The 144179-nt window shown below is 28.4% G+C and overlaps 4 protein-coding genes across 4 annotated transcripts; 1 reads left to right on the top strand and 3 right to left on the bottom strand.

Annotated features, from left to right (window-relative positions):
• Positions 1-29832: 29832 nt before the first annotated feature.
• Positions 29833-35546, bottom strand: LOC129966764 (uncharacterized). The gene is made up of 3 exons (XM_056081323.1): positions 35438-35546; positions 31650-31747; positions 29833-31438 (listed from the first exon to the last, which is right to left on the bottom strand). The coding sequence occupies exon 3, from the start codon at positions 31407-31409 to the stop codon at positions 30396-30398; it is 1014 nt and encodes a 337-aa protein (XP_055937298.1). The 5' UTR covers positions 31410-31438; positions 31650-31747; positions 35438-35546; the 3' UTR covers positions 29833-30395.
• A 7104-nt stretch (positions 35547-42650) lies between these two features.
• LOC129966281 (uncharacterized) lies at positions 42651-43691 on the bottom strand. The gene has a single exon (XM_056080699.1). It carries the CDS (start codon positions 43689-43691, stop codon positions 42651-42653), a length of 1041 nt encoding a protein of 346 aa, XP_055936674.1.
• A 13582-nt stretch (positions 43692-57273) lies between these two features.
• Positions 57274-58257, bottom strand: LOC129966280 (uncharacterized). Its single transcript, XM_056080697.1, has one exon. It carries the CDS (start codon positions 58255-58257, stop codon positions 57274-57276), a length of 984 nt encoding a protein of 327 aa, XP_055936672.1.
• Positions 58258-69679: 11422 nt separating this feature from the next.
• On the top strand, positions 69680-133141 carry LOC129966279 (sarcoplasmic reticulum histidine-rich calcium-binding protein-like). Its single transcript, XM_056080696.1, has 4 exons — positions 69680-69684; positions 69974-70837; positions 71186-71283; positions 132213-133141. The coding sequence occupies exons 1-4, from the start codon at positions 69680-69682 to the stop codon at positions 133139-133141; spliced, it is 1896 nt and encodes a 631-aa protein (XP_055936671.1).
• Positions 133142-144179: the final 11038 nt, after the last annotated feature.

The raw sequence follows: 144179 nt of genomic DNA, 5'->3' as shown, positions 1-144179 counted from the left end.
ACGTTCTCCTTGAAATGGTATCTCAATTTTCTACTATTAAATTGAACTAATTGTCCTAATTCCTTCTAAAATAAAATTTTGAATATTATATATTTCTTTTCTCTGCTCTCATAATATTCAGCTATTTCTATTTATATAAGGATTCGTTCCTTGACTTTTCTTGAAAAATTGGGAATAAAATCGTTATAAATTACTCTAAAGTGAAGATATTAAACATATTTGAGAATATCTATATGTAAGCATCATTTTATGTGAAGCAGAATGCAGTTTGAAGACAGTGAAGATACTTTTGATTTCGTGGCGCCGTTTTATTTCATTTTGAAGAAGCAGGCATATGTACAAGCGATAAGTACACAGAACGACACAGAAAGGAATGAGGAAAAAGCTCTTGAACATTTTTTCCCTGGTCTTATATAACCTGAGATTTTGATAGGGAAAATATTTCTTTACAGTGCTAATATATTATTAAGATTTCGATAGGGATTTTTGCTAGAGGGCAGGGGAAACACAGGGATCTTTTAAAAAAGAATTTGTCTCGTCAGCGGTATTTTGTCTCTTCACGTGGAGTATGGGAAAGTTAGGCTTTTAGCCGATTCAGCAATTTTACAAAGCTCTCCTGAATTAATTACGTAGAGAAAGTGGAGTTGGATCACGAAATAAGAGAATATTTTAGAATGAAGTTACTGTGGGCTAAATTAAGATAAAATCTTGGAAATTAATTAAATTGAAATTAGAATTAAAATATCATCACATATATTATATTTAAAAATTAGAATCATCTATATTGAGGAACATTAAGAAAATATTATTTTTGGATACTTGACAATGCATGGTAAAATAAAGGTAATAATAAATAAATGTAAAATAATAAATTACAAATCTATTCATTCAATCAATTCGTTTCTATGATCAGAATATGTATATCCCTTTATCCGAATTATCCGAGGTTTTCTATTTAATTATGAATATATGGAGTATTAATGAACGTTACTCCTTCTGAGAGTGGATAGTTAATAAATGAATTTGAATACAAAGGGATTGTTTACAGAACCTTCTTGTGCATGATGTAAATTATAGACTTATTTTCCTTCTTATCAGAACATTTTCAATCACCTTCTACGATATTACTAAAATTAGTCTAAATGAATCTGAATTTTAAATAATTATATCATAATGATATAAATATTAAAGATTCACTTCAGAATCAAGTAGCGGTAATTTTCTTTAATAGATCCATTTTTAAGCATTACTATTCATCCCAGTGTTTTAATTAGATGTATAACCGTAAGTAGTTAGTCCGATCTGCACGAAAGCTCACGGATTAAATGAATGAATCGACAGTACAGGCTGGAATTATGATAGAGTCCTAAGGGCCATCACTGGCACTTCTCGTAGAAGGTATCTTCCATCATCGGTAAGGGTATCAAGCCCCAAACCGTTTCTGTACGCTACTCATTTTCACATCTGAAGTCCTCGGAAGGGGGATAAATTAGGAGTATAAAGATACAAATAGAAAATTAGGGGAATATATGAAAAGTCTAAAACGTCTATTTAAGACTATGAAAATTTGAAAGTGGAAATATTTTGATGAGGAAGTTATTAAAATCACGTTGCAGAAAGAATTCAACTGAAATTTTTAGCTGCCATTTATCTCAGCCAACCAACCAACTGTCAAAGACGTTTAGTATGTAATATTGATAGATATGTCGCTCTAGAAACTGATACATAAAATCTTATAATTCGGATTTTCAATTTCCATTTTCATTCATATCCAAACAATATTTCTTCGTTCTCTAATTAGTAAGAATATCTTTAAATGTAAGATAAATTAAAATTCCTTAGAATTAAGAAAGTCTATATCGCTTTTTTGCTAATTGCAAATATTTGAAACGGATTTTTGATTTATAGGTTACCGAACTGTTTAGTCAAAGCTCATGTCTTCATTGTAATTTTACTTTTGGAAAATGAAAATTTATTTTGATGTTTCAAAGTATTAACTTTGAAGTTCAATATTCATGTAGTATTATAAATGCTATTAAGCTTATTCAAAAATCTATTAACCTTTCCTAATGTTTTCCTAAAGTTTTGTTTCAGACCTTTTCTGGTTTTTTCTGAGTGTTTGAAAATCCCGTATAGTTCATTTTTTCAAAAGAAACAATAATTTTCATAAATAATTTGCCTATTCTGATTTTTTTTAAAATCAAACATAAGAATTTTTGAAGTAGAAAGCATTGGTCTAGAGATTTCATGCCAAGGGAAAATATGCTTTTTTTTCAATTAAAAGGCACTGAATTTTAATGACATTTCTTACTGATATACATGCAGGCATCCTGACATAGGGGTAGCGCGTTTCCCTTTGATCTGGGCTTCCCGGGTTCAGCTTCCGATTCGGGTATGGTTGTTCTTCTGTGTTCTATCTGTGAAGTGTGTGAATGCGCAGACCTGTAAAAAGGGACTGCGCAAGCGAATGTGATGCATGAAGTACCTAAGTTTTACTCATGGCCCTAGTTGGCACTACTGAAAACCCAAGAGACGCTCACTTGGCATAATTCGCTGACAGATAACTTTAGCGGGCTTATAAAATGCCATAAGTCACAACACAACAACACTAATTGCTTGGTAATCTTGGCATCTATTGACAATATAAGGGTGTGCCAAATAAATATGAATTTTTACACCAAACGATTTAATAGTAATGAAATGACTAATGAAAACTATAGTAATAAAAATAAGAGTGTACACTTTGTCAGACTAAATAAAAAATCTTTATTTATGTTTCAATAAATTCTTTATTTATGTTTTCAAATTTGAGTAGCATCTTAGCCGTTGCAGTTCCAATGAACTGCCCCGTTGCCCAGGGAACACCACGTGGAGGTGTGCTACTCTCGTTCCCCGCCCACCAACCCTCCCTTCAACATCCGATGACAGTCCTGATTTTAAGACAGCATCGATACTACAGTTCTGATCTTAAACTGCATTCTGCCGCTGCCGGTATTCAGCCGGCAAGTCCAAGGCCATGCAAAGTTGGTAAACTGCAAATGACTCCACAACTGGCACTCCAATAGGAGCCAGTCGTGCTGGCAACTTTAACGCACAGCACATTTCGTAAACCATAACAGATTTTACGATCGGAGTCTCAGCCTTTTGGACTTGAATTGGAGCCAATTCAACAGGTAGCCCCAGAGCTCGGCAGATCTTATAAACGACAAACGAGTGCACTACAGCAACTCGGGGTACAGGCGGGTCAGATGATACATCTGTATCAAGATCCAAAACTGGATTTGAATCTACATCCCCAATAGATGGCAAATTGGGGGTAAGGAAATATTCTAGTATTTCCCAAATCGTCATAAAGACGAGGAACACAATGATGGCCGAAGCCTCATTGAAGTTCTCGAAAAGCGCACTAAGCATTATAACTCAGCAAAAACAGTCGCACAACGTTTGGTTGCAAAACAGTGAATGAATTTTTACAGAAAGCAACAGAATAAGAATCCATTGTTTATTCTGTTAGATTGTTTAGAATTTATAACTTTGTTAAACATTTAAGCTGTTACATTACTGTTGACAACAATGATAAAAGTCACTGTTGAAATATTTTGTATGTATTAACAATTGAAGAATGACCAATAATTATTACAAAGCCAAAAAAAGAATAACTGTAAATAATACAGATTTGGAAAGTAAGGGGAGGCTAAAATTGGGGGAATTAATACCTAAAATAATTCTTAAATATTTGTAGAATTTTTAAATGTATTAAAAATAATGTGCCTTTTTATGGGAGTAAATTTAAAATAACTTAATGAAAAAGTGTACGAGATTTAAAAATAATATTTTGATTTGGCGTTTCAAATGAAACATTATTCTTTTCTATCCTTTACACTGATGAAGAAAGTAAGGGATAGCTAGGAGGTAGGCAGAGCTGGGGAATGGCAGTAAAAAGAAAGGGGGAGCTGGTATTTTACCAAAAAATAAAGCATTCGTATTTTGGAAGGTTTAATAATTTTCAAATCATTTCTAAGCAGCTTTATTCCTGTGATCAAAATCTTAAGAAATTGAATCGATGCTCATGTTACATTTGGAAATAACATTTTCTACCTTTTAATTTATGTGTTGATAATAAAATATCTGTGGTTTGTTATAAGTGTAACAAGTTAGGAAATGATTAGACAAATATTAATGAACAATGACTGAAATAACTTTTCAAATTTTTTAATTTCCTTTTTCCAAACAGTATTTCATTCTAATTTTCAAAATATCTCTAGACACAGTATATAATCAGCTTTTATAAAGTAAAAGTGTTCAGAAATATACTTACAGAAATTTATATAGAAATATAAATTTCCATAAAAATTTCTGAAAAATATCAAAAATATACTTTGCAATGTTAAAATAAATGCAATATTGATCTGTAAATTCATATCAGAAGCATTTCCTAGTTCAGTTATATTAGCATCCCTTTTGAAGGCTACATTTCGGCTACTGGGCTATTACCACATTAAGGCTATTTTAGGGTAAGAATTGTAATTTTGAACCATGGAGACGGTGAGTCGATTAGCGACCCCTTTCAGAACTGGCCCCAATAATTTAGCACAAGCGGAATTAGTCAGCGTCCACCTCTCCCGAGGTCCAGAACTTGCTATTTGGCCACTACGGACAGCATATACATTTCTTGTGTCTTAGAATATAACGGTTAAAAATAAGAATTTTTGTTTTTAGATTTCCTCCTGAGGAATATGCATCTTGGAATAATTTGGACAGGATGCATTTAGCAACAGGCCTTTAATGTAATAAATTCCTATATTTTTTATTAATTTGGAATAATTCATTATCTGAAGAAAACAAATGAAATGATATAGAGGTAATAGACTAACGTAATGCTGAAATTGGAGTTTGAACATAATTATTTTAATTTTTTAAAATCAGAAATAGAAGTTGTGAATATGGAGGAAGTACTTTTTATTCAGAATCATTTCTTATTTGTAAATATTATTTTTGATCGAATGTGTTTGCAGATTACAGAATGAATGAATTATTAAAGCTTACGATTAATGAAAATTCATTAATCGTAACTTGATGCATTGAAAGAGTTCGCGATGATCAACTGAATATAACAGACTCAATTTGAATAAATCAAAATTTATTTTGGTCTTTAATGATAGTTTGAGATTTCCGAGAGTTATACAAAAGTATATCTATCACATTCTAAAGTTTAATCTCATCCCTTATTGAAATATTTTGAACAGTTTAAATATTAAAGAAAAAAATAAATTGAATAGGATAACGAACGTTCTACTTGAAAGCTATGCATTTTACCATTAACTTGAACTAGTAATCTCTATTCATTTTAAACTGCGTTTATAAATCTTAGAAATTCATTCCTCATATCTTATAAAATTAGTCGTTTCTATTTTTATAAAATGGCACTCTAGACTTTTCTTCTACAGAATTGGGAATAAATTATTCTACAGTGAAGACTATGATAACTATTTAATATCTTCACTTTGGCATTATGTCTGCCTTACGTAAAAAAACCCATTTCAGCATTCTATCCGTGAACGCAGTATTGGAAAATGTTGAAATCTAGGCGAATGAAATTCGGCAGTAGTGATTTTAAACTAAATTCGTAGATGTATCAAATTTAAAACGAAATCCATTCATATAACAACCAAACGTCTGTCTAATTGCTTGACTGCAAGTGAACTAGATAAAAACAAAACGCAAAGAATTAATCAGACAAATTTTGGTACTTGAGTTTAGCATGTAAAATGTAGATGCATCAAATTTTGAACAAAAACGTTCAAATGGTTGATAATATATCATATATGCAAAAGCAATAATTCATAATGGCTTGTAATACTGGCATGTGATTTTGTGACTTCAGTTGTATTTTTCTGTGAAATTTCGTTTCCAATCGGTGGGAAAAAGAATCTTTAAAATACACAACAGTACTCTAAATTAAGCGAAACTGCTGAATTCTCGATAAAATTCTCTATTTCTTAACTATTGTTTTCTGTTGGGATATAAAGTGTGTCTAAACTCAAAATCCACAATTTTATGCCTTTCTGGGGGAGTAAGAGTTTTATTGGAAAGTATGCAAAAAAGTTAAAGGAAGATTATCCCTGCTGATTTCTCCATATCTTTAAAAGAGCATGTTACAAAACTGCATTAGATCTGCGCACACAGTTCCTTCTGGGTGAGGTCAGATCTTCGATTCTTCGATCTTAAATCAGCGGCAGTTGAATAAATGGCACTAGGGCGACATAGAATAATCTCTAAATTCATTAGGTAAATTCTCTTCGAATTATTTCTAATTAAAAATTGAATTAATAATTTGAAAATTCTTTTCTTAATAAGTTGCTAACGTCAATGTATCAAGTATCTGCGAAGATTGGTTGCTTCAGATCTAACGATTTGCCTTATAAATTGTTTTGGAAAATTTTAAATCAAGGCTGTTATAAATTACAGATATAATGCCAATCTATAAAGATTATCATGTGTGAAAGTAGAATAGATTAGATAATGAAAAGGAATTGCACAATTACCATTGATTCTTTCGACAAGACCCTTATAACATTTGGTTGCATTCCACTTTTGTACTCCGTTACAGATTTCCAAGTAGACAACAGCTTAGGGTGAACAGGATGAGAAAGGCCCCTCAATCGAACGACTTGTTTTTACTAGTTGCCAAATAAATAAATTTGTAAATATTCTATGAATTATAAAACATTAAAGTAATATAAATATTTTATTAAATGTAATTGATCAGATTCTTATATGTTTCATTGCATTAACTTTGTGATTAGGTTATTTATAAACACAATGTGAAACATAAAAGAGAATGCCAGGCAGTCTGGAGTAACAAAGGATAAATAAAAAAAATGTATTTTCATAAAGTTAATAAGATAAAAAAAATTATTGTATAATGAAATATCAGTATGTCAAAAATGAGATGAAATGTGAAATTAAATTTACCTGTTTATCAAAAAAGGTCTTGATAATCTGTCTAGGATCGCAAAATACTTAAATTTCTTTGCATTTGTAATTGAAAGCTAGTAAAATTAATTAACAGATAAATGATGAATGTCGGAAATATCTGCAATGATTTATATTTAAATTCCAACCCCTAACCCCAAGTTTTACAATTACAAGTAATTTCTCAAATTTCAAAATTCTCACATCCATCTGTTAGAGTACAGGGGTTATTCCAAAATAATGCGCCAAGACTCTGAACCATATTCTTCTATACTAAATGATGATCTTGCTTGCTTTCTCATTTGAACTGAGAATGGATTCGTTCCTCTTCATCAAAGAGACATTAGGATAAGCTGAGAAATTCCTCTTTATACATGCTCTTTATTTTCGAGAATGATATTATGTGTTAAGAAATGAATATAAAATTCGATGCACATTAGTATTCTATCAGCAATTAATAACTCAAATATTTTAAATAGAAGATAAAATGTTTGTGTAAATGAAAGAAGTTTTTGAATGCTAACGAATTGAGAATTGCATTCAAAACATACTGATTTGTAATAATTGCTGCTTCTGTTTTTAAAAACAAAACTAGTCCCTAATTTTTAAAAATTCATAATATTGAATGTAATTGTAATTTATATTATTTTATGGAATTCTTAGCATAAGAAAATTAATAAAAGGTAAGTGTTCGTCGTTTCTATAAAGTGACGTCGTTTTCAGATGGCGCTGCTAATTCATCGTTTGGTTTCTAACTTTTAAATTAATTAAAATTCAGAATGTTTAATGTTACTTATGAATAAGAAATTCTATGAAGAAATCTATGCAGCATCCAACAGAAGAAACATTTTCATTAAAGAAAAACTGTATATCTTGAGATAACTATGTTACGAAAATTTTTGAAAACTGATTTTTTTGTATTTATATGATCATTAAAGGGTATACATATTTTTTTTAATTATAAAGATGCTTTTTTAAGCATGAGAGTTAATTTACTCTCAAGAAACAAGACAAAAAAAAGATAATATATGCATATATAAAATGTTTATTTGAACTGTTCTCAATTTTCAGATGCATTCTAATACTTCATTTCTATTTTTTTTGTACCTCATAATGACGCATTTCTAGTAGAGTTTTTCGATTCATACACTTCCTCCTAAGTACTAATCAGAGATTCCAAAGATTTTTGTTTCATACGCATGTATTAGCTTTCTTATCAGAAGCACTCGTGGTTCAAAGACTCAACCATGTGTCATTCTTGATGGAGAATTCGGCAAACGCTTTCAATACGTTACTTTGTAGAAGATTGAGCCTTTTTTTTCAATAGCAGCCATAATTTAGCAAAAGAGGATATTACTGAAACCTTGAGAATAAAGAGTGCTTAACCTTCACATATCTTCCAGGTACTGAGACCTCCAAATTCAAGAAGGGAACAAGTTTTCGAGTATTGAATCAGATTTCGTTTGAGCACCAGTATTGTTCCGTTGATCACATTAATTTCTTAAGAATCTTACCGGAACAGAAAGTCCTCGTGTTATCTAGAATTCTCGAAATATATCGAAAAGTAATTATCTCTTAAAATCAGATTTAATTTTGATATTCTACAATGCTACTCATTAAGACAAAATTTTTCAATTATAATTAATTATTTTTTCAGGAAAAAATATTTTTTGATATTTCAATTAATAATCTCTATAAACTGCATCTTATTTCCCCTTATATATTTGAATTTAGCTGTTAAAAAACATCATATCCAGTCTAATGATGACCACAACATAAGGGTCTTGTATGTTTAATATTTACTAGATTTCTATTTTCGGGTTTTTACAGGTTTGAAGAAAACTTTTCTTCCATACCTATTACTGCAATGGGCAATTCTGCAGATGATATTTGCATTCTTTTTAGACTAAATTGAATCAGTGAATTATGAAATGAAGTGTGTTTAGCATTTCCTGAAGAATAACTTCTTATGTCTCGAGCTTGAAGCTACTATGCTGCTCATACAATTTTCCATATTAAATTATCCACGAATTAAAGTGATGTAGTACCATAGGCATCTTGTCTTTTGATAAGAGACAGGCGAGAGAAACCGAAGGAAATCACAAGATACATACAACAGACTGCTGGGAAGCATATATTGTATTTTACTTTGCCCCACACAAAAGAAAGCATATAAAGAGAGGTAATTTGTTTTCAAGACACTCAGAATGATGTGTGCCATTAAAGTCTGTTCTTAAGTTACGAGTTTCCAGGTGTACTAGAAACTCCAAAGACCAGCAATAGAGGTGAGAGTTTCTTCACTAATTAAAGCTAATTTTTCTCTGATTAACAATTCTGGACATATACATATTTGGAGAGAATAGAGAAAATGCATTTATCCCTCCAACATTATTGAAGAAAGACCAATTTGAAAATGGTGGGGGTTGTGGCCTGAAGATATATGATGCTGGATAGCAGAAAATATCTGAAACATGAGAAGATCAAGTCTCTAGTATCTAAGTTTTGCTCTTCATGTATATCTTTTTACAGGCGTGATGAATCTTTAATAATTCTTCAGGGATTTTAAAGCAAAATTGTGAGAATTATATACTTTTTTCTCCTATCTCATAATATTCAGACATTTCTGTTTATATACGGGTTCCTTTCTTGACTTGTCTCGACAAAATTGTGGATAAAATTATTATAAATTATTCTATAGCGAAGATATTAAAGAAATTATATAATATTTCAAGAAATATAATACCTTTTATTGACGAACATTAAGAAAATAGTTTTTTGGGGTACTTGAAAATGCGTGGGAAAATAAAGATAATAATAAATAAAGGTTAATAATTTCTTATCATTACAAATATATTCTTTTCAAATCAGTTCGTTTCTATGATCAGAGCAGGTATAACCCATTATCCCAATTTTCTGAGAATTTCTATCTAATTGTGAATATACTGGAATAATAATGAAATTTTATCCCAGTATATTCACATGTTTTTGAGAGTAGATGGTTAATAAATAAACTTGAACACAAAGGGATTGTTTGCAGAGCCTTTCAAAGCATAATTATGCCCTCAAAAATTATAGACTTATTTTCCATCTCATAAGAATATCTTACATCGAAGGAAATGGCAACTTCTATGACATTCCTGAATTTTCCCTAAATGAATCTAGATTTTAAATAATCATATCATAATGATATAAATAGTCAAGCTTAACTTCAGAATCAAGTAGCGGTAATTTTTCAAATGGGCCGTTTATAAACACTGCTGCAGATTCCTTGGATGTAATTAGATGTATAACCATAAGCGGCTATTTTAAATCGCTCGAAGGCGCAGGGATTAAATTGAATGATTGAAACGTAGCGACAGCATGGGCGGAAACTATGATTGAGTCCTAAGGGCCATCAAAGGACCTGCAGAAGGAATCTCAGGTCATCGATAAGGGTAGCCCACCCCACGCTTTTACTGTACGCTTCTCATCCTTGCATCTGAAATTCTCCCAGGGAAGGGTAAAGTAGTAGAAAGATACAAGCAGAAAGTTAGGGAAATGTATATTACAAGGCAGAATGATGTAAAATTACTAAATTAGTATGAATTACATGCCTATGGAAATTTGAAATTGTAAATATTTTGTGAGGAAATTATTAGGATCATGTTTCAGGAAGAATTCATTTGAAATTTTTAACTGAAATTTATCCCAGCAAAATATTACATACTGACCGTCAAAGGCTGTTAGTATGTAATATTGATAGATTTGTCACCCTAGAAATTACTTGCAGATGCATATAATCTCACAATTTGGAGATCCGATTTTCATTTATCTCATATCCAGATAATATACCTTCTAATGTCTTGATACTGTCCGATCAAATAAAGGGTAGCGTTTATAGACAATTTTCTTTATTTACAGCCTTATTTACATAAAAACAACTCTTTCTCATCTAGGTTAAATGAATGATGCTATTTACAGCACGAAAATTAAACAAGAATAGTTCCTAGAACAAATTCGGAGAAAACACCTTCACAAGAACAGCTAACAGGCTATTGGTATCTCAGGCTACTACAGGGGTAGCTCTCGGAATCCACCGAATTTCCTTCGTGTAGAATTTTACTCAGAAGTCCGATTCACACGAAGCTTCTCTGACCTTTCCTCCTCTCTTTTCTTTCGAAAAATCACGCATTTTATTTTTCTCTCAGACTGCACCTCTCATGTCCACATTGGTACACTTGGGCTCCCTGATACCCAATCAACAAACCTGAATGGTCTCCGGTCGAACGTGAGAATGTTCGTTGATGATCCACCTTCCAAAATGGGAAAATGAAGTTTGACACTCTCCCCTTTCGAAGACACGATTTGTTTCCCTGGGAAACGCACGTGTGGTTTCTTATCTAGACTCACACTCATTGGCCAGATGACCATACATAAAAGGAGGTCCCCCCCCCCATCTGGCAATCTAGAGACACTTAACAATGTGGGAGTTTTACACCTTGATGATATACAGCTGGCCAGAAATGTTAATTATCGAGTGTGGGAAAAGGGACGTCACAGTGGTTACCAGGGTTTCAGGGTGATTGAGCTGAGCCTTTACAACCTCCGTTCTCTGACTAATAAGAGCATCCTTAAATATAATATAAATTAAAATGTTAAGGAATTAAGAAAATATGTATCGGTTGTCTGTTTATTGCAAATATTTGAAACATTTTTTTTTATTATTTTTTTATGGGTTAAGGAACTGTTTAGTTAATGACTATGTTTTCATAATATTTCTTTTTTTGGTGAACGAATAACTGCTCGAATAGCAAAAATTCTACTGGAGAAATAAAAACGCCACATTGTGTGTATGATTTGAATTGTATTTTACTCTTATGTTATCCGTATTGGTGACCAGCATGTTCATCAAGAATACCGGCTATATTTAATTTCATTTAAATCACTTAGACATAATTTCATGTCCATTCTTCGGTTAAACTGTCAAACATTAAAACCATGTTGTTTTTATAGTGCATCTTATTTTTTTTTAATTCATTATGTACAAGAGCATTCCTAAGGGAAAATGGATATCAAGCCCAAGACACACAACGTTGTTAGAAACGTAATTGCCCGGTTCATCTCTCTTCGAACTTTCTTGATTTTGCAAATTCAATTTTTATTCGTTTTGTAAACTTCACAGATATGAAACAGATCTCTTTTTTGCTTTCATTAATGGATTAAACTTTTGCGATTAAATATTTGATAAATAATAAAAATCAGTTGGAATTTCATGTGAAAAATATAATCTGTTGTAGAAAATCAGGCACACAAATAATTTTTAAAAAATATTGAAAATCAGAAAAAAATTTCACGATTATTCAAATGGTATCATTAAAAAGATATTTTTAAAAAAATTTTAAATGATATCAAATTGATGTTTGAGCAATAAGTATTTTCTCTTATTTTGGTCCAAGTTTGGTAACTAACTCTAAGTTTGACGGTATAGTCTGTAGAAAGCCAACGTAGAGAGATACATACGCACTTATCTCAGTAGGGGTGATTTCCGTAAGAGCCTTCTTTTTCTTGCGTACAGCCGACCACCCCGCCACCACTGAACGTAGCAGTATCGACAGGATTTGTTGTGGCCGACTGCTATCTTGAGCATTGTCCATCCTTGCATTGACCGATTTGTCAAAGTGACATTCTCCTCGAGGTAATTGGCCACAAAGTGGTCAATTACTGTCCTTCTTCCTTATCTACAAACTCTCAAATAGGTGGTAAAAAACTGACAATTTTTGACATCATGTCCTTCAGAGTTTTAAGATTACCTGGTACCATCAGTACTGTACTTAAGTCATCATTTATAATTTTCAGATTTTTTCTTAACTCCGAGATTTTAATACATTCCTTTAAATAGTGGTAAACAGTACCGATTCCTCCACAAATGCATTTATTGTCCTGCATTCTTCCAAATCTTTGGAAATATGCAGGAAATCTCCCATGTCCTGATATAATTTGAATTATCAGTGGATGGTATCTTCTTATTTTTATTTCTGGATTAGGAATAAAATCGAAAGTTACTCTTCCGTTTTTGGACATATACCATCTGTCAAACCACTGCAGCTTTATTTCTTCTCTTAATTCCCATTTTAAGACACCATTTGATTTGGGGACAACCATATCAATACCCTCTTTCTGTGCCGCCAACTTTGAATATTGATCCGCCTTTTCATTACCATATATCCCAATATGGGCCTTAACCCAATTCAACTCTATCCACTTGTTTGTTTTTACACTTTTTATCTTTTCTTTTATCGTCCATATTTCCTTATTACAATTGTGAGATGACTGTATGGCTTGTAGGACTGAGAGAGAATCTGAAAAAATTGAGCACTTCTGTCCGTTCTCCACCCTTTCACAATATTCAATGGCCATCTTTAAAGCTTGCACTTCTGCCTGGAAACTTGTGGCATGGTTCGATAGTTTCACAAGACTTTTATCGATCTCTTTCCCATAGTAGTATACTACTATTGCAGCTCCTACTTTATTTTCATCTTTTGAACCATCTGTAAAAATTTCTATTCCATCCATATCTGGGATTTTAATTTGAAAACCGTGAATAAACCATTCTGCAGGATGTTGTTCGAATTTGTCAAAATACATCTCATAATCTTTTTAGCCGAAGCATTTGTTTCCTATTTTAACTTTATTACTAGAAGTTCTTATTTGAAATTTAGTGAAAATTTCCGTTGCTCTGAGGTCCATTGGCAAATTTCCCGTTATCACTTGAAGGGCTTCTGTAGAAATGGTTCTATAAGCCCCAGACATAATGATGAGAGGGCGCTTTTGGATTGAATTTAATGTTTCTCTGATTTTCTTTAGATTTAGCCTATGTCCCCATGCTCCGTGCCCGAAAAGAACAAATGGCTCAATGGCCCCAGTGTAGATTCTTCTTAGATGGTATTTCCTTTTTCCATAAAATTTATCCGCAACTGTCACTAGTTTATATGTTAATACATCCACTTTTTTCTTGACCTTATTAAAATGTGACGTAAATGTCAATTTACTGTCCCATGTTACTCCCAAGTATTTAATTTGATTTGATACATTTATATTGTTATTGCCCATTTTTATGTTAGGCGGATCTCTTACTTTTAAACGTTCTCCAAATGTAATAGGCATTTGAATTGTTTTCGTTTCATTAAACTCAAGTTTATGAATTTTGCCCCATTTTACTAGCCTATGAATTATTTGTTTTCCTTTAATTTCCAGTTCATCTTTTGTTCTTCCCGAGATTATTAGTAGCACATCATCGGCATACGCCTGCATAAAGCAGTTCACTGGAAGATTGATTTTAAAGGCAGAATTCATAACCAAGTTCCAGAATAACGGTCCGAAACGAGCCCTGTGGCACTCCTCTATCCATTATAAATTCCCAATTATTCTCTCCATCTTGGTAAATACATTTCCTTTCATTTAAGTAATCTTTAATCAATTCAAAGAGATTGCTCGGGCAATTCATTTTTATAAGGGCATATAAAATGCTTTTCCTCCATACGGAATCAAATGCTCCAGCTACATCCAAAGATATAACTGTTGTTTTTAGTTTTTGATTCATCGAATCTTTTATTTTACTCCATAGTGCATTTTGGGCTGTTTCACAAGAGTGGTTATATCTAAAACCATGTTGATCATGATGCAGTCTATTTTGTGCCGTTAATAAGTGCTGTACTCTTTGAGTTATCAGTTTATCCAAGATTTTACTTGCTGTTGTTAGCAAACAAATTGGTCTGTAGGATTTAGGATCCTCAAAGTCTCTATTAATTTTAGGAATTAAAATCAGTTTTGCTACCTTCCACTGATTAGGGAACGCACCTAATTCTAGGTACTTGTTGTATAACTCTAAAAGTATGAATGGATTCTTTCTGTTAATTTCAGAAAGCATCTCCTTTGGGATGTTGTCTAATCCAGGTGTTTTCTTTTTGGCCATTTTATTAATCGTTGCTCTTATTTCATTTATTGTGAATATTTTATCTTTTTCTTTTGTTTTATATAACTCAATACTTTTCCTCATTTTCTTCTGCTTTTTACTTTCTTGTTGGGATTGTTCCTCTTTGAAAAGGCATCTCACAATAGTTTCTTTTGTATTTTTGGTTTTTGTAACATCCTGTTTTTTGACACCGTGCAAAACTGTTTTCCTTTTCATTTTATCTGCCGCTAATTTATAAGGTAGCTCAAAAGGGTTCATTCTCGTTATTTCGCTACATAACTTTTCAAAGCATTCAATACTTTTCTTTCTTAACATCCCTCTGTATATGGATTCATTCTTTTTATAAATTTCTCTTCTCTTCATTCTCTCTTCAGTGTTTTTACATCGTTGGTATCTATGCCGCAAGGCTCTTGTCAGTTTTCTTTGTTTCTTCAGTTCAGTGTCCCACCAGGGGACCCTGAGATTATTTGTATCTTTACTGTTCGATCTTTGGCTAATTCCTTGAATGAATTCTGTAAATTCTACTACCCATACTTCTAAATCGTTTTTAGTTTTTATCCTTTGCATTGCTTCTCTTATATCAGCATATTTTTCAGCCACTTGAAAACTAATTTTTCGAATTTTCCACTTGCTTAATTTAAATCTTTCTGCTGAAACAACTTTGCCACCCATATTAATTTGAAAATCCAAAAGGCTATGGTCACTCAGAGTACTTTGGATTACCTTCCAGCCCATTACTTTGTCATGCAGGTCTTTAGTTGATAAGGTGACATCAATCCAGCTTCTTCCACGTGCAGATTGAAACGTTGGCAATGAGTTTGGATCATTCCAAATAACAAGGTTCTTCTTAAAAATGAATTCTATAAACGAGCCGGCTTCATGTTGTGGTCTATGAACGGGAATTTCATTTCCCCACAGACGACTATGAAGATTGAAATCTCCGCCAATAAGTATGGATGATGTCCCCAACTGTTCAAACAGATTTCCAAGTTCTTTGCAGATTTCTTCTTTATTGTGAGTCGGTGGGAAGTATGCCGATACCATAGTAATTTCACTATTTCCCACTGATAAATTGGTTGCTACTATGTTTTCGCTAGTAAATCTTGTCAAAACAGAAATATCTTGGTTTCTTACTGCTATAATCGCCTTCCCGTAAGGGTGAGAAATTATTCTCCATCCTAGGAGAAGTCCTATTATTTTTCCTTTCATTGTATATGGTTCTTGTAACAAGTAAACATCTGGAATATTCTCCCCAAACAAATTTGGGAGTTCCTTTGTCGCATATTTACCCCGACCTATATTATGTTGAATAAGACGCCAAGAATTATCATTGAAAGGCTTATTATTCATAATTCGTCTGTTTAATCAACTGATCTCTCTCCCTGATAAATACAGGGCAATGCTCCGATGTTGCAATATGATCCGTTCGAATCATAATTTTTGTTCTTTTGCGATATTCTTTACAGTTTCTGCATTCTGGATTTTCCTTTGTGCAATTTTTATAGTTATGCATTTCCAAGCACTTGGAGCCGCTATCTTCTTTTTGCATACATTTAGATCGAACATGCCCAAATTTGAGACATTTGAAACATCTAAGGGGTTCCACAAATTCTCTAAATCTATACGATCCGAAACCACACTGTAATCTTGCTTTATCTTTAATTATTCGGAACGCTTTCGGATCCAAACTTATAACCCAGTGAGACGAGCTGCCTCTTCCTTTTTTCCTAAATAGAACCTGCATATTCCCTACTATGTCATTGCTTAGCTTGATTTGATTGAGAAAATCCAATTCCTCCTCCTCCCTGGGTCTCTCACTCTTTTCCACATCATATATAATGATTTGAGGCATTCTTATCTGTGGAGTAGTAGCCTTGCATACATTTTGCAAATTTGTATGACTGTTAATAGCATCTTTTAACTTTGTTACCATTTCCGGTGTTTCAACTTGAATCAGAACTCCATTTCCCATTGCTGGCTTCAAATCCATAATTTTAATTTCCATCCCCTTTGGGCTGATATTCGCTTCTAATGTCTTTCTCATTTTAATCGATGAGTCTATTGTCTCTGCAATTGGTCTAACCACCAGTGTAGGCAGGTTTGCTTTAGGTCTTAGCAATGATGTTGTTTTATTATCGTTTTCATTCGCGTTAATTATTTTTTGTTGAATTTGATTCCTTTCTTCACCCAACAGCTTTTTAGAGGCTTGGATCCTTCTAATAAACGTTAAACCTGGTTTTAATGGAACTTTTTTTTCCACTATGCCATCACTGTTAAGATTTTTCACCACATTTGCGAATGTTGGTCCATGATTATCATCTGTTGAATTCATTTTGGTTGCTGAAGAATTTGACAAAACATTCACAAATAAGTCTCTCAATTCTTCAGCCGCGTTACCTTCAATCCTATATTTACTGATAATATTTTCAAATGTTTCCAATATTCCCAATGGTCCAAAGGGTTGCTTATTTTCCTCTGGTTTTTCGTTTTCACTTGCATCCACATTCTTTGCCTTTTTAGCATTTGCAATACCATCATTTCTTTCTTTCTCTTTGCCTTTACAAGAAATGCACGGTCTTTTATCTTTAGGGCGATTTTCCCCTGTTTTCATTTTTACATTTTTCTTTTTCCGTTTTGTGGCCATTTGTATTTTGCTGTCCGTCTGCATTGACGGTTCAATTATCTCATTTGAATCAGAATCCGATGATTTTTTAAAGTCTTTATATGTCAATCCTTTAATTGGAGTTGGTGTATCGGAGACTATCATTCCCGCTCCTTTTGGCGAGTAAAATAAATTCTCATCATCAGTTAGAATATCGCTATCATCAGCAAAGTGTTCCCTATCCGTCTTGTTTATGTCTGATTCCATTTTTTCCCACAAAGTCTAAATTTCTAGTGCAACAGAGAGTAAAGCTTAAGCAAGCTTTTAACGAAATGTTTGGAAAGCTTTCCCAATTTTAAATTTGAATTATTAGAAAAGAATGTAAAAAAAAAAAAAAAAAAAAAAAAAAAAAAAAAAAAAAAAACCTGTCCAAATAAAATCTCAATATTTTTTTTTTTGCACTAAAAAACAATCTAAAGTGTAACAAGAATTTCTTCTAATTAGATGCACTAAAGAGATCTGATATTTTCCAAATAATTTTGTTGTCAACTAATATTCAATACATTTATGGAAACTTTCCATAAATTGGAATTAAAATTGGTAAAAAATCACAAAATAAGAGTCTGCACAGTAAAGAAATCTTTCGATACAGAAGGACAATATCCGAGTCCTGCAAATAGTTCATGCACTGAACGCAGATATCGATAGCTGTTTCTAAAATAGTAAACAAACAACAAAATGGCTACCCAAACAAGTGGGCGTTTCTGCCACAACTACACTTCAGAAAGTCAAAAACTTCTAAGATGCTAAAGAATTTTGGAATAAAATTCAAAAACCTGTTACTCTAGGGTTTCAGCTACACTTGATTATCACATTGAACAGAAATTATCCATCATTTTTCATTTTATAGCCATATTTTGAAGAGCACAAGAAAATATCAACAACGCCGATCACCCTTGAAAACAGTCTCTTCCGTAAGAGCCATAGGCTAAACGATAGTGAAAAACCCAAATTTGCTTTGGAGTCACAAAACGCTTTCATTTCAAACAGATAAAAAGAAAATCGAAAATCAGAAGTGTAAGATTTTTATTTTAACAATTATAAAAGTTTTTTTTTTTTTTTTTTTTTTTTTTTTTTTTGACGAGATACTGAAAAATTATTGAATTTCTCACAATTTTATGAGCTACAGTTTTCATTTGTGTACATTGACATTCTGAAATCGTATTTCAGCCTTTCTTTTGGTTTAAAAATTATTAATATTATAGAGCTAAAGAAAGTGGTATACGGCGTTATATTCACAACCGAATTCAAACAAAGTGCATGTTTACATAAATAAACTCATAAGAAAATTTAACCATTTTATTTTAAATTTGCTTCTAGATTCACTGTTATATTTCCAAATAAATATTCATTGGAAATATAATAAAGTCAATGATAACATAAGGATAATATCAGAAAATCGTCTTTGAATGGATTATATTCATTTACTTATATCTGATATCAAAATTGGACGTAACAACGAATTTTTTTTCCAATACACTAAAACTCCTAATGACGATTTACCAAATATTATGTTTTAAAGAAGATTATTTTGAAAAGAAACTGAGAACAAATGATTGCAAGTTCCAAATATTTAAAGAACTCTATTGTATTATGGAAACTGATAGAAACTTGAACAACTGATGAATTCTATTGCCTAGAGAGAAGAGCATATAATGCAAATCGCTTTTCTTCAGTATTCACTCAAAAATTAACATTAATTTTGAGGTTTCAAAATTAAATTTCAGTTCAACATTTGAATATTATAAATGATACTAAGCTTGTTCAGAAATCTATTTTTACTTCATAATTTTTTAAAGGTTTTGTTTTAGAATTTTCTTGTTATTTTTTGAGTTTGTAAATCTTGTATAAATTCTTTTCTAAAAAAATCAATAATTTTCAAATTCTGAATTTTTTTTTGTCAAATATAATGTTTTTAAGCAAAAAGGATTGGTCCTCAGATTTCATACCAAGGAATAGTAAGCCTTCTTTCAATAAATCGGCACTAAATTTCAATAGCTACACTAACTAATGTTAATTGGAATCTTGGCATCTGTTGACAATATAATGGTGTGCCAACTATATATGAATTTTTACACCAAACAAGATAATAGTAATGAAATGACTAATGACAAATATAATAATAAAAATAAGAGTGTAAACTTTGTCAGACTAAATAATAAATTCTTTATTTATTATTTAGTCTGACATAATAAATAAAGAAACATAATAAATTCTTTATTTATGTTTCAATAAATTCTTTATTTATGTTTCAATAAATTCTTTATTTATGTTTTCAAATTTGAGTAGCATCTTAGCCGTTGCAGTTCCAATGAACTGCCCCGTTGCCCAGGGAACACCACGTGGAGGTGTGCTACTCTCGTTCCCCGCCCGCCAACCCTCCCTTCAACATCCGATGACAGTCCTGATTTTAAGACAGCATCGATACTACAGTTCTGATCTTAAACTGCATTCTGCCGCTGCCGGTATTCAGCCGGCAAGTCCAAGGCCATGCAAAGTTGGTAAACTGCAAATGACTCCACAACTGGCACTCCAATAGGAGCCAGTCGTGCTGGCAACTTTAACGCACAGCACATTTCGTAAACCATGACAGATTTTACGATCGGAGTCTCAGCCTTTTGGACTTGAATTGGAGCCAATTCAACAGGTAGCTCCAGAGCCCGGCAGATCTTATAAACGACAAACGAGCGCACTACAGCAACTCGGGGTACAGGCGGGTCAGATGATACATCTGTATGAAGATCCAAAACTGGATTTGAATCTACATCCCCAATAGATGGCAAATTGGGGGTAAGGAAATATTCTAGTATTTCCCAAATCGTCATTAAGACGAGGAACACAATGATGGCCGAAGCCTCATTGAAGTTCTCGAAAAGCGCACTAAGCATTATAACTCAGCAAAAACAGTCGCACAACGTTCGGTTGCAAAACAGTGAATGAATTTTAGCAGAAAACAACAGAACTGGAATCCATTGTTTATTCCATGAGATTGTTTAGAATCTATAACTTTGTTAAACATTTAAACTGTTATATTGTTGTTGACAATAGCAAAAGTGACTGTTGAAATTAACAACTAAAATATGATCAATAATTATTATCAAGCCAACAAATGTAAGACTGTCAATAATACAAATTAGGGATGTAAGGGGAGGGAGAAAGGGAAAAATTAATATCAAAAAGAATTTTTAAATTTTTGTAGAATTACTTAATGTAAGTATTATAAAAATATGACTTTGTATGGGAGACAAATTTAATATAGCTTAATGAAAATGCAAGCAAAATATAAAAATTATATTTCAATAAAACGTTTCAAATGGGACAATAAGAATTTTTTTTTCTGACTATGGACAAAGAAAATTAGGGATGGATAGGAGTTAGGCGGGAAATGGCAGAAAAAAGAAAGGGGGAGGTAATTTTAACCAAAAAGGAACATCTTAATTTTGAAAGGTTGAATATTTATCAGATCATTTATAAATAGTTTTTTTCTGAGCTCCAACGCTTTAAAAACATAATAAAATTTCATGTTACGGGAACAATACATCCGCCATTTTGTTTTATGTGTTGGGAGAAAAGTATCTGCGTTGAGCTATATGTGTAAGAAGTTAGGAAATAATTGCAGAAATATTAATGATTTTAAGCTTCATAGGCTTGATTAAATTCCTTTTTCTCTATAGTTATTCAATCTAATTCTGTGAGACATTTCTAATTCTTTGAGCTAGATTTCTAGATGCTATTTATGATAATTTTTTTTTAAATAAAAATGTTCCGAAATATGCTTATAGAAATTTATATGGAGAAATCAAATCCATAGTTTACAATGGTAAAGTATACAAAATGTTAATATGGAAATTCACTCAAGAAGATTTCATATAGTTCAGTTATATTAACATCCTTATTGAACAACGCTAGGGTAATTTTGAACCGTGGGGACGGTAAGTCGGTTAACATCCCTTTCAGCATTGATGGGTTCCAATCATTTAAAACAGAAGGATTTAGCTAGCCCCAATTTAGATAATAGTTGCATGTTGGAAATCCATCTCTCCCCCCCCCTCCCGCCTCGAGGTCCAGATCTATTACTATTTTGTCGCCGTAGATACCATATATATTTATATTTCTTGTATACTAGGGTATAAAGGTTAAAGAAAAAAAAATGAATTTCCATTTTTCGATTTTCTGCTGAGAGATAGGAAAGGATTTTCAGTTACTCCGTACAATATGTATCTTGAAGTAATTAGGAATTTGCCTTTAATGTAATAAATTCCTATATTTTTCATATATTTGGTATTATTTATTATATGATTGGACGCCATATTCACTCTTAGGAACTCGGCAGCATTCGGATATTAATTCGGCATAGTGATTTAAAACCAGATTTGTATATCTATCAAATTTAGAATGAAATACATTCAGATAACAACAAACCGTCTGTCTAATTGTTTGACTTCAAGTCTCCGTAACAAAAAACGCAAAGCATTTATTAGAAAAAATTTGGTACTTAAAGATGTAAAATGTAGATACATCAAGTTTGAATCAAATCTGTCAAATGGTTAACAGTTTGACGCAGGCATGCTAACGCAATAATTCATAAGTGCAATGGCTTGCGATATTAGCAAAGTTCTTGTGACTTCAATTATAGTTGTGTGTGAAATTTCGGTTTCAATTGGCGGATAAAAAAATCTTCAGAATACACACCAACACGCTAAATTAAGCGAAACTGCCGAATTTTCGATGAAGATCTCTATTTCTTAACTATTGCTTGGCAGTGAGATATAAATTGAGATTTTACTCATCATCCCCGATTTTATATGGAGGGGAGGGAATACGAACTTTACTAGTGATATACAAGAACGTTTCAGGGAGACTACTCCTACTGATTTCTCTATATCTTTCAATGCGCAAGTCAGCGAGATGAGTTTATAGTGTACTATGCCTGCGAACATAACTGCTTTTGGATGAGGTTAGATCTTCTATTCTCTGGTTTTAAATCAGCAGCAATTGAATCGATGGCACTTGGATAACATGAAATAATTTTTAATGTCATTGTTGTAAATTCTCTTCGATTAATTTCTAATTAAAAATTGAATTAATAGTTTGAAAATTCTTTTCTTAATGAGCATCTAACGTCCAAGTGCTAACTATCTGTGATGTCTGGTTGCTTTAATTTTAACAATCTGTCTTGAAAAGTGTTTTGCAAAATTTTAAATCCAGCATGTTATAAATTACAGATATAATGCCAATCTCTAAACATTATTATGTATGAAATTAGAATATGTTAGATATGAAAAATAAATTGCACGAATGGCACTGAATCTTTCGACTAGACCCTATAACTTTCGGCTGCACTTCCACTTTTGTAATCAATGACATATTTCCAATCTACAGCATAGGGTGAACAGGATGAGAAAAGCCCGCAACGGATCAATTAAACGACTCTGTTTTTTCTAGTTGCCAAAATAAATAAATTTGTCAATATTCTTTTTATTATAAAATATTAAGATAATATTAATATTTTATTAAATCTCATTGATCATATTTAGGGATTGCAATACCGGACCAAAATTTCAATACCGGTATTCGAAATTTTAGAAAAAAAAAAAAAGAAAACACAGGTGTTTCTTTGTTTTATTTGCCAGTTTTGTTAGAGACTGTAAATATCACGAAAAATAATTTGTAATTTATAAATTATAACAGTATATAATCACAAAAAAGTATAGAAACATCTTATTTATTTAAATCACAAAAAAGTGCAAATATCACTATTCAGTCTGTGATACTATTACAAATTTTTGAAATGTGATCTTAAAACGCATAATGCATCAGTGGTACTGTCATTAAGCCTGAAAAGTAATTTTGTGTAAAAATTATCATCTGTCGAAAACGATCTTTTGGCATCTACGCTAGTTGGTGGTACTGTTAGCAATGCGCGATATACTTTTTCCAAGTATTTACCTCTAAATCCCTCATCTTCAAATAAATCGATTTCTCGTCAGATGGTTTTGGATATAACTGATTTCTGTGTTGAATTTTGGTTTGTTAAAATTTTTTTATTTATCGCTAATTCTAATTTTTGTTCAAAAGACAATTCCTTTTCACTATCGACATTAGTATCATCATAATCTTCGATAACTGAACCGAATTCTTCTGAATGTGGATAGGTTTGTGGGTAAAAAATTTTAAGGAAATTTACTATAAACTTAATCAGATTTGAATTGATTATTTTCTTTTTTTCTTTTTCATTTTCATTTTTAAAATCATTATAATTATATAAATACCATAAGACATTTAATTTTTCGGTATGCGTTTCTTCTGTGCGATTTTTCAATGTAATATATAATTCTTCAGATAGTGATGTGTGCTGTTCTTTCATGAGTGCAACATGAAATTTATTGTTGCATTAGCTGTTAATAAATTAAAATCTATCCGACATAATGCCTCTATAGTCAGTTTTATTGGAATTAGAGCTGATATAGTTCTGGATATTAAGTCGAATTCACTATCTGAAAAATTAATTTACAGGTTTAAGTCGATTATTGCTTTTTGGATTGGATTTCTCAGTTTCAAAAATCGTTCCATCAATAGGAGTAAACTGTTCCAACGTGTTTTAGAATCTAATATTAACATATATTCTGTTTTATTTTCAGTTAGTATATATTTTAGTAATATATCCTTTTTATAGGGGAACGTTTAAATATCTTAACAATTTTTCGAACTTTATAAATTATAGGAAGCAATTCTTGATAGGTAAATATTTCATCCTCATTAGCAATATCTTCTTCAACAATTACATTGTCATTATCTTCATTGTCAATATCACTCTCACTCTTACTCTTTTCTAAGCTGGAATCCGAAGTTTCTATATCCACAGTATTTGGATTCTCCTGTTCTTTATTTTTTTTGGTATAATACATCTATCACTCCTAATTGAATTCCACGTGCATAGCACAACTGCTGATTTGCACCAATCAACTTTCCAACTTTTTTCATAATTGTTGCTCCATCAGTCGTATGGATACAATATTTTCTTTCAGGGATAATCCATGTTTCGCTAATTCAGATTTAAGCAATTAATTAAGCCATTAATTAGCTAATTAATTTCGCCCTTAGGGAGACATAAAAACCAAAACGTGTACTATTTTGTTATGTTCGCGATACCTGAACATATAGTGGAGACGATTTTGAAAATTTCTAGTAAATACCGAAAAACCGGTATTTAAACTTGTGAATATCGGTATTACAAAATTGTACAAATGTCTCAAAATACCGGTATTCGGTATCCCGGTATACCGAATACCGGTATTGCAATACCGTATAGCAATCCCTATTAATAATGCGTCCAATGTTTCAATTGTTTATACAATCAATATTAAAAAAAATTACCCAATAAGTTTTTAAAATTTTTTTTCTTGCGCTTGCTTAATGAATCAGAAAAGGAATTAAACGGAAATGGAGTTTCATTTCATAAGGCTTATTAAGGTTTCTCTACATCTAAATTTGAATTTCCATTTCAAATGAATTAACTTTATCTATTCGAAATGAAATTAATTAGAGGATTAAAGATAATTATTCCGTTGCTGTTAACTGAATCAACTCATACCAGTTCAAATAATTTACCTTCGTGCTTAATTTCATTTTCTGTTTACTTTTGGCAAAAAATGTGAATTTATTTTTTGCAGTTTTTTTTTAAAGAAATGAATATGTATGTATAACTTATTCATAGAAATAAATAAATATTACTTCAATCAAAGGTTTGTGGCAAAATGGAAGTAATTCCACTTTTTAAAGTTTTCGACCCACCACCAAAAATATGTTTGAAAATATTCTTTTTGATACATTTAAAATTTTTTTCTCATATTCAGAAAGTACTTCCACTCTTCCATATGTAACTGCTGAGGCTATTTTTTTTCTTCGATAAAATGTGTGTTCGAATCACTTATAAAAAATTATTTTTCTAAAGTAAATCAATTATCGTAATAATCATTCAAAGGATATTTTACTCGAATTCTATTTTTCCTCTTGTTTTCTTTTCAATATCTAGTACATGTGACGCGTTGTCAAGTTGTTGATCTTCTAACACCATATACCATCTGGCCACTCAAATTTTTCGACAAATATAATTAAAAATTTTTTTTCAGTATTAAGAGGTAGGAAGCCAGAATGTTCTTACTGAAATAGTTATATTAACTCTATCAATACCGAAAAGCCTTATACGTCAGGTGCATGGAGCTACGGTGGATGCCCGATATGCCTGGATATCAATGAAAAATTTCCTATCCTTTTTTTATATGTCATTGAATACTCTAGGCGCTTGCTTTGTTCGCTATAGACGCTCCCACAAATGGGTTTGAGGTACATGAAGTTCTTTTAAGAACTCATGAAGGATTTCCAAGTTCACATTTGCTTAGTAGCCAAAGTGTCTTTTTTTGTATATCAACACCTTATAAACATGAACTATCATTTCGGGGTTTAAGCGGGCAAAGATTTTTTTTATCTTTGGAAGTGAAATTTTACATTCTGGTATTCTGAAGTACACGAACTGAATGATCTTTAATACTGAAATGGGGAACAAATTTGGGATCATTAGCAATCTAGAATTTAAATCTCTCTTGCATAAAGAGAGTGTGACAGTAATTTTTTTCCTTAGAGTATCATGAAAGCTGCTGATTGGAATTAAACCTTTTTCGCGCCAATTAAAAAGTTTTTCTTTCCTTATCGAAAGATGATGCATGTGACTCAAAATTTCCCCGAACGTTAACACCTTTTTATATTAAATGCTTAAATTGTTCTGACATTCGATATTTATTTTTTACCAAAACTCTTTTAAATTACCAACAACCTTGCATGTCTCTTCTTAGATTATTAATTCATATAGATTATTATTTGAAAGTTTATATTTTCTTTGAAATTTCAAAAATAATTGTCTACATTTATAACTAGCAACTATTTATAAAAGATTACATTACATATAGATATTACATCCATAGATGCACTGTGTACGGCCTTTATAATATAAGAAGATGAGGAATTGAATATTCTTGTAATTTCTCAGTATTTCGAAATTCAAATTTCGACACCTCATTTTTACACATTTCTACACTAGCGTTTGGTACCAAATACCGTGACCAAAGTCAAAAAATGTCATACTATCAAAATCAGTGCAATAATATTTGTTTCATGATTAATCAGTTTGGTTAAGTAATTTATTTGAATTCTGACATAAATGCCTGTAGTTTAAAAAACGATACACTATAAAAAATTAATATAATTGAACGATGTTTAAATATTATTATGGTATAAAAATTGGATTTTAATAGTAATAATTTTTGGAAATTAATTTGTAAAATGTTTACATTTCATTTAATTTGTAATTGATTAAAATGTTAATTAAAAATGTAAAAAAAATTGCAAACGAAAAAAATTTTCACCCAATATATATATATATATATATATATATATATATATATATATATATATATATATATATATATATATATATATATATATATATATATATATATATATATATATATATAATGATATTTTAAACTCTTAATTTAATCCAAATTAATTTCCAAAACTTTATCTTAATTTAGCCCTTAATAATTTCATTCTCTTATTTCCTGATCCAATTCCATTTTCGGTTTAATTAATTAAACTGGGGCTGTGTAAAAAGTACTGCACCATCAGTCTACGTATCAAGTGAAAGTGATCCCTTCGTTGCCCTTGTCAAAGGTCAACGTGAGTATTAAATTGACACGTGGCCGGAAATCCCTTGTTATATAAGACTAGTGATCATTTATTTCGCCCTCCCCTTTTTCTTATTTCTGCTTTTGTGCCGCGCCGCGCCTTCTTGTAAATAAATCAAGCCTGTCTCCCGGGAGAAAATAAAGCGAAATTAAAAATACAAAGTCTCTTCATTGCTTGTCAAACCTGCCTTCTACATTTCAGAAATAATGTTACATATATACAGGTGAAACGATCTGGCCTGAAGAGCGACATCGCATACACTCTCCTTTATTAATAGTTGAGTTACGTTTTTATTTTTAAAAAGCAAATTGTTAATCCTCAATATTTGAACAAGAAATTACTATTTCAAATTCTTGTGTCCTATGATATTAATTAAAGCTCTGTTTTCAATTATATTTCATCAATTCTCTTCTTATTTTTCCAAAAAAAAAGAAAAGATTACTTTATTTCACTCACAGGAAACACAGTGCAAGTTTAAGTCGAAATTTGGTGATTTTATTTGATTAGATAACTTATGATGCAATGTTTTAGACAAATTATATAATCAAATAATGTGCGAGATAAAATCATTGACGTGATCATATTATTCCACAATTTATGACATATTAATCAGATAGACAGATTAGTTCACAGAAGTTTAGTTTCGGTTCAAGGATTAAAATTTTGAAAACTTCCAAATTATAGAAATACGTTAAAAAAAAACCTGAAGTTAAAATCATTAAAAATTTTTAAGATCATTGTTATTTTACACTTGCTCCCAAAATTAATTTTATCATATAAAACAGTGTCTAGAGTAATGGAATAGAAAAGTGAAGACAATTCCATAGATCATGGACGAGATATCAATATGATAAAGAAGAGAAAAATTATTGAATAGATAAGACATAGAATTTGGCTTGTGAAATAAAAATTAAGCCTGAAAGAATGTTTATATATATATATATAATATAATATGCCTTTTTGTATTTTTGTATAATGTATTGGTCTGCTTTACATTATACTAACAAGTGAATTGAATCACTGTTTAATCTATTCAAAATTTGTCTCTCCCTCTCTTTATATATATATATATATATATAATTAATTAACACTCAGAATTTAAAACATTAGTTACACTTTAATTGAATATTTTACATCGACTTCAATTTTTAAAATTTCATACAGCTGTATATATTCATAACAACATTTTTCATACATTGTGAAGCACGTTTTCATGCATTTTACACGTTAAAATAAATATTTTTTACATATTTATTACTTATTTAATGTAATTTATTAATATAATTTAACACATAATGATAAATATTTCAAAAGGAATATTAAAATCATTATTGCCAATTTTAAATAATTTCAAAATATATTTCTATATTCGTTATTTTTTATTCCTTTTATTTGTGTATTATTGTTTGAGGTACTTGGATTATACATAAATATTCGAGCTTCGGTTTTATTATAATGTATTGGTTTGCTTTAAATTACACTAGCAAGTGAATCTTAATCACTGTTTAATCTATTCAAATCTCTGCATCTCTCTCTTTATATATAAATGTAATTAAATTTCAGGATTTTAAACCTTAGTTAAACTTTAATTGAATATTTTACATCACATCAATTTAAACTTCGAGTTTTGGATATTTTTTCATGGAGCAATCGATTTTTATTATAAAATTTTTAATACATTGAGAGGCATACTTGCATGCATTTTGTAAATTTAAACAAATATTTTTTTAAAATATTTATTACTTATTTAATATAATTTAACACGTAAAGATAAATACTTCAAAAGGAAAATTAAAATCATTTTTGCCACCCTCAGAGCATTTTTAAAAATTATATTCAATATTTTTTAATATAATTGCTTGTGTATTATTGCTTGAGGTACTTGGGTTATACAAAGATATTCAAAATTTGGTTTTTATCAGGCTTTCAATTTTAATCTCCGATTTAAAAGATATATTAAAAATCATCATTAATTTTCTTCCTAAAAAAGTAACATTTGTATATGAATACAATGTCAAATATGTGCCTTTTTACATGCTATTTTTTACATATTTGAATAAAATTTCCTATTATCTTTCCCTTTCACATTAAAATTGGCAAATGAATGTTGTTAATATAATGAAATTTTAATAGATACGCTATTGATCCTATATAAAATATTAGAAATTTTATTATCTGAAAGGCTAAAGAAAGTTTAAATATTGCAGGTAATATGAAAATTTTAAATATTAAAACTGATATAGCTCTTTAACGTTACTTTTATGCTCATTTTTGCCCCCAAAGAAATAATATAAAGCTTTTATTAAAATCTCAAATTCGTTTAAAAATTTGAAAAATAATACTTAAATTACAAGTATTTGCGAAATTATTGAATGTTTTTGGTTTAAATTTGAAAGTAAAATTATTTTCCTGTCTGTGTATTGAAATAATGATCTTTAGTACTTAGAGCAAATTTGAGCTGTGATTAAAGTGTAATATAGAAATTGAAAGAAAACTTAGCTATCAATTCAAGATTCTTTATTGAGCCAACAACCAATGGATAAAATAAATAGCTATTATAATGAACAATATATATATGTAGATACATGAAAAAAAAAAAGAAATCACAGAAATGCCTTTTACAGCCCCAAACAGTTGTTACTTAAGTCCGTATACACCTCAAGCAGAACTGTGGCACTAATGTAACTGAAATGAAATAATTAAGGGAGAAAGAAAAATAAATGCAAGCGCTTCAAACCAATGTAATTATAGCTATAAGAAAGATAATGCTTCGAATATATGGTCATGGTAGTTTATTTTGATTTGGGAAAAAAGATGCATTTGGCATTTCATGACTACTTATGAAGTCTGAGCGAAGTATAAATAAATAAGTAATAAATAATAAACATTGGACGGGAGAGCAAAGAAATATGCAAAACATATATCCTGTACTCTTTTCCAAATAACCAATATAAGTCGCTGTCATCTCTCCGCTCTGTATTCTTTCGCCTCCTTTTGTGCTCCATAGCAGAAATTCTAGTAGGAACGCAATTTTGGCTAGGAGGATTTCATAGTGAGGCCAATTCAAAACTCAATTAAATTAGATTTTGATTTCATCGTGGCCAAGATTGAAGAAGCTGTGATGGTCCCCAAGACCGCCGTAGCTGTACCCGCCAAGACCGTGGGAGCTGTAACCATGTCCTCCAAATCCATGTCCTCCAAAACCATGACCATGCAAGATACTATGGTGATGACCATGGTGATGTCCATGATGGTGTCCGTGGCCGTGGTGATGGCCATGATGGTGCCCATGTTTGTGATGGTGTCCATGGTGGTGGCCATGATGATGTCCGTGGTGGTGTCCGTGCTTGTGGTCATGTCCATGCTGGTGTCCATGTTTGTGGTGATGGTCATGTCCATGATTGTGATGATGTCCATGGCTGTGGTGATGACCATGCTCATGTCCATGCTTGTGATGGTGATCGTGTCCATGCTTGTGATGGTGATCGTGTCCATGCTTGTGATGGTGATCGTGTCCGTGCTTATGGTGGTGGTCATGTCCATGTTTGTGATGGTGATCGTGCCCATGTTTGTGATCATGATGATGTCCATGGTGATGTCCGTGTTTGTGATGATGATCATGACCATGTTTGTGGAGGTGGTCATGTCCGTGATGGTGTCCATGCTCATGTTTATGATGGTGATCATGTCCATGTTTATGGTGGTGGTCATGTCCGTGTTTGTGATGATGGTCGTGTCCGTGTTTGTGTTCGTGATGATGACCATGATGGTGTCCATGCTCATGTTTGTGATGATGATCATGTCCATGCTTGTGATGGTGATCATGACCATGCTTGTGGAGGTGGTGATGTCCATGTTTGTGATGGTGATCATGCCCGTGCTTATGGTGGTGTTCATGTCCATGTTTGTGATGATGATCGTGTCCATGCTTGTGGTCATGTTTATGATCATGTTTATGATCGTGGCCATGTTTATGGTCATGTTTGTGGTCGTGTCCATGCTTGTGATCGTGCTTATGTTCGTGACCATGATTGTGATGGTGATGGTGGTGGTGGTGGTGATGATGCTCCGTCTCATCCTTGATGACAATCACTTTCTTCTCATCACTGAAAATATAATGAAATAAAAGCGATTTTGTTGTGAAAAGTTTTAGTAAATAATTGTTGTGATTAAAGTATGTAGTTATTCTGATTATGTTTTTTAATTGTGCTTGAATAGAAAATTCAGAATGCCTTTCCTTCCAATAAGATAAAGCTTTGATATTTTAAGTTATCTGCTTGCTTCTGAGAAGTATTATTATTTTAAGTTCAGACTTACTGTCCCGGTTCAGGTTCTGGTTCGGGAATGGGATCGGCAGCAGCGAAGTAAACCGCCATCACCAAGACGACGAGGCAGGTCTTCATGCTGACCTTCATCTAGAAAAGAAATAAATATAGTTGAATTAAATACTTTTACTTGAATTTGTAATTCTCTTCTGATAGAAAGTAGAGGGGTAAATTAACAAAGAAAAAAAATAGTAAGAAGTAAGCCAATAGTAATTTTATTTTAATTAATTTTTTATATAAAACAGGTAAGTAAGTAAATTTTCTTGAGATGTTTCCTAAACAATGTTTATTATTTTTTTTCTTTCTGGATGATTCTAAGTTAAATCTTATTTTTACGTATTTGTGTTGTTCTTTCCATTTAAGCAGTTATTACTTTCTAAGAATTAAATCAACCAGTGCACATTTCATTTTAAAACATTCTGTTTTCTTTTATATTTCAGTAGTAGGCAACACATTATTTTTTAGAAGAAGCAAAAGAAACGTATGTTTTACTAAATATATATTTTTCTATTAATTATCATGAAATATGAAATGTAAATATATCATGTAATATATATATGACTTTATAATAAAATAAAATTGTATAATACACAAAAATGAATAAAATGTAATGTTTAAAATATATCCAAAATAATACAATTGATACATAAATTACTTATTCTGCCGTAAATTAATTTTAATTCTTGAATGTTTTGTGTGATATTTACTATAATGTATAATCTTCTGAGTACCAGAATGAATTTCTTATTAATATAATTTAATTTATTAAGATATAGAATTTTTTCCTATTTCACAGTTGGGTTTTATTAATAATGCTTGCAAATGTAGTGATAAAATTATAAGAAGAGGCAAAAATATTTTTTTAAAGAAATATTGTAGTAAAATTTAAAAGAATTCTGTTTCGTATATAATTTTCTTTGTATATATTTTGTTATATTATAGATTTGCTATAAATTTTATGTACAGCTTTATCGCAACCTTGAAGTTATATAAAATACTGAGAAAATGTTTAAATACAAAATTTAACTTCCTACAAAGAAATGATTATAAATATCATGAATTATCCATTGCATGAAATATGTTGAATTTCATATTATTTATTATGAATTATTATTATTCTATTATGTTATTTAATAGATATTTAAAAGGCAAAATGACTTTTTCAAAAAATTAGATTCTATTAGTAGTCATGATAAAATTAAAAAACAATGAAGAGATTTTTGTAAAGAAACATTTTAGTAAAATTTAAGAGAATTATGTCGCATGCATCATTTTCTTTATACATATTTTATTATATGATGTATGTGCAATGAATTTTATGCAAAACTTTATTGCAGTCATTTATATTAGAGACTGAGAAAATGTTTAAATGCAAACTTCAACTTACTACATAACAGTAATCGTTAGTTTCTAAACTATCATGAATTATTTATTATATGAAATATATCAAATTTCATATTATTTATTATGGGTTATTATTATTCCATTATATAATTTAGCAGATTTTTAAAAGGGAAAAATGACCTTTCAAAAGATTAGATTCTATTAGTATTCATGATATAATTAAAAAAAAAAAAACAATCAAGAGATTTAACAAGCTCTTATATCAATTTCAGAAATATTACTTCACAAGATTAACGTAAAAATTATACATTTTCCCTTTCAAACCTGTTTTTAATTAATGAAAACTGATTTAGTATTCTTACTGTTTGTTAGCATCTCACATAAAAGTTGATGCCAAAATACGGCGTCAGAAATTTCCCCTTAATTATTGTGAAATTCGAATCTTGCTGCACTGGATGAAAAGTTAAAAATGAAATTTTATAACGATCGTTAACCGTATCAAATAATTATCTTGCTACAATTACGATGGAACTGAGTTGAAAAAAGATGCCACGGAACACCGAGAGTATTGTGAAGAGTACCAATTAGTGTCACGGGCGTTCAATTTTTGAGTCTCAAACTTTACACTTCAGACAAAAAGATTTGAATCTACCTGAAGAGTTTCGGTTATCTTTCGTAAAAATGACACCCCTCGTTAGTACGCCCATGTTATTCAAAAATCGAACTAAACTTTTCAAGAATTTGAACAAATATATTTAATACTTAACGACTAAACATTTATTATTTCAAAAGCCTTGCAAGGATTTTTTTAATGAGACATTCTTGATTTTAAGAAATTAGGAATTCTTAGAAATTAAAATCGCTCCTAAATTATAAAATAATTATCTAAAATTTTCAAATATGTATGTGCAGAAAGTAATGAATTATCTTAGATTTGCTATGTAAGAATTATATGTAGTGGAGAACGTTTCCTTTAACCGAAACAATAGTCAAATTTAGAAAAGTAATTATGCTAATTAAAATTTATTTAATTAAAAAAATTGGAATTTAGCATTAAGAAACATATGAATATGAACAATGAATTTTTATATGGACTATAATTGTTTCTTAATAAGTTAATAACTTTTAAGAAATCATTAACTATAATTCTTAAACTTTTAAGAAATTATTAACTATAATTGTTATTTAGATAAATTAAATCAATGAGTTAGCTTAAGTCACTTTATTAATAAGTTAATGGGATAAAATTTTGAAAAATTCTAAAAATTTTTATTTGTATCTTTGTGCTATTTTATGCGAATAATTAATTATACTAATTTTACAATATTTTGAACTTTATATATATTGTAATCCTTTATTTTCAGAAAAACTAATATCAAGATGATTAATTTTATAAGATAAAAAATATCGTTTGCTTGAACATGAAAAGAAACGCCGACAAATTTATAAATGGTATAGAATTTTAGAGGTGATTATTTTTTTATGTGATATTATTTATAGCATGGTATACTTTTTATAAATAGTATGCCAGTAATTTTGCGCCATGAGGGATATTTGATATTATATGCATATTAAAAAGAATCATTCAAAATATTCTACAGGGTTGATTAGTTAGATCTAAAATTACTAATTAAGGCTCATAGTTAGTTCTTTTTCCTGATTACTAAATAGGGATTTTCCAAAGATTTATTACATTTTTATTGAAGAAATCGATATACTTTTAATGTTTTTTAATAATATTGCGATATTTATTGAACAAAAAGGCAATTTGTAATTTAAAATTGGGGAAATATGTATTTTATTTCGTACAGTTTTTTCTCTCTTTTTATCTACAGTTAAAAAAATATTTTAGCATTCATTTTACTGGAATACTTTAAAATAAAATATTTTAATTAGTGTAAAATTAAAGAAATTTTACATTAATCAATTTAAATAAATTTACGTAAACACTGGTTTCTATTATATCACCTTTTTTTATGTACGTATTATTGCTGTGTATAAATAGGAACAATTTTTAAAAATAAAATAAAGATAATCTAATCAAATCAGAACAATTTTCATCCAATGATAATTTGGACTACAAATTTGAATCTCCTACATATTTTTCCTAAACTCAGATCTTGAAAGAAAAGAAGACAACAAATTGTTCTGAAATTAAATAAAAAATAAATCATTGGAGCGTCATATTCTCAGAACTAATTTCGAAGTAATTTCATTTTATATTTATACTTAAAAAACATAGAAACTTCTGATACAAAAAGGATCTTCTATGAACTAATGCAAAAAACGTTAAATTGAATATTTTATTATAAGTAATATTGTTATAAGTTTCTACAGTAATAAGAAAACCTGATAAGATAAGCCAAGTATATATTTTCTTCCATATCGATAATTTTTATCGTGAATTCTTGCTTTATATGTTCTAACTCCACTTACCTTCTGAGTCTGTCAGATGGACAAAGCTAAACTTCAACTTCCCAAGTTTTAGCTATCAGTAAGGTGGCCACCCTATGCACGGTATTGGAGGTGCTCCCTAGTTGTTGGAACTGTGTTGTTAAACTCTAATGAAAGCAACAGTTTTCCGATTTCGCTTATATAGTGCATGACACCGACCAAACGCAAGTTCTTCCTGCATGATTGCCGCGCTAGTCCGTGCCATGTCACCAAGCCCTACAAACTTCATCAACGGAGGCTATGAAAATATGCTTTTTGGGCAGTAGGTTTTTTCCCCAAAAAACAGCAGAAACGAGTTCATCTATTAAAAAATTATTCGACCGTGCTCATTTGAGCTGGGAGCGGCCATTAGGAGATGATTTGTGAAATCGGTTGTGTCGTGTTTCCTGAGGAAGATGTGATTAGGATGGGGATGTCAAGCGGCAAGAATTCTTGAGTGATTGCTGGCCATTGTGTTTGGGGTTTAAACAAATGTTTGGGGGTGGAATTAAAAATGTATAAACGCATTTAGAAAACAGAAGTAATATTACAGAATTTAAAGACCAATTTGTTGACCGGAATATATTTTTTTTTAATATTAGATTCAATATGTCATTCTTGGATAATTATAAAAAAACTTTGCCCATTGTATTTTAATGATAATATAAATTCCAACACTTTAGTCAAAGAATTGTACCTAAAATATTTTGTAATGATTTCGTTTTTTTTTTTAAGTTCGTCGAAACGGAGTTGATATTTATATTTATTCAATTTATATTTAATAGCTAGCAAAAAATCGTTCCATAAGATACTTTAACAATGCAATATAAGAAATTTAAATTTAATGAGAAAATTTAAGATCAGTTTTATTGCTAAGTCAAAGGAATTTAATTAAACTAAAGTTTCATTCTTAATTAGCTTTATTTATAATTAATACCAATTAGGAAGATTTTTCAGTACCTTTTTTTTTAAAAAAAAATAGATAGTTATATTAGATTTCATAGAAAAATATCCAATGACACCAAACTTTACTCGGAATTTTTTAAATGCTGTATAAATATTCCCTGTTTGGTTCTTACAAAATAAAGTTAGAATTGGTTTATTTCAAATCGAAAACTACAGAATATTGTATTTTTGTGAAAGTAAGACGAATTCTTGCAAACAGACTCTTTGTCACTATTGAGATAATAGTGATTTAAAATGTAATCTCTACCTTTATCTATATTTTCTGCTTTAGGCTTTAACGGTCACATCATATTTGATTAATGTGAAGATGCCATATAATGAAGTAAATGATCGCATCCTTGGTGGATGTGATCTATGGGCACACTTGGTAATTGTTATGCACTAACAGCATGATTTTCTTCACAATCTCTTCATAGGACACGGCTTCATTTCTGATGCTATCAATGTATTCCTTTAAAATAGCCTTGGAGACCATCATAGCTGTTTGCCCGTAATTTAAGTATCCTTATATCAAAATTATTCTTGCTAAAAACGTGTTTTTACTGGACTTTCTTCTGCCATCATGTTTGCAGCTCGTAATGAGCTATTATACAGTGGCAATATCCCTGTATCCTGATGTAGTTTATGGTATTTCTCAACATCCGATATTTCTTCCTCTTTGTTGCTTTTCTCTTCAGAGTCATCGCTGACGATCTTGGCCATCATCATGGACACTAATGCTGCAAGCATGAATGTTACTCTGACTATGGACATCATCAGTGCTGTTATCATGGTAGCATTTTGCACTGTTATGATTTTTGAAGACATGGCTTCAGATCATATGTTCTCATTTGATTTAGCCATAGTGACCTTGGAGGCAATCACAACATTTTGCTCGTAATTTAACTATCTTCACTTCAAAATTAGTCTTAACGCTAACAGTCTTAACATGTTCGTACTTGAATTCCCACTGCTCGTGCCACTCATACAGAGTTATTATTCACAGAATTATATTGCTGTTCGGGGCTGTTTGGTCATTTAGTTCCCTTTTGAGGCTATGAGGGAACGGAGGTAATTCTTTATAGTCATTCCCATCAATATCACTTAAGAAAGTAATTTAAGTACGCATATTTCACATATTTATCATTTTACACCGATCGCATAATAAAGAGATAATGTTATAATTAAAATATATTTATATGATATTATTAGCACTAATTGTAAACAATTTGTAAATAGAATAACAAGATAATTTAGGAAATGTGACTGAAATGTAGAAAGTGAAAAGTTACTTTACTCTGTCTTAATTTTCATGGTTCCTTTTATCTGGTTAAGGGATTACCCATTATCATCTGGCATTTGTGAACATCAAACCAGAAGTGATAAAATATATTCTGAAAATAAAATTATGCGTGAGATGAATATTAGCCGGAAAGATTTGCTCTTTGGAGAATTCAAATTTAATTGTTTTGAGATAATACATCTTTGCCAACTATTATGCAGAAGATATATTTCTTTTATTATAGTATTTGTATTAACGGTTTAAAAAGATAAAAACATGACATTTAAATGCTACAATTCATTGTAATTCGGTATTAAGTGCAATTAAAAAATAATTATAATTGATCAACACGTTCTACTTATTTTTAATTAAAAAATAAAACTAGCGCTAGAAAAAACTGGACATTGAGAATTTTGCAGAAAGTAATTAAATAATTAACTTGGTTTTATTCTAGAAAAAACAAGTTAAGTGAACTGTATTGAATAAATGAAAAAAAAGTACATTGGTGATACACTTGTAATATTGTAATATTTTGTGAAAAAGTGTTAACTTTTCAGTTATCTCAATGAAATTAAATTATAAGTCTTATTACGAAAAATCGAAAAATATGCATTTCAGATATAATTAATTTTCTCACTATTAAAATTATTATTTTAATATAAACGTATAAAATTAATTTTATTTATGATTGTATTATATTAATTAATCAACACAAGCATAATCGTTGTCATTAATTTAAAAAAAATTCAAAAAGAATCTCACGGGGCATATTGATACAAAGCATATTAATTACTAAGCATATTGATTATTTAGTAATATTCAAAGCATATTTATACAGAAGAAAATTTTATATTAAACGGAAGAAATTTTAATTTGTAAAAATTTCTTTAAAGAATGAGCTTTGAAAATATCACTCAGTTTAAATCTACATAAACTGAGTTTTTGTATGAATTTTTTAAAAGTTATTTGCTAGGCATATTTTTCAAATATCAGGATACCATATATTCCAACTACGATGACATACTGAATCTTTTAGAATGTCCACTTATTCTACTTTTGAATCTAAAATTGTGATTTCCTTAGTATTGAATATAAAATTTAATAGACACTAAATGCTAAAATATCCGCTAAAAATTTGAGAAATAAATATATAATATATTTTGAACTCTAGGAAAAATATCAAGTAATTTTCATAAAAATTTTGTTAAGATTTTCTATATTGATTTTTCATCAATTTTCTTCCTTTTTCGAATTGTTGTTTTTCCTGTTACACCGCATAAGTAAACAAGAATAAAGACTGCCATTCTAGAACTGATTTATATAAAATCGGATGCAAATATGTGATTTGTTGTTGAAGATCTAATAAATTATATTAATTTAATTGCATTTTTCAATTATAGTGTTGACATCAACACAGAAATACAAAAAAGAAATTCTTTCCACAAAATGATATTATTCAAAATTTAGTATAATGTATAGTGCCAATGAGTTATTTGATGCATGCCAAATTTCATAAATTTAGATCATTTTGCCTTAGAGCTATCGTATTTTTTTATACGCAAATGGACAAAACCCAAATATGTATTTCTCAAATTAAAGCAGATCCAATTAGAATTGTCAATCTTGGAATCGATTATTTTATGCATTAAAATATTTATTTTCTTTATATACATCATTTATGAAAAAATAAAAAGAATAAGAATTGGATGAAATAGTTCTAAGAATTAAAAGCAGTATTCAATATTTCATCTAATTTATTCGAAAAATCCTTTCAATGTTAAAAACAATTTTTTTTTTTGCTTGATTAGAAGCTTCGTTAAAATATGTCAATTTTTTCAAAGTATCACCATGCCTCTCTGTATGTTTTGTGCACATGAGTATAACAAAAATAAGAATATTCTCAAGCCTCATAAAAATACCCCAGAAAGTTTCAAAATTTCAACAACGTTGTTCAAAAATCATTTGTATCTCCAAAAATATATCTTTAAACAGTAAAATTCATGGTTGTCCAATTGCATTAAAAAAGCATCACATTACTCACATCTACGTCATTTTTTTTCTGCTAGAAACTATCTAAAGTATTCAAGGAGAGAAAAAAAAGCAAAGTAATATTAGAAATCTCCAACTAAGAAGAGGAGACGGAAAAACCATTTCAAAAGAGGTCAAAAGTGATTAAATAGCTGCTTTCTGGTTCTGCTCTAGCGGTACCGAAAGTGAATTCAAGCATTGAGCTTTAAGTGTTTTGATCACTTATTGTACTCATTGATTGTTATGGACAGATTCCCACGAATGCAAAACAAGCTGACTGACAGACTCGTGTAAATTAAGCTGGGAAATGTTCCGTATAAATTGTAGTGAAACCATTGTTTTATTCCTATAATCAACGTGGACAGGATTCTTCTTTCTACTTAGCGTTTTTCTTACATTTATGAGTTATTTTTACTGTCCGCTACTGTGTTTGTTCTCATTCTTGGAAATGACCAATGGGTAAATAAAGATAAAAAGTATCGGAAATATTAATTATTGGGAACATAAGAAAAAATATATTATTGGGATGCAACTAAAAATAAATAACTTAAAACGAGAAAAGTAAGCATGTTATGTATCAATATACAATTTTGTTCTAACCTTTTAAAGAGCCATTTTTTTGCTAGTAAGGGTATATTAAAATAATTTCAGAAATGAGATCGATTTAAGGAAAAGAATTCATTTAATTTATTAGATGAATATAATTTGATTCATTAATTAATTTTGTTAACTAATTATTATACAACAAATCAAGATGCATCATTTTGTGTGAGATAAGAAACTGTAACAACTAGGTTTCTGTTTTTTTGAAAAACTTATGAGAATGTATGCCAACCAATCACAATACAAATAATGATGAATTTGGTGTGAAGTATACTTCACACTAAAGTATACCACGTCCTATACTTTACACGTGAAGTATACCACGGCCCTATAAAGGGTTAAAATGTTATCTCTTTAAAGAGAAAACCATATGTATCAGGGTATCGTCAATATCTAATGTATGCTGTAGATATGTAGATATATATTTTGCTACACAGCTGGCATTAAAGGAAAAAAATCACATAAATCAATATATTTTTTATATATCATGTTACGCTTCAGGTTTTCTACTTTGTATAATTTTATTTTTTATAAAGAAGGTATTTTAAAATAACAAAAGTGCAAATAACAATTATTATTTTCTTTTTACTTCATCACTTTGGGTTCTATATCGTCGATATTTCTTATTGTTATAAACGTGAAATGCAAATTTCGGCTTTTTATTTTTATGCAGACGAGATTACCAATATTTTTCCGATAAAGATATTTTTGAAAAGAAACAGGAAAATACTTTGCCATTGAGTGATCGATGGGGGAGGAGGTGTCTTTATATATTCTTTTCTTCCCTCATTAAAATAAATCTACTCATTACAAATAGGGGGATCCATTTGTACAGGAGAGTTAATCTATCCGCAGAGAAGTTTATAGTTTAGATGTGGAAAACACGCAGTAATTTAAAATGAAGTGATAAGAAAGAACTAAAGAGAAGAAGAAATGTCGATTCAAAAATTGTATCGTTATTAAGAAAAGATTAAAAAATGGAAGTCAGTTATACAAAAATATTAGTAATTTTCTTTCCTCATAAAGACAAGATTCTACAGAAAATGTTTGGATTGAGGGGAAAAGAATAGGTGTCTAGATGGAATACATATTTAGTATTGATTTTCAGATACTAAATATTTGAGAATTATTATACAAAATATAAACAGTAAAATTCTTTTGAAATAGGATGGATATGCATTGCATTTCTACAAAAACAATGCATATCCAAAATTCCATTTACCTGATTATAATAATTAATAAAACCACTGCTCACAAAAAATCTTGTTTGTTACAATTGACAACCAGATTAATACAGAAACACATGAATGGTGTACTGAATTACAAAGTAAATTGATCAATAAATAAAATAAATTTTTAGTTAAATTATAATTAATAATTTAATTAAAGGAAAATTAAATTATAATTCGTCATTAAATGAAAACAGGGCTTAACACACGGAAAATGTGCTCTGTTTCTAATCACTGAATTTGTACTTAATTTGTATTTTAGTTTGCAATACAGATTTTGGAAATTTTTTTCTATGTTACAGTTATGTTACATTTAAGCATAAATTATTGTGGTATTGTATATTAATGACTAAATTGTTATAAAAGTTTAATAAAAATATTGAAACATTACTGAAGGAAAAAAAATAAAATTAGATGATTTTCAGCGATATTTTGGAGGAGAAAATTAAATTAATTGTAGTTATTTGTTGAATTCTTTAACACTATTGACAATGCATACACGACTATTAAAATATCTACGTATTCATTTAATAAAAACAAACAATATTTGTAATTAGTTTCACGATTATATTTTATATAGATATATTTGAAAAATTCAAAATGCTGTTTGAAGTGTAGTAAATGCAATGGTTCATGAATTTTTTTATCGTAATATTTCAATTGGTAACAATTCAAGCAAAAAATTGTATTAGACATTAAATAATGATAAGACATAAAGTTCTCATTGATATTTTTATTGATATAACAACAAAAAATTGCTTAAAATAAATAGCCTTCACAATGAAAAATGATGTGGACATGTGAAGAAAGAAATCACTGAAACATCTTGAGAGCCCAAAAGAGATATTAAAGAAATCACAGAAATATCTTCAGAGCCCGATAGAGATATCAAGGAAAATTTCATTCTTCCTCAGCAGAATTGTGGCACTTAAAGAGATGCAGCAGGAAGAGAAAAATATTAAATCACATGTTTTAAAATGAGATGAATATAATTGTAAGAAAGTTGCTTCTTAGAGCTTAAAATCATTTCTTGTTGACTGACTTTTGAATATAGATAGATGCATTTCACAGATCGCGCTGGCTTGCAAATTTACAGAGAAAATATAAATAAATAAATATTAGACACTGCTCACATAAAAAAAACAGCATGCTGAAAATGTGTCCATGGTTGATTCCAGACTACCGACTTATCATAGTGTTGCCTTCTCGATCCATGCTTCTTCTTTGATAACTCTTTACGGTAGGAATTCAAGTGGCCACACTTTTCTGGCAAGATTGATTTCCATGTAATGATAGTTAAATTAAAGAAATCTGTAAAGGATTTAAAAGCCACCATAGCTGAACCCACCAAGACCATGGGAGCCAAAGCCATGGCCATGCAAGATGCTGTGATGATGACCATGATGGTGACCATGATGATGACCGTGGTGATGTCCATGATGGTGCCCATGCTTGTGATGATGCCCGTGGTGGTGACCATGATGATGTCCATGGTGGTGTCCGTGCTTGTGGTGATGTCCGTGATGGTGCCCATGGTGGTGTCCATGTTTGTGAGAGTGATGATGTCCATGATGGTGTCCATGGTGATGTCCGTGTTTGTGATGGTGGTCATGTCCATGGCTGTGATGGTGCCCATGATGATGTCCATGGCTGTGGTGGTGACCATGATGGTGTCCATGTTTGTGGAGGTGGTCATGTCCATGCTTATGGTGATGATCGTGTCCGTGCTTGTGGAGATGATGGTGACCGTGATTATGGTGATGTCCGTGCTTGTGGTGGTGGTCATGTCCATGCTTATGATGATGGTCGTGACCATGCTTGTGGAGGTGGTGGTGCCCATGATGATGTGCGTGGTGGTGTCCATGATGGTGCCCATGTTTGTGGTGATGATCATGACCATGTTTGTGGAGGTGGTGGTGTCCATGATTGTGTCCGTGCTCATGCTTATGGAGGTGATCGTGTCCATGTTTGTGATGATGGTCGTGCCCATGCTTGTGGAGATGATCGTGTCCATGCTTGTGGTGGTGATCATGCCCGTGTTTATGGTGATGCTCATGTCCGTGTTTGTGATGATGATCGTGTCCATGCTTGTGGTCATGATTGTGATGATGTTTATGATCGTGGCCATGTTTATGACCATGTTTGTGCTCGTGACCATGCTTGTGCTCATGTTTATGTTCGTGACCGTGGTTGTGATTATGATGGTGGTGGTGATGATGATGGTGCTCCTGCTTGCCTTTGATGACAATCACCTTCTTCTCCTCACTGAAAATTTGATAAATGTTTTTAATGTCTGTAATTTGAAACGAAATGATATATTATAATTTGAACGAATGAATTTATTTTCCTTCATTTTTTAATAGTTTAGGAACATTACATACTTTTATGACTTTTTGAGGAACAATCTATGCTGATTTGAATGATGTTTATGTAATTAATTCTGTGCATTAAATGAATATTCTAATACTATTCTTAATTGAATGGATAGCAGTTTTAATTCTACTTACTGTCCTGGTTCAGGTTCTGGTTCTGGAATTGGATCGGCTGAAGCGAAGTAAATCATCGCCATCAGCACGACAAGGCAGACCTTCATGCTGACCTTCATCTAAAAATAAATAACGGGTATTACGTTCAGATATTTTTTACTTGAAATTTCATTAGAATATACAGACAGTGGTTATGAAATTTGGTAATAAATTATCAAAATTCACATCAATTTTCATTGTTAGAGTTAGGTTTTAAACAATGATTTAAATTCCGATTTGTTCTTTTAACTTTAAACTCTATGAGATAAATTTTAATTCGTTAATATAATACATTATTTTTTAATTATGTACATTAAGTGATATTTGGATTCGTCTTGGTTTCAATACCAATTATATTTTAAGACAATGCATAATATCAATTTATACATATTGGAAAAGTTAAAATCAAGAAAAAAGAAGGAAAAATAGAATATGTATAATGTATAAGAGAATTTCATTAAAATTTTCTTTAGAATGAAATTTTACAACGATAATAATTACATTTAAACTATGGAACTTTTAAAAAATTGTGTCTTGAAAATTATAATAAGAATTAAAGGAGATGAAGAATTAAGATAATACTAAAAGATGCGATAATTGTTTAAGGAAAGTTCATTTACTTCAAAGAATTTTAGTATCATCCATGATGAAATCATTGGTTATTTTCTTATAATCAAAAATGGAAACAATAAAAAAATTAATTTAAATCATGTTAAAATATTTTGCAGACTTTTTATATTATAATTAAAATAATTAATTTTTAAATAATAGAAATACATAATTACATAATGATATTATGTATTTACCCTTTTTCTTTAAAAATGATCAATAGCAAAAGTCTAGTATATAGACAAAAAAACTCAATGTAAAAAAATAGTAAGCTAGTTTATGCCTCTCCTTAATTGATTAATCCCCCTCTCATCCCAGTATTATGTGCAGAAAAAAAAATCAATATGTTAGTATACATAATATTTCATTCATAATTATATAGAATTAAAAAAAAAAATATTCATGTTTTTTTTTTAAAGTTCTTTGCAAAAGTAGAGAGAAATACCTCTTATAATTAAAATTCTTTACATGAAACAGCATCTTTCATAAAAAAAATCATAGTTGTTTATATATCACAGAATAAATATCTTACTGAAGTATTTAATTATTTTGTATAAAATTTCAACGTTTAAATTAGAAGACTTATACGTACATATATATAATATAAAGATAATAAACTAAATAATCATACATAATAAGCGAAATAATTTGTGACAACAGATAAACCTTCCAAGAAAATATTTTCATTTAAAATGTTTTTCTTCTTTTTTTTTGTATTTTTTAGATTTCATTTCTAAAATACAAATTATTTTAAATTAAATTTTTAATATTTTTTTCTTGTGTTATCTTCAATTTTCTTTCGTAAAATAGTATTACTCAGGTTTTATCTTAATTAAAAGTTAAGAAAATTTATTTAAATTTCCAAAAATTAGCTCATCATAATTAATTAGGCTTTAAGGAAATTAACGGAATTGCTACCTCCGCTTACATATCCATTTAGAAAAATATTAATCATTATAACAGATATTTGGAACTTTTATTTAATTTTTAATAAATAAAACTATAATTAGAAATCTTTAAAATAGAAAAATCAATTAATATCTTTTTTTAAAAAAATCATCGTTTACATTCGATTAGAAACTCCTTTCCACATAGCCCTGCATGTTTCATTATACTATTTAATAATGATCGAAATTTATAATTTAATACGATATTATCAATATCATATAATATTGCGAATATTGTCCATTATCATGCATTGTTAATATATTCATAATACTAGAATTACAGCTAAGGAGCAATTTTATATCCAATATTAATATCAATCACATTATGCCCTATCATATATTCTTCCTGAACGATATCACGGAATACAAGTTTCTGTTGCAGAAAAGTATAATAATCCAATGGAAAGCACAAATTGTATGTCGTACCTTTCGAACTGTTCCCAAGAGCACTAGAGGAGAATTCACCGAGTCGAGAACTGATGCAGATTTCGAATACTATCCGAGTTTATATACCAAACCTCGAAACGAGCTCTTAACATTCCGTATCGAACAGTAACTTGGTACGAGACATAACACACTTTCCATGTAATGTTATTATTATCAATTTTCTGCCTAATCCAGCCGTCATGATAACCCGGTTTCCGAGAAAGTTCACACTTTCTTACCAGAAAAAAAATGAGAGCGGGGATTAAAATAAATATCACTTTTGTAAAAAATGTCGTGATTTTATATTTTAGCCTATATACTGTTTGATTATTATCATTTAATAACTTTATATACTTAATATTTTAATTTATACAACGTCTAAAATATGATGAATAATTTTTTTTCTTGCTGCATTAAGAGTGCAGCAAACTGTGACTAATCAAATTCTTGGAATCATTCTTGTGTCTAGAGATAGGAGTAGCTTTTGTTAAGACCAAAGTGATATTCTTTTGAATATCAGAAATGTTTTAGTATCTTTTCTAAGGAAAATTAAACCATGATGAAATAATGGCCAAATTTGTTTCGGATTGACAAGACATTCTTTATAAACTTTCTTTGAAGTAAATTTACTGACGAAACTTAAATATCCTGGTTTCAACTTTTTATTTACGGTAAATGTAGTTTATCTGAAGTTGAAAGAACTTTTTAAAGATTCATGGGTATTATTTTTAAAGGCCTCTGAAGTAAAAAGTGTTTAAAATAAGCATATTTTATTATAGCTTAGTGTTTTTGGAATTTATTTTTTTATATACAAATAGAGTGAGGTATCACATTCCTTGATAAAAAATATATAATTGAATATGTTTAAGCTTTAACTTTTAATATTTGATTGTAAATATTATAATTAGTATAAATATTTTGAAATTTTTTGCGAATCGATATTTCAGTTTTAAAGTTTTATTTCCATGTTTACTTCTTCGTATACGACAAAAAAATTCGAATTCGAGATTTTGACCACCCTGAGTTCGAAACACACATTTTCTGTCTGTCTATCTATGACAAAGATAATTAAAAAATGCTTTGAGTTAGACTGTTGAAATTTGGTATATGATCTTTGCAACAAATTTACGGGTTTCAACCAAATTTTGAATGAAATTTTTTCAGAGGAGCTCTGTCTATCCGACTCTTCGGGTATAAATTAACACAATAATTACAAAACGAAGAGATCTAGATGGGAGAATTTCGGAACACTTATTTATCTATAGTGTAGAAACCTGTTGAATTTTGAGCCAGATCCAACTGTGAGTTGACTGTCTGTCGGTCTGTACTTTTAGAATTATGTAAATACAATAATTTAAAAACGCAATAATTTAAATGTATCAGTTTTGGTATGGAGTTTTGTGTCAAATGTTTGCTTCAGTCGGTTGAGAGAAACGTGCCTAAAACACAAATTCGAATTTTCGATACTGTTAATGTATTGTAATATGGTAGCTTGGATTATTCCAAAGAAACAGGCCGATTTTTAAACTGAATTTGGTGATTTTTTTTGACACATAGGGACGATCACTACATTACACAACTTTACAAAGATTGACATTTAAACATGAAACATTTTAAATTTTAATAAACTATTCCTTCCGGTGTTCCTTTTCAGGCACACCACATCATTCCGCTCCAGGCATTTTTCTCCACGTTGCCACTCGGCACCAACTAAATTTAGTTTCTGTCGCCATCTCACCAAAGTGTCTAGTCCTTCAGTACTTTACAGTATGCCTAGGATAATCGCCAAATAATTCATCGATGATAATACGATATATTCAGTAAAAATGCGAAATTCATACATAAGTTAATATTTCGTAACTATGGTATACCATGTAAGGCGCTGTCTGGCACGACAAGTTTATTACAAAGTATGCGGGAAAGTACAGGGGATTCTTCTCTCGTTGGCTTGACTTTGTTTTGTATATTAATATTTCATTGTCGCTTTTTACTATATTTCTTTAAATAAAATGCTGATGTAATTATGTTTATAAATTAGTACGATTTCTAATGTATGGCAATACCATGTAAGGCGTTTTCTGCCACGACAAGTTTATTACAAAGTATGCTGAAAAGTTTAGTGGATACTACTCGCGTTGGTTTGACTTGGTTTTACATATTAATATTTCATTGTCGCTTTTTACCATTTTGCTTTAAATAAAGTGCTGACGTAATTATATTTATAAATTAGTATGATTTCTAATGTATGATAAAATACCATGTAAGGCGTTTTCTGGCACGATAAGTTTATTACAAAGTATGCGAAAAAGCTTAAGGAGTCTACTTCCGTTGGTTTGACTTTGTTTTGTATATTAATATTTTATTGTCGCTTTTTACCATATTGCTTTAAATAAAGTGCTGACTTAATTATGTTTATAAATTAGTATGATTTCTAATTATATATATTTACTCGTGTATACAGGGAAATACTTCCAGTATGATTTTTAATCCTCCTAGGGAAGCTAAGTTTGTATTAGTAAATGAAAAAATAAACTCAGTAGTTTCAAAGTATCGAAGTGATCGTTGTATCTTACCTAAAAATCAGGTAGAAATTAAGATTTACACTGTTCGTGAAGCAATATGAATCAATAATCATATTTCTCAAATTACTTTAAATAAAATGCTCATGATGATTGTTTTCCTGAAAGTGGCCAATTCAGTTATTAAATATGTTAGTTCTAAATATATGAAAATAATTCAAACCAATATTGCGATAATTTGTGGTTTAAAAAAATTGATTGCAGTCATATCAAGGTATCTTGTGTACATTAATATTATTTTGCGCACCATAATCCCCGATTTCTTTCAATCTTTTGCTACAACAATTGTTTTGAATAGTTTTTATTTATCCATTTTATTTTTTACCCAATTAGATGCATTTTCTGTTTTAGGAATGTGTTATAATTTAGATTCAATTAAGATTCCATTGAAACTTTGATTTGCTTATAAATTAAAAACAACAACTTTTTTCCGAATAATGAAGTCAATGAATGATTTAATTTTAGCCTATATCTCTGCAAATCAGATTATTCAATGACTGCATAGTGTAAATGATTAAACAAGAGGCAGATGCAAATTGATCTCTGTTGTCTTATTTTAAAATTACCATGGAATAGCTTTAAGAAAATTTATTTTCTGAAACAACAGTTTTCCTAGCATCAGCGGACGAAAATTACCTTTTTCCGAATTGTACGGAAACCATTTTTTTTTATATAAAAAAAAGTGGAATATACATTTATGAAATTATCCTTTTTTCAAAATTCATCCACTATCTATACGGTTGAATTAGTAAAGAGACAAATTGTTACTTTTATGCAATAAATTCTATCAGCTTAGCAAGTTTCATAATTGCTACATTAAATGAGTTTATTATAATTGTATAAATAAAATAAACCCAAACATAATCAAGTTTTTTAATTTATTTCTTTAAAAAATGATGTTAATTGTTCTAATTTTATTTCTCCACGCATATTTATTTAAATAGATAATTTTCAAATCTTAAAATACAGAAATACTTTATTAGAAAATCATTACAAATCAGCAAAATATTGTTTCTTATAATGTTTTTTTTTTTTTTTTTTTTTTTTTTTTGTAAAATCTGGGATATGATTTATTTACATACTTTCAAATATTGCATTCGATATAAGTTATCATTTAATAAAAGAATAAAATACTTATTAAACATATTCTTGAAACGTAGTATCTTCATTACAAATATGTAAGTCGAAATTTTTTTATTTAGGCCTGCAAAAGTACATGAACTACCTCACATGAAATCAAGAAATATCACATCGTTTTTTAACTGTAAAGTACATTAACACATTTTAAAATTTTAGTATAAAGAAAACTGAACATTTTATGATTGCAGAATCTTTTTTTTTTTTGGAAAAAAAAATCGTTTATTGGATAAATTTTTATACTTCTCTTTTTATCCTTTTTGTTGACAGTTATAGTGTCTAAATCTAATTCAAAGCTATTCAAAGCTTCTATTTCAAATGATAATAATAAATCGAAATAAGAATAATATAGCTAATTATTTTTCAAAATTTTAAAATTTAAATAAGATGATGGCCAAAGCTGCGATTTATGATTTTACATTTTTTAAAGTGAGTACTTTGTTATTTTTCAACAATTCTGAACCAAATATCAAGAAAACGGAGCTTATTATGATTGCAGAATGTTTTATTTTATAAAAAAAGAATTTTATTTTTATAAGATGTACAAATGAAATGAATTACTCTTCATTTAAAAATTATTATTGATTTCCTAAAAGTTTGGATAGATTTTTATGTGTGTTTGCAACTTGTACCTTTATTATTTATATTAAGCATTTTTTAGACGATGATAAAAACAGTAAGGTTACTCAAGTACTTTAACCTGCGGAATAGCTCCAAAAATAAAGCACTTTGACTTATTCCTTTAATATGAATAATCCCATTTCTGATAAGATTTATGGTGCACTCGATTTGTATTGAATTGAAATACCAAGGGATTCATGTATTTCGGATGTAAAGATTTGTAATGGTGTTCAAATAGAAAATACTATTTAAAAAAATTAGAGCTTTTTTTTAAATGGAAACCATGGGTTGTTTTATACAAAAAAGATATGTTTTGTGAAATAAACAGTAAAATATTACGTTGTAATTTACTAATTGGAATTTTTGGAGTAAAAACTAATATGTAATACTGCATTTCCTTGCAAACAAGATTCAATGAAAGCACTCAAGATTTTGATTGATAAATTCAAAGCATGTAGATTATACTAAGTTAAAGAACCTGTGACCAGTTTCCTTTATCGCAAGAGGGAATAAAATATCAGAACAAAGACATCTATTGTAAAATAAGATCTTCCTAGACGTTCCTAGCAAGGAAAGAAATTTACCAAATTACATATGACATTTTCAAGCAGAAGCGTTTCTTTCTGCATTTTTTTGTTTGTTTTCTGTTACGTATACAATGTTTATTATTATAGGTTCTTTGTAATATTTAGGTTTATTTCAGAAAATACACAATAAATATCAAACAAAGAAATTTTCATAATAGGTTCGGAACTTTTAAAATTATAGCTAAAACTACTAACTCTGATTTAATGATTTTCGTCTTATATAACATTAAAAATAAGATAATTTATTTCTAATTGGTAATTTATTTTTATTTTTTGTCTTCTTATAAATTGTTCCGACTACATGATCTAAATATTTTAAAATTAAATTACAAATTTCTCTTTAAATGTATTTTATTCAAGTAAATAGTTAAAATTGAAATGAATTCTTTTAGCTTTTGACTACGAATTTTTTTAAATTTTTTTCCCCTTTTATTTTCTACACAAGCGAAGGAGTAGATTCTGAATAAGATATATTTGTTCGAATTTATTTCCAGATAGTTTTTAATCCAGAAATTGAGACATGATGGTTGAATACCCCCCCCCCTCCGAAATAAAAGCTATTTTTACAAAGAACTGTTTAAACTAATTCTAAAAGTTTAATAAAATGCATATATCTCATTAGTAATTAAAAGGGTACGCTTTAAACCAATTTTATAATGATAATATAGTGTAAATACAGGGTGTTCCACAAGGTATGCAGCATCTAATATTTACAAATTTGGATAGTACACGTCAAGATGAGTATTTTGATATATTTGTAAGTCTAAACAGACCTCACACGTTATACTTCAAAATACTCGTGTTGACATGTTCTTTTCGAATTTGTAAATATTAAACGCTGCATACTTTATGGGACACCCTGTACCTTCTAAGTTCAGAGATTAAATCATAAAATTCCTTTCTATAGTTAAATTCAAAAATATAAATTTAATATCATTATGTTAATCATAATTATATAAGCAGTAGTTTATTGTGAGTTTTATGAAGAGTGAAAGAATATGTTGAATTTGAAGCAACTGTATTCATTTATTTTAACAAAAGTATTGAGCCAGGGGCTAGCTGTTATAGGGGTAAGTTGTAATGTGGGTAATCAGAATATTTGATTGATATTTTTTTCATGACAAGCTCTATCACTGTACCACAGTGAGTGCGATCAGTCCTAGCGGAATTGAGTACTGAGAAGTAATGAACTCGTCCTCCACTTTAGAAATGGAGACAAAAAAATTCCTTAAATTTTTATTTAAAATAGTTTATCCTCTTGAAAAAGTTTCTTTATTTACTTTTTTATGTATTATGTTTTAAAAAGGCTGCTTTAATTTTTTTTAAAAAAAAATCACAATACTTTTTTTTATGAAACAACAAAAATATCCGAAATTATAAAATGGGGCATGTTGTAACATATTATAATTTGTGAGTAACATATCTTGTTTTGTATTTGATTCATGTAGTTAGACATTCTGCCTTAAATATCAGCAGGCACCTTCGAAGATCAGATCACCTCAGAGTAAAACAGAAATTAATTTAGTAAAAAACAATAAAAATTAAAATGTAAACATTTTTAAATTCCTAATTTTATTACTTTATAAACAAGTAGTGGTAAAAGAATATTACGATATATAGAAAGGAAAGATAGAAGAAAGGTTTAGAAAAAGGGGAAAAAAGAATTAAAAAAATTCGAGAAAAAAAAACCCGAAAAAAGATGGGTAAAGAAGAGGACTTTGAACCAATATTCAAATTCTGAAAAAAAAAAATGCTTCGCTTATAGAGATTCTGACGATATATTGCAGTATTTCATAGTGTATTTATAAGCAGATCACAAAATTTGGAGCAGCGGTCAGATGACGGGGACAATGCCTGGCCTACCCCTCAATTCTGTTTTGTACAGCACCGTAGAAATTAGATATTCAGCCCCGAAATATTTACTGCATGCTAAGACCTTTTCCACTCCATTTAATTCAGGATGACCCTGACACTGAGGCGAAGACATTACAAACAGACCACTGTGACTCACAAAAAAGAAACAAAATTATGGATCAATATTTAAGTTGCAAAAATAAGGATACAAAATGTATGTAGTAGAAAATAGTCTATCGATTGCTTGGGTTAACTCTAATTCTGATACAGACTGACTTTTATGTTGATTGACAAAATAATTTTCTCCTTATTTTACTGTAAACTACTTGATATAATTTATTACCATTATGTCATTTGAAAATGATTATCAAATGCGTTATGTACTTTAATGAATAAAAGAATGGTAACGAGAAAATAATTGTGAGTATCGCTGTTTTTATTGTTATAACTTCCCCAATGTTTGTTTCAATTTGCTCCATTATGTAACAACTGACAAGTTTAAAAAAAATATTTCTGGTCCTAAAATCAACAAAACTTTTGAAAGTTTTTTTATGCATTTATGAATGAATAATTAAGTTATAATAAAAAATAGCTACAATAGAAATAGAGATTGTAAATGCATTAGAAAATATGAACATCTTTTCGAAAATTTTTACAACTAGTTTCAATCTCCCTTGCTTGTTAATCCGCAATTTTTTAGGTACTAATTATTTTTCATAAATATGTAGTTTGTAGTTTACAAATCGTTTTAGTTCTTTTCACATTCAACTTTCGCAATTCACTTTTCATAATTAAGAAAAAATTTCAAATATGTTATTGGGATCATAAAATTGTCGATATTATCCCTTAATTATAGGACATCGCCGTTCCAATTGTAACTATCAAGCTACCCTCTACTGAGCCTTCCATTCCTCTTTATTATAAATGGAATATATTGCATCTAATTTTTCTTGCAAAAAATTCTTGATAAAAACAATGCACATTTTCCGAAAATGTTGGAAATAATTTGAAAAGGTTTTAGGTTTCCAAATGTTTTAAGTTTTTATATTTATCATATTTATTAATTAATTCGAATATCTTTTTAAAACATTCATCCCAAATTTCGTCTTATTTTTATGTAGAGATATGTGTTATTTTTATGTAGTTATGGTTTTTTCTAACGTCGTTAGAAAAAACCTAACTCGAGATTTACCTTTCAAATCTATAAATTTCATTTTCAGAACTTGTTTTAAATAATTTTCTCTCTTTTTTCTGCTTTTAATTTAATTATTTTTCTTAATTTCTTTAGAATATGATTCTTGAATAGATAAATGTAAAAAATTAGAAATGATAAATGGAAACTCGAGGTCAAGAACGAAAAAACGCAACGCTGTGCTCCATACACCACTGATTCGGATACCTCCCAATTCTACCAATGATAGATTGAAAACCTTTGAAGTTGGAAAAAAATATCGAAGAAAATATTCAAAGTTTCTTAGCCTATCAAATAGGCACAGTAACTGCACTTCTGCTTCGCCATAAGAAAGCAACTTATGCCACAACGAAGTAAATACCGTTTGAGGAATCATTCTATAAGAAAAAGGTTCGTGTCTGAGGTATATCCAGTTTCTTGATATTACAATGCTTCCATTTATATATCATTAAATGATTTATTTTAGATATCAGCAATTAAATATTTTAACAAAGAAGTAATAATCATTATGTTATTTGAAAATAAGGAGCAAAATGCATTATTATATCCTTAAAAAAGAAATTTGTTTATATATGGTTCACTAACAAAGGTGAATTTCTTAGGCTTGGGCGCTCTTGATGGAATACTCTGAGTTGTATAAGTGAGAATATTTGAGTTCAAGCATTCTCTGTTAGAGTGAATTTCATAGAAAAAATACCATTTTGTGGTGATTATGTTTCGAGAAATATGTGGAAATTTGGAAAATCATTTTTTTTTATTGAACCGATAACACATGATTAATATATCATTTTATATGACTTTAAAAAAGTATTTCTTCAAAGATAAATTTTATTAATTTGAATATAAATAAGTTTTAAAATTATATTGTTAATTTATTAAAATTTCTTATCAATAATTTTACATTGAGAAACGCTTAATAATCCGAACAAGAAAAATCACTTCTTCTAGGAATATTTTGAAATGAATTTGTCCAAATGTATGGCATACAGTTACAGTCAGTAGAAAATGCGTATATAAGTGATATTTAAAATATAGAATAATTTCATTTAAAGTGGGATTTAGTTTTGCTTAGAACCTCTTGAGAAAGTAGTGAATTCGTTAGTAATTATTCCTAGTAATGTGTGCTCTCTCTTCTTGATAAGAGAAACACAACAGGAATTCCAGTTGATTGTTTTGATTTATTACTCTTTCTTTGCAACACAATACTACTTGTAACAAAATTTCTCATTTCTTAAATGTTAGTATACATTGCACGAAATAGGTTCTTTAAATACGCAATAATTTTTCAAAATTTCTTACTTAATCTGTAGTTGGCTTATTTACTAGTTTCTTTTTTTTAGAGGAATTTTTTTTTAATTTGTATTTATCTAATTAGTAAAGCTTAGTTTTCATTATTGCGCCTTAATTTTGTGTAGGAAGCTATAAAAATTACAAACTCAGTAAGAAACAATTTTTATTGCGATTACTTGTATTAATTAAAATAATTAAAAATTTTATATTTGGGGGAAATCAATGTTGTTACAATTAAAGTTCTCATTGTAATTAATTATACTAATGTGTCATACTAATTTTAAAAAAAATAATTTAATTTAAATTAAATAATAATATAATTACAAATAAAGGATTAATTGAATTAAAATTTTTATTTACTGTCTCCAAATATAAAGAAGATTACATGTTCTTTATTTCTGTTTATCATTTTATTTGTGAATCTTCTTGCAATTTTTAAAATTCTATATCATATTTTTGGATGCCGGGAATATAACTTTTCCAGGAGGTTATAATAATATGCAGAAGATTGGATCTTTAAATCTGTTTCAAAAAATATCAAATGTGCTCTGTTCAACAAGAGAATTTAAGGTGATAGATGAACGTGTCTAAATTTAAATATGTAAACTAAGCTTGAGCTCTTTGCAAATAATAACAAATTATGTCTATTTAGATATTGAATATTTTAAAAAGCATAACTGCTTCATTATGTTGTACACTATACTATTATCACTCACAATGTTTTATATAGGTTGTTCATTAATTATTGTCGGAGTTTCGGTACCTCATAACTTTCGAATAAAAAATATTACGCAAAAACCGATTACGTATTCGTAAATTACAACTCAAAGAATTTTATTAATGACATTAAAGTGTAAAGCTTGCACAATTTGCACTTTGTAGGCATTCAGCTGAAGGTGATAATGTATTCGTAAATTACAACTCAAAAAATTATGAATACGTAAATTACAACTCAAAGAATTACGTATTCGTAAATTACAACTCAAAGAATTATGAATATGTAAATTACAACTCAAAGAATTATGTATTCGTAAAGTACAACTCAAAGAATCACCTTCAGCTGAATGCCTACAAAGTGCAAATTGTGCAAGCTTTACACTTTAATATCATTAATAAAATTCTTTGAGTTGTAATTTACGAATACGTAATCGGTTTTTGCGTAATATTTTTTATTCGAAAATTATGTGGTACGGAAACCCCGACAATAATTAATGAACACCCTTTATACTGTATATTATAAGTACTATTATCACTCACATGAACCAATGAAATAATAAAGAAATAATTTTGAATTGTTAAAAATAACCAATATTTTAGAAGAGATATTTTCAATAAAAACAATAAGAACATTGATTACAGATATAAAATTTTTAGAAAATTTATTTTTAATAAAATGTATTTAGTGTATAAAGTGTATTTAACATATTAAAATATTTATTGTATAAATTATTCAGTAGGTATTAAGTTTTATTTCGTATTTAAGAAAAAAATAAAATTAATTAAATGGAAAATTTACATTTTCTTTTGCTCAGATATTAATAAATATGTTATTTATTTATTTAGGTATTGTGAATTTTAGAATCAGCATAACAATATCCAACTTATATTTCTGAACGGAACACACATAATAAAAGTAAATTAGCTCCAATAAAGAGTAGACAAGTATTATTTTTTGAGTCCTTTATTGAACTGACAATAAATGATTCCAATAAATACACATGAAAGAGAAGAGATCACAGAAATGTCCTTGAGAATCCAAACCAAACGTTATTGAAGCTCTCAATCTTGTTAAGCAGAGCTGTGGCACTATTTTGTTGCTACTTGTGAGAATGAGCAGTTTAGAAATAAATTAAAAATAAATAAAAGACACCAATAAAAAAAAGAAATCTGCCATGCACCATGTCCTTTGGCTACTTTCTGAAGGTATTCAAATACCACAGTCCTCTTCCCATCTGGATCTTATTCCCATCCTTCTGTAGAAGTCTTCAATAAAAATTCCATGAGAAACACGTTCTTGGCAATGTTGAAACAGATGAAAAAGTAACTAAATTCAAAAAAGAACTAGTGATCTTAAAATCCACCATAACTGAATCCTCCAAGACCATGACCATGCAAGCTGCTATGGTGATGGCCATGATGATGTCCATGGTGGTGTCCATGACCATGGTGATGTCCGTGATGATGTCCATGTTTGTGATGGTGCCCGTGATGGTGTCCATGATGATGTCCATGGTGGTGACCGTGCTTGTGATCATGACCATGATGATGTCCATGATGGTGTCCGTGTTGGTGATGATGACCATGATGATGTCCATGGTGGTGTCCGTGTTTGTGATGATGCCCGTGGTGATGTCCATGGTGGTGTCCGTGCTTGTGGTGGTGGTCATGCCCGTGTTTGTGATGGTGATCGTGGCCATGTTTGTGAAGGTGATGGTGTCCATGATTATGATGATGTCCATGCTTGTGGTGGTGATCGTGTCCGTGTTTGTGGTGATGGTCATGTCCATGCTTGTGGAGGTGATGATGACCATGTTGATGGTGATGTCCATGCTTGTGATGATGGTCGTGTCCATGCTTATGGTGATGATCATGACCGTGTTTGTGGAGGTGGTGGTGACCATGCTGATGTGCATGATGATGTCCATGATGGTGTCCGTGTTTGTGATGATGGCCATGGCCATGTTTATGAACGTGGTGGTGTCCATGATGATGTCCATGCTCATGTTTGTGCTGGTGACCATGCCCATGTTTGTGATGGTGACCATGTCCATGCTTGTGATGGTGTTCATGTCCATGCTTATGATGATGATCATGTCCATGCTTGTGGGCATGATTGTGCTCGTGCTTGTGATCATGTCCATGATGATGACCATGTTTGTGTTCGTGTCCATGCTCATGATCGTGTTTATGGTCGTGACCGTGTTTGTGATGATGGTGGTGGTGGTGGTGATGATGGTGTTCCGTCTCATCCTTGAGTACAACAACTTGTTTCTTATCACTAGAAATGTTAGAAAATTCCATCAGTTATGTCTATTTATTTTTAATATGAAATTTTTTAAATATATTTAATTATCAATTATTTTTTAATAACAAAATTATTTCTGAGTACTTTAAAGAGTTATTTAATATTTTTTTTAGTTCCATGGCTAGAATTCATCTTATGAAAGGAAAGTTTTATACAATGATTTTATTTTTTAGTAATTTAATTTAGCAATATATTGAATTTAAACTTACTGGCCAGGTTCTGGTTCAGGTTCCGGAATCGGATCTGCAGCTGCAAAGTAGACTACCATCATCAGCACGACTAGGCAGGCTTTCATGCTTACCTTCATCTGCAATGATAAATAATAAGAAAATTTCCTCAATTTTAATACTCGTAAAATTAGTTGATTGAAAAAGATATCAAAGTGATTTTTTTATTCAAGAAAACTTAAATTCAATATTTTTATTGTTATAATAAGGTGATAAAAAGTGTTTTTATTTAAAAAAAAATTATGATTCCACATCATGTTGATTTTAGAAAGTTTTATTTTATTTTATTTTTAGAAGATTTAATCTGATGTCTATAATAAAATCTTTATTTATTTTCATTTTTTTTAAGAAAAAAGTAATTTTGGATAATTTTTGTGAGAATGTCTATATGAGCGTTATTTTTTAAAAAAAATCTTTCTAATTATTGCATTGATGTATCAAACGTTTATATAGCCTATGATTATTCTTAACATCTACTTTTAAGAATTAAGCACATATAATAAAATGTCGAAATTAAATGTGATTAAAATATATAACACAAGTTAATAAACCAAATTTTGAAAAAATCACTAATAACAGTTAATATGGTTTTACAATATTAATATTTGTGAATTATTTTCCAATATATTGATGTTCTGCAGAATACAAATGCACATTAAGAATAAGAAAATTTCAGGTAAACTGAAAATATAATAAATAAAAAGATGTCAAGAAAATTGAATTGAATTTTCCGTCAGGTAGAAACGACGATAAAAATTGAAATAATAAAAAAGCAATTAGATTTATCAAGTGTAATTCAATTCTTTAAAAACAATTTTATACTGCAGTGGTTAAATAATTTTCAAACTTACAAACATAAATTATATACATCTTATTAAATTGAACAATCAATAACTTTTTAAGCCTACCAACATCGTGATTACAAGACTTTGATTTCCTAAAGGCATCTGCTATGTTACTACAAATTAAAAAGAAATCTTTAATGCATCTATTAGCCCTGATATTAAATAAAAACCAATGAATAAAGAAAGGGAAAAAGTGAAAAAAAGAAAGAAATTTCCTTGTATGAAAATGCGATAGTGAAACGATTGAAGAAGCTATTAAAAGGGAATCAGTTGCTGTTTTTGGTTCTGCTTCAACAAGATTGAAAGTGAAAACTCGCGGTTGTTTTAAAGTATAGAATAAAATTTCCAAAAACAGTTTTTGAGAATTTCTTTTTTAACTTAAAAAAATTATAATATTCAATCACAATTTTAACTCTGATTTTTTGTAAGTTTAAATAATTTGCTATTATAGTTAGTACCTCCACAATTATTTGAATTTTTCCGACATTTTTTTTCTAATTATATGGAATTCAAAACAAATTCAGGAAATGTAAAGCTAAGATTGAAATTTTAAAAACAAATGTTAAGTTATTTGTTACTTGTATCAAAGCGATCGTTATGTTTTTTTTTCATATGAATATATTTTATATGAATATTATTATATAATAATATATGAATATTACTATATGAATATATTTTATTATATTTTATAGGCTTTTCAAAAGAGAAATAATGCATTATAATATTGGTTGAATTCAATAAGAAATTTCTTCCTGACACTCCGAAAAGTAATTCTTATTAATTAAAAATTCTAATAAAACATAGGGTTACGTTAAAATAATTTAAAAAAAATTATTTGAAAATTATGAAGGTTCAACCTTCAAAGTTTTATTTTCCCTATAGAAACTTCTTGGAATAAAAATTACAGAAATTTAGAATCTTTCATTATAGAAATAAATTATTTCTTCAAAAGAATTTACTTTCAAAATTATATACCTCTCTGCTTTAAAATATTGCATGCTATAATGCCATTGCTGAAATTCCCAGAAGTGAAGTTTTCAAATAAATTATTTATAAAAACAAAAAAGAATCCTAAGTGCGAAATCATATATTATACCTTTACAGCTGTTCCCAAGAGCACTAGAGAAGAAATATCCAAGCGTAGAACTGATGCAGATACTGAATACAATCCGAGTTTATATAGCAGATCTCGAAACGAGCTCTTAGTGAACGTATCCAACAGTATCTTGGCACGGCGACACAATATACTTAATAAGGCAGCACTGTTATCCTTATCGGTTTGCTACTTAATCCCCTCGCCATAATAACCTGGTTTTGACGAGTTTTCACTTTTCTGGAAGAAAAAATCTCAATGTAGCTAATTCTGAGAAGGGTGATTAAAATAATTCGGGTTTTTTTTTTCAATGTAAATGGAATTTTTGATCTAATTTCTTTTAGAATTGAATTATTCCGGTAGCATTTGTGATTGCGTTTTCGAAAGTAAGAATCTCGACTTCAGATGTACTTCAAATTACAGACATATTCATGTTTTGCATTCATTTGATATTTAGAATTTTATTTAAAATAAAATTTATGTAATGTATAATTAATAAAGTAAATAACTTTGGGATGTTTATTTAATGTGTGTATAGTGAATAAAGTAAAACTTTTAAATAAAATTTATGCAATTCGTTTCTAATAAATAAATAAAAATATTTTAAGTAAAGTACATTTGATGTGAGCCTAATGAATAAAAGAATATTTCAATATTATTTATGTAATAAATTATAACAAATTTAACACATAAGAAATAAAAGAAAAAGAATTTTTAAATAGAATTTATGGATACATGTATATTGAATGAAGGAAAAAAAAACTTTTAAATAGAATTTATGTAATATGCGTGTAATAAATAGGTGGCGATTTTTAAAATAAAATTGAGCAATGCGAGTAAACTGCACAACTGAAATTTTTTTAAAATAAAATATATGTATTAGAAAAAAAATTTAAAAAAATTAATTTTTTGTATTATTTTTAAAGGAAAAAATTATATTCTTATTGTTTTATAAGAATCATTTTATTTTGTATTGTTTTTTAAACTTATGTTTAATTCATGCGACAGTGTGTATTTTTATAATTTATACCCATACTTTTATTATATTATATATTATATATTATTATTATTATTATTTTGCTTTTTATTCAATGATTTATAATGATTTTTGTTAAAAGTTTACAAATTATTTATATTACAGTTTCAGAGGTATGTGGTTTATTTACATCTTAATTATCCAAACTGTAAATAACATGCCACTTTCTACACGTAATGACTTAAAGGAGTAATGGAGGGGCCGTGGTGGCTTGGTGGTAAGGTCTGGACTTCGGAAACGGAGGGTTTCAGGTTCGAGACCCTATTCCACTGAAGAACTATCGTATTAGTGGGTCTGGTGCACGTTAAATCCGTCGGGTCCAAACGGCCTCCCGTTGGTGTGGTGTGGAAGTTTGGAGAGGGGGATGTCAACTCAGGTGCCGTCCTCGTCATCTTATCGCGGATCAAAATTTTGAGGTTCGTCCCCGTAGTGTTGCATTAAAACAGGATGTTGATGTAACTAAATTAAAAGAGTAATGGAGCCGCGTAAAATTATTTCATAATTTGTTACCATTCAGGATGCCATTTAAAATTTTTATTTTTTAGAACTAAAATACACTAAATGTGACATTTCAGGCAGAAAAATTCACCAGAAACTTCTTTATTTTCTTGATTGAGGTGAAGATACAAAAGTTTTGTGATTCTGGACAGCTGTGTGATAAAAATGATAGAATAATCTGATGCATCATTTTTCTGTGACTTTATTTCCATTTTATTTCTGGCGACAATGCCTGTCAGTTTCCTCATATAAATATTGCGATGCCTAACTATGAAAGAGTAATGATTTTGAATCTTTTTTTGGTCTTTGATGATATTTGTCTGATTTAATTCTAGAACGAGTAGATATCAATAATTATATTAGTTCTCTATTGTTTGTAAAAGGGACATTATTGACATCCATACCAAAGTCTATATTGTAATTTTTTTTAGCTTTTCTTCGTCTAATTTATAACTAAAACATTTCTTAGTTATCTTTAACTGTTCTCTTAAAACAGTATCTCTGAACATAATATTTTTTTCTGGAAAAATGGAGTGCATAAATTTCTGTAAATATTTAATGTTCAGATCATATTGACTCACCGGTTGTATTCGTATAATAAGCGTAAAGAGCACACCAGAGTTAATAAATAAATCCATTTTGTAAACTACACAACATGTGAGAAATTCTTCTTCAGATAGTAGAACAGCATCAATTTAGTATTCAAAGACAAAGGTAAAAAGGAATACCAAGAAAAACAAGTATTTAAAGCTGATTTATATATATGATATATCAAATGCCCAATAAAATACTTCTTCAATCTTCTTTTTTATCAATTGTACAAACTTGCATTTCCTCATATTGCCAAAAAGTTTCTAATCAAATAGAGCAAAGCCCCTTGATAAAATATTTGCAATTAAATAATACATTGTTCCTACTTTTCTATATCTAGACACTCCTTTTATGTTTGTAGCTATTGGTTTTCAAATTTCAAAAGAAAAAAAAAAGAGAAGAAAGCCTTTGATGGGACATCGGAATACTCAAATTTGTAATTAAAGTCACAGAATGCTAGCAGTTGTATCAGAGTGAACAAATATAAAGTACGAAAACAGAGAAATATGTTTTAACAATAGCTTCGATACTTCATCGGTAAGAATTGCTTTGCTTATGCTTTACTTGAGTATATCTGCTCATCGATTGAATAGATTTACCTTTTAGATGAATACAAATAATTATTTCTTGAATCTTCATGGATTAGGCGAATGGAGAGAGGAGATGAGATTGGCTTTGAATGACATAGTAAATTGTTTAAAGTTTTAAAGATAATATGGACAAATTACGTTAAAATCCGAAAAGCATTAAATTATTATATTTTGCCTGCAATAATTTAATTGTATGAGATAGAGAATATTATTTAGCTCAGCGAGAACTTTGATTCTCAAATTTAAAATTTCTCTGCAGTAAAATTTAAAATGAATGCTGGCTGAGCAAAATATTAAAGACAACAGCTTATATTATATGGATGCTGTTCAGACTTGATCACAGGTGATTCTGTTATGGGCATAAATGTAGCAATGTATTTGCATCACTATTTGAGATCATCAGATAAAATTAATTCAAAATATATAAAATTTGATATATATATATATATATATATAAAATTTGTGTAAAATTATTCTGCGATTGGAACAACTTTACACAGTCTGAACTCCGCATCGATTTCAAAAATTACAGCCCTTTAATTGCAAAATAGAACACTATAAAAAAAGCGAGAGCTATAAAAATGTATGTCAATTCTTAAAAAAATCTCATTCAATCTATATTTGATGAATCATGTTTCTGACAAACAACCGTATAAATTAAATTGACTATCCTAATATCCTTTTGTAAACAAAAGCACATGATAAATACCGATAATAAGAAAATTTTTAGTTTTCAGCATTAATTGCAGATACATTGAGAGATCCAGTTTAATTCAGTAATATTTTTTAGTGAGTTTTATTCTAAAATGAACTAACTTGAGAAACTCTAATTAGGTTTTAGAAATTATCAAGCTTTTCACACCATTTTTTTATAACTCTATGTAATAGCTGAAAAACCTTAGGTACCTCTGAATTTGTTGAAAAAGAAAAAAGAGTATTTTTCTTGAAGTTCAATACTGATCTTCTTGAGTTCACGCCTACCGTTAGTTTCCATGTTTGTTTATTTCTTTGATAATATAGTTAATTATAGATAGTTTTTTACTTTTTAGTTTGCAAAATATAAAAATATTGTAATTGTTAAACTCGAGATTTCGAAGAACTTTCACATTTCAGATCTTCCTCAGTTCGTATATTGTCTGTCTGTCTGCTCTGTGCACATAATAACTCAAATATATTTTGAGCCAGAAAAAAGAATTTTGATACACGGATTTTAAACTTTGTTGTTACTTATGGCACTTACCACGGACAAACCCGCTGTTCAAAGACAGCCGATTTAAACCTAAGGGGGAGTGTCCCTTGTTTTTTATCGTAGAGCCAACTAGGGCCAAGTGTATGACTTGACTACTCACGCATCACTCATTCGCTTGCACAACCTCTTTTTACAGGAGGGCACATTTACACATGTCACAGATAGAACAGGAAGAACAACCAAGCCCAAACCGGGACTCGAACCCGGGACGCCCAGATCACGGGGAAGACGCGCTACCCCTATGCCAGGGGATTTTAAACAAAATTGTATTTGTAGAATTTTTATCAACTTTCGAACGAAATGCGTTTAGCAGAAATCTTTTTGTCTAAATGTTGATAAATGAACTCAATTATTACAAAACATAAAGAGTCAGACAGATGAAATTTCGTACACATGTTTAAAATCTAAAATGTAGATCTTCTCAGGTTTCTGTGATTTCGCCCGCATGTAAACGCAAAAACTCAATGACTTTAATCAATGAAATTCGGCATATGATCTTGTGACTACATTTGCAGTTCGGTGCCAAATTTTAGTTCCTATCAGTCCCAAAAAAAGACGTCCAAAATACACATTTGCAAGATAGATCCAGTTAAAATGAATGCTAGATTCACTCCAAAGTATTATTATTATTATAATAATTGTTCGTCAGTATCAATCAAGGCAATCATAGCCTTACCCACGGTCCATAACTTTATGAGAGAGAGGAGCATAAGGCCTTTATTAGAGAGTATAAAAGAAAGCTTCGGAAAGACCACTCTTCACTAGTTTTACTAATAAAACTCATCTGTTACAAAGTTTGTAGCAATGCGTTTGAACGAAATTTGAAATCCACTTGGAATTAAAGAGACAAAAAATTAAGCCACTCCGTAAGTACAAAATATCATACAACATATTCACGTTGATTAATATTCTGAAAGTCATAGAGAAGAGGTTCCAACATTTTTAGCATTGTAGCGAACATTTTCAGAAGCCTAATCTGTAGTGTGTACTTGTCCTCGTGCATTGAATTTTTTCTGTGATGAATAGCATACGCTGTTTCTGAAAGATGTTTTATGAGTAAAAAAGGATTTTTCTCTAAACAAAAACAAACATTATCAAATATAATTTTACAATAAATATTTCTAATGTGTCGCTTAATAAAACCCATATTGTATTTTTGCAAATTCTGAAAAGATGTATGTTCACACAAGTTCTTGTCCTGGTCCATCACGAATTGACACTTGACTCACATTTGGTAACACCTGTCATAAAATATAGTGAAAATATCGCAATAATATTTTAGAGTATATTGTGTCATTAAGAAATGATTGTATCTGTAGATTTTTGTTTAGTTCAAAAATTTTTTTGTCTTGAAATAAAGTGTCAAGAAAATCAAACCATTTATTTGGACAAGATAATATTATATAACCTCACAATATTGTTTGATATTCTGAATGCTATAAAACGACAGTAAGCTTTCATAACACTATTGTAAGCCTTTAATATTATTTGGGAAATAAATGACTTTAATGAAACAAAAAAGTATTTCTTAGGAGAAGAGAAAAATGTGTCAGTAATATAACAACTTAATGACTAGGAAACTAATTTTGTTGACATTTGTACTTATATAAAATATTGTTGCTGGAATATTTGAGTCGGTCAGTTATTTTTCTATCTTTACATTCGATATTCTTTTTCGGGAAGATGAAGCGGTCTTATACTTTTTTCCCCTCTCAAAGTGATATAGACAATTGAAATTCAGGTAATTGGAGATCCTCTGTACTTAAACAATTGTAACTTATTAATTTCTACTGTATATAAATAATTGCAATCCTTATATTTGGCCTTTCTGGTAAATAAAGTTTGGATAAGTGTTACTCTACTGCACTTAAATAATATTGGCTTCTTGAACATGCAAGAGTAGAAGTTGTCTTAGATGAAGAAATGCTTATTCCTTAAAACTAAATCATTATAAGTCTTTTTAATAAAAAAATATATAAAATTAGGTTTCCTTTTTTGGGGAGAAAATACGTGACAAAATAATTAGTTTTTGCGCGTCAAATTTAGAGCACAAGACTTCTTCATATATTTTATTTAAGATATGCGACAAGATTCGGAGGGGATTTTTCAAAATAATAATAATAATAATAACGCTTATGTTATGTTATTTTATTATTATAGGGATAAAATGGTGAATAAGAGTGAAATATATAAATATATATGTAGCTTTTGAAGAAAATCCTATTTGATGTAAATTTTTAGCTTTATTTACAAAAACTAAGATTGTTCTAGAGAGAAAGAATTGCTACATCTTTTCATTTTTTTTTCGTAAGATTACATGTATAACGTCTCTTTGAGTATAATTAACTATTATCTAAGATTATATTGAAAAATAAATTTTGTGTGTGTAATATATGAAATTATATATGAAATTTTGGATTTTTTTCAACAATATTTGCTTTACACAATCATAAATTCACTTCTTGAGCATTGAATATCAAATGCATAGTTCATTACATACTGCATAACGTAATAAGCATTAATTATAAATTTCGTTATTTTGATCACTTTTTGAGATATGACGATACTCTGATAGTAGAATTTTGAAATTCTTATAAAAAAAGCATCACTTAAGAGTCAATAGTTTGTTAAAACTTGGCTACTAATTGACATGGTGTCAAAATAAAGATATTACTGGAAATAAAAACCTACCAATTTTTTAAAACTATAAAGAACATAAGAATATGAATTTTCATCCAAATTTATGTTTTTAACCTAGTCGCATACCTTGAGTTGTTCTTTCTTTTTAATTATGCTTATGCATGAAATGATGTAAATACGTTTTCATTTTAAACTAAATTATTATTCTTAGAAAAGAGCTTTGAATACTGTTACCAAATCTAAAGCCAGACTGAAATAAATCATAGTTTTAAATACTATTTGTCTTCTCCAAATTTTCATATAAAGCTCTTAAGTTTGGCTCGACTTTGGCTATGTTTGGCTTTACAAGATAACGAATAAAGGCTAGTTGAAAATCATAGGGAAGAGAGTGACGAGAAAACAGATAGGGTTGCCTCAATTTAACATTCATAAACACATCTTGACAATGAATTTTAGGAAAATTTATTCGGTACTTCATTTTAATTCTTAATTAGGTGTAGCTTAACCTAAATAAGAGGACATTTCTTAGTCAAAAGTTAGGCATTTTTGTGAATGTTTCAATATTAAAATGCGGAAACATGATCAGACGAAATGGTGTATATGTATTTTAAAATATAAAAATTCTAGTTTCTGTTCTTATTTAAATAAAATTGGCCTTTTTATATTATTTCATCAAATTTTAAACTCGTTCCCAATGACAACTCTAATTATTTTCAACAATTTTAAGTTTTAATTACCGCAATAATTACTGATGTTCATAGTAATTAGAATGTATTTTAAAAATTCAGTTAAAAAGAAAGGAAAGTAACTTCTAATTTAAAATTTTTATTGATATGAATTCGCTTTAAATTTCATCAATATGAATTTTCTTTTTATAAATTTACTAATTTCTACATGTTTTCTGATTTTTTTTAAATATAACGTTAAGATAAATGATAGAAAGAGTGTTAATTTATTTTCTTACTAACGATATAAAAAATTTATTTGTGTTACTAATTTTTATTGGGAAAATGAATTTCATTTCAAATTATTTTCATAAAACGGAAAAATGTTCAAACTTAACAGTGGCGAAAATTGTAGTGGATAATTACATTCATTTGCTGCCCTATCGTACTTATTAGCAATTGATAAACTTTGATGTGTTAACATACATACAAAAAGATGGAAATTCTCTTCATTTTTTAAAATTTCTGAATTATATTTTCATTTTCCTTATTAATTGTATTTGCTATATCCCCCCCCCCCGAAATTTAATGCTAATTGGTGGTAGCCTAAAAATTAGTTTTTAAAAAAAGTTTTTACATTTGTTTTACTGTATATAATGATTTAAATTTTCAATATTAATCTTTCAAAAATAACACTTTATTTATTAGAAATTGAACTTTTAAAATAATTTAGATGGATGGTTTAAATTTAAAATAATATTTAAAAAGCCGTTAATAATTATTTTAAACCACATTAATGATTATTTTATTTACTTTAATTGCTGATTTTTAATTATATGGATAAACCAGACGGTCACTTAAACTTCTTTATACTAAAAATCAAAACAAATAGTAGTGATCAGTTGTTTATGAAAAAATTAGAAAAAATTTGCATATCTATTTTGTAAAGTATCTAGTTATTTAAAGCAGATTAAACATATTTTGAAAATGAAAGCAATTGAAAAATTATTTTGACAACGCTAGAAATTATTTTTAAACTCAAAAAATTAATATATGCTATTTGACCATCAACATTTAAATCTAGTTTACTAATCTAAAATTTTCTAGTTTAAATATTTAGTCTTTGCTGCACAAAGGTGAATACTTGTATTTAAATTTTCCTTATAAAACTCAAAATTTATATTGTTCTAAGAAATCAAATAAACCTTAGCTTATAAATAAGGATTCTTTCTAAAAATTTTGAGGCAAAAAAGTGCGGAATTTATACAGATTTACTATTTTATCCTCGTATTATAACATCGTTTCAAGCGGTGAAAGCTAGATTTGCGAGTGAAATTATTTTAAAAATAAGAACAAAGTTATAAAGAAATTTAGAAACATTTGCTATTCAGAAGAATGTTTACGGTTTAATTACTGCGTTATCAGTATGAGATTATCATATTTGTACTATCAATAATTTAATAATGCACAACTTGTTGAAAATTATGTCTTGTTTAAAATAAAAAGAAACTATTTTTATTAAAATACTGTATACTTTTTTTGTATAGAATACGATAATGTTATTTTGTAAAATGTTAAAATATTATTTTGTTAAGATGCAATAATTTAAATAAAGTAAGGACAAATGATTTTCACTCAAGTTCTTTTATTTCCCCGACAACCAATGTTTAAAATAATAAACCATCACAAATATTTTGACACGAAATGAGAGATCACAAAGAAGTCTTTAAGAGTCCAAACCAGATGACACCAAAGTCCTCATTCCTCTTAAGTAGGATCGTGGCACTCACGGATACATAATAGGAAATACACGATAAAGAGAAAATTTATGGTCATTACTTGTGCTTCTTACTGGTATGAATATAACTGAGAAAAAGACCATTTGAGCGCAATAGACATTCGAAAGATATATTTGGCATTTCATATCTGCGTATGAAGTAAGAGAAAAGTAAAAATAAATAAATAAGTTATATGACTCAGATGGCAAGAGAAATCTATCAAATTAGCCATATCTGCTTTTAACAATTGTTCGTTTTCGATATAAATTTCCGCCTTTCTACAGTGCTCTACAATGGGAAATCCAGTTAGAACACAGCATTGGCAATGCTAATTTCGATGTGAAGATTGCTAAATTAGAAAAAGCTGTGGTGGTCTCCAAGGCCACCATAGCTGAATCCACCAAGACCATGGGAACCCCCATATCCTCCAAATCCATGGCCATGCAAGATGCTATGATGATGACCATGATGGTGGCCATGATGATGTCCATGATAATGTCCGTGGCCATGGTGATGTCCATGATGGTGACCATGCTTGTGGTGATGTCCGTGGTGGTGACCGTGATGATGTCCATGGTGGTGCCCGTGCTTGTGGTGATGTCCATGATGGTGTCCGTGGTGGTGACCATGATGGTGAGAGTGATGATGTCCATGATGGTGTCCATGGTGATGTCCGTGTTTGTGATGGTGGTCATGCCCATGGCTGTGATGGTGCCCATGATGATGTCCATGGCTGTGGTGGTGACCATGATGATGTCCGTGTTTGTGGAGGTGGTCATGTCCATGCTTATGGTGATGATCATGTCCGTGTTTGTGGAGATGGTGATGGCCGTGATGATGGTGATGTCCATGCTTGTGGTGGTGGTCATGTCCGTGCTTATGATGATGGTCGTGGCCATGCTTGTGAAGGTGGTGATGTCCATGATGATGTGAATGGTGGTGTCCGTGATGGTGTCCATGTTTGTGGTGGTGATCATGGCCATGTTTGTGGAGGTGGTGGTGTCCATGATGATGTCCATGTTCATGCTTATGGAGGTGATCGTGTCCATGTTTGTGATGATGGTCGTGTCCGTGCTTGTGGAGGTGATGGTGTCCATGCTTATGGTGGTGATCATGTCCATGCTTGTGGTGATGATCATGTCCGTGCTTGTGATGATGATCATGTCCATGCTTGTGGTCGTGGTTATGATGATGCTTATGATCATGCCCATGGTGGTGATCATGCTTATGATCGTGTCCATGTTTATGATCGTGTTTATGTTCGTGACCATGTTTGTGATGGTGATGGTGGTGGTGGTGATGATGATGCTCGGTTTGGTCTTTGATGACTATCACTTTCTTCTCATCACTGAAAGTAAAACAATTATATGAGTTATTTCTTTTAAGAGTGAAGTAAAAATGCAAATTTGATTCTTTATGTATTTATGTATTTTTAAAAGCAATTTAGGAACTCTTTTAATAAGTTATTGTATACTTTTATACTTATTTATAAGTTTCTAAAACTATTTATTTGTTGCTTATTAAATTGAGAAATTTTTAATGCATAAATGGATTTTCTTTTCATTGAAATTATAATTAAAAAAATACTTTTTGAAATCTATGCTCATGTTCGTGGTCTAATTATTAAACTTGGAAATTCTCACTTACTGTCCTGGTTCAGGTTCAGGTTCTGGAATCGGATCAGCAGCAGCGAAGCAAACCACCATCATCAGCATGATGAGGCAGGCCTTCATGCTTACCTTCATCTAAAAATAAGCAGTAAGTTATTGAACATGTTACTTGAAATTTTTAACACTGGATGTTTTAAATGCAATTAAATGTATATCAAGAACGATACACTAACTATATAGTTAACATTTAACGCTTTCGTAACTAAATTAATATTTATAAAAAAAGTGAAAAATATTCGTTTAAACGTTCTAATAAAAATTTTTTTAATTTAATTTATTATTAGTTAAGGATATTTCATTTGATAATGTTAACGTTTTGAAGAAATTGTTTTTTTTAATATTAATTTATCTTTACATTGATATATCTTCAATATTTAATATTGCGCATATATACTGAACATTAACACTCATATTATTCTCTAAAACGTTTTTCAACTTTAATCTATTGTAAAAAACTGTTTAATTTAAATTCTTATCTTAGAAAGTTTATATTATTTTTATTCAATGCGAAAATAGTCATTATTAAGTCTAAATGAATGACGCCTTTCATTCAGCTAATTCAAAATTATAGTAAAATGAGTCTTCAAAACCGGTTTCATTAATACTTTTCTATATCAGTATATAAAATATAATTCTTAAAAATTTTATTTAGTTGTGATTTAGCAATAGTTTTAAACAATTTTTTACAGAGTATTAAATTATTTATGAAGTAAATTTAAATTTTAAATTTTAAAATTTTATGAAGTAAAAATTTGGAACAATTTGGATTTCTCAAAATCAAAATATACAAAAATGATTAAAAAGAAATTTAAAACGATAAAATTATTTTACCTACAAGAATTAAATTAAGAAGTTATGATTCTTCAAAATGGATTTCATAATATTGGAAAAAATACGCAGAAATATTTCCTTTAAATTTTGAAGAAACTATTTCATTTGATTTAACCAGGAATTATATTACTTTTATCGAAATTTATTTTTATTTAAAGAAAGTTTTGCATGATACTTTCTTGCATGTTTTACTTGCATACTGTTAAATACATTGTTTTAAATTTTTCATATCATTATCGTAAAACCTGAACTTTATTTGACTGAAAATAAAATTATAATTATAATTTTATTTGATTTGATAATTATAAAAAATTTTTTTACTATTTTTAATTTAACGAAGGAAAAGAATCAATTAATTTTTAAAAAATTAGTTTGCAATTAATAGTATCATCAGATGTACGAAATATCAATGTTTATATTCTGTCTTGAAATTTTTTATTGTGATAGATTTTTTCAGGTATATGAATTAAAAGATTAAGGATTAAATAGCTATATAATATTGATTTCTTTCAATATGAATAAAATTAATCCGATAAATTGTAAGCAAAATATTTAATTTGAAAATTTCAATTAACCAACCAAAATTGCTTAAAATTATGTAATTAATAATTTTTTTAAAATTTAATCACGTTATTAATATATATGGGCATATATCCAAGAATGAAGGTTAAATTTTCTACTTATACCACGCTCTACTTGATAATATATGATTCGTGTACTCCAGCGTCTTTTTCAATAAAATTATAGCAATCTAAATAAAAGTTCAAGTTAGATATCGTACCTTTAGAACAATTCCCAAGAGCACTAGAGAAGAAATATCCAAGCTAAGAACTGATGCCGATTTCGAATCCGACCCGAGTTTATATACCAAAATACGGAAAAGGCTTTTAACATACCGTATCCCTCGGTATCCTGGTACGACGACATATATTCCGACAACATACTTTTCGTCCGGATATAACGATGCAGCGTTGTTATTATCAATTGCTACTTAATCCGTCCGACAAGATAACCTCGTTTTGGAGAAAGTTTTTACTTTTGTGGAAGAAAAAAAAAACTTTTCAATTTGTGAGGAGGAGTATGAAAATAACCTTCATCTTTAGAACGAAAAGGGGTTTATCCTTTTTTTCTTCAATTTATTGTCATTGTTACCATTTCTAAGTAACAGGAAATCTGCTTAACGAATTGTTGTAAAAGAGATTGGATCAAGCAATTATTAATAATTGCATTTCGTTTTAAAGTTATTTTTCCAATTAGGAAGTGGTAACTTCTGCATAATTTTAATTTGGAAAGGAATGTATTTGATGTTGGTCACTAGAGTATTGTTACAATACTCAATTCATTGGTAATAAAAGAACGTTTAGAAATTGGGCATCAGAATCAATACCAGGAAATCAAATCAGTTCTAAAATGGAAATAAAATAAAATTACACTGAACTGAAAGAAATTATTTCTATTTATGTCTATTATTAAAATTTACTATTTTATTAATGTTTGTGTTCCTTCAGTTATTAAAAATTTTTTTATGGGAATTATGCAAGAATTTTCAATATTAAACTTTCTTAGCTGAAAATATTGTACATATAATAATTAAAAAAAAAGAGAATATGTTTAATTATTTTAATTTTTCAATGATACTTTACATTTAATACCTGAAATCTCTCGATATCTTTAGTATGAAATTAAAAAAAAAATGTTTCTATTTACCTTAAAAATATTGCATTTTCAAATTTTAATTTCATAATTATCATTTCCTTTTTTACAAGGTGCAATATGTATGTAAGTTGAAAAAGTTGAAAGCATAAATAAATTTTAAAAATGTAATTATATGTAGACTTCATGAAAGTGTCATAAAATTTCTTATGTTTTTGACAAAACGTAAAGAATTTTTTTAGAAAAAATTTCGGTACTTATACAAATTTTTAAAAAAATTTCGGCCCTTATACATAACATAATATTTACTTTATACATCTGTTTAATATATTTTTCGTTTATTGTAGGAGCGATATACTTTTACGGCCCTATTTAATATGAAAAATATTCTTATTTTTTATATTTTAACGTGCACAAAAATTCGAAAATTTTAGATAGATTAGATTTAAAAATTCAGATATTTAAAAATTAAAAATAAATATTATATCAAGCTGCAATAAAAATAACCCATTTTAATTATTGAACATATATTTACATATTATGTTAATTTTGGAGTGATTTTATACAGAAATATTTTTTCTAAGCGAAATTATATGCGTTACTTAACTTGAAGATTATCGCATCATAGCACATTTACGATTTGCTATTGAAATAAATACTTTAATAGACATATTAAACTATTACATTTTATATTTTATACTGCTTTATAAAAAAAGTTCATTCATTTTATGCACATTGCATTTTATAATTAAAAGAAAACCTTTCTTTTAAACTTTTATTTTATACTAAAGAGAAGTTTTTATTTACAATTAAAATGTTGGTAATTTTCGTTTTTCGTTTTGAATGATCGTTCGTTTCGTCGGTTTCATTAATACAATAACGAGTCAGAACATATATATTTAAAGCAAATAAATTTTTATATAGTTGTAATGCATATAATACTTCATTAGTTAATATTATAAGATATTATATATAATATAATAATTAAGTATCCAATAATTTAATGAAGGCTTATTAGAAGCCGATTTCGCACACCTCAAAATCCTTCTAAAGGCAGTTTGATGTCGACTCTTCTCCTATTGAAAGTCCATAAAAATTATAATGAAACAAATTTAATTTTAGCTATTCTTCAATTAAAAATTAAATTAATCAATAATTAATAAAATAATTAAAAATTATTAATAATAATTAATAATTAACAATAAATTAATAAATAATAACTAATAAAATTGATTTTAGCTATTATTCTTAGCTTAAACGAGTTTGGCACAGCTGGGCCAGTACTGGCCTTTGTGCCATATAAAAAATCAATCAATCAATCAAGTTATTCTTCAAATTGTGCAGTTATTTTTTTAAAATCATCTAATCGATTTCTACTACCTTTAAAATACTAGTTTTAGAAGTAGAATAGTGTACCGTGAGTTTTAGGATTCATTCTTTAATATCAAGATGATTTTTTTTTATTTATATACTCACGAAACGTGTAACATGATTCCTTCTATAAGCTACACATAATCTGAAAATTCCATCATGTTTTTTTGCTTATGGCAAACACACACACACCGAATGGCACAGATAATTGATTCAAGCTTCAAAAATTGGTACGCACCTACTTCTTGGGAAATACGTTTCATTAAGAAAGAAATTTTCAAAATTTTAATTAGATTATTTTAGGTAAAGAAAATTGAAACCTTCTTCAATCACCTCAGAGAAAAAGAAGTATAAAAGCGATTTTCACACCACTTTAGAAATTTAATAAATAGTTTTTTCAAATAAACTTTTTTTATTCCAATATAATTTTGTAGAATATTAGTATATTTATGCAAAATTGTTTAATTAAAAATCTTAAATGTAATTTAACTTTACATTTAAGAAATAGCAATAGACCAACAGACAGTTGACATTTCACATTCTGTTCTAGAAAGAAATAGAAAAATTCTTTGTTTTCAAGTGGAATTAGTTTATAAAAGAATTTTTTTAAAAATGGAATTAATCTAGTTTCAAAATATCTGTTGCAAGACAGCAAACGATAATTTTGCAATACCGAATAATGATAATTAGGGATTTATTCACAATACTTTCTTATGTTTTAACTTCATTAATGTCCATTTGTTTATTTGAAATTGGTCAGTAACTAGTAGAGTATGTCAAGCGTAGAAACATGACCTTTATATCTACTCCTGAATAAACTTTTGAGGAAATTCTCTTCAATCTTGTTTTATTTATTTTCACGCCATTGAAAGAACAATACTATTTTTTATACTTACTTTTAATGGCCTGTGACAATTCCTGACATATTACTTAGACCTTCGCAACATTGCTCATTAATTTTAATTCACTAATTAAAAATTAAAATTAAATGAAATTTGTGTATATTAATTTTATTTTTATATATAAGCAAACTAGATATTAAATAAATAAATTGAAGAAACAGTCATTAGGTAAAAATCAATAAATTAAATCAATCATTGTAACCATTATAAATCTTGAAATCTGTGAGCACAGAATTCTATAGTATGTAATAAATATATAAAATATTAGTTTTTTCTAATATTATTTTAATTTTCGGTATGGCAATTTACAGTACTTTGCATCAATTTTTGTATGTATTTTCTTCAAAAACTCATTGTGTTTTTTTAAGCTTATTATGAACAAAATCAAAAGTTTCAATTTGCCATCAATTGTTTCCTATGTCTGAAATAAATGTTATGAATTCATTAAACTTAAAATGTAGACAAAATTCTTACTTTTGAATAGGATTAAATTAAACAAAACTTTATGAGTTCAAGAAAATTCGAAATAAATTCTTGCTTATGTTCCAGCAATTTTTAGATTTTTATTTATTTTAAGACTTTATTGTATGTGTAGTTACATACATTTACTTAGCCCTGTATATTAATTTACACGAAGATTTAAGAAATTGAACTTCAAAATCAATGAGTTAAATAATGTCCTGGAATAGATTTCATTAAAATAGTGCAGATCGTATCTTTAGAGCACGAATGAGTAAAACAAAAGAAAATTAGTAGAAGAAACAGTAGAGTAGTTTTATCTCCAAGAATATATATAAAAAAAATGGTCAGCTATGTTGTTAATAATGAAAATTATACAGATAGGTAAATATGTTGATGTAAACATAGTTTATCTAAGTACGCATTGCATGCTAATTAATATTAATGTTATTTTGATTTTAAAATTTTGTAGAGTGAATAATAACTTAAATAACAAGTCGCAATGAGTCGCATCTATTTGAGCAATAGCCGCTTATGGCGATTAGTGTCTTCACCAGGAATATAGGCTTTTTTTTTCTATTAAATTATTTATATAAAATGTACTTGTTTAAAATTTCATCTGGTATAGAAATAACGCAATTAAAAATGTATATAATAAGAATTAAAAACCAGAAGTGAAAATTCTACTTCGGAGCTAATATACAAAGGAAGAATTCTTTTATTGTAATTTTTGTAATACAAAAGCATTATTGATTGGTTTGATGGCCCTATATATATACAATAAACAGACAGACAGGTGGTCACCTGTAGCGTATTTGATTCAAAATTTAATATACATTTAAATTTCTAATGACAAAATAATGTATCAAATTTCATATGTATATAATTATTGTTTTTAAATTGCTGTGTTCATATGTATACGGACAAACAGACTGAAGAACTCGACTTCAACATATTTAGTATAAAATTAGACAGAAATCTGCAAATTTGGAGTTAGGACCAAATTTCATTAATCTAGAACAATACATTTTTACATTCTCGTATAACTAGCATAAAAAAAGTGTAGTAGTCGTCAAAATTATCGAACTCGAGGCTTTGACGAATGTCTACGGAAAATGTCTGTCTGTGACAAAGATAATTCAAAAATGCTTTGTACTAGACGGATGAAATTTGGTATATGGTCTTTAAACCAAATTTGTAGATTTCTGTCAATTTTGGAGTAAAACCTGTTTAGAGGAATTTGTTGTCCGTCCGGCTGTTCGGATATTAGTTAATATGATAACTACAAAACGGAGAGAGCTAGATGATAAAATTCGGTTCACAGATTTAATATCTATAGAATAGATACCTATAAAAGTTTAAGCCAAATCCGATGAAGAATTTAGCTCCTATCGGTCTGTACTTTCAGAAGCATGTAAACGCGATAGCTCAAAAATGCAATGATTTAAACATATCAAATTTGGTATATGATTTTATGACTATAAATATAGTTTTGTATCAAATTTTTATTTTAAGCTGGTGGGAAGAACTCACTTAAAACACAAATTCGATTTTTGGATATTACTAATTGCATGCCAGGGATTAATCGCCAAAAAAACTCGCCATGGTTGATACGATAGATTTATTAAAAACTCTGAATCCATGCCAAAAGGTATCATTTCTTAATTATTGGATAACAACTTTATTAGAGAGTATACGAGAAAGTTTTTAGGAGACCACTTCAGCTGTTTAGTTATGTTCATAAGTGGAGAGATGAGCATGATGGAATAATTTCAAAAGATTATGAAGATTCTTCAAAATCTTGAAGTGGAACATTTTGATTTTTATAATACTGTCTCTTTGCCTAATTTGCATTTATTCTATTCGGCGTGAAATGTCACTCAGTTATCTTTCCTCACTTCAATGCTTTATTTCACAATAGAACGATTCTTACGAAATCGTGCTTTCACGACTTTTTTCTTCCCTAAAAAAATCAAGACAAAATACCAGAGAGATTTTGTGAAATCCAGACAAAATGACTCTAACAATGGCAAAAATGTAGCTGTAGAAAGAATGTTTACTGGCACCTCTACGGCATTTCAGCCGAAAATGCCTTTGAAGATTACGTTTACGTGATGCAGAACATGAAGAATTTCTCAAGTCGTAGCAAACAATGTTACTAGAAAAAAATTGTAGCAAAACGTGAAGTTCGGAAATGCATATAACTTATGTTTCTACTCTCTGTTAGAATCTGAAGTACGTGAGAAAAATTGATTTTTATATAGAGCTCATGCATTATAATTATGGGAATTAAAATATAAAAACTTATGTATGCCGAAATGTTTGTCAATATGTTTTGATATTGTTTTGTATTTTGTTGTGTTGCAGACTGAATGAGAATGAGTTTTAACTTTTATGTCATATTGTTATTTTACTGCGCTTTTTTATTTAATTATTTCATTCATGTTTATAAAGATGAAATTTTGTGATTGATTTTTTTTTTCACTTTCTAATATAGCAGTGCTCTCGAATTTTGTACGTTTGTGATAGATTTAACAATTGTAAAATGTTAGTGCAACTCTTTAGGGAAATGTAACATTTTAATATTTGCAGAACCTAATTATAAATTATATTTTTAATTAATTTGAACTTCCGATTTTAATAAGATTTAGCAAAGTTTTTCGATATTGCTCTCTAAAAAGCATCTGTAAGTTATTTTGGAGAAACACATAATAAATAAAATAAAATAAGCAAAAATAAATAAATGAAATAAAATAAGAAATAAAATTAAATAAATAAATAAAGTCAAATTAAATTAAAAAAAGAAATACAGTAAAATAAAATTAAATAAATTAAATTAAATTAAAAAATAAATTAATTAATTAAATTAAAAATAACTACAGTAAAATAAAATTAGACTGAAAAAAATAGAATATTCAATCGCGAAATTTAAAGAAATTATGAAATAGTCACCAAAATTGTTTTTATAGAATTTTTTAATGACAATATTTATGACCTTGAATTATCAAATATGCTAACAATTAAAAACCACAACATATTGATGTAAGAAGCATTCTTTTAAAAACACTTTCTGATCAAGATACTAACAGATAGAAAATAATTTTTACTCAAAAAATCTTAAAATCAATATAAAATTTATAAAAATGAAAGGCACTATAAAAATACTAGAAAGAAATAAATCAAAATGAATATCACATGAAAGAAAATTTCTCAGCAATCATCATATAAATAAATACAACCTTTGATAACTATCACAATTCTAATTCACTGGGAGTAGTTATATTTACATCTCATGCTTTCTCAATTTTTGTTTCGACCTCTAAATTTTCGATAAAACATATAGCTTTTTATAATATATTTTTAACTTTTTATAATAAAATTTTTATCATATAAAATGTTTAATTTTATAAAGTACTGCTCTATGTGAAGTCAAAAATTTAAATGCATGTAAATATTAACTTAATATATACAGCAATGACAATTCAAAGAATGAAACGAAATATATTACTTCATCCCTTAAACAGCTCTGGACAGGATCCTAGTATATTAATTCGCTAATGACATGATTGAGCAAAATTTTATTCTGAAATTAAGTAACCTATATTTTATATAAAGTAACTCAGCATTTAAAGTGAAAGTCATTAAATTTCGTGGAAGTATTTTGACAGCCAAAATCGCTTACTAAATTCATATGACGTCAATACCGTCTCTCATAGCTTGTGTACCATCAACTGAAGCTGCCAGTGACAATATATAATTTGGTTATATGAATGTACCGTATGAATTTAAATTGTTTTCCGCTTTTCAGCATTACTATAAACGGTAATTAATTTAAAAATCTTAATATAAAACAGTATAATGTATGTTTTTAAATTTTAATATTTTAAACTAGCTGTTTTTTTACTTTTCGATAAAATAAATCATATTTTTAATCTTGATTAATCTACTAACTGCTCGAAAATACGTAATTAATCTAAAATACGTAATTAAATATGTATTACTTTTCATGTATGTAATTAATGCAAGAATTCCACTCTGAAATCATAAAATGAAAAATTACCGATGATATCGGGTAAAAAGAGATTTTTCTGCTTTTGTACAAGAGTGTTCAGGTGAAACTTGAAAATATTTCATAAATCTAAAAAAAATATAAATTTGTAGAAGAGTTTTTCATAATTAAGAACAAAATATGCAACTAAAAATTTGTGAATAAATATTCATATAAAAGAAACCAAATAAATATAAATGTTAAATGTATTCAGTTCTGTTAAAATGAAGTTGTGCAATTCCAAGCACATTTCTATCGAAAATTAATTGCATTCGAAGAATATTTTGCTTAGAGACAAAATATAAAAGTTTAGAATATTAATGGATTGCTGAGATTTAATTTAAATTATTTGCTTGAATTATCAAGTAAAATAAGTAAAAATGATTAAAACTATAAGTGGAAATGATAAATGAATACTATTATTTATTTTCTTTAATTTATTTCTACATTTACTATTATGTTACAAAATATTATATATGTATAGGAAATCATCTTTAATGCAATAAGATAGAGTTATAAATGTGAATTATTATTAATGCTATTTATTGCATAAATATATTTAATGCAATAAAATAGAGTTATGTATGTGAACTATTATCCATTCTATTTAACTGATTTCTAAATTTACTGTAAAGATGATTTTCAATAAATTATATAATATATTCATTGGAAATTATCTTTAATTAAATAAAGTAGAGTTATAAAATTTAATTGAATTGAAAAATTCTTATAAATTATAAAAAAGATCATTAATTTTTTTTTTATTTTTCATGCTTATTTATAGAAATAATATTTTAATTTTAATTTTACATCAATATTATTACTGATTTTAATAAAAAAAATTTGTCGTCTGTTTTTTTAATGCGAAAGTAAAATTTCATTAAATGAATTCTAAAAAGTTTATTTTGTTTAGAATTTTTTTAAAAATTGTTTATATAAACTACCTTTGATGTTACCAAAAAAATTGATTAATAGGAAATAAATTTTATTTTATATTGTTTCTGTTACATATAATACAAATTATTGTTATACTTATATCTCAAAATAAGCTAAAAACTCTTTGGTTATTTATATGTTAAAAAACTAATATCAATTTCATTTGTATATTAATGACTAAATGTTGGTGCCATTTTTTTATTTCCTAGATGTGAATCTGTATCAAATTTTTATCTATATCAATCAAGAGAAACAGATACAAAGTGCTTAATTCAATTGTCTGCATTATACTTGGAAGTTAAACAAAATACGACAGACTGTTTTAGTACTGAATAAAGACAAAGAAAGAACCTTTAAGCTGATTTGTAGAATTAGTTTTTACTAAAAAAGACGGTTGCTTTTTAAATTAAGATAAAAGTTTTTTTATTACATTAAAAACAAAGTAAAAAATAAAAATCTCATTTGCTCTTTGATGCGAATCATTGTTTTTCTATTTAATTTCTGGACTGCTACATCTATTATCATGTGAGAATATGATGTTATTTTGGTTAGAGGGTTTTGAAGATCGAAATCGCATAGGCAAAGAATATTGAAGTTCGAAATCGCGTAGGCAATGAATAAAGCATAAATGGAAATTTTCATCCTCATCTTTTAATCGCATATATTTTTTTTACCTGCTTTTACCAGTATTGCATTAGTATTATATATGTTTCTTTGAAAGCTGATGCGTTTTTGAAAGGTTGACCTGCTTTTACCAGTATTGCTTTATTATTACATATGCTTCTTTGACAGCAGATGCGTTTTTAAAAGGTTGACGTAGAACTATGAAATCATAGCTGTTATTTCATCTCAAAATCGGTCGAGCTCCAAAACTTTGTTTGCCAACTAGAAAAATTGCAAATGAAAGTTTATATATATATATATATATATATATATATATATATAGAGAGAGAGAGAGAGAGAGAGAGAGAGAGGATAGATCAAAGTCTCGTGATTGTTTCAAACCGGTTTAAAATTGTTAATGACTTAAATTAATTAAGACAAATAATGACTTAAAAATAATAATATTCTCACATGATAACTTAATATTTGCGATCGTATATTTCATTTTAATTTTTCTTCAGTTTTGTATATTGGTGTTAAATTTTTTATTGATAATTTGGAATCATAAATCATTTTTACATTTTAATTGAAAAAAATATTTTTGATAATGCCATTTTTATCTATACTTTTTTAAAGAAAAAAAATTAAGTATATTTTACAAAACCCCTTTTCTTTAATTTGTTTGCTGGGTTTATAGTAAGGCATGCGACGATTATATTAAATGCATGATTTGTGCGTGCGCATGTTATCGGTATTATATATTTAAGAGTAAATTTTAAAAATGAATTAAAGATAAACAAATCTTGCATCAAACATTAGCACTCTTTGATATTTTGGACTGAAAGCGTTAAACATTTTTAATTATTATTGAAAATTGTTAATCTTCGAATCTTAAAAAAGCATGAAAGTAGACATTCTGAATTTCTAAATTCAAATATAATTTGAAACATCTTTTTCCTAATGCTAAAAAAAATTTTCCTTGGAAGAATTCTGAAAAACGTTTCCTTAGTTTCGAAATTCTCAAAGATTTGGTTCTTGTTAAGCTTCTTTTGATATTATCAAAAATTGATAAATATGAAATAAATTTTGTCTTACGTAGTTATTTTTTGCATTTAAAATAAATTATTACATGCTTATCTTTTAAATTAAATTAATAATTTATGGTTTAACATTATGTCAAAAAATCTAATGTCAGATTTATTTTTACAATAATGACAAAATGTCACTTTCAGGAACTAATTTCTATAACTTTATTCTTAGCTTTTAGTAAAAATACATAGGAAACTACTGTTGAAAAATGAATAAAGGGTCGATAAACTAACACCATTAATATTAATAATATATGGAATATTTTTAACAGGTAATGTTTGCACATACTTCATAATGAAAAAAATTGATAAACTTTCTTAACTAAAACTGCATTAAAAATAAAATTGAAAAACTGATACAAAAGAAATTTTTTGAACTAGGGGATTGAATTTGCTTTAATTTTATTGTTAGATAAAAAAAACAATTACACGCCTTAAATAGTAATTACTAAATAAAATTGAAACTTTATATATATATATATATATATATATATATATACCGTATTTCTTTGGAATAAATATTTTATAAAAATAAAATAATTTCAAAACTTTATTAGAATTATTTATGGGAAGTTATTATTTCATTTAAAGGAACATATAAAATTAATTTAGTATATTATTACATGCTTTACGGAGAACGATCAGATAATTTGAAACTGACCGCTGATTATAGAAACTGCTTATTTCGATTGAGAAAATTTTTCACCTATTAATATATATATATATATATATATATATATATATATATATCATTAAAATAGAAGCAATTATTCATTTTTATCTTGTAGAAGTTTCCTCTTCCCTGGAATAGACATCTTTTGAATCAATCAAAATGAATGAAGGCTCAAATTTCGAAGGACTAACTCAGGAAGTGAAGAATAAGAATGAAACACTGTGAGTAATAGGTGCTCTACTTTTAGCCCATTTTATATCCAGGAAATTAGGCTCACGCTCTTATTAGTGGTTTTTCAAATAACAAAAGTTTGATTTAAAAAAATCCTTTTACTTTAGAGTTTAGCAATTAAATTCCTTTTTTCCCTTTTGAATACATTGAATTTTACTTTTTGTAGTTGAAAGTATTCCGTGGAACATATTAAGATTTAGCTCTTTAGAATAAATAGTAATAAAAATTTGATTTATCAAAAAGTTTAAAAGAAAAAATTACACTAATTTAAAAATGAATACAGTAAAAGAAATCAGCATTTAACTAATTAATAATATCAACAAAAATTTATGTTTAATAATTGGCTGCTTTAATAAATAATATATAATTAAAATTTAGCCACATTTATTTTTATTAATAAAATAATAATAATCATTAATACACTTTAAAATAATGCTTGTAAAGATTAAATAAATATTTATAACAAATAAACGGTTTACATTATTTTAAATATAACTATTTTCCCCAAAACTTCATTAATATTTAATCAATATTATTTCTTAAATATTAATATGTTCTATGTTTTTGAAATTGAGGTTATTGTTATTTAATATATTGTTCAGTGGAGAAGTTCTGGAATGAATGATAGATATTTTTATCATACAAACGATGACTCATATGATTAATTCTCAAAATAATTCGATGATCATTTACGAATGTAAAATAAGGATATATTTAATTAATAAAAACAATTCAGAAATAAAAACAATTTTCAATTTTTATTTCGAACTAATCAAAACAAATTCGAATTATAATCGATATTCTAATTTATATTGATGCGAAATTCCAGGGTTTGAAGAAAAAAAATTTTAAAAGAAGAAATGAAGTCGCTAAAAAAGTTTTAAAATTAATTAATTATTATTGTCTTAAAATACTTTTTTGTATAAATTACATATTTTTACACATTCTTACATGCTAAACCGTTTTTTGAGAACAATAAAATGTATCGATTTTATTTATTTTTAATCTTTTAATTAATCGATTGTTTTTCATTATTTCATTTCTTTACTTGTTTTTTCTCCATTTCTTTGAAATATCCTCATAAAAAATTTATACTACAGCTAGTGAACATAAATTTCATATAACTTCTGTTTATATTTCTATTTTTCTGCTTGAATGTAGTCCCCCTCCCCTCCGCCCAACGAAAAAATAGGAATTCGTTTAGAGATTCTAATTTTGAAACAAGGAAGTATTTCATAACGTAACAAAATATAATACAAAGTCTCAAATTTAAAAGTAGCTTCTTAGTCTTATAATTTACAAATGGGTATTTAAAGGAAAAATCTTTAATATTTAAACAATAAAACGATAGTTTTATGAAAAAATTATGATAAGAATATTTTAATAATTTAAAGTTATAGAAAGTTTATATTCAAAATGTTATTTTGACGATATGTTTAAAATTTCGTAGCCTTATGAATAAAAAGGAAAAATAACTGGTCATGCCTTCTAAATAACCTTCATATTTTTAAATTTTTATTTACTTGATGTTATCTCTTTTACCATAATAAATAATTTTGATTTTTACCATAGTTATTAAAATATAAGTGTATTATTCTAATAAATCAATATCATTATATTATCCTAATAAATAAAATATCAGTATATTATTTTAAGACCAATATTAAGTAGAGTATCATTGTTTTTTATTAGTAAGGAAAAAAAGGAGTTAAATTGATGGTGAATTTAAGTAATATCTGTAACGCTATAGTCTTGGAAATTTCAGAGAAAAAAATAATTAATTGAAATTTCTGTAACTATTAATATGACATAAATATTTCCTTCTAAAAAGAATTTGCTTTGTAATTTTTTTTATACAAGAATATGGATATCCGCAAAATTTGATGGATTATTTAGTTTCTAAAAATTTGTAATTGTTTAGGTTCTTATAAATATACTAACGAAGGATTAAAAATTCCTTGTATTAATTTTTTTAAACTATATAAAATAAAACACTAAGGATGATATTGCCAATCAGTCCATATATTGGGAAGGGAGTAGCTGTACACATGTTCCTTGGAATTGTATATCTTATGTCATTCTTATTAATGGAATTCAAGCCTGTCATACAATAATGTCATTAAAAACGCAATTATACTGATAATCTATTTTCTAATTGAATGTTGTTGTTTTTTCAGTACAGCTGCATCATTTTTTTTATTTCAAATATAAATAATAAAAGAAAACTCTTTCGTCTTCAGCTTTAAACAATTGAAAAAAAATCTCGCGGTGAAATATTCATTGAAATATTGAGAGCAACAAGGACATGCATTCAATGTTCTCTTTGCAAGGACATATATTCATTTCAATGCAATAAGTGCATGATGCATTATTGAAAATTATAAAAATAATAATCTTAAAAATTGTCGAAATTCGGGGGAAATTATATGTAGGTGTGCTTAAAAACACAATTTTGGGATTTTAAATTGGTGTAAAAATTATTTTTATTCTTTGATATTTTCAAAATATATCATGAAAAAAAAAATTAGAATTTTTCAAAATTTTAATTTGTTAACATTCAAGTTAAATTTAAAAAAAATGTTTCAAATACACATTGTTACCACCCTAAATTTATGTTAAATTTGTTAGCTCCAGGTCTAGAGGCTTGTCTATAGAGCTCAGATAGAGAAGCATATATTTAACATCTTCACTTTTTTAGTATTAGAGATATCTATAATAGCACAAAACAAATTTCTTAATAGACAATGCTTTTATTCGGCGAAATATAGTTTTCGTATATAATGTGATATTTTTATAACAAACAATTACGTGATGAAAGATGACTTATTCCTTTAACCCTTTAAAGAGCCAATTTTTTTCTAGTCATATTATGTTAAAATATTTTTAGGCTTGAAATTAGAATAAGAAAAAGGATTCATTTAGCTTATTAGATAAATTTAATTGGATTAATTAAATAATTTGGTTAATTAATAATTAAGTAACAAATCAAGACACATAATTTTGTCTGAGATAAAGAATCGAAGCATCTAAGTTTCTGACTTACTAAAAAAATTTGTCAGAACTTATGCCAACCTACATAATTTCATACAAAGATTGATAAATTTGGTGGGAAGCATACTTCCCAAGACCTTAGAAATGGTTAATATATGCTACTATTATTGTATAATGAAAGTCATTATTGTTTACGTTGTGCTACTTATCATGATAGACATTATTTCTTTGATGCGAAACATCGAAGTTTTTCACGTTATAGACTAATCATGTAAATGTCTTAAAAAGTGAAAAATTTAAAAAATTCAGTACTAACGAAATTTTTTAATTGTAAAAAGATAAAATTCCATTTCCATTCTCAAATTAGCAAACATGTCAACATTTACAAACATTAACATAATTAAGCAATTTTACCTAGTTAAAAATAGGATATCACATATCTGAAATGAATATATCATTACGAAACAAAATCTTAAAAACTAGAAAATTTGTTCCGGTTTATTGCTCTTGATATTGAATAACAATAATGTTCTCAAATTTACAGCAGTTATAAAGCATTGCCAAACTTTATAAATAAAATATTCTCTAAATGATTATTTGCATTCAACTGCTTGATATCATTATTATTTGCTGACAGAATTCTTTCATAAACATTTCATTCAGAAAATAAATATAATTTGCTTATTTATGCACTTAAAGAATTTTTCTGTCATAGTTTTTTTTCTAAAAAAGAACTAGCCAAAAAAAGCATTGATCCGTGGTCAGCATTTTCAGTGTCTTTTCAGAAAGACCTCGATATCATTGTTAAATAGAACATAAAAATATATAATTAATTGTCGAGTGTTTTTTTCAAATGATTGGTAGTTATCAGGTAAAGAGATTTTTTTTCATACTTGAGTTCACCTTTGGTACTTGGACTTAAAGATGTAATCAGAAATTCAATAATATTTCTATCCGCGCCTTTTTTTTTAAATGGGAAGATGTTTGGTAGGTTTAAAATTTGAGTTTATATATTAAAAATATTTGTTATAAACGAATGTTCTTAAAATAATTTGACATAAAGCAATATTTCTGTTAAATTCACTTCCTTAGAAAATACACTGCTTTTTGCTTTTTCGTGTACAAAACAGAAATATTGTAATCGTCAAAAATTCGAACTCGAAATTTTGACGAATATCTAGATTTGAAACCATTCTGAGATACACTTATTAGGCATTATGTTATTATTTATTATTAGGCATTATGTTATTATTTATTATTAGGCATTATGTTATTATTTATTATTAGGCATTATGTTATTATTAGGCATTATGTTATTATTTATTATTAGGCATTATGTTATTATTAGGCATTATGTTATTATTTATTATTAGGCATTATGTTAATCTCTCTGTTTGTGAAAGCAATAAATCATAACCTCTTTGAGATAGATGGATGGAATTTGATATACGGACTTAAGACTTTATTTATAGCTTTCTATCAAACCTTGAATGAAATTTGTTCGCAAGAAGTTTGTCTCTCTGGGTGTTCGAATTCAAGGGAACTCCACAACTACAAACCCAAAACATCTTGATAAATAAAATTTGGCGCCCATATTTAGCATTTAAAACAAATTATGAACAAAATCTGTCAAATGGTTCGATGTCTGTCGGTTAATACCATTGCATGTACGTAAACGCAATAATTTATAAACACAATAACTTAAGTCAATGAAATTTGGTATGTTTTCTTGTGGCCACAACAGGAAATTTGTGTTCAATTATTGTGTCCCTCGGTCAGCAAAGCAAAAATAGCAGACTCATGACAACTATTTATATTTCATTACTATTATTCATCATTGACATGCGAGATATTCGTGGGCTTACTGAAAGTATACAGTTTTATGCCAGAGAGTTATATGAGAAAATTTCGGGAATTTCTTGGAAGGTGAATATGAATTCGGTAACTAAAACAAGGAAAATACCGTTAAATATACTTAAAAAATTATTGAAATTAACTGAAAAATTGGCAGCACTAATAAAATTATTATTGCATTTTAAGGTAACATAGAAATAATTTAGTATCCGAAAATATTGAAAATAAAAAAAAATAAGTACATTTTTGTGTAATGAATTTTTAACTTCAGTAATCGCATTTATTTATATATATTATTCCCTTGCTATTTATTTTAAAACAAAAAAATGGTTATGTTTCGTTATTGAAAAGAGATATTTTTTACTTGAATTGAGAAATAATTCATTAAAATAATTCCAATTTTTATTTAGCTTTATATTAAATAATTTTATTGCGTGCGCTTTTAAAATATTATAGAATGTATACATTATTTTCAAGTGGTAGATTCTAAAAATGTCCACTATATTTAAAACTATAGCATTTCCTGTCTCTTTTTTCATTTTTTCTATCATTTCTTTTTGTGGCAAAAGCAATTTGGACAAATAAAAATTAATATTCTAATTCCTTTCAACAAAAGTTTTTATACATATATTTTCCTAGAAATGCATAATATTAAATAAAATTAATTAGTGAAATGCTCATGATATTTGAAATCACAAGCGATTAAATTGTTACAGAAAAATATAAAGAGATAGAATTATTAAAATTGATTGCTGAACGTGTTTTCTTATATATTAGTATCCATACAAAATTTCATTATAATGTTTGTATTGATTATTCTTGAATTGAATAGTTATTTGAATTCTAAATATCGAGAGAGTTTCAGCCATTAACTTAATGAAAACCTTTTGTACAACGGAACATGTAAAGTAATTAAGTTGTATTGTAAAAGCACACATGAGACAAAGTCTCCGATTCAAAAACTCAAATTAAAACAAAATCAAAGGAAAAAAAAAAACTATTAACTTGAACTATTAACTTTCTCTGCATGAAAGATAGCTTATAGAAGTAGAATTATAAGAATAAAGTTTTAAGTGATTAAAAGAGAACTTTCTCAATCAGATTTTTATTGAACTTTAAATCTATAAAAAGTACCGGAAGAGGTTCTTTGATAAGAAATAGATAAATAAATGTGGAGTACATAAGGGAGCTACTATACATCTTTTTTTTTTTTTGGTATATGAAACCACAAAGCAAAAGCTCTGAGATTGGATTCGAATACTTCGATGAAAGCTTTTCTTTTGTATCTCAGTCTTCAAACCTTATCTTATTCTTTGCAAATTCTTAACTCAGGGACTTCAAAATTTGAGTGATTTATTTGTTTTTTTCTTTATTGATTTATATATACTCTAATTCTTATTTGAACATTCCTATATTTCACTTTTAATTCCATTCTGAAAATATTTTTATAATCTATATAAATTTAACTTCCATTTTAGTTAACATTTTTTTTATTTCTCTTATACGAAGCAAAGAAGAAATATTGTAATTGTCAAAAAAAATTTCAACTAGAGGTTTTCATAAATTTCTACCTTTTAGACTTCACTGTTTTTGAAAAATTCATTTTGGGCATCATGTCTTTTTTTTTGTGAACACTATAACTCAGATACGCCTTGATCTAGACTAATGAAATTCGGTATATGGATTTGCGACCACATTTGAAGAATTCTGTCAAATTTTGAACTAAATCCATCCACTGGAAATCTACATATTTAGTTGTTCGAGTACAAATGACATTGATATCTACATACTATACTATATTGTGATACTATATAATATTATATTATATTGTGTAAAAAATTTGTTTGACTTTTAATGTAATAAATATTTATGTCAAATCCTAAAATTATTACATCTCAAAATTGTTGATATAAATTATTCTTACATATAAATTATTATAATGCACAAAATATTTCAATCTATGCAACTTTATTTTCAATTAAAATAAAAAATTTTGTAGCATCAAAAATATTAAAACGTAAAATTATGAAAAAAGGTATTAAAATACTTTTTCTAAGTTATTAAAAATTGCTTAAACATAAGACAGTATTTAATAAAGAATCATGAGAGGCAATTTAAATTGATAGAAGCATCTATCTTCAATGATGAATTAAAAGTAATTGGTCAAATTTGGATCAGTTTTGAAGTAATACGGAATCACAAAACGATCTTCAAGATAAAGAGAATTTATCAATATCTATAAAGTAAAAGAAATGCAATTTGAAATTTGAATTTCCATGTGTTTGGTGTTTTGAATTCAATTTAATAAATAAACCTTGGCTATAACTATAAGATTTCTTTTACGATATGATACCTGATATATGGGAACAAAGTCTTTAATGAATAAAAACATAATTTTTCAATTAATTATTACCAATATTCGTTATAATTCATAGTATTTATGATGAAAATTTGAAAAAAAAACTATGGATAACTATGGATTTTTGCAGACATCTTACTTATGCTTCATAATATTGCTAACAGAATTTTGAAAAATATCTTTTAGTTAATTTGAATTTCAATACAGCATCTGTTTATTATATTGTCCTTTTATTTAATTGATAATGTCCAGTTTTTTAAAAATCCTTGAAAAAAATGCCTGAATCATTAATATTTTTGTGCCAATTTTTTTAAATGTCTGCTTTCTTTCAATTTTTAATATCTGAATTTTATTTTTTGGCGTAAATATTACTCATCTGTTTAAATGTAAAGTTATAAAAACAGTGCATTTTTAATCGAGTTGATGTAGCGGATTCGAACTAATCACTATTGATAATTCATTATCGCTCACTTATCATCTCCCCACACATTATAGGCTAAATATTCGCCTCCGATCTTCCTCTTCCAAGTGATAATGACTCGCCTTTAATTATTTCTGAAAACGAATCGATTAACAGAGCTGATCTGATGCCATCTGGCGTTAATGAAAATCAGCAGCAAAAATTCGTTCTGGAAGTGTGAAAGACCCTCTGATGAGAAACAAATAGCAAAACTCATTAAAAATGAATTCCGTCTAATTCATTTATTTTATTTTTCAACCATTTTACCAAATAACCGTGTTGATTAAAACCCGAGTGCAATAAACAAATTCATTCATATCAAATATCATTATTTCAATAATTACGCTGATATTAATTGTGTAGAGGGGAATTAAAGATGCATTGTAATTTCATACGAGCACAGTCCTTTAGTTAATTTATGGAAACTTCGAACTTACTTGCTAATTTTTAATAAAATGCAGCTACTTGAGTAAATTTAATATTAGCATGCATCTTGAATGTAAATTAAGACGCCAGTAATTGAAAACGTCTGGCGCTGTAATTTAACATTGCTAATCGGTTGTAAATAATTGAATGTATGAGAAATTGACTTAATTTGGGATACAGAGGTTTAATACTTGTTGGAACAGTAAAGTATTTTCATTTTGTACAAATTAATTTGGGTTTAAATCTTGTAATTAGTTGTAAGGTTATGCTGAAAAATTTCGGATAACCGTCTAGTGTAAGATATACTTGGTGTGTGTGAGTTAAAATCTACGTGAAAAATGTATTCTCCTCTGATTAGTTTTACATTAATTATCTTGTTGATTAGCCGCTTTTAGAGACCGTCTGAGTATTGATTATGTTTAAATTTCTTATGTATTACTTGAAGCTCGTGATATTATTAAAAAGTGCTTTTAAGCATCAAACTGTGACAAAGGCTAAATTCCTGTTATTTGAATAGCCTTATACTTGTTCCGTTTATTGTGGACATGAATCTTTGTAATCATTCAAATCCAATAACATCGTAATACCAGTAAAAGCTAAATTGGATCATCTGTTTCAAAGTGTCCTTTGTCTTTTGAAGTAATTCAATTTCACTTTCTGATTTCTCATGTAAATTTCATAGATGATAAATGAAAAATTTATTCCTTATCTCTAAAACATTATTATATTACGATATTTCAGATTAGAGGATCGAATCTCATATAAATTGTTTTCCTAAAATAAAATAAAACATGCTCATTGAAAATAATTTATGATCACATGATTTTCATCAAGTCCATCTCGCCAATTTTATTTCAGCATTTTGTGTACCTTAAAAATTTTTTTTACAAAAAATATGCACATGTAAGCTGATATGCAATAAGATGTTAAAAAACATGCACATTTAAATTTAAGCTCACATATAATAAGATGATAAAAGACATGTACATGTAAACTCACATATAAAATGTTAAAAAACATGCACATATAAGCTCACATGTAACAAGATTTTAAAAAACATGCCCATGTAAGAAGATAATAAAAGACATACACATGTAAGTTCCCATGTAATAAGATGTTAAAAGACTTGCACATGTAATCTAACATGTAACAAGATAAAAAACATGCACATGTAAGAAGATATTAAAAGACATGCACATGTAAGCTCCCATGTAATAAGATGTTAAAAGACTTGTACATGTAAGCTCACATGTAACAAGATGTTAAAAAACATGCACATGTTATAAGATATTAAAAGACATGCACATGTAAGCTCCCATGTAATAAGATGTTAAAAGACTTGTGCATGTAAGCTGTCATGTAATAAGATGTTAAAAGACTTGTGCATGTAAGCTCCAATGTAATAAGATGTTAAAAGACTTGTGCATATAAGCTCACATGTAACAAGATGTTAAAAAAACATGCACATGTAAGAAGATATTAAAAGACATGCACATGTAAGAAGATATTAAAAGACATGCACATGTAAGAAGATAGTAAAAGACATGCACATGTAAGCTCCCATGTAATAAGATGTTAAAAACATGCACATTTACTCTAATTTTAAGATTCTCGTGATATCTAAATTGGCTCTATTATAATACGATTAAACAATTTAGCCATTAGCTTCCAAAAAAATTTTTTTTAAAGATTTTTTTTGTAATTAGATTTTGCAATTAAAAATTTTTTTAAGTTGATTTTTCTAGTATCCTTCACTGCTTTGGGAAACAATCACCGGCTTTTATGCTGAGTCAACAAAAAATAGCATTGTCAAACGAATTACTGTTTCTCAAAATTTAAAACAAAACAAGATAATGGCTTTTGATAAATGGTTTTATACTTTGTGTTATATATTTGCTCAGTCATCATTCAATAAGTGCAAACAAAAGCAGTGGAACAGATTGAAATCTAAAGGAGGAGAGGCATGTATTATCTCATGCATGTCAAATGCTTTTTAAAATGATTTGATTGCGTTTTGGAGAATTCAATAAATTGTTTTAAACAATCATTGATGCATAATTTGATAGGGAAATCGGCCAAATATTGGTTTCAGTTCATTTCGATGTTATGGAAAAGCTGTTATTAAATTCCTCGTGAGACTTTGTATCATTCTATCAAAAAGAGATTTCGAGAAGTAATGAAAGTTGTTACAGAAAAAGTAAACCCAAACTTTATAAATGTTAATGAATATTTAGAAATGTGATTTCATTTATGATACTTAATTATAATTCAATTACAGTAATTTAGAGAAATTCATTTTCATGTTGTATGAGAAATTATTCTTTTAAAGGAAGTTAAATTAAGGAAATAACAAATTCATTTCATGTTTTAATTTTTTTTTTAAATACTCCAAAGTTAGAATTTAAATTTTCCGATGCAAAATTCTAGAAAACGAAAAATGTCATATAAATCAAGTTTCTAAAATGAAAAATGGCAGGAAATAATAAAACAGACCATAATACTCTGATAATTCATAATACAGAGTGAGCATAAAGTCTTTTCCAGAGTAAAAAAAAATATTACAAAAGAACCATTGAATATGATATTCTAATAATAATTTTATTATAGTATTGTCGTGTTCTAAGTTTTTTCAGTTTAATGGATAGTGCAACTAACGCTGAAATAGTGGTTTTTACACTGGATTATTTTTCAGATGGGATCAATGAAGTAAAAAGTTCAACGTATTCTTTGGCTACATGAATTCAAATTTGTTATTACTGTCTTTTATGTCAGTTACATGAAAGTATAAACTTACATTACATAAAGTGTTTATCAACACCAGCTGGTGATTGACATGTTTAATGTTAGGATCACAAATTTTGTGTCTAATATGACAGCCGAAAACCAGAATGCCGCCTTGACATTCTTCGAACTATCGAGCAAAGAAAAAATTATAAAATCTTTTTGTATTAAATATAACCAGAAGGACGCAGAAAATACTATTTCACGAGTGTCATTTACTTTTATTTTGCCAGTGTAATTGTGAAACTAATATACTAGCTAAAAGGTGACTTCTATAAGTAAGATAAGTTCTAATCAGAATCGAAAAAAGGCTAATAGCATGTAAGCGAAGTCTAAAGAATATATAAGTCTGGTATTTTTTTTAGATCATTTAAGCATATTGACGTCTTATAGAGCAGAATAAATACAGAAACAAGTATGGATATTCAAAATATTTGAAAAATCATTTAAGATATCAATGTTTTAGATCAGAGATCTTTGAACGGGAAAAATATATCAATTACCCACTGATGTAATTCTGTTAAATTATATTTGCCGTTTGTATCATTATTTCTCTGTTTAAAATAGTCAAATTATTTCTGTTTGAGAAATATCAGTTTTAAGGTCGCTTTTGTGTTTTCTTTTAAGGCCAATTTTATGCCAGTAAAATTATATTCATGCTTAGAACTTCAGAGGCTGGTTTGTCGATACTTAATTCTCGATGCAGTTATATAATTTGTCTTAAGGTTGATTTCCATTAAGAGACAAATCACTGGAATCCCATAAGGGCATATATAATTCCGTACTTCAATAAAATATTTGATTATACATTATTGGTTAATACACTCTGGAAAACATTTCAATCGTATATAATTAATTATCTTTTTTACATACTGAAAAATATAGTTTTTTTATGTTGTATTTATAGAAATGTAGATCTTAATATCAAAAATAAGATTTATTGTAAGCGATATTTGACAAAGTATTATTTCTTTTACCCGAGGATGGCATTTACGTATTTAATAATACCTTACTGATTAATAACATAGTTTTGAAGATAATTATGTATACCATTCAGCTTTTCATCAATCATATAGTCTGCTAAAATGATATCTGGTTGCTTTATGCCAACTGAAACATCTGACAAGTTCAAATATTTTGATGCTGTTTATGCAAGGAATATTTACAATATTTATTTCTAGTGAATGTGCATTGCAGTACGAAAATTTAAACTGATGTTATAGAGGAATAATATCTGCTTTTCAGATTGAAATTAAAATTTGAATCATCTTTATAAACTTTTGTATTTTGTAAGTAGAATTAAAGTAATTGATGTGAAAATAATTTAGAATGTAGTTCCGTTATTAATATATATTATTTGAAAGCATCAACAAAAAATGTTGGATATTTTTGTAACTATACACAAAAAAATTGAATTTTCAATTTTGTTTATTTTTTAAATTCCATTAATTCATTTGATATGAGGAAAAATTGGTAATTTTCAGACTCAAAAATCTAATAATTCAAAGAATTGTGCATCATATTGTATTACTAAATTTCATCCTTTTTCTTAATGATGACTATGTTAATTATATAATATTAAGAACAAAAAAGTTTGACAGAATTAAAAATAAGATTAAAATGACGTTTTTGTGAAATGTTTTTTTAAAATATTATTTGGGTGAAATACAAAATCTTTAGTATTACTTGGGCTTTTTTATTCTATTCCAAAGATTGAAATTTGTGTGAAAATCTCAATTTTTTTAATGATTTCTCATATTGATGCATCTGTAGTTATTTCTACTTAATTTAAAATATTTTCTTCTCTACAGTAAAAAAATAAAAGTGAGAAATATTTTTTAAACAAAAATTCTTTTGTGATTTACTAGATAAAGTTTGAAAAGTTTAAGAATGGAAACATGTTTCCAATAAAAAAATGAATTGTAAAGAATATTTAATGTAAGATAATCAATCTAAAAGATATGTTTTAAAGCAAAAATTTTATTAATTCCATATAAAAGAATACTTTTAGCAAACGAATAAATTCAATGAGAAATTTATTGTGATTATCATCGCCAACTATCTATTTTAAAGCTGAATGAACTTATAATTTGAGCATAATATATTAGTAATTTTTAAATTTCACAAAGTTTTATAATAAATTTCATAATATTATTCTTCAGATAGTCAAACTAATATTCTTCATCTGCTTTCGAATAAAATGATAACATAATCAATAATATATTAAATATTTAACTTGAAATTATTTTTTAAAATTGTTATTTAATTAAATTTGCATATTTTAACTTTATGAATTTAAAAATTATTTCCTATACTTCTAAAAAATATTTTGGAAGTGTAATTAATATTCTGAAAATATTTTTTTTCTCTTAGCTTTTTAGCTATTTGAAAATGTAATCGTCATATTATTCATCAAATAGTCTAATTAATATCCATCTGTTTTCGGAGAAAATTAGAACATAATCAGTAATACATTAAATATTTATCTTGGAATTATTTTGTTGTTATTTTTTTGCCTTATTTTAATTTTATACATTTTTAAAATGATTTTCTGCACATCTGAAAATATTTTAGAAATGTAATTAAAATTCTTGAAATATTTTTTTTAGCTTATAAGTTATTTAAACTTTTTGACATTGCTTTAAATATATTTCAAAATACTTTTCGTTCTTTCAAAATTTTAAAATATTATTTTGGGAATCTTTTTTATTTCTTAAGAGACTTCAATCCTCAAAAGATAAGAGATCTCTTGTGAGTTATTTTTTTTTAAATGAAAAATAACCTCACGAACATTTCAGCACAATAGAACAGTCTTCCTTTTTGGATTTGGAAAGAGAAAAAGACAGAAGATGACACGCCATATTCGTCAAATATTGTATTTCAACTTTATCATTTCCTCACCTAACACACTGTCACGTTTCATTCTTCCTGCTTCCGAAGAACGTGGAGAAAGTGGAATCATCCGAAAAGGGGGGGAAAAAAAAAAGATTCTAGAATGTTCTGTCTATCACGCTTGGTTTGCCTTTTTTTTGGGGCCGCCATCTTTTGGTCGAAAGAGGTAACAGTCACTAGAGCGTGGCGCGGAGAGAGTGACACAGTAATCTTGAAAATCAAACTTCTGCCTTTTAGAAAAACGTCGTTAATGACAGATAAGTTAATTGATATGGTGGTTCCGCTTCCGTTCACATCAATACTTAGAGCCACTTATGGACAGAATTCCAAAATGGCGAAGTAATTTAATTGAATGGTCTGATTGTGAAGTAGGTGGCTAAAAAACTTTGGTACTGGCTAAGTGGCACACAGAGTTCTTGGTTTAGGTCAAGATTCGTTTACCCTAAAATTGCTATAGATACATATTATTTTGTGGCAATGAGGTGGATCTGTGACAGAATTTCTTTCAATTAAGCTGCTAAATGGATCATAGAGAGAATATAACATTTTAAAGAATTTTAACACTAATTAAAGGATTATGCCTTTTGTATCTGTTTGTACCCAGAGAATTCTTTATACTGAATACATACTAATTTAAGGAACATTAATGTTATAAGCAAAATATATGGCTTCAGAAAAATCTTTGATTTAAAAGTATTTTACTAAGCTGTATACTGGTATCTATTCTACATTTTGTTTCACTCTTTAATTAATTGGATATATTTCTTTGGCACTGGTTGTATCTGTTTGTGCCTAGAAAATTCTTTATTCTAAATAGGTATTAATTTAAGAAGCATTAATTTTATAAGCAAAAGATATGGTTTCAGCAAAATATTTGACTTGAAAGTATTTTGTTAAGCTTATTGTACTAGTATCTCTTCTACATTTCGTTTCTTTCTTTAATTAATTTGATATATATCTGTGGTACTGGTTGAGTGACTTACAGATATATTGCCTAAGCTCAAAAATTGCTATTATTTAATTTCATTGAGATGGATGTGTGGCAACATTTAATTCAATGAAACTCCTAAATGCTGCAAAGTGAGAAGTGAACTTTGCAATAAATTTTTATAATAATTACAGGTTCATGCGCCCATGAAGCTTACTGTTTTTAAATGAAAATGCAAAGTTAGCTTAGAAGAATTTAACTGCGCTTATAAGCTGAAGATACATATATATTTCTACAGGATTATAGTTCTGCATTTAATTAATTGGTTAGTATAGATGAAGTGACATGGAGAATTCTTAGCTTCGGTCAACTTTCGTCATAATTATGACTCAGTGCGGTAAATTTGTATCATAGTTTCATTCAATTTTCGTTTTGAATCTTTAAACCAATACCTTTCAGATTTGCTACCAGGTGGCGCTTCAATGATGGACAAAATTTACTGATTAAATTCAAATTAAATTATGAAAATATTAAAGTAAAACAATAAAAATGGTGTACAGTCTTCGAGAATATCCAAATTGAATTGAATAAAATCAAGAATTGAATGAAAAAATCATTTATAAAATTCCACCTTTATAAACATTGAAATAAGTTAAATAAATATTTAATAAAACATTGGTTTTACTATACAAACAATTTAGCAACAAAAGTATACCTGAAAGGAAAATGTATATATCTTAAAGAAGATTATATGCAGTATTGTAGCCTGCTGTTTTTCAGAGCAGGAAACAAAAATAGAAGACACTGCATCACAAGTTTTGATTGATTGATTTGTTATCTGAAATTCTGTTTTTCTAATTACGCAGGAGTTATTTGAAGTACAGATATCAAACATTTGGAGACAAATATCAAAAATCTGTATCGTAATCAAGTAATAACACCTCAAATGGTACCCATCTCTCTAAAGTTACACACCGCACTAATGGGAACATATTTACCCCATTTACATTTAAGTGCCTCAGACCAACATTTTCGGTCGGAATACGGGCAAATCCATCGAAGTTCCACTTTTTATATTCAACTCACGAACCGTCGATGAACCTTCCTTGAAATCTGTGGCAGTTTCAAGGTCTATTTTATGTTGTATGCTTGTAAAAAAAGCGTTTTTAAAAAAATTCAATTAAAGATATCGCAGTTTTTTATGGTATGGGGATTTCTAAGAATGGAATAAACATGTGGTAAAAAAATCTTGCTACAATCTTTTCTAAAAATACAAAAATTTCAGAATTAAAAAAAAGTTGTCTGTGCAACTATTTTGCCCTTTTTGGATATCGTTTTATTTTTCTTTGTCAGCAATGAAATCGCTGAGAATGATGTACAATATGCATAATGAATGAAATCACTAATTATGATCTAAAATAGGCATCATAAATTTTCTAATATCATTTCCTTAGCTAACATCATACCGCTCATTAACATAAAACCGCTTAAAATTACCTTGGACTTTAAACGCTTAAATTAATAAAAATAAATTTATCATGATACATTATTTAGTGAAAAATCAATTCATTCAAATGCAGATCTTCTTTCTTTTAATCCTTTTAGTTTCGCTTCCCTCTATAAGAACTAACATATTTAAAAGGAAGAATTTTTAAAAAATGATAAAAATCTTTGATTCATTTAACACATATTTGAAACAATAGTTATTGTTTCAAATCTAGTTTCTATCTTATTACTTTTAACCTTTTTTTGTTTGACATAAATGCTTGCCAAATTATATCAGGAAATCTCATTTTGATTTTAATTGTTAATATCTTCAAATGATTGTCTTACCATTTTACCTAAGGCAAGACAATTTATGGAATATATCATTTGTAAGTGTAAAATTTTAAATGAAATTTTCTAATTTACAAAATAAAGAATGCATATAAATATATATTAAACTCAATTTAAACTTTGATATGCAGCAAATGATTAAAACAAATTGCTCAATATCTCAGTAATTGTTTTACTCAGATAATAATTTGAAGTAAAAATAATCTTAAATTATTTAAAAATTGAGAATTAAAATAGAATTAAATACTTGATTTTTCAAAATATTGGTTTAAATTTTAAATATAAATTTAAAATTTCCTACCTTCAGAATCATTTTTAAAATTTTACGAAATTACAAACAATTAATTTCTTAGTCCTTTCTTACTTTTTCATATATGAAGCATCGAGAAAGAATTGTAATTGTCAAAATATTTGAAGATATTTTGACGATTTTACAAGTTAAATGACATAATACATTTTTATCTAGAAGGATTAAATTTGGTTTCCCGGGGGGGGGGCACCTCGAAATGAGGATGAGATGCTTCCAGTATTGTGGTTGGATCTCGCCACCCTGGAAGGTACACTAATAGGTGGGGGATCTGACTCCTCCCATCGATGACGGGACGTACTTCCTTCGGGGAGGGTTGTACCGTGGCCGGTGACGGCCCTTAGGACTCAACCACAGTTCCCGCCAATGCTGCTGTTGCGGCGGTCCGGTCATTCAGTTTTTTGGTTTAAATCTGTGTGCCTTCGTGGCGGGTCGGAGTGTTAGATGGTTGACTTATGGTCTATGCACCCAAACAGCAGATTTCTTTCAAATTTTGAACGAAACTCAATAAGATAATAATAATCCGTCTGTTTGACGGTTCTAAAAGAAATGAAGTCGATAGTTACAAAACGTGAAGAGATAGTTAAATAAAATTTGGCACAGTAGTTAAGCATTTAAAATGTAGATTCGTACCTAACTCTAAGCTAAATCTGTCAAAGTGCTGATAGTTTGTTGGTCTATGCTGCGGCATGCATCTAAATGAAATAACTCATAAAAGCAATAACTTAATGGAATCTGGTGTTTAATCTTATGATTAAGTTCTCTGCTAAATATTGATTTCAATCATTCCTAAAAAATGGGTCCAAAGTATATATTCGTATAGTAGGTGCAATAAAAATTGCTATATTCTCGCCAAAGATATATATTTCATAATTCCTGATCGCCAATGTCATGTGCAGAGACTGATGTTGGCTCTTTAAGTGCTAATGAAGATAAACCAGGAATTGCGCTGTAGCTAAAAAAGTGATAACACAATACTATTATAAAAAGCGGTTTATTAAACTATGAGAAGGGGCATAGAAGGGCCTCACTATATATCATTGAGGGTCTACATTTCTATTTCTGGTAGAACATGACTCTCTCAGTGACAAAAAGTGTAACCCTGGAACAGTAGCTCGCCAACTTGGCCCATTTGTAGCAAGGTACTTAATACTTATTTAAGTACACAATTTTATACGGGAGAAGTGAGGTAAGAGATTTATTGGAGAGTATGTGAGAATGTTTTCTAGTAACCGTCGATGGTTAAAATTTCTAAATAAATAATCAATATTCTGCAGTAGCAAAGGAATTCATAAATATATGCCACATATACCAAATTAGTATGAGATAATTATACTAAAATGCAGTTCACTTAAGAGAATAGTAATACAAGTGTATATCGGTTGTTAACAGAACCTGTTCATCATATTCATATTCATTTTATAAGACTCACTCTGATCTTTAAATTATTGTCAAAGAACCAACCAAGAAGATTTATATTGAAAAATCTTAGTGATATTCGAAAAATAATAGACTTATTTTGATAACATGGTGATTCTAATGAAATATGCAAGTTGGCGTTGTTTGCCTTGTTTGTTTGTGTGGTAGGTGATAAAGTTCACATTTTTAAATAATTCATATAATAATTTGTAAAAATATTAAAATTATGTATAAATAATCTTTATGGTGTGGTAAGGTTTGAAAACGATGTTTGTAAATATATATTTAAATAAAAACTATCCTTTGCTTCTTCATCGATCAAATTGTTTCACACATAATACACTAAAAATTTTAGTGTAATATTCATCAAAAGTGTTAATAAATATTTTTTATAAATACAGAACATACTTTCATTCCATGCCATTTGTTGTTTTTTACTTCCTACTTTGTTAATATGCTAATATTAAAAGAAAAGCCACCCTTTAAAATAATTAAACATTTAATAGTAACACTAAAAGTAATATCATACGAAACATTTAAATATGGGAATGATGTAAAATTTCTTACAAATCCTTGATATATAATCAAATAAAGTTTTTAAAGTTTAACTTCTATAATAAAACTAAACAAATTTATTCGAAGAGGAAAGAAATTGTGTTCATATGACCCCCCCCCCCAAAAAAAAAGCTAGAAAGAGTTCAATTTTTTTTTTCTGTTAAGAATAAAAAATAATCTAAATAATAATTCATATTTTATTAATGAATGAAAATTAAATTTTTGTTCTAACAATCCATGAATTAGAGAAAAAAATTAGAGAGGAACGAATCGTTATCCGGTTGAAGGTTGTTGCGTTCACTTAATGTTAAGTTAGCCACGCAACGATGCAGTTGCCATAGTTAATGCAAGACGATGGTAGACAGAAAGCTAATGTTGCGTAAATTATTGCTTCATTTTTTTCCTTTATGTTTTGTCGGAAAGTGAAGGATGAGATTACTGGAATGCCTTGTAATTGATTTTTTTTATATGCATAGTTTTATGCTTAAGTGGTTTTTTATGAATGTACCAATTGACTCCAATTTGAGCATTTTTTTAAAAAATTTCATATGTTTTTCATTTTTTTATCAAACTTAATTTAAAGCGGGATTAAAAAAATTAATTTCATTACTCATTATTTCATTTATTATTCATTTTTATTTTCTAATTACACACACACACACACACACATATGACTTACTAATTCTTATGATTATTGTTATTTTGAAGTTATATATGTTGAACAAATATGTATAATAATATTTATATTTTTTATGTAAAATTTATCTAAATGACTTTAGTTAAAAAATTAATTTTTATGCAATTTGTTAAGAATAGTGATGAACGAAAGTTTCTATTTTATTATTAAAATACATACTTAAGTTTGAAATTAATAATATTTATTTTTAAATTCTTCTATTAATGTCACGCATAGTTCCAATTTAATCTTTTAACAGCTCATTCCATTAATATGCCAGGAAACTGGTTTGTATTTTATTGTTTCCCGTGAATTCCGGGAGTTGGAGTTTCGATTTATTAATGATAAAAAAATTTTTTCCTCATTTCAAAAGTATTTTGACTATCTTGAAACTTTACCATTAAGCAGTGATATAAAGAATTCTTAATTTATGCAGCCATGTCGTGAATTGCTTAGCTTTGATACTTTGTGTCCATTCATTTTCATCTTTTTTCCTTTCTTGTAATCCCGAATAAACAGAAAAAAAAATGAATATAAACTGAATTTGTTAGTTCTGCAGAAATTTCAATGCAATTTCAACAATTTCTTACGTTCCTTTTCCTTTTTTTTCTTTTTTTTAATATTCCTTTTTCCTCGTCTAACCACTTTCATAAAAGCGTTTTCATTTTACAAAGGATGATATTTGGAATTACTAATTACATTCATGATTATTAAGATACTATAAAATACAGCAATAATAATGAAATGTGTTCCTTTGAAATAGAAAATTAAAGCTACTTATAATTTCCAAATGACATCCATCTCCCATTTTTAACCTTAATTTATCATTTATTTTAACTAAAAAGCTATTGATTGTTTTTTATTACGATAAAAATATTTTCTCATATTTTTTTATTATTATGAATGAAATAAAAATGGTGAATTAAAAACATTGACATTCATAAATACTTTTAAATAAAGACCGACATTTCTTTGAATAACAATTCAAATATATTTTATAAAAATTAAAACGTGACTACCACATTCCTATTTTAATTTTGAATGAATTATTAATTTTAATATCATTTTATATGGCTTGTAAGTTAATTTTAAAAAGCAAAAAAATTGTGTTCCTAAGATTAATTTAAAGTGAAAAAAAAATTCAATGATAAATAATTATGATTTTAGTGTCAGGTAAGTTTCTTAAATAATAATTATTATTATTAATAAATAAATAAATAGAAGTTTGTGCTTTGAATAGTCATTCACTTTAAAGATATATTATTTTTCTTTTGCATTTCATATTGAAATAAGCGAATAAAATTATATTTCAACAAGCAAATTAAGCGAATTTTCAAAACATTTTTTTTTTATTAAAATTTTTTTTTAATTTAATCTAAATTTCAATGGGTTTGTTACACATACTTGTTCATTATCGATTTTTACTACGCAGTTCGTTAAATTTTAATTTTACTTAATTTAAAATATTTTTTCTATCACCGAGAGCCTATATCTTTCCCAGTTTTCATCTTTTCTATCTTAATTTATTAAAAATTACCCATGAATAAAAAATTGTGCTCTCATAAAAAATATGTTCAAATCTGTATAACTATTATAACAAATAAGAAAGCTGAAGTTATATATGACTTATAGTATATGGATTTAAAGAGTACGATTTAAGGCTGAGTGCTTTGATTAATATTTAATGATAAATGCTTTGATTAATATTTAATGATAAATGCTTTGACTAATATTCAAGAATGAATACTTTGATTAACAGTATACGAATCTGATTGACGAAAATATATTCTTTAATTTATGTAATTAAAATGCAAAATCAAAATTTTAAAATTTTGTAACTTTTTGCATATGGTATATTAATTAAATTTGATTAAAAAAAAGGAGGAGTTCCCTTAAAAAAATGCGTAAATTAGAAACATATATTGATGAATTACTAAACAAAATTTAAATTATGTATTGCATGTTGTTCTGTTAAAAGTTAAAAATTTGATGTTCTGGGTGATGAGCGCTAGCTCAGATGATGGAGATTGGTGAAAAATCTTTGAAATAGTGTACGAAATGTTCTAGCAAAGTTTATAATGAAGCTAAAATTTGAAAATATTATTGGATGAAAATAGAACTTGCACTTTGAGATATTGCCAACAACTCATAAAAAGCAATACATTTTTGAGCGAATGAAATCAGTAATGTTGTGAAATGGGGAAAAAAGTCTTTTAACTATAAGCATGTACAGTATCGCCACCTAGTGGTCACGCCGATAAAGCGTTACAGAAAAAGAAAAATACTTTAGAGGATATTCGCACTTCTCTTTTGAAACGTCTTGGCAAGATAATATTTTAAAGCTGCTTTATCTATCTTCTATTTAAAATTTACTCTTAATTTTATAGCAAAATTAACGCCCCCATAAAAAAAATGCATTTAATATCGTCACAAAACGCATAATCACAAATAAATTGTAATGCATGTTGTAAAATATGAAAATGCATTGTAAAATATCACTAAAAGTACTTTAAAATATTTATTATAAAAGAAAAGATAGTATAAAAGAAGGCGTCCTGGCATACGGGTAGCACGCCTTCCCCGTGATCTGGGCGTCTCGGGCATAGTTTTTTTTCATCTATCTGTGAGGTGTGTGAATGTGCCCCCCCCTGTAAAAAGAGGTTATGCAAGCGAATGTGAAGCGTGAGTAGCTAAGACGTATTCTTGGCCCTATTTGGCGAAATAAGAGACGATCACTCGGCTTAAAATCGTGTCAAGTGCCATTAGAAACAGCAACAGATATATAAAAGGATTTTGTCAAAATTATAGGTTTCGAATGCATTGAAGAAAAACATTAGAATTTTGATTAAATTTTTTGCTAAAAATCTATTAATCATTTTGAATAATTTTTTTTAATGAGCGTCTGCTATTCAAAAGGTGTCAAATGTAGTAGACCTGTGTGCAGTCATCTGCAATGTTGAATATTTCGAACAGTTTCGTTCATCATGGACCCTGTGTAACAATAGTTACCGATAGTTTTCCAGCCTATAAACATCGTCATATTTAAATTATAAAGCATAACGAATTAATGATAAAAATATAATACAGAAATTTAAAAGATTCAGAATAACATGCATTCTGTGTTATGGGTTAAAATGATGAAATCAGATTATATATATAAAAAAATCTTTCCTCAATTAGTAAAACAAAATAAGCATATTTAGTTTGATAAAAGTATAATATTCCTCGCGAAAAAAACATTTCAAAAATTGCGTAAGATTGCTTAAATTGAATGGTTATCAATTATATTTTTTTAAAATCGCCTTTCTTTTCGTTTAAAAATTATTCCGTTACTAAAGGAGAGAAAAATATAAATATATATAAAAAAAAAATCTTACAAACATTTTTTTCCCCTCATTTAAGTGGCTTCTTTTTTTACCTGTTTATATACAAAAGAAAAGAATAGAGGATATTTCTTAATGTCAATTAAAAAAGTTCTTGTTTTTGTGAAATATGTAATTCTCTTGATATTAGCGATGACTACGTTATGGTTCATTAAATTCCCAAAGAATGTACGAAGAAAACCAATTAAAAATGTTTTTACTTGAAAGAAAGCGGTCATTGTTTGGAAAGAAAACATTTTTAACTGAATAGATCATTATTTCTATGCATGAATTATCTGCGTCACAGGAGCGATTAGAAAACAGCTTATAACAATTGATTGAACTGCTTTTATTTCGGTGATAAGGAAGCAGCTTTTTAGATAATGCCATTGATTATTGTGATATATTATAAAATCGAACAAATTCTTAATATTAAAAATGTTTTTAATTAAATGCCAATATTATTAATCGGAAGTTATAATTAAATTTCCACTTTGAAATGGTCATAAAAGGAGAACTACTGGACCAAATGTTGTCAAACTTGGCAATGATTTAAAGGAGTTTATAAAAATTTCTTTTCTGCCAAAAAAAAAAAAACTCGCCACCAAGGGTGAAATGGCGCTGTATCGATATTGTTAAACAAAATAGGACATGAAGACACCGGTTTAAAATGTGTTTAATCGTTTCTGAAAAGTGTTACAATACATGTTCAATGTGTTCTATCTCAAAAGCACTGCGCATGGTAGATAATCTAAACAATTTGGTGGAACTGAAAAATGTGATACAACGACATGTGCTTAACATTCCTCCTCATATGTTAAGAGCTACTGTTGTGAATGCAGTAATGTGGTGCAACTTGCTTTCTGAAAATGGTGGAAGAAACATTGAACATGCATTGTAACACGTTTCAGAAACGATTAAACACATTTTAAACCGATGTCTTCATGTGCTATTTTGCTTAACAATATTGCATTTCATCCCTAGTGGTGAGTTTTTGAATTTTTTTTTTTTTTTTTTGGTGAAAATGATCTTCTTTAAACTGTTACCAAGTTCGGAAATATTTGGTCCAGTAGTTTTCCGGTTATGGCCATTTCAAAGTGGAACTTTAATTATAACCACCCTGTACTTTATTTTGAAACGATAATTTTTCTGAAAATGTACTTAAAAATGCAATCTATATGAGAATAATAATCGCATTGTGAAAAATCAATAATTAATAATTTATTAAACGCAATTATCTATAATTTTTAAAAAAAATTGTGTTTTCACAAATAGATATAATTTAAGAAGAAATGTTCTTCAATTTGTATAATAGATTGTGCATTCATTCATCTCTGATTTTGGCAAGAAATTTATTTAATTAAAAATAATATCATTTAATATTATTTTTATATTGATTTAGAATTTTTATTTATAAAGATGGGGCATTTTTATTGACGTTAAATTATTTCGTTTTTGAATGAAATTAAAATTATGAGAAAATATTTTCTAATGATAGCAATGAGCGAAGATTTTTTTGTATATGGGTTGTTTCTACATAAGAAATTGACTCCTATTTTAAACAACTGCATTATTTAAAACATAAATGTAGCATAGAAAACACAATAGATTTATTTACATTTCTAATTAATATCAAAATTCATTGGGTAATATAGGTATTTTCATCATTGTTTTATTTTGAAAAATATAATAAAATTATAATAATCGACAACGTTTTAAAAATTTAAACTCTTTCAATGTTTACTTTGAATCTTACTTTAAAAATTTTTTCTTTGCTTTTCGAAGCAATTCAACCCAAAGTATAGTCAAGATCTGTAATTATGTTCCATGATCCATGCTATTCGAATAAACCTCATCTGAAGAATGACATTTTTTGTTATAAATTTATATTTAAAAAAGACAATTTATGATTAATTCGATAATAAGCATTATTTGTATTCTGGAATAATTGAGAAACTGTTCTTAAACAAACATTTATTTATCCGTTTTTTAACGTTATTGAATAATAAAGGAACAATAGACAATAAAATTTAAACAATAGTCGGTGTTAAACGAATGAGCATACATATGTATCAAATTTGCATAAACACATTCACACACTTTTGTGTATATTTGCTACAAATACTAACATATATATGCATACACACAGTTACTCAATTAAACTGCACACTAAAAATAATACAAAACAGTTCTCAGAAAGCTTCAATTTCTGGTATTAAAACTTGATAAATTATGTTATAAGATTCAAAATATTAAATATAAAAGGTGTCCCAAAATTAACTCAAGATTTGAATTTGCCACCATTCGTGCTGTAAAATATTGGCAACCCTATTGAAAAAAAACCAGTCGACAGCTGATAGTTTAGGATTAGTAAAAACGGAGAACATACGATAGAACAACGTGTTTTCATTGTTGATCAATCAAAAATAATGAAAGTCAACGACAGTTCGAAAATTTGAGAATTGGCCTCCTATATCGTGTGATTTAACACCATTGGATTTCTTTTAATAGGGTCATTTGAAGTGAGAGGTATATGCTAACAAACCCACAAGCAAAGCGTGCATTGAAGGATTGAATTCAATTCTGCATCAACGAAATTCAGCCACATTTATGAAAAATGATTATGGAATATTTCTACAAAAGAATGCGTATGGGCCAACAAACCCGTGGAGGCCATTTGACCTATGTTTTATACTATGCATAAACCTATTATGTATAATTTAAGATTGAATAAAAATATAACAATTTAAAGAAAAAATACTAAGTTTTTTTTATTTAATTCAAATTTTGTGTTGATTTTAGAACACCCTTTACAATGTTTATAAAATATTTTTCACTACTTAAAAATATCTAATGAATGGAATAAAATAAAATTTTGCATACAGATTGTTGAAGGCTTTAGGGGGTGAATTCCGAAAGAAAGGTTGGAAAATAATTTCTCCAGAAAAATAATTAAAATTTTGAAAAAAAAAGTAATAGTAAAATAATAAATATTGTAACCGATAGAAGAGATTTTGGCACTTTTGAAATTACTATTTGCAACGAAGCCACGGAAATGCATTATGCACAGTTTCATTAATGTTCGAATGTTAAAAGATGCATGCACAAAAATGAATAACAAAATGAGAAACTTACGAAAAATCTCTCTCTCCCTCTCTCCCTCTCTTTCTCTCTCTCTCTCTCTCTCTCTCTCACACACACACACACACACACACACACACACAATATTTTGCTATTTTAAATCACGACTACATTTTCAGTGTATTGGTCTTACATTTGGTCATAAGATTACATTAATAATTTTCGGGTAATCTTTAAATTTATTCCCCATGTCTTTCATAATTTGAGAAAGAAACTTTGTTCCATTCCATTCGTTAATTGCACTGCAAATATCTTTAAACACGGATAATTATTTTATGACCCTTCTTTATTTTTTCAAAAATTAATAAAATAGATGGGGAATTACTGATTTTTTTTTATTTACAACGCTATTTTTCCTTTATAAACGGATTTTTATAAACATTTTCCACTAAAGAACAGTTTAAAAACAAACTGAACGAAATAAAATTAATTCATGTTATGAATTCTTTACCTATCTAGTTCCCTAAGATTAACGATATACTCATAATAATTAACAAAGGCCTTAAAAATACGTAAAGTGAAAACTATTTTCTTTGAAAAATCATTATAGCTCGAATAAAGAGGTGCATTTAAAAGTATTCATTAACTTTAATTGACATTGTTTATTACGAATATCTGTTTTATAGCTGGTACTTTTTATGTATGAAATTTTATTCTTCAAATATGCTTAAGTCTAAATTGGTTATTAACAGAAAATAAATTTTATTACTCTCTTAAATGCATATAAACAAATACGATGTAAAAAGTTTTTGATAATATATCAGATAGATATTAGCAATAAAACCGGTATTTTTTTTCTTGCGATGTTGAATTATGTATCTTCTTTTTAATGACCGTATGATAAAGTTACATTAAAAACGACATCATCTCCAAATCTATTATAATGTTTACTTTTATGCTTCTGTTGTTTTTTATTGCTTCTTAAATAATTAGAAGTTTCTCTTTAGCTATAATTATTGATAGAAAAAATATAAAAAAAAGATTACAAATGAGCATATGTATTAAATGTCTCAATAAATATTTGAAATGTATTAGGGTACCCCATAAGTTTCTTTCCTATTTCTAATATGAAATGAATACACAATATTTATTGTTTAAGATATTATTTATTTTGTTATATAAGAGCCCTTTTGCTCTATTACCTTCTTCCATCTCTCAGGAAGCCTCATTAAGCATTTTTTTTCCCAAAATTGTTGTGTTTTGGACAAGAAATAATCCTCGAGGTGCGCTTTTATTTCGCCGATGAATTTAAAGCCCTTATCGCGAAGATAATTTTTTAAGGACAGAAAGAAGTAATAATCAGATGGAGCGAGATCTGGGGAGTATGCAGGAAGCAGTAAAATATCCCAATCAAACTGTAAGAGCTTCTCTTACGACTAATGCAATATGTGGTCTCGCGTTGTCATGATGAAAAATAACGCCTCGTCAGTCCATTAATCCTAGCCGTTTTTTTTTTTTTTTTTTTTTTTTTTTTTTTTTTTTTTGCTATGGCGGCTTTTATTTGATCCAGTTGATGACAGTATTTCGTAGAATTTATTGTATCGTAAAAAATTAACCCTTTCCAATCCCACTAAATGAACAAAAGAACTTTTTTGGGGTGTCGTCCCGGCTTTGCGACAGTTGAAGGCCTATTGTCCTTACACCAAGTGCGTTTTCTATGCACATTTTCATATAATATCCAAGTTTCGTCTTCAGTGACAAGTCTCTTTAAAAATGAATCCTTTTCGCTATGAGAAAGAAACTTTTGGGACACCCTAATATTTAATTTACATTCCTGTACATTTGGAAATTTAATGAACAAAATCTTGAGAATTAAGTTTTTTAAAAATTTTAAAATTCACTAAACGTTTTCATTTTGTATTAATTTATTATGTGCAGCGGTGGAACGTTCCTCTGTTAAAATTCTTTTATTTCAAAGGAATAATAATGTTAAAAGCATGAGAAGGAAGAAATAAAGATCTCCAAGTGCATTATTTGCTTTATGCGTTTGATTATTGCTTAATTACATACGCAGATGACATGTAATTACAATTCCAGCCTAAATTATATATGTTGTTAAGGATTTTCTTCCGCCGTCGGGTTCGTTTAGATAGTGGTACTGATGGTGAAGAGAACACAATAAGCAGACGACAGTAGAAAATAACTACGACGTTTATTTACACGAAGAACACGAGTACACAAAAACGACGAATACACACAGACGACAAATATTTACAGCCGAGACGAGCACAGGACAGCACACAGTAACACGTTACAGCAGACAATAGCCCACAAGTAGTAATCGTCCGCAGCTCATGAAGCGGCTAGACAGAATCCAACAGGAGAGGGTTTCCTCGGAGCTTCGCTCTACGGTCTCTCCAAAAGGCTGAACTTTTCGCTTTCTTCTCTTGCTTTAGCTGCCGACTCACTACTTCTTACAATTAGCTACACACAATATACGACGCTGCCTCCAGAGTAAACAACAGGATTCGGCACACAGCAGTTCAGTACTCCCTCCACACAAAGCTGGTAATTCGCTGTTTCTTCGCTATTCTCTGGAAGGCTCGTTACTTGTCGGCGACTCTGACTACTCGACACGCGATGACTCAAAACAGCACACACACACACGGCTTGAGATTGCCGGCTTTTTATAGTTCTAGCGAGGCGGAGCTAGAAGCTTCTAAACCAATCAGGCGTATCTGGGTTCCTAATGGACGGATCGACAAAATTCTCGAAGTTTCAAGTATTATCCATTTTTTTGCCAAAGTCGCCAAGTTTGTTGCCAAGCTCTGGGATCACTGGCTTGGCATCCGACAGCATCCAATGTAGATGACTGTAAAACGGTCTTTTTTATGATGAGACTATTCACGCTGGGAAGCAAAATTACATTTTTGTAACAATATCTTCATTTACCTTACCATCTTACAGCAGTTTTAGCATTTTGTTATTATGAGTGGTATGTGATAACTCTATTTGTTACTAATAAGAAATAAGGACAACAATTGCATTTTAATAATTTACTGAGAAGTAGAAAATTTATTTTATTAAACTATACAGGATAAGTTGTAAACGAATGAAGCATCGAATCTAGTAAGCTGTGATAGACTCTTTGTAAATTGAGATTCTAATCATCTTCATACCTTAAATGTTAATAAATTAGATAATTTTTTAAATTATATTCTTTTGTTGTTTCTATTTTTGCATATTTTTTAAATTTTTTTAATATTTTATGAAAGGCCTACGATATGTTTCGGCATACCAGATTTTAGGAAACGAAAAAAAAAAATCCTACTATTTAGACACTAATAAAACATTAGATAAATGAAGGATTCATTTATTATTTTCATTTTCTGCTTTTTAGTCTTCAATATATTTCATTATTCATTACTTCTACTAATAATAAAGAAAAATATGTGTGTACTAGCTCTCAACAAGTCAAACTGTTTGATTTAAGGCTACGAATTTTGGTACGTATATACAAGGAGTATTCAAAAGAAAAGGTACGAAACGACACTGTGGGTATAAATGAAGACTTTATTCAAACGCCTGAGAACAATGAGCCCGGTGATTAACGAGCCGAAAAGTTCCTTGTTCCCAGAATTCCTGCGGCCGTGACGAGACCCAGTCTTTCACAGCTCCTTGAGTTCGCCGTCCGAGTTGAAGCGCATCCCTTTCAGATGTTTTTTTTTCAAAACCATTTACTCCAGTGTGTACTGTGAGACTCTCCGAAGACTACGTAGGTCAGGCAAGAACAAAACACTGGGGCTCAATGGAGGGTGTGGTTCTGTTCCATAATAACGTGCGCCCACACGTCTCCAGGATCACACTCGCGAAACTGGCCAAGTTCAAGCGGGAACAGCTCAACCATCCACCCTACAGCCCGGACAGGTAAACCTGCGATTTCGATGTCTTTGATCCCCTGAAAAAACATCTGAAAGGAAGAGCTTCAACTCGGACGGCGAACTCAAAGACACTGTGAAGGACTTGGTTCCGTCACGGCCACAGCAATTCTGGGAACAAGGAATCCTTCGGCTCGTTAATCAATGGGATCGTTGTGTTCAGGCCTATGATGTATACTTTGAATAAAGTCTTCATTTATACCCATAGTGTCGCTTCGCACCTTTTTATTTGAACACCCCTTGTATTATGGAAGCTTGTCGACAACTCTTCCTCAAACTAGTCACCAAAAGTGAATAAATGTGTTTTATGAAATTTTTCATTTCCATATACTTCGTAAAATGATAAATGATAATTTCTCTAGCTCTTTCATTGTCTTAAACTCATTTTCAATGAAGATAGCCTTCTTAAAAGATAAGGAGAATCAACTGTGTCATGTTAAAACTGTATCACTTGATCTACTTGCGTCAAAACCAAAGAAACTAAAGTGTTTCGATTTTTCGAAATTATTAAACTGTATAATTATTGAAAGATACAATGGAAGTGCCAACTTGATAGCAAAGCAATTTGTAAATTTGTATATTGTAAATGTTCTATTGCGAATATTTTGAATGAAAACAAATTTCTCAATAAACAATTATTCATGCACGTGACCGAAATGACACAATCAGAAAGAATGAGTTTTCAACGACGCAAAGACAGTTGTCATTTAAGCTAGCACTTCCAGTTCTCCATTAAGTCGTTATGTGAAGCAAATTAACTTAAAAATTTGCTGCAAGAAAACTGAAGTTTTTATGTCATCTGTTTCGGTTAAGTAATCGATAATGAATGACAGATAAGTGACAGTAAGCTTATAACGAGGTGAGACGTAATAAGTGATTCTACTTGCCTTAGGGCAACAGAAAATTCTAAGGAATAAATATTTTTTGTTTATAAATTGAGTGTTAAATTAGGCAAAATATGGATTTCTGGTGTTTAAAATTTAATTCTGCACAAATGTATTAAAATATTACGGTTAAATGCTATGAGATTGGGGCGATTGTAAAAGAGAATATGCTACAGGGAATGAAAAGAAGAGACGTGCTTAAATCCAAACGTAAGTGCTCCAAACTTAAGCATTCTTTATTTTTGTTATCACAGTTTCTTTTCATAATTTGTCCTCATAGAGAGTTCGTCACGTTTTTTATGGCTTTGTTAATATTTTTAAGCTGAATATAACTAACTTATGTAATGGTTATTATCCAAAATCTTCTCTTCTCATAATTTCTGCTGTTGTAATAAACTGTTTCAATTCTTTTCTTGTTACTGACTTGGATTTTACTATCGATGTTTTTATCAAAGGGTTTTATCCCACATCCTGCCTATTAACCCTTTCTAGGGCAATGGGAAGTATGCTTCCCACCAAATTTATCAATCTTTGTATGAAATTATGTATGTTGGGATAAGTTCAGACAATTTTTTTTTTTACAAAGACAGAAACTTAGATGCTTCAGTTCTTTATCTTACTCAAAATGACGTGTCTTGATTTGTTACTTAATTATTAATTAACCAAATTAATTAATTAATTAAATTAAATTTATCTAATAAGCTAAATGAATCCCTTTTCTTATTCTTATTTCAAGCCTAAAAATATTTTAACATTATATCACTAGAAAAAAACGATCCTTTAAAGGGTTAATTCAAGACAAAGAAATAGTTTCTTCAGTGGAGATCGGATTCTGGAGTCAGATAAAATCCAATCTTCCCACGAGATATTGTAATTATATAAAGAACTATTTAATATCGAATAACTGTACGTCAAGTATCTTTCTAGTAATTTGAATTGTCCTTAAGAATTGTAGTAACGGAAACAACAGGGGACATATTCTCCACCGCAATTTCTTGTTTATATGGTGCACTTTTTCACGGGCAGCGAAGATAATTGGATTTGGATTTGCATCACTTCCTTTATCTCGATTCGGTCCAGAATTTGTTACAAACTCACAATTGGTAAGAAGATTTTATATAAATGTTTATAATTTTCCCTGTTGCATTATTGAATCATCATTTTCATTTATGCATGATTCGAGTGACAGAGTAAATTCGCTGATGAATATGGTCCAAATTAGATGCACATCACCAATTTTGATGATGAAAGTGTTACCTAATTTCATCTACCTAGCTTGCCTCACTCCAAACTTCTGTTTACATCATTATAATGTCGCGAAGAGAATTTGGTACCTATTTGCATTTCTTTAATTATGTCATGTATTCAGATTTTGGGATAAATCCACACTTTGGAGGAGAAAAAATATCAATTTTTATATATTTAAACTATCGAATTAATACATTTACATGACCATAATAGTTAATACGCTGATGGATTCGATCCAATATTTGGTACTTGTCAGAAATTTTTGCAATGAAACGATTGCCAAATTCTAGAGTAGCAGCTTCTTATCTGTAGCATTTTTGAGTCCAAGTTCAGCTTCCTAGCTGTAGTACTTTTGAATTCCATGTTCACAAACATGCAAAAAGAAAGACAAGTTTTTAGCTGGTCGATTTTGTCCAAAATTTGCTAGCATTTGACAATTTTAACCTTTTAGCAAATAAGAAATGCCAGTCATTTGTATCTTGCCTTCTATTTTAGTTTACTTGTTCAAAAATAAGAAGGTAATGTTTACAAAATAAGTCTTTTGAAGATTTTATTAATTTACTGTTGATACTGATTACAAGAAAGTAAAAACTGTAGAGTTTCATTTTAATCTGAATTACTATCCAACAATAAGTTATCCAACTGACATATAATATTGATTGAATAATTTATTATACTTTCTATAGCATTTAATTAATATTTAGATAATAAATAGAATATAAGCTTCTTTTATAGTATATTAATAAAAGAAATTTATCTTCAATAAAATTAAATGAATCTAGAATTTTTAGTTATGTGTGTCTGCGGTTATTAACAGCTACAAGATATGGTCAAAGATCTTCTATTTTTTGCTTAAAATGGATACGAAGAAATTTGGAATATGCATAATACATAAAAGTTGCTCAATTTTCTATAAGAATTCTTACCAATGTCATTGTAAGGACTTCTTTTATACAGCCGACCACCTCACCACTACTGATCGAAACAGTATCGACAGCATCATTGTACGGACTGTTAAAAATTAGAGAAACATCTGTAAAATTATGTGCTTTTATAGCATGTGTGTCATGCTAGGTGTTATTAAATAATTTAGACAGTTGCTTGTGACACGAAAACGATGGCATTCTGTGGATTTTAAATGAAAAAGAAGAGAAGACAAAGATTTTAAAAGAAATAGTTATTAATTTTTGATTATAATTTTAGTGTAATTAATAAAATACAATGGAGTATACAATGCAAAACCAATTCAAGTCCACGAAGATTTATTTGTGCCTGTAATATGAGTAGCAGCACTGTCCAGTACTGTAATACGAGTATAATACTAGACACTTTTGCTCTATCTGAATTTCTGTATTAATGGTAATAGATAAACTAATCTCACAGAAACACCAATTTAGGAAATGAGATCAACAAAGACAAAAAAAAAATACATCAGATAAAAAGATAAAAAAAAGTATATGGAAAATGCAATTATTGTGAGTGATGCGGACTTCAACAGGATTTTAATGGTCCTGGAAGAAAGTTTTTCTGGCATTGCGAAAAGTTTATTACGAGTCTTAAGAGGTAGGAACTATTTTGTGGCTTTGATGGTTATGGTGATTTTTACATCGACCAAATTTTGACTAATCATGGTGGATTCACCGGAACATGTTTTTTGGAAAACCTCATGATGCCCTGGCTGAAATGATGTTGGTACTATATTTCAGGTTGTTCATTATTTAGCAGGTTTAGCAATCTATATATATATAAAGATACTTTAACATTCTAGATAGTTAGGAACTCTTAAAAGATAGTAAGTCCCTATATGATAAAGATTATTGTTAAAAGTGTCTTTGATATCTTTTTTAAAGTCTCATAAAGCTTTTTTCTTTATTTTTTTTCTGAATATAATAATTATTATTTTATGCTCCTTTCAATGACAGCTATTATTATCATGCTCAAAATCGGAATTTTATGCATATTATTAGAAGTAATCGAGAAGCGTTGGAGGTTGAATTGGAAGATATTGAATAAGAGATTGTTAGATTAAGTGGCTTGGACTTTTCAATGTGGCAGTTGATCCTATTTTATGAAATTGTTTTACTTCAACATTTTTTGAGTACGTTCTATTTATTTTCAGTACAGTTAAATGGAATTTTCCCACTTTAAAGACGGTAAGTAGTTTGTATCTATTGGTGTTGTAGGAAGCGGAATTGGTTTGGAATTTTGGTTTTGATTCAAGTGGTGGCTCCATTGCAATCCTATTTATCTAAACTGTTGGAGCAACTGGAGAGTAGAAGGCGAGAGTGAATGAATGGTTTTGGATAATTGGAAAGGCTTGTAATTGGGCATAATTTATAATTAATATTGACAAAATTATATTATCTTTAGCACTTTAAAAGATGTAAATAATTTCATTCAGATTTCTTTACACATGTGCAATATCACGATTTTTACTCTAAATTTTATTGTCTTGCGAAAAGAAGCAAGTATAAATTTCGGATTTTCCCCTTCAACTGATTTGGGCCAAAATCAGAAACGTATGCATGATTTTGACTTTGAAAACCATACACTAAATTTCATTTATCCAGTCCTTTGCATTTTTGAATGAGCCTATTTCCATATACACAGGCATAAAAATAGACATTATATCCTTTGACGAATCTAATCCAAAATTAGATGTATAATTTTAATTCGATACATATAAAATATAAAAATTGATCAGTATAATTTACTATACTTTTAAGCTATAGCTCTCATATATATAGATATAGAAGACAATCAACCGTTTCAGGGATTTGGTCCAAAATGTAATACTACTGATTTACGAATATTAATATTAAACCATTTTACAAATTTTATCCAACAAGTTTTTTTTTTAATCATCGTATTGGCAACTAGACAGACAAAAAGCTATTTTTAAACTAGTTTATTTCCTTTCAGAAACATAGATCTAAAATGTGAAGATTTACCAAAACTCCATATCTTAGACTTTTAGACTGTTTTCGAAAACTGCAGTTCTTTCTCTTTCCGTATCATATTTAAGAGAAAATAACAAAGATTTAGGAAGTTCCAGCATTTCCAAGTGGTATATATAGTTTTGCTCTGAAATTATTGAAGAGAAACGTTATAGATTTCAATAGTTTTTAATTAAAAAAATCAAAGAAATTTTTTAATAAACTATTTAATAGTAGTTGTAACCATGGTTAAACAAAAATTAACCATGTTACAATTCCTTAGCTATAGACCAAATAGTCTGTTCTGTAGATTTATGATAAGAGCCATAAATCAATAAAAATTTATTTTACAAATACGTCTGATTGAAAACCCTATAACACCGTTATATATATGTAAATATATGAATCCATTTTTATGAGTGAACTTCATTTTCTTTTATTTAAATAAAATTTACTTTGTTATGACCCGAACTTAAAAAAATATGTATAGATTTAGCATCATTTCCTGAAGCAAGTAATTTCCATTAAAAATTAATGTATATTCTTAAAAAGATTTATATTGTTGTTAAAATAAATGTTTAACGCAAAATTAATTTCAAAGACGAATGCTTTTCAGCCACTTGTATTGGAAAGATGTGCCAGGCACATCGAAATGCTTTTGTCACAAAATCGCCAACAACATACTGTATATGTTGGCAAGCAGTTTTCACAGATGTAAAAATGATGTTCGTGACTGAGATTTATGTTGGAACTTAGTCTTGGATTGAAAATTGATTCATTTAGAAGAAATAATCTTTTCCTCATTTCTCTAAGATATTGAATATTTTTGTTGCCTCGTTGTGAATTACAGTGGATTGGTTTGGCATGTGCATCTGTGAATCTTTTAATGGTTAAATGAAACTATATTTTAATGCATAAAACATTAATTGTTGTTTTTTGTACTATTTGTCTAAAACCACAAGATTCGCAAGCAAATCAATCAAAATTATTTATCGCGTATTTATTAAAATTATTTATTATTATTTTATTATTATTATTAATTAATAATTATATAATAATTATTATTATTTAAATTATTTATTATTAATTTATTAAAATTATTGCGTATTTGTTATATAAAGTATGAAATATTTTATATCGTCTTGCTGCAAATTACAGTGAGCTGTTTTAGCACAAACATCTGTGGATCTTTTATCAGCGCAAGTGGTTAAATGAAATCACATTTTAATGCATAAAACATTAATTGTCCTTTTATTATCTGTCTAAATCCCAAGATTCTCAAAATCGTTTCCCATTTTTCGCAAATCAATCAAAATTATTTATTGCGTATTTGTTATATAAGGTATCAAATATTTTATATCTTCTTGCTGCGAATACTGTGAACTGTTTTAGCACAAGCATCTGTGAATCTTTTATCAGCGCAAGTGGTTAAATGAAACCACATTTTAATGCATAAAACATTAATTCCTCGTTTATTATTTGTCTAAAACCACAAGATTCTAAAAATCCCTTCCCATTTTTCGCAAATCAATCAAAATTTTAATCTTTTATTTGTTATTGACATAAAGCTTTTAGATGAGTCAGTTCTTAAGCATTTAAGTTCCAATTATTATGTTAAACATAATAGCTCCATTTTTCCTGATTGATCGATTCGAAATGTTTGTTATCATTCGATCAGTGAAAGTGTTGTACTTAGGTTTCAAGACGAAACATAATTCTTTTCCGTTTTCCTAGAATTAGAGGGAGAAAACTCGGTTTATAGATCACTGTTATCAGTCTGACAACTGTACCATGAAAAATCGTTTGTTTTCACGGTCAAAACACAGGATTAATTCTCCGTCGGGAAGAATAAGTTATGGGAGGACAGACACTTTCTTATCATAATCCTGTTACGTATTAAGATTCTTCGAACGTTTTGGAATAACACCCAGGAAGTTAAAACTTTTGTTTACTTTCTTCAAATGGAATGTGTTAGAACTCATTTGTAATTTTCTGCTGTTTTTTTTTTTTAAAGAAATAGCAATGTCTTTAAACAATAAAGAATATTTAACATTTCAAACGATTATATATCTTTATTAAGCTGATACTAAAAATAAGTACTTTTTCTTTTATTTAGAAAATCAAAGCAGTAATCTTAAAACAATGAAAGAGTTTTTATTATTGATTTATTTTCTATTTTATTCGATTACACTTTATCCCCTTTCTTGGAAGTTCATTATCTCATATTCACGGAATTCCTCGTCCATCTCATATTCGCGGAATTTCTCGTCCATCTCATATTCACAGAATTTCTCATGCATCTCATATTCACAGAATTTCTCGTCCATCTCATATTAACGGAATTTCTCGTCCTTATCAAGAACAAGAGGGAATGCTTTTCCTAAAACTTCCACACATACTCTCTGATTAGTATTTAAAATCGTTGAAACCCGTGTGATTATGAATCCAGCGACAGATAAATTGGACTCAGGGGCATAAACAGGAGTATATAGACATCTTCTTTGAATTTTTAAAAATATGGATTAAGGAAGTTTTCAAATCACGTTCCAAACAAAAATATATTCACAACAAAGTATTGGCAACAAACTATTCACTATCTTATTTCTACGCTTCAAATCAATGGTCAGTTCACCTGTCTCACTAAAGAAGTTCAGACAAAAGTCTATTCATGGAAGAAAAACAAAGTCCGCCGCTGACAGGTTGTGACATTATTTCATGTGAGATAATCTGGTGAGTGCAATTTTATTATTAGAACTAAAATAGCCTGATCACTTTAAAGATCACACTAAATATTTTAATTTCCATATGATTCCAGTTTTATTTAGAATAAAAAGTTTTTAAAAAATGCCTGTACGCCTCGTTTAAAAACTTGCTAAGCTTTAGAGCCACTGGATAGAGCTTGGGTAATTGAACATATGAATATAGTTGCCCCGTCTCTTTAAAAGCTTCAACATACAAACTATTACTAATGAAATCTATTACTATAACATATATGCCTCGTTCAATAACTTGCCAGACTTCAGAGCCACTGGATAGAGCTCGGGTAATTGAACATATGAATATAGTTGCCCCGTCTCTTTAAAAGCTTCAACATACAAACTATTACTAATGAAATCTATTACTATAACATATATGCCTATATGCCTCATTCAATAGCTTGTCAAACTTTATGGCCACTATACTAAAGCTTGGGGAATTGAGATATGAATACAATTACTATGTCCCCCAAAAAACCTCAATATGCAAACTATTATTATTGAACATCTATTACTATAATATATATACCTATATTCCTCGTTCAAAAACTTTCCAAAATTTGAGGCCACTGGACTAAGGCTTGGGGGGAATTGAGCGTCTGAATATAGTTATCTCCACCAGCCTCAGACATCAATAAACTATATAACATCTATGGAATATCTATTATTATAACATCTATGCAAACAGAGTAATTAGAGAGTTGTAGGATTTTATAGGAGTAAAAAAAGAGCCCAATGTCTTTTGCTTTAGAAGTTTCCGACTGAAGATGTTATGATTTTGAAACAATTCATCCTCTCCAGAACTGAAAAAAGGGCCTCACCATAAAATTCTTTTGGACAGCAAAACTTAGAGAAAAAGAAAATAATTAATTTTTCTTGCTTATATTAAAAATAAATTCTAAGTTGTAATAACAAAATGAAAAATAATACATTGAATGTTTAATGATTTGGAAAATAACGATCTTTGTACCGATTCAGTTTTTACCTTCTTAGAAGAGTTTTTGTTTCTTTAATTAAAACTGAATAAATAATAGTTCTGCCTAGAAGAAAGATTAATTCCTTTATATTTTGTATTTCTTGAATTTTTTTCATTGTATTCTTTGTTTTCTATGTATTTTTTGTATTCATTGAAAAATACATTCGCCAAACTATCGTCGTTGAAATTAAGTAAAATAAAATAATATATTTTTTTTTTGTTTTTTAATTATATAAATGTGTTTACAAGTCAAGAGATTTGAATATACATTCTATATATTATACCCTTGTTTTGAATTACTAATGATTTTATTCGTTAGATAAAAAGAATTCATTTTCTTGCGGTTTTTCAGAAATAAATTGTTCCTATTTGCATTTCGCTTGGAGGTATAATTATCAATCTAATAAGCATTAGAGAATTTAACCAGAAGCATGCGGTAAGTCATATGTAAAGCAGTTTTGTAAATAAAAAGTAATTTATTTTAATGATTCATTATCCATTGTTTCGCTGACATTTATCTGAAAACTACAATTCGAAAAATATCCTGACTTTATTTTCACATTAATCACTTTAAACTTCTTATTTAAATATTCCATAGATTTGATTCTTTGATGTCCAAATGATTAATTTCATAGTTAAACATATACTCTCTGATTTTCTCTTTTTTCCGAACAAAACTAATTACGACACGCGGAACAACAATCTGCACAATATGCGAGACATCTCAACATCTCTTAGGAACAGACCCAAAACGAAATTAAAAACTTCGAAACCGCTGGCAGGCAAAATCGATGAGAAAGAAAGGGGTCGGCTCAAAATTAGTGCTGTCCGATGATCCTCGAAGAGTAAAACAATGGACGACGAGCAATTTCGCTTTCACGGCAAAAAAAGACTGCCGCATGTTAATCTCTCGAAGAATGCCGGATAATTGCAGTGGAAGACAATGCTATGACATTCTTACTTGAGGGAAAGGAGGAGCGGATATTGTTTTTTCATTATTTATTTGTGTCTTGATTACTTTGTATCAGGTACGGAAAGATGCCTGGGGCACTTGGGTAAGAGTATAAAGATCTTGTTGCAAATCCATGAAGGATCAGTCGCATTTGGTGGCTTTCTACTGAAGAGATGCATTTTGTTTCTGTTAGGTGATTAACAGGGAGAGGAATTTCATTTGTCCCTTTGACGCTTTCTTTTAACATCCTGCCTTTTCTTGATACGCAATCCTTTACGCCAGGTTTATCATCTTTTCCCTTTAATTTCCCCTAGACAGGCTCTCATGAATTTAATAAATGCCTTTTTATGTCAGTAGAAAAAGATAGTGTCATAGATTTCAGTAACAATGTAAAAAGATAAGTTATTTTCTAACTTTGAAAGGGAAATTTTACTGCTTTGCTCACTCACAAGAAATATTGACCAAATTAGAAATAAATATTAAGTTTAAATGCAAAAAAAAAAAAAGAATAAAATGGAATAAAAGAGAAGGAAAAAAATGAATCCGACCAGAAGACTTTATTAAGGGTTACCTTGAGCCAGTGATTCAAACCAGGGATTTTTTTTTTCTGTGAGGAGTTTGACTTTCGTCCAAGTATTGACCCTAGACAGGCTCTCGGGAATTTAATAAATGCCTTTTAATTTCATTAGAAAGATAAGTTAAGGTCATAGATTTGAGTAACAATGTAAAAAGATATGTTATTTTCTAACTTTGAATGGGAAATTTCACTGCTTTGCTCGCTCACAAGAAATTCTGACCCACAATTTGAATAAATATTAAGTTTAAATGCAATAAAAGGAATAAAACGGAATAAAAAAGAAGGAAAAATAGGAAACCGGCATGAAGACTTTATCAAGGGTCATCTTCAGACACGGATTCAAACAAAGGATTTTTTCTGCGAGGCGTCTGACTTTCGTCAAAGTATTGACAATTCGTGACTCGAAATTCACAGAAATTGAGGTTTTAAAGTCAAGTATTAGTAATTTTTTAAAAAAATTTCATTAAAATTACACAATAATAATAATTGCAAAATATTATTTCAAAATTCATATCTAAGCAGGACTATAGCATAATTGAATCAAACCACTCTAAGACCATTATCAAATTATAAAACCAATAAACATTAATAAGATATAAAAGCAAAGTAAAGAACATACTAGTCCCTTGCTTTACTTTTATTGCTTTAGCAATTATAAAAATCGCTTTAATGTTTGGTTGGTTGTTTCTTACTTGAAATATTAAGTCAATTTCACTCTATTCTCTATCCATTTTCAAATTGTTTACATATTTTATGAACACAGAATCTAAGGTATACATAGAATGTGTAACACAGAAGCTGAAGGTAGTGTAACCCAGTTGCTACAAAAATATGATAATACCGCCCAAGTAAAAGTATAGTTAAAGGTAGTACCATACAAGTTATTTATATATAACACAAAAACCACGGGCTGTATAGGCTCTGCGTTGACGTCAAAGTCCGTCTCCGCAAAGTATTTCTCTTCACTTTGTAATTTAACTTTTAAAATGTTTGTTCTTTTATTGTTCTCAGAACTTTTTTGCATAAAGTTCATGTATAACCAAATTTCATTTTCTTTTTTTTTATAATAAGGTTAGTTTTATACAGCCAGCAAAAATTTTAAAGTCCTAATTAGTTCCCAGTGATCTTTGTTTGTCGGCGCAACGCCGACATAGTCCTGATAGTCCTCATTAGTCTTATATAGGAGTTAGGCAAGAACGCTTTTAATTTATTAAGACTTTTTAAATGAATTTTGTCGGCATATTTGTTTTCCAATTATTCATTCTAATAAATATATTGGCTTTGTATAATTTCGTGTTTTTTTTCACCTGAAATCAAAATTTTCAATATGTATTTTTATTTTTATAATTTTGTTATTCATTTTTTCGCTTGTGGCTTTTTAGAATTCTAAAATTTGTGGCTTCTTCTTTCCAATTGCTTTATAATAGAACAAAGATTGCTCTTATATTTGTTTGTTTGTTTTAAATAACTGCAAATTTTTTAAAAGCATTGTTAAAAATGTGAAGCTTTCATCTTTTAAAAGGAAAAAAGAAGCTTTCTTTTGTCTCGCAATAGTAAAAGGGAAAAAAAAGTCCGAATCGCTTCAGTGATTATATCGCATTGTGTTTTTATCTAAAAGCTTTTCTTAAGTAAGATGATATCAAGCAATTATATTGTTATAACAGTTATAATTTCTTCTACAAATTCCAAATACCATGGGATTTGTTATTTGTTTTTTCTAGAAATCAGATAATAAAATAAAGCAAAATATTCTTATGTATAAACCAAAATTGTTTAATACGATATTATTCACAAATTTATTTTTTTATTTATACTAAAAACACAGATAAAAACTATTAATTTATAAAGAAACTATTTTTAATGAGTTTTTTTTTAATGTATTTGTTTCAAACTTTGCTTTCCAATAAAGAACTTTTCTTTATTAACTCTTGGAATGCATTCCTTATTGTTGAAATTTTCCTTGAATAATAATTATTATAATTCATAAAATAATACGTAATGTATTTTGATTTTTAAAAATATGCTTTATTCGTTGACGAACTTTTCTCAAGGGATTTTAAAAATAATTTTTATCCGCTTATGCTAAATATAAATTATGTTTCAGCTTATTTTAAATTCCAGAAAAAAATATATACAAATTTATTAATTGGATGTTAAAATATATATAAATAAGATTTAATCATACATTAGTTAGTTTTTTTAAACTATTAAAATTTATAATATTCACAAAACATATATAAATATGATTAAAAAATAAATATTACTACTTTAAATATGATTAAAAAAATAAATATTGCTACTTGCTACTTGCTTTGCTTACATTAAAAAGGATTTTTAGCTTGAGGGTTGGGTACATGTTCACATCCTAAGTCACAGCTGCGGCTGAAAAATCTACATTTCGTATCTGATCGCCCCAGTAAACATTGCTCTTAGTGCACATTTGCATTTGTCAGGATCTTTTATTTAGTATTTGAAAATCAATTTGTATCTAATATATAAGCAGTAAATTTGATGTAATATTTTATAAAATATTGTATTGATAGAAATAATTTTATTTATATTTTTAACAATTCCAGTTAGACCAGCAAATAACTAAGAAAAAAGCAAAGTTAATAATTCATGCAATTTGAAAGAACTTTGTCAAAATATTTGTCCAATTTTCTGCCATTCCAATTCAATAAATATGCTTCGTATAAACCTATTGCATATGGATTCTTCAAATAAAGGATAAATTTTGAATATGCGAATCTTAGATTTAACAGTGACAATTAAATGAACATGGCTGTTCTATAATAAGCTTAGTTTAAAGCAATATTTTGAGATAAATCTGTTTTTGCTAAACGATGCAGAGAGTACCGTAAGCCTATATTTTCAAAATATTAATTATTGTAATATAAGGATCCTGGCGTGCAAGACATTCCAGATGGTTCCAGTCTGGATGGTAAATTATATGCTTTCTGGCATTTCAAATTTTCAGAGATTCAGAAAACTTTAAAATAGTAATTAGTTCTTCTGTGCATATTATTTTGACAATTAAATGGAGAATAATGGAAAATAATTAATTTGGGGCCGATGTGGTCTCAGTAAAATTTTATTGATTCAAAAATTGGAATACAGAGAAACTAATAAAAAATGAGCATTCTAAAAGAATGCTCATTCTTTTATTTTCAAAGTTTTTAAAATATGGCGCAGTAAATAAAAAGAAGATATTTTAATAAATAAAGTGATATTAATTGTAACTAAAAATTTTAAAAGTTTTGAAACCAATGATTTCAAAAAAATAAGTAAGTAATTTTAATAAACAAACAATATATAGCTTTTTAAATATCATATTGCAGTGTACAATGAAACTTGATAATGGTCCAATTCGCTTCTTATGTGTTCAAATTGCTTAAAAATATCATGAAAAATCTGTTATTTATTTTTTTTTGATTGAATGGGAAAATTAAGAGCTTTAAAAAGCATCCACTTGATCTACCAAAGAATAAGATACTAAAGAAAATTTTTCAAAAATAAAAGCAATTTTAATTGTTACTTTGCAGTAAATAAAATAAATTCGAATCATAGAATAATTTAACTTTAAGCTAATTAAAAATTCAAAGGAAAAATGTTGATCTAAATTGCGAATTCATAATACCAACATTTGAAATAACTAAGTTTTACAATGCAGAGAAACTAATACATAGCAGTCTATCTATTTCTAAAAACTTTTGCAAACAATGTCACAACTAATATACTTATATGAAATTTATTTGCTCCACTTGCATAAGTTAACAATTAAATATCTTTGCATCATGTATTCTTACACTTGATTGCATATACAATTTGGTAAGTCGTAAAATGTCCCAAACAGACGTACATGAAACTCATTAGAAACTAATTACGATACTCAAATACTGGTCTTTACCAAGGAACTCCAACAATGCCGGCACAGCTGCAAATCACAGAATTTCTATACCACCCTCATTCCAACCTTAACACCTTAATCAGACGCGATTTCAATAATGTCATCTCGATCCCGGTGCCCACTAACCAAGATCCTAAACACCCAAATCCATTCTACAACCCCCCTCAGAACACGAACTCTTGTCTCCCGTGACATTTAGAGCTTGTCATTCCAAGTCAATTACTGCTTGTCAATGTCTGCAGGACCCGAAGGCTTTTAACTAGAGGGATGCGTGAGGGTTCACCCAACGCACAAGACTTGTCAGAGCAGCCAGCCCTAATTCGAATTCGCGGACCGTTTCCGACTTGTGTCATTATTCCATTTTTTATTCCCTCCATTACGTCGGTAGATGTCAGCAGTTTGTAGCCATTTCCAGGTAGTGTCTTTTGTTTGTGTAAAGGGCGAAGAATGCACTGGCCGGTAGCAGGTAAAGGGAAATTGCATGATGGCCCGGTCGCGTGCGGGTTCTGGAAGTGATGCAAATAATGGGGTTTAGCGAGCAATGAGAGAGTTTAATGGCCTTTGTCTCAGAGAATGGAGGAAGTGGCTTAATTGTAAATTCATTACAGCTGTCACAAGTTTAAGACACAGTGACATGGTGATTCTTTCTGACAGCCAAGGAAGAGCGAATCTGGCACAGTTACAATGCTGCAAGATAATTATTCTCTAATTGTACTAAAATAAATTGTTATCCTGCTGGATATGTATATCTTGCCAGTAATAATCTTAAACAACTTGACATCATATAATGAAGGATTTAATATGCATGCATATTAAATGGATGCATGAATTTCTTCACGTGGATATAGACATAGAGTCAAAATGACGCCATTGTTATTTATTTATTTTTTGTCATTTGTAAAACGCATTAAAATTTATTTTGGAAAAACAATACATTTTGGAAATCATGCAGTTACAAAAATATTAAAAATGTTACTATTAAAAATGTTAAATGTTATAACATCTTTCTAACATATAATATTATAAGAAAAATCTAGACAATCTTTTAATGAGTATTTACTTCGTTTATATATCACTAAATTACTTTAATGTTAATAGTTTTTAGAATTAAACTAATAAAAGTAAAGAATATAATATTTTAAAATATTATTTTAAGAATATTTCTTTATTCTTTTTGCATATTCAAATTAAAAATAGTTTCAGAGACTTGGAGTTAATGACTCCATAAATAACAACAACCACTTTGAGAAAAAAATTACTCGGTTATACGCACGTGTTTATACGTAGACTTTTATCAACATACTGCTGAAAGAACAACTTGAAGGTACTGAGGAGAGGATTGTATTCAAGGACAAAATACCACTTGATAATCAGAGCTAATGAACAATGCAGAATCATTTTGACTCGGATCTCCAATTACGGCGGTTTAATAATGTTTTTCTGTTTATGTTGTTTAATATGCCTGTAAAATTCAGCTACTTAGATTCTGATAAAAAATATTAATTTGAAGAGATTTTGAAAAACTAGAAAAAAATGAAAGGAGAATATTAGATACAAAAATGTTCTCACTTTCTATTTGTTTAATTCTTATAAAACAAGCATCTATAACTTAACTACATAAGTTAAAATTATTATGTGACGAAGTTCTTGAGAAAAAAATAAGAAAGCTAGAGGTTTATGAGATAAAACGCATAATAAATCCTAAAAATGTAAAAGTACACTACGGAAAGTGAAATCTGCTATAACTTTCATAATTTCGAAACAATTCAACAACTGAAGATAATTTAGGACCTGTACTGAAGCAAAAGATATAATTTATTAAAATGTTTTGTTTGATAAAAAAATTATCAAAAGTATAGAATTATTTCAAACATTCACGCAAAAACTGTGAATTCTTTCCCATGCAATTAATTGATTTTTACAAACATTTTAAACAGTATTTTTTTAAATGATATTTCAAAAATGAATACATTTTGCTTGCTAGCTTTCCTTCTGTACTTTATTATTAGAAAACTTAATGGTTTTGAAACTGTTCAATAGCAGAAGAAAATTAAGAACTCCTCTGAAATGGAGTGTGATATATTATGATCTATTAAATTGTCTTGATTGATGAAATATGAAAGCAGTACAGTTATTTCAAGCTTTTAAAAGATAGAATTTGTATTTTAAAATGGTTAAATATAATATTTCAACGTACGCGTTTCTGTGATAATCTAAATACATAAAATAAATTGTTTTTGGTTTACTATAAGCAATATTTCTCAAACGATTTCTAAAAAAAATATATTTATGTGTATGCTTTACTGTCCTAGAAAAATTGAAACAATTTTCATAATTTTGAAATAATTCGAGATAAGAAGAAAATAAATGATAATAAATTGTTTAGCTTTACTTAAATTGCTTCATATTAAATTGCTTATTATGAAAGAGGTAGAATTATTTCAAGCTATAAAAAGACGAAACATTACATTTTATAGTGATTAACTACAAAATTTTAATCGCACGTGATTACACTGAAACGAGAAATCAAAATTATGATTTCCGTTTAAACAATATTTTTAAACTATATTTCAAAAATAATTATTTTTTATAGTTTTAATTGCGGAATAATTTCCAAATCAACTTCTTTTGTCCTATTTTTTCTATTGATTAATTTAGTAATAATTTTAGTTGATTAATTTAACAACATTTTTATAGATGCAAAACATACTTGCTCTATGCAACATATTGCTTTCTATTTCAAACAAAACATATGAATGCTATCTTAAATGTATGATTTATAAACAAATTTCTTTTCATTGACAAGAAAATGATTTCTTTTGTTAAGAGTATAACAAGGATTTTAATTATATAAAATTGCTTAATTGAATAATTTTAATGAAGTTATCTTTAAAATAAATTTTTAAAAAATATAATGAAATGAAGCTATATTTTATTGCTTTAATAAGGTTATTACTTTGATTATTATATTATTCGCCTTTTAAGAGATTATAAACATAATACAAAAGAGCTTCAATGTATCTCTGTTTATTTGGTATATATATATATATATATATATATATATATATATATATAATATCAAACTGGTACTTATTGTACTTAACAGCATATTTACAGCAGCAAATATTATTATCTTTTTTTATTTGAAGAAATATGTATTAATAGAAATGCATATTAGAAATTGCTATAATAATTAATTACATTGTATATAATATATATTAACATAGTTTGAAGGGAGAAACAGAATATTTAAATTTTAACATATTCTTGTAATATTATATATTAAATTTTAAATTATTTATTCCTCCAAATAACGTCAAAGGAAATCGAATATCATTTTATAAATTTTAAAAACATGTTAATCACATATCATGTAAATTAGGTAAGATATTTTAGTATTTAAATAACCTACTAACCATATTAAATTTTTTAATAATATTTTTTGGTATAATAATTTATATCATATATTAAAATATTAAGGACAATTAATAAATAAAATTATTTGAGCTCATTATTTTATTTTAAATAAATATTTTTTTTAAAAAAATTGAAAGATTACCATGTGTGATTTAAAAGACATTTTCTGTAGTCAAATAAATTGCAATATTTCAAATTTTGTAAATAATTCATAACTACTTTATGTTTTAATACATATATAAAACAGACACGAACACAGGAAAAAAAGTCTTAGTTATTTTAAGAAAATCTTTATTTCTCTTCCATCCATGTTATTATTTTGACAAAGAATATAAATAAATAAGTACATACACCATAAAGGGGAAACATTATTTAAAATGTTGTTGCTTTCAAAACTCCTCCTAAGCATATAAAACCACCTGAGCATGCATATTTGGTAGATAAACTCAAAATTTCTTGCGATTTCTCAGGAAGGAAATCGAAGTAATTTGTAATTTAAGAGTTCACACCGACTAGAGGAGAGCATAAATGTTTATCGGAATTTTCAGCAAAATTCTTCTGGACAAGTAACTTTCCAAAAGAGCGTTGCTCATTACGATGCTTTGGCAGAGAGAAGATTTCAAATAATCTTCTTTAAGTAAGGTATTGAGCAGGATTTTTCATCGAATTGAAATAATTTAACGACGGAAATGGAATCCCAAAAGACCATCAAAATCATGAAGACCCTTCTGAAGAATGTCAGCCCTTCTGTGATGATGGCCGTGATGACCGTGATGGTGGCCATGATGATGGCCATGATGATGACCATGATGATGGCCATGGTGGTGACCATGATGATGTCCGTGATGGTGACCATGATGATGACCATGGTGATGACCGTGATGATGGCCATGGTGGTGACCATGATGATGTCCGTGGTGGTGTCCATGATGATGTCCATGGTGGTGACCATGATGATGTCCATGGTGGTGTCCATGATGATGTCCATGGTGGTGTCCATGATGGTGTCCGTGATGGTGATGATGACCATGATGGTGTCCATGTTTGTGTTCATGTCCATGGTGATGGTGATGTCCGTGGTGGTGATGATGTCCATGATGATGTCCGTGATGATGCCCGTGATGATGAGCATGGTGGTGTCCATGTTTGTGTTCATGTCCATGGTGATGGTGATGTCCGTGGTGGTGTCCATGATGATGTCCGTGGTGGTGATGATGTCCATGATGATGCCCATGGTGGTGTCCGTGATGGTGAGCATGGTGGTGTCCATGATGATGATCATGCCCGTGTTTGTGATCATGTCCATGATGATGATGATGCCCATGGTGATGACCATGGTGGTGATGATGGCCATGATGATGGTCATGCCCGTGTTTGTGATCATGTCCATGATGATGATGATGCCCATGATGATGGCCATGGTGGTGACCATGATGGTGAGCATGATGATGACCGTGTTCGTGACCATGTTTGTGATCATGCCCATGATGGTGATGATGACCATGCTTGTGATGGTGATCATGGCCATGTTTATGGTGATGTCCGTGCTTGTGGTGGTGGTCATGGCCATGCTTGTGATGATGATGATGGTGGTGGTGATGGTGATGTTCACTCTTATCTTTCACAACAATAACTTCCTTGCTGCAAAATATACATCATATAAAAACTTTTTTTAACATGAATTTTTGTAGAATTAACTTGTTGTCAGTGAATATTTTTATATATACCGATATGGCATCATTGAATTACAATTATTTTAAGGCTATGAATAAACTCTTCTAATGAAATATAATTTCATATTAATGCTATTATTTGTAATTTCGTCGAACTATCATTTAATATATGTTATCCATAACAGATAAATTTCAAATTCATGAAATCTTTTTAAAAAAATAGGAAATGCATACCCATGATGGTGGGGCTCAGGTTTCGGTTCGGGATCAGCTGTTACGTAGCACACTGCCGCCATCAAGAGTAATAGGCATATCTTCACCGGGATAGCCATCTGTGAAGAAATTGTATGCAATATAGTGAGGTTTACTCTGAAGTATATCAAATCATTGTTTGCTTAAATTACTAAACATAAATAAAAATGTATATAGTAATTAAATATTAATTTACTAATTAAATTAGCAGAAATTATTTTAATGCAGATATATATATTCTTTTATATTAATCAAATTTTTAATTTGCTGATTTCAATGAATCCTCTTAGAAAAGAAAATCAATTTTTATTTTTTATTTTTTGTCAGAACATGTTTTGAACATAAAATGAAAGTTTTAATTATAGTACACAGAGAATGTTCAAATTCAAAACCAGATTCAAATCTGAGACATAAAAGTTAAAACAATACTAAAAACCTTTTGGCAACTGACAATAAATCTTCTAAGTTCTCAAATATTCTATTTCTTTAAGTATAATATGAATGAAATAAAATGTTTAAAAATTATATATGTTAAATACAACTATATAAAAAATATTGAGACTATACTCTTTAAATACAATTTTGATTAAAAAGATTTAATCCTCAAGTTAGCTTTGTTCAGAAAATGTACATCGAAGCTTAGATACCACCTAAACACTAATTGATTACAAAGATTTTTTAGCCATTCTAAAATACAAAATGATTTTGAAGACATTTTTAAATATAGAAACTTTACAACTAAATATGAAAGTTTATAAATTTTGCTAGCCTGCAAATCAAATGTAAAATTTCGAATCATTAAAGAACTGAAATTTATCAAAAACAAAAATTCCGAGCATAACTGTGTTCTAGCATAAAAAATTTGTTAGAATAACCACTAGAATAAATTTGTTATTTCATTAATAGTTATATGGGCATTAACGAAACTGTGATAATGAAATATTCTAACAAATAAATATTATTTCGGAACCGATGTTCAAGAAAGTTTGCGCCGTTAATTGCTTCTTTTAATTATAAAATGAAAAGCATTGTCTATGTTTAAGGCAAAAATGATGCAGAATTTGAATAACGAATTTTATGATGATTTTTTAGATGAATTAATGAAAGTAATTAATTTTCAACTTCAGCAATAAAATTGAAGGTTTTGCATAATATTATTATAAGAACAGAAAACTACACTTTTCAGATTAGATAAACGAGGGAAACACATATTGAAAAATACGAAACTTGAAAAAAATTATCTGTTTTGCTCTTAGACAGTGATAGAGTAATTTTTTTTAAATATTATGGTAAAATTAAAATTTATTTTGAAGATAAAATACCTTTTTTGCCCGTTCTTAGTTATCAATTTTTGATTAGTTAGTTCATGCTAGTGATGGAAATTAACGATTAACGATAACGTTAAAAATAAAAATAACGATTAACGTTATTTAAATAACGATTACTCAATAATATTACGAAATAGACTTTTGTAAATAATATATATGTAGTATAATTTATCGCGTTATTCTAGCTATACTTAATAAATGCATTAAAATTAAAACGAAACTGTATTCTATTGAAAGATTATTTATAATTAAATGAATTAATTATTCAAATTTTGAAATCAAAATTTTCCAATTAAATAAAAAAATTCTAAAATTATTTCAGTTTTGTTGGAAAAAAGTTTAGTATTTTAAGTAACTAATTAAAATATTTAATTATTTATTTAAATTAAAATCTTACTATATCTTTGTTGATATTTCTTAAATAAATTATTGAAATGCTATTTTCTGAAAAAAAAAATATATATATTTCAAGTTTGGTTGAAATAAAAATATAATTTCCATTAAAATAATAATTAATTTAATTAAAATATTACTATTTATTCCTCAAATGTCTTTCATAACATGATAGGAAATTTTAATTATAAATAATCGTAATAATTTAAATTTCTATTGGTTTAAATTTTTTTTACTCTTTAACTTTAATCTAAATTTTCTTCATATCTTCATCACTTTTACTATAACCTGATTCATTATATACAGTAATTTTCACTATAAAGGACATAATCCACTGCCATCCAAATTTGATTCGGTATCCATATAATCCACAATGTTATTCACATGAAAATTAATACTTGACCATATCCACACAGTAATGGTATATCCAAAGTAAGGAAAGAACACACACCTCTCTATAGGAAAGCTGATACACCACTTAAGGAAGAGAGAACTGTAATTGTTTGTTGATCGAACCCAAAGGTTCTCTGCCTGATTCTGCTTAACTATCCAGTATATATACTCCAGATTTTCAGACTTCCTACATTAATAGGTGAACGGTGTCATTCTAAAAATTCCGCTTTTCCGCCATGTATCAGCCATGATACGCTTCGTCACATTTTTGGCAGACGATTTACCAAAGAGAACTCGTTGGGGAATTAGAAAAATTAAATAATTCAAAGAATTGCAAAAAAGTTGAGAGATTTTAATTTCTTTTGTTATACTTCCTGCTTATCTTTGATTTATGATCTGTGATTGCCGACTGATATCCGCTGTGACGTCAAAGAGTAGAAAAGTGGTCACTGTTAGTGTCATGCATTTAGATACGGCATTTGATCCATATAGATGATATCTATAGATTTTGGTATGCGTGTAAAGAGGACTGATATTCTTATTTATCAAATTAGAACACGTAATTGTGACATTTGGGAAATTGAAATTATTAGTGAAATTTAGATGTTTATAACATTGACATTATCAAAACGTTTTCTTGTTGAGAAAGAAATTGTTTAAATGAATTATTCGTTTAATTATGTCCAGGATCATCGAATTAATCATTCCTTAACATTAGAAAATTAAAAATTGCATTTCATAAATTACTTAAATGATTTTTCATTCTTTTACATTGGAAGGTCTTAAATTATGAATTACGAATTGTTTTTGCCAATTAATCATACTGAAAATTCGTAAATTATGGGTTACAAACTGTCTATTAATTATGCGTTTTTACTGAAATTTTTTAAATTATGTGCTACTTTGTCTTCCATTTACTCCCTCCTTTAGATTTGTATTTTTGAATTTTGCGTTAAGAAATTTCTCTACGAATTAATGATTCCTTTATATTGATAAATTTTAAATTATGTGTTACGCACTGTTTATATTAATTAATCATTGCTTTGTAATGAAAATATTTAAATTATGTCTTACGAACTGTTTCTACTAATTAGTCATTTTTTTATATTCGTATTCTTGAATTATGTATTACGAACTTTCTTTGCAAATTAATCATTTTTTTACATTCGTATTCTTGAATTATGTATTACAAACTTTCTTTGCAAATTAATCATTCCTTTATATTAATAATTTTTTAATTATGTGTTACGAACTGTTTCTACTAATTAATTATTTTTATATTTGTATTCTTGAGTTATTCATTACGAAATTTCTTTGCAAATTAATCATCTTTTTGCATTCATATTCTTGAATTATGTATTACGAACTTTCTTAGCAAATTAATCATTCTTTTATATTGATAATTTTTAAATTATATGTTACGAACTATTTCTATCAATTAAGAATTGTTTTATATTGATAATTTTTAAACTATGCATTACGAATTGTTTCAACTAATTAATCATTTTTTTACATTTGTATTCTTAAATTATGTATTACGAACCAATTAATTATTTCATTAGGTTGAAAATTCTTAAAAAATGTGGTATGAACTGTGTCTGTCGAGTAATTAACGTTTTATATTGAAAATTTTTAATAATGTGTTACGAACTGTTTTTGCCATTTAATTAACCAATTAAGCATCCCTTTTTATTCATGTTCGGGAATTAAGAATTGCGATCTGCTTTTTTGTCAGACTTTCTTTTATATAAAATGTTATTACATTATGCGTTGTGGTCCTGCATTACAACGTGGAAGCTTATACAAGTCTTTATTTTTTTCCACAAATCATCACAATAAAAAATATTGTAGACAACAAACTTTTTAAAAAATTTTTCATTAGAATTAACCAAACAGTAATTTACAGCTAAATTTTTTCTGATTATCGTTAATTAACATTGCTTTCTTATTTTCCAACTTTGGTGATGCAGTAACTTGTTTTCTGGTGGAAATGGAAAGGCAGATTTCTTTTAGTCATTTCAGGAAGGCTGACGGGCGAATAAGCTAGGAAAAAAACACTGCTTTATAACATATTAGCAACTATTTTGACTTTGAAAAATGTTATTTTTTCCTTAAGTTTCTGGTTTTTCAACCGTTGCCACTTTTGTTAGAGGATGACAGATTCAAGTCTTGATTTTTACTAAATGACTGCCTTTTTTTGGGGGGGGGGGCGTGCTTCTGTAAGCTATAAATAAAAGATTCTGATTTTAGTTGACTGTACTGGTTTTAAAAAAGATATAATATAAGTCTAATTTTAGTAATGATGACTCAAAGCTATTATTCATTGATAGGTTATATTTGATTTCAAAAAGGGATGTAATTTAAATAGATTAAACAATCCAATTATTTATTATAAATTAACTTCCTTTTTTAACCATTTGGTTCACCGAGATAAATAGTGGTTAAAAATTTCTTTAACTTGGCCTGAATTTTTTCTTCAGTAAATTTTTTTTTGAATTTTGGTGTGCATGTAGAACACACTATTTTAGAAGCCTTACAACGTTCTTTTCATCGTGCTCCTTACTTTATCCTTCGTATCGTATTCCTTACTTTTTTGTTTATATTTTTACGTATTTAATTTTAACTTAGGAAAGAGTAGCAGTGTTTGAAAACTGATGCACTTAAAAAAATGTGTTCGCTTAGATATAGTCTTAATTCTGAGACACACAAAAAAAATTTCAATTTTCCCCATTCAATCGATTTTTATAACATTACAGGTCAATTCAGTTAAGTTCAATTTTGTTATATTTACAATTAAGGTTTAACATCAGAATTTAAAAACGGTAAAAAAAAAAAAAAATTAAGTATATCCCTTTTCATACACTGCTGCTTTTTTTCTGTGACGTAATTGAATATGACGTAAAATTAAAAAGATGCATATCACAATGAACAGATCGACACAAGGCTTTTAAAAATGAATGAATTATATACCTATCGAAATTTTAAAATATTTTGCTGTTGGTGATATTAAGATCAAATTTCAAAAAAAAATATTTTATTAAAATTTCAGCTGTCGTTAATTCTGATAAACCAAATGGTTGCGAAAGATATCTAATAGATATAACTAATTTAATGAATGGATTTAATAACATTTTACATCTTATATTATCATTTAAATATCGTATAATTAATGATGTAATCTCTTAATATAAAAGTATGATTTTGTATTTTTATCTTAAATCTCGTGTAACATATATACATATGTAATGATATTTTAAAATCTAAACTAAATCTTAATTAATTTATGATTTTTATTTTAAATTATTCCATTTTAATTTTATTCTAAAATGTTCTTTTATTTCGTGATCCAATTTCTCCTTTCTTATTTAATTAATTTTACACGCTCTCTAGAAATCTGACTATTTAAGCATTTTCTCACTCTCTGAGAGAAAAGAGAAAAATCCCTAATGCTTAGATCAGTCTTTTAAAAAATACCTAACTTTCCCTTTCTTAAGTCGTCATTTGTCAAGGAAATCCCTATTAAAATATCGTAGTAAAATCAGTGGAAGGAAACATTTCTGTCTCTGTTCTTGTGTCGCATCATGGAATGACGTATCTCCTATCGTTTTTTCTCTATACAAATTATGCCTCCCGGGATGAAATAAATAGGTTTAAATTTCAAAAGTCCCATCTTTTCGGCCCCGAATCTGCCAAATTATGTTTCACACACATATATATATATCAAATTAATCATATCATATTATTTTAACATTCATATTGAGGTAATGTAGTTTTTATTTTCATAGGTCTAAATATCCGAATTTAATATTATTATGGTTAATTAAAATGGTAAGAATAAATTTTTATTTTATATGTTCTTATTTCCTGCATTTATGCTTGTTTGCACTACACTAGATCAAAGAATCGGAAATTCAGACGTCAGTTTGCCATCTTAAATTGTGTTGTAATTATACTTCTCCTTGCTGCAATTCGAATTATAGACAATGTATTAACATTTTATTAGCAGAAATTCGAGGCACCACAGAAAAATTAGAATTAAAAGTTTCCAGTTAATCAATTACTATTATACTAGCTGTGAGATTCGGCAATCAAGAAAGCGATTTGTCTGATGACACAATCTGAGTCAGTGCACATTGTGTTGCTCTACGCTATATCGTCACTCCCTTTTTCTTGTTGCATTAAGTCCATACCTGCATGTATGAATCTAAACTGTTGATAGCTGTCAAGTGAGGTTGAAATAAATAAATTATTTTTTAAGTGTTTACGAGTTTGGAAGATTTCATGCAGAAAATAATTTTAGAAAATGAAACAACAAAATTTGATTTCTCTTTAAAAACAAGTTTCAATAAGATATTCTAAAAATTTTTAATCTGTTGTAATGGAAGAGTAGATTATTTTTTATAGAATTTATCAAATGTGAAAAAATCTATTACTTTCTTGAATAGGAATTTGCTTGGTTGAATGGATTTAAGATTCAAAGTATTTATAAAATATAAAAAAAAAATGTTCCATTATTTGATGTGATAGAAAGAGCCGTTTTTTTAAATATATATTTGGATTATAAAAATTTAGCCAAGATAATTTTTTAGAATCTTCATGCTTTAGCATCGGAAGAAAGAAAGTGAAAAATACCGTAGTATTATTATTCTTTTTTTTTCTCGAAGAAGTTATTATTCTGTCTAACATTTATTTTTTTTTGTCAAATTTATGAAAAAAAGTCCTAAATTTTCCTTCAAAATTAGTCCTAAATTTTCACAAAAAAAAAAAAAAAAAAAAAAAAAAAAAAAAAAAAATCAGGAAATATATTATTAATTTATTTCAAATTAAAAAAAGCTGTAAAAAAGACTAAATTGATTAGTCTAATATTGAATACTGTCAGCATTTGATAATCATTAAGTCCGACAGGAATTTTGGTTGTTATTAGCTAAATATCATATCTTGCTTTTAACTTAATACTCAATATTGCATCAACGAAATATTTTAAAATATCAGATTATGAAAGGTGTTATTGTCATATTACTTTATTTTTGCTCGCACTCATTTTCTTTGTTTTGTATTTACACATGGAGTAAAGTCCTATGCCATCAGAAACGGAATTGTCCAAGTAATCAGTCTTCTAACTATATGTTATACAAAATCTTTTAACGTAGCCTTTTTACTTACTTAATTTTTTTAAACATAAATTTATACTAGATACATGTTTATTGTTATACTTATTGTTTACCGTAATGGAGATTTACACAAATTATTATGTTTATAATAAATACCTAATAAAACCATCATAAATTACCTTTATCAATTTAATTTCCCCTTTTATAGCTAGGAGAATGTCCTGGTAGAATTCTAGTTCTTGTTGTATATTGTAATAGTTTTCAGTATTTCAAAATCACAAAATGATGTGGCAATTTTTTACTTCATGTGAGTAAAAAAGATGACATCAAAAAATCGAATATTAGAAGATTTTGAAGTTTGGAATATGATTCATCCATTCCAATCTATTTGCTGAAGATGTTTGCAACGCGGTGACTTACAGAGAAGCTGAAGGCATCTGAGTTGAAGAGCTCTAGTTTCGAAATTGCGACTCTCTTAAATATCTGTCCTGTATGTGGAATTAAAATCCATTAAATTTGACTTTATGAAATGAAAGTCCTTTTATTAGTATGGTGCAAAAGAATAGAGAGCGGGACAGTTCAGGTTTGGTCCTCTTCATCTGAACAGATCCGTCGCAATATAATGTTAGTATTGCTTTCTTCTGAATGGTAATATAACTACAGTATAGTTAGAACATTGAAAATCGGCGAACTTCAGAATTCCAATGACGTAGAGCTTTGACAATGACTAGAGAGCTGTAGATCTTGGAGATTGCTTCACTAACAGCAACATTTGAACAGAAATGCCAGATTTAATTTTATAAAACTATTTTATGCTTTGATTTTATGCAACAGCAGACGCTATTTTATTAAAAGATTTTATTTTTCACTAACTGTTTTGTTTTTTTCTGTCGGTACGATGACAAAAACCAGATAAAATGGTTTCTTCCAAATTTTCTTGCATGCTCTATAATAAAAATACTCTCCCTTCCCTGCTCCCACATTGGAGATTTTGTGTAAGGTCGTCAAGTATCTGCATAGCATTGGTAAATAACAAATGCAACATATAAATTTTTTGGAGTAAATCTAGCATTTTTACTGAGTCTGTCATGAGATCTTTAATGATACAATTGTCGATTGATCTATAGCATGTTGCTAACACACACATACTCGAAAATCAAATGTGGGTACCTTTCCGTTAGAAGGTGTCAAGTGAAAAATTGCCAAATAATGTAGAATTCCGCCAAATTTCTTACGCCAAATTCGCGTTTGATTCGCAATTGGCGACATTTGCGCCCGGCTAACGGAAAAGTACCCAAATGTATATTTTGAATGCTTACTTAACCATCAATTGAAAGGAAAATTTTGTTTAGAATTACGATTGTAGTTCTAAAATCCCATACCAAAAGTTATTTGTTTAAATTTCAGTGTTGAGTTATTGCGTTTATATGTAACCGAAAGCATAGACCAACGGACGACACATTTTTTGACAGATTTGGATCAGAATGTGATGCCAATTTACATTTTTAATGCAAAGCCTGTGAGCCAAAATTTATCTATCTAGCTTTTTACGTTTTGCAGTTATTGAGTACGTTTTGTAGTACTCGGATAGCTGGAGTGATATGCTTCCTCCGTATGGATTTCATTTAATTTTTATATGAATCTACGAATTTGGTTTAAAGTCCATATACTAGATTTCATCCGTTTATTTCAAAACTTTTTTTGGAATTTTTATTTTTATATGCAGACATAATTCCAAAAATGTGTATTTAGATTTAAGGAGGTTTGAAGCATGTCGCTTCGTCAAAATCTTGAATTTGAACTTTTTGACAACTACAATCCTTTCTCCTTGTATATTTCGTATACACGAAACTAAAAATGGAACTTGTAAAAAAAAAATTCTTGAATGATAAAAATTTTATGTTATTGTTTTGAAAAAGTTATTTCTTGGTAAGTTTTCATATTCAGGTAAAGATTTCTTGCTGAATATTTAATTCTAACAAATTATTCGTCACTAATTAACTTAAAAATCTACAAAATTCATCAGCTGTTGATATCTTGTCACTTTTGTTTTATGAAAGTATGAATAATAATTAATTTTTGTTATCTAAGCTTGCTTTTTATCCAGAAATGTTTGTAAATACCTTGAAATGTGTACGAACGCGCATAGGGATAGCATTTTGTTATTTCTTTTTTCTGTGTGTATAGCAATTATTTTACATTTTTCTGTTCATAGAGCATCATTTGTTTTAATTAGATTTAACTTGTTAGTTGGAAGTTATTGCTAATTTTCTTTCTGAATTTTTTTATTTTGTATTTCCACGGAAATGCGAATTTCAAAGTTTTAAAAATCGAATCTAATCATAATTGTGATCGATTAATTTTTGTTAAATCGAATCTTATCATTATTGAGATCGATTAATTTTTGCTAAATCGAATCTTATTATTATTGAGATCGATTAATTTTTGCTAAATCGAATCTTATCATAATTGTGATCGATTAATTTGTGCTAAATCGAATCTTATCATAATTGTGATCGATTAATTTGTGCTAAATCGAATTTTATCATTATTGAGATCGATTAATTTTTGCTAAATCGAATCTTATCATTATTGAGATCGATTAATTTTTGCTAAATCGAATCTTATCATTATTGAGATCGATTAATTTTTGCTAAATCGAATCTTATCATAATTGTGATCGATTAATTTGTGCTAAATCGAGTCTTATCATAATTGTGATCGATTAATTTGTGCTAAATCGAATTTTATCATTATTGAGATCGGTTAATTTTTGCTAAATCGAATCTTATCATTATTGAGATCGATTAATTTTTGCTAAATCGAATCTTATCATTATTGAGATCGATTAATTTTTGCTAATAGAATCTTATTATTGAGATCGATTACTTTTTGCTTTATGTAATTATTCTACTATAACTTTAATATCTCTAATGTTCTTGTATAAATTTATTCATTTTATTGTTTATTTAATAATACCAATTTTTTTTCTTGGTGTTCATGTTTTATAGAGTTCTTTATTTTTTGAAATTGACCTCTTTTTTCAATGCTGTGTTATGTTTGACTTTATTTTTCAACGGGTTTCAAAATTTTAAGAATCGAATTTTATTGTTCTTGAGTTGGATTCAATTTTTGTTTTATGTAAGGGCTCTACTTTACTTTTAATCTCTTACGTTCTTGCCTAAATTTATTAATTTCATTGTTTATTTAATCATGATAATTTTACTTCTTGGTGTTTTATGCTTCACAGAATTCATTATTTATTGCAATTCACCTTTTTTGAATCCTGTTTCCTGTCTGATATTTTCTGTTAATGGATCACTATTTATATTAAACTAACTTTAGTTATTTATTTGGATTTGAGCGTTTGTAAACATTATGGATAGAAAATATGCCCCATAAGGAAATTAAATTTTTAATATTGCCATATATTTTCGACTAAAGTGTACAGAAAGTAATAATATTTTTTCGTAAGTACTCTGCCGATGCACCTAAGATTTTCTACTACAACTTTCATTACC

This window comes from Argiope bruennichi, chromosome 4 (assembly GCF_947563725.1).
Source record: "Argiope bruennichi chromosome 4, qqArgBrue1.1, whole genome shotgun sequence".
In the NCBI taxonomy this organism is placed as follows: Eukaryota; Metazoa; Arthropoda; class Arachnida; order Araneae; family Araneidae; genus Argiope; species Argiope bruennichi.
Note: the sequence above shows the minus strand (reverse complement) of the source record. Positions and strands in the feature narration are given on the sequence as shown.

Coding starts and splice junctions, on each gene's coding strand:
- LOC129966280 (XM_056080697.1), bottom strand. CDS start 58,257: ATGAGACGGAACACCATCATCACCACCACCACCACCATCATCACAAAC.
- LOC129966279 (XM_056080696.1), top strand. Junction 70,838..71,185: donor GGTGGTGATGATGATGCTCG/GTTTGGTCTTTG, acceptor GTCCTGGTTCAG/GTTCAGGTTCTGGAATCGGA. Junction 71,284..132,212: donor CCTTCATCTAAAAATAAGCA/GTAAGTTATTGA, acceptor GAATCCCAAAAG/ACCATCAAAATCATGAAGAC.
- LOC129966764 (XM_056081323.1), bottom strand. CDS start 31,409: ATGAGACGGAGCATCATCACCACCACCACCACCATCACCATCACAATC.
- LOC129966281 (XM_056080699.1), bottom strand. CDS start 43,691: ATGAGCACAAGCATGGTCACGAGCACAAACATGGTCATAAACATGGCC.